The 121,456-nt window shown below is 39.2% G+C and overlaps 2 protein-coding genes across 2 annotated transcripts; one reads left to right on the top strand and one right to left on the bottom strand.

Moving 5' to 3' along the window:
• Positions 1–8,497: 8,497 nt before the first annotated feature.
• Positions 8,498–99,846, bottom strand: tmem163a (transmembrane protein 163a). Its single transcript, XM_017695011.2, has 8 exons — positions 99,542–99,846; positions 90,321–90,440; positions 34,862–34,905; positions 33,188–33,279; positions 30,291–30,387; positions 21,944–22,055; positions 18,220–18,361; positions 8,498–17,353 (listed from the first exon to the last, which is right to left on the bottom strand). The coding sequence occupies exons 1-8, from the start codon at positions 99,720–99,722 to the stop codon at positions 17,293–17,295; spliced, it is 849 nt and encodes a 282-aa protein (XP_017550500.1). The 5' UTR covers positions 99,723–99,846; the 3' UTR covers positions 8,498–17,292.
• A 4,454-nt stretch (positions 99,847–104,300) lies between these two features.
• On the top strand, positions 104,301–119,982 carry acmsd (aminocarboxymuconate semialdehyde decarboxylase). The gene is made up of 10 exons (XM_017695063.2): positions 104,301–104,452; positions 107,759–107,803; positions 112,956–113,052; positions 113,795–113,844; positions 114,109–114,345; positions 115,290–115,383; positions 118,162–118,257; positions 118,421–118,593; positions 119,091–119,189; positions 119,351–119,982. The coding sequence occupies exons 1-10, from the start codon at positions 104,396–104,398 to the stop codon at positions 119,411–119,413; spliced, it is 1,011 nt and encodes a 336-aa protein (XP_017550552.1). The 5' UTR covers positions 104,301–104,395; the 3' UTR covers positions 119,414–119,982.
• The last annotated feature ends 1,474 nt before the right edge of the window (positions 119,983–121,456 follow it).

Here is a 121,456-nt window from a genome sequence, read left to right on the forward strand (position 1 = left end):
TTATGTTATCCCAAAAAGCCACTGAAATCAAAAGTCAATACTTTAGCTTTTTATCTCCCTGCTAATGACAAGCATACAGTAACAGCAGTGGCCACGGTCAAGGTCAGGGAAGGTGAGACGAGATATCTGCAGCTGGGACTCCAGTTCACTTGATCTCATATCGAGCCATGCAGCACATCGGAATGCTGCGAACAAAGACCCACCTTTGGCCGACCTTCAGGTTTGCTTTTATGTTCTGCTAGCTCAGAAGGTAGCCATTAAGATGGAAAGTCTTGCAGGTTAAGGTTACTTTACTGGTTCCACTTACCTGAGAACAAAACAGCAATGCAGATCATCTGACCTCTTCAACCCTAGGGTAAATAGTGAGGTTCCAGATGTCTTCTGCGCACATATAGATTAAGCCACATATACGTAGATTAAAGAAGTAATTCGGCGAAAATTAATCTAATTTACACAATTTTCCACTTAACCCAAATGTAGTTGATCAGCCAAAACATGTTTGGTGTCAAAACATCGCTTCCTTAGTTTAATGCTGGAGCTATGAGGCTAATGTTGCTAAGTCCTACCAGTAAACAGTCACCCAAATGTTTTCTGTAAATATTTTGCCAAAATGTCAATCAACTCTCACAAACTACATCTAGGTCTTCAGTAAGATTGTGGAGATCTGTTGATGTGGTTAAGGACACTGTATGACTCGCTATGAACTCAAAAATTCATGGTGTAACTGAATAATAATAATAATAATAAGTCAAATTTATATGGTGCCTTTTTCAAACCTCAGGATATGTTACAACAGTAACAATATACACAATTGACAATAAACAAAACACAGACACAGTTCTCCAGCTGGCATGAGGAAAGCTCCCCAGACAATAATGTGGAGTCACGTAGCTGGCCAGGAAAGAGTCTTTAGTCATGGGGGAAGGTCAGTCATGGTGTAGCATCACATAGCCAGCTGGCCCAGGCAGCTTTGTGCTTCATAGCTGCAGTGAAGCATGGCTCAAACAGCCAGCTGACAAAGTCTTGTAGCCTGGAAAGAGTCTGTATTAGTGGGCAAAAATCCCTCTCAGCCTGGGAGGCCTTGTAGCTGCGGTGTAGCGTAGCACCAGCGGCCAGCCTGGCTAGTTTCGTAGCTGCTCCACAGAATTCTCCTCCACAGAATCCAACTCCACATCACATTGGTAAACGGAAGCTGTTATATCTATTTATGAATAACTGTTCATCTTAGTTCTCCCTCTAACAATGTAGTCATTGAATGTACTAAAGCATTTCAAAATTGTACTTGAACTTGAAGACTTCAATCACGGATTCCCAATTCTACTAACAGATTAGGTAGAAGATTCCATATAATGCATACTAATATTCAATGCTGATACTGCAATATCACAATATCAGACATTTCACCCACTTCCCAAGTCATAAATGGTGTTAGATTGCAAAAGGCTTCTATATATGCTTACTGACAAATATTCAACCCCATTCTCAATGCAACACCATTGGTTTCCATTTCAAAGAAAATGCCTATGGTTCAGTAGACCTTCTGGAATCTATACAATGTGCATGCCATTTCATGCATATAGACGCCCAGGCCAAAACAACACATGGCAGCAGTAAGTAATTTTAAGCATGTCGGGTAGGGATTTACACTCAGGCTGATGTTGTGGGGGAGGACTGGTGAAGCACCATGGATTCTGAGATTCCAACCATTCCATTTGGCTTTAGGGCTCTGTTGAAATCATAGTCTTCCCTCTGAACCCTACACTGGCTAATATAGTACTGCTGTTGGAGTCGGTCACCATGGAACCATGTCTTAGTTTAATATCATGCCACGGGCTGGTAAATGTACCTATAAACCACATTGTATGCTCTAAAATCTCATGGTTATACTGTTTCATTCAGGGATTCTGTGAAACCTACTTACTGGGTCATCCAAAGTTAGTTTGAAATGGTCATTGCCAGTGATGGAAGGTCAGAGGTTGATGTTTGCACGCGAAATAAGTAAAATGCCAATACTGTATTCCAATATTGTACATTTCACCATCTTTTCAACTCGTGAGAAGCAACCTGGAACAAGAAAGCACTAAAATGTGCAGTGACTATCTGGCTGCACCAGTACTGGGAACAATTTTAAAGGCTTTTTAGATGCAGCATTTAAGACTGGCTTTCCAGAAGCCACTGGCTCGTAGCCACTTTCCGCAGGTCCACTAGTGCTCATTCCATGGGTGGAATGAATATCAACGGTTTAATTAATATAATCAGATAAAATATTCCCCATAAAAAGTTTTTTTTTACCATAATTCTATAAGCAGATTAACTATGACATTGTTGGATCTGAAATGTTGTGATTCTTTGTTGAGCTGCTATTGAGCAACAGGGGGGCAAAAGTGGAGGGGTAAGAACCTCCTGCTGTGAAAACTAATTCACACCTCTTCATACAGAGTAAGATAACTACAGCTCCAGTAGTGGACAGTAACTAAGTAAATGTAATTCATTACCGTACTTAAGTAATTTTTTCATTAATCTGTACTTAAGTATTTCCATTACAAATCTAATATTTTGGGTGACTTTTTACTTTCACTCCACTACATTTCAAAGTCAAATATCTGACTTTTTACTCCACTACATTTTGAGAAATCTGTCGTTCCTTTTGGTTTTTGTGTGTATAAAAACGTAACATGTCAAAACAAAAGAAGTGCAAAGCAAGAACACCAATGATGGAACTAACCTAACCTGTAAATAGACCACAATATAGAAATATGACCACATATGCAGTCGTGACTGGCACATTTCTTTTTTTCTGAATTCATACAAACAATTTCATTTTATAGTAAATTAGTTTGGGTTAGTTTATGTTTATGAACAGAGACCTACAGATCAACACAGTAAAGGAAAACTTATTTGTGATCCTGAGTTTAAAGCCAGTTTTATTCAACTTGTAACTAATTTACAAAGTAATCTTAAACTGAAACTTTGCTTGTTTGTAAAAGTGATTTCAGAGCCACTCGGTTCCCCCTGATGGAAACTGTTTACCTTCAGTGTTTTGTGCTTATGATCATTTTAATAGACGTTAGCATCACTAATTAATGACATTCTATTAAAAGACTGGTTTACCAAGAGAGACGCTGGAGGATTTTCACCTAAAATGAGTTCATGAAGTGAGTCTTGTTGCAAAAATGATAACAGGACATTAGAGACATAATTAATCTTTTAGTACTTTTACTTTATACTTAAGTACATTTGAAGCCAAATACATTTGTACTTTTACTCAATTTCAGGTCTAGAGTAAGGACTTCTACTTTTACTGGAGTAATATTTTACCTCGGCTATCTCAAGTACATGATTTGTGTACTTCGTCCACCTCTGTACAGCTCTTTATATGTCCAAGAATCATGTACAGCCAAAAATAGCATTGACACACCATCAAAACACGTATTTGTTGACTTGCTTGCTCACCTCTGAGGATGAACTTCCAGTTAGTCATACAGACTTCCATTAAAACATATTCCATTAGCTTAAAACTCAGGAACTGTCCCAAAAACAGGTGGAAATGGCTATTTATGGCTAAGGGTCAATGGTTGTCAAGCTATAGCTAGTGAACTGATCTGGTGTACTACTTAGCCAATTAGTGTATGGAGCTTAAAGGAAATTTACACAGATGCCTCTTTGCCCCAAATGTAGTCCTAGCCAATGTTATGCTATGTTATATGTAAAAATGGAAGACGGAATGTAGCACAGCTGAAAAGAGTAGTAGCAGCTGTTTTTAGGTCTGTATTTTGATCCCTCTTACAGACAAATGTTAGTAATGTAAGTGTCAGAAAGACCATAAGTAAGTCTATTAGGGATCACATAACAACTTAGCACAGTTTTTTGATAGAATATTGCTTTATTGCATGTAAAGACATTAGCATAGGGGGTCGAGCAGAGTCCAGCAGAGTTTGCTGAGTACCAGGTTTATAGGTGCCTAACAGAGAAATCACCAAACTATGCTGAACTCCAGCCATCCAGGGCCTGAACTGATGACCCCTGCACTGGTCTTAAGTCAGCTTGAATATCTATTTATACTACAGCACTTTCAGGCACAAAGATGCACCAACTACATACAAGATAATCTCATACTCATTGATGTCAACACTCCTTGGAAAACGGCACTAAGCCATCACGTCATGTTCCTCTTGTGCTCAGCTCAGCTGTTCCCCCTAGCTAGCAAAACAACACTCATCAAAGCAGAGGTCAAATTCTGCTACTCTTCTCTTGCATCTACACTGTGTACTACGATGTGGTGGTCTTCTTAATGCGAGTTATTATACTACTAATGACTAATTTGTTTCTTTTTGTCCTTTTTGGACCCTTTACAGGATTATTATTCAGAGGATGGTGTTGAATTAGTTCTTACTTGGAAACTGTAAGTTATGTAGATATGATGAGGTGAGGAACTGAAGTGTGGACCCAAACATAGGCCCTTAGGGTTCCAAAGTGGCACTCCAGCCACAATGAAGAATGTAATCATTAAAACATCTGCTCTAAACATGCCAACTCACCTCTTAAAGCAGTGCTGCAGTAGCCTCCAGAGTGCTATTTTTTAAATTTAAAAAGTAGGAAAAACCTCTTCCGATGAGGTATCTTGAAGGTGGTAGGAATACAGGGAATACTACAAGGGATTTGGGGCAGATACTCGAGGGTGAGCTGTTTGTTTTTTGTCCCTATTAGCTGCCTAATACAGAATATAGCTAACATTACTATTGGGAAGCCATCATGGTTTCATTTCTACATAGGGATTCCCAATAGCTCTGTGATATTTTTGCATAATGCATGCTGGGTATTGTAGTGGCAGGGCACTGATGGACAAAAACACAAAATGGACCCAAAATGCTGAATTCTGTCAAACCGATGAGGCTGAGGTTTGCAGTGCTGCACTACAGACATATTACATATACATATCACAAATTTGACATATCATGTCCATCAGTGCTGGTTTTAACCCAGAATGGTCCTTTAAGGGTTAAAAGTAATTTGCATATGTTAAAAGGATATTAAATGCTAAATAGGAAACGTTAAATGTGTAAATTGTAAAATGCAAAAGTGCAAATTATGATTAGTGACCGTGAAGAACAGTACATATAGGGTTTTGGTGAGCACTGAGATGCTGTTGAGTATTTAAATATTGTGTCTGTTTTTAATGTTATGACAATAAGCACGAGGCATGTGGGTCACTGGAGAATCGAGGAGGTTCAGATTGAAACATTCACTCTTAGTTTGCACACCAGATGAGCCTGATTGGGATTTGACTTGGGATCTCCAGCATCTCAGAGACACTCAATCCATCAAAAAGAAGAACCGGCTGGTGTTCTGAGTCTTTTATTTTGGTAAATTCTTCTTAAATGTCAGAATTTGTCAGTCAGACTACATTACTGGTCAATTTGATTTGACCAGTGCCAAAAAACATCAGTTCAGCTAATGCTAACAAAACTAATTAAACTAACCCTATAGATAAACATGCAAATAAATAAATAAATAAATGGCAGCAAGTCAAATATTGTCAAAATATTGACTTAGTATCTTGAATTAATTACTTTATTGACTTACTATGTCAGAATACATGGCAATAGGTCAAAATAATGGCTTGCTGCATCAAAATAATAACTAACTATGTCAAAACAGTTACTTGTTATCTCATACAATTGACTTAATATCTCGCAATATGATTTATTGTGAAATAATTGCTCAGTATCTCATAGCAAATTACTATGTCAAAATTATTATTTAATATTTTTTACTAATGAGTTATTCTCGCAAAAGGTATTACTTCCTTGAAATGGTATCTCAAAATCTTGAGATATTAAGCCAATATTCTAAGAAAATAAATAATTATTTCAAGATGTTCTGTCCATTATTTCAACAAAGAAATTCATTATTCGAAGGCACCATGTCAATATGTAAAATTAATAATATATGTATTTCAACACTTAGACATACTGCTGCCAGAAAGAGTGGGAAAAAAATCATAGGTGAAAGCAGTATGGTTGTAGCGCCATCTTGTGGTGAGGACTGAAAACTACAACATGTACTGTTGCGTTAACAGAGCTCAACTCAATACTTTACTGTACTTAATGTATAATGTATGCAACTCCATATTGTGTTGATTTTCTAAGTGAAAATAAGTTATGATATCCTCTACAGAGAACACACTTCTGCACATTTAATGCATGGTTACTGTTTATTTGCTGACTTATTAGAAACACTATTAGAACATATTATTAGAACATAGAAACAATCTGTCATACCCCAATGAAAGAACGTTTGACTATAAAGTGGGGAGCTATTTGATCTTCACCCATATGGCACAACCCCGACTTTCCTGCCAGCAGAAACACAACAACTTTACACAAATGGAGAGACAAAGGTTTTACACACATCACATTCTACAGAATAAAACTTTGTAACCATTTCACATTTAAACCAGGTATACGGCATTGAGAGTAACCAGTTTCTGGAATATCATCAGCTTAGATCCATATTAAACTCAAAATTTAAAAACAAAAAACGAAATAATAGAAGTCCTAATTTCAGAATTCCTAAACATCTCCTCCTCAAAAAAAATGTATAAAATGTATAAATTCCTATCTGAGCTAGATCAAACAATTTATGTACCAAAGACAAAGTAGGAAGAAGATCTCTTGGCTACTCCCTCTACCGACCTCTGGACAAACATTCTGGAAAACACATTTAGTGACAATAAAGGCTTCATTCATATCATATCATATCATATCATTTAGCATGACTAACAATACCAACCTCCACCTCATACATTATAAGGCCATTCGCAGAGTACACTACACTGGGCAAAGGCTCTATAAAATGGGAATAACAGACTCTGAAATCTGTAGACACTGTTCACTAAACACTCCTGACAATTACATACATGCCTTGCGGTATTGCACACCAGTCAATTACTTCTGGCAACTTGCTATAAATCAACTAACTCCATTGTTAAAACAACCCATCTCCCCATCCCCATCACTCTGTCTGTCACATCATCAGTCCATCTAAATAAGGAAGAAAACAGCACTTTTGTTGGTGCTAACCATCACTAAAAAGACTATCCTGACAAACTGGGAAACAAGAAAAAAGATCACCATCAATCAATGGGAAAACCTTCTAATAGAACACATAGCAACGGAAAAAATCTCAGCATCTCTTCAAAACGGATCTCATGAATACGAAAAAACATGGTCAACACAACAACATTCTACAGCCACCTTAACACACACACACACACACACACACACACAAATAAATTGGCAGATATTAAAATAGCTAAAGCTCAATTCATTATTTGAGGGTACAAATATAATATTTATTTTATCTTTTCCCTTTTATTTCATTTTTTTTGTTTGTTTTGTTTTTTGTTTTGTTTCACATGTTCTTTGTTGTCCTCCCTCTACACGATGGCAGCATATATGAAAAGAAATTTGCTATACCAGTCATAAAGAAAAATTAGTCCTCCAAAGAGGGGGGGTGGTGGTGGGTTTAATAAAACAAACAAAAAAAAAAGCTATTTGATCTTCAGACATGTACAGTACTGTGCAAACACCAGATACCCCTCATTTATTTAATTTCCAGCCCAAAGTGCTATTAAGTACTATATATTTGTATATATAGGAGATTATAGGCAAAGGAAGGAAGGAGAAAATCAAAGGAAAATAAACAAAAAAGAGTTTTCAAAACTGGCGTTCAAAAAAGATTAAAAGCTGCGGAGAAAATGGGGCTCCTAACAACCACCTGGAAGACCTGGTAGACACCAAAACTGTCCCTCAAACATCACTTAAAGCCTTCTTTGAGAGAGAGGAGAAAATCAAGTTGCTTCAGATTTGAAAACATCCACAGGCATCTCTATCCATCCTTCCACTGTGAGACGACGACTCAGCGCTATGGGTCTGAAAGGACGTGTAGCTGTTCAAGAAGCTTTTACCGCGAAAAGGAAACAGACACAACAAACAAAGAAGGTTCTGGTGTTCTCAGAGCAATGGACTGACCCACCCCAGAGCCCAGACCTCAACATCACTAAATGTGCTTGGAATTATTTGGATGGGGACAAGCAGAAAATGATCAACCAACTTCTAAGACTGATCTTTGGAGGTGTGACTGCAGATTTCTCAGATTCCTCTCCTGAAAATCTCCCCTATACATATCCTTTAGGCCCAAAATAGTCCAGAAAATAGATCCCTTTTCTCACAAATATGTTTGAGAACAGGTAGAAGGGCTTAAAACACTACAAAATATATTAAAATGCTCCATCAGCTTTTATTCTGAAAACATTGCCGTTCTACGTCCACGAGATGGCAGCATCATCTCATCTGCCCTCAGCTTCTAACTGTCCAGGTCTTCTTTATGGCAGCTTCCACCTATGCCTTCTGTTTATATGGATAAAAACTTCAGAAAAAGACAACCAGATCATCCACAGCACACGAACAAAACTAGACGACCACACACGTAGACGTTCTTCTTCAAAAACAGCTTTTATTTGTCATGTAACATTTTGGTCAAAACGGTCCTGGGTTCTACAGAAATGTATAGTACCACTGAAACATATTTACAGTCAGGTATCCTGTTTTCAGGCTTAATTTATACAGGCTGAATCCTAAACGGCTCACTGTTAGACATATAGTCCGCTGCTTGAGTGTGCAAGCCATTATATCTAGACCTACATAACGCTAGTGTATTCGAGAAATCTTATTCCGCATGCGCATATGCACTCATGGCACTAGGCTTTTTTTATTTTTTTATTTATTTTTTTAACTAAGGCTGTATCTCAAACCAACCTTGAGCTCCCTATGTGGTAAATTACTATCTAGGGCCCATTCTGTTGTAACGGGGCCTGGAATTACTGAAGCACTGGGATGTAAACAGACCTCTGCAGCAGTAAATTAACCGTTAACACACAACTGGCTTCCTCCCTGCTAGAAAAAAAAACGGCATATGTTGTGTTCTGTAAGCTGGTCTTCTGGTTAATTCGTGCTATTAAAAAATCTGACACATAATACGACGTTTTTAAAATGGAGTTGGTTTTTTTAAATGTTTACAACACGTCTGTTTACTTCCAGTTAGCTTGTATCAACTGCTATCTTTGCTAGTTACCTCCTCACCTGTTCTCATCATTTTTTCAGTACCTTTCAGTTCATTTCAATACATATTGTTCTTTATTTTTAGTGTGTGTAGCGTGTACACCACTTTTAGCATTGTTAGCCTACTCAGTGTAGCATCAACATAAATCTGACTTACAGATTATTCATATTACAATAAAGCAAATGAGCAGTAAAGGTCCAGCAGTGTTGTTTGAAAGGTCACTGTATGCATCTAGCTATGTCTTGAGTTATGAGGGTGAGTAGCTTAAAGATTCACCAGCATATTCCCGTTAGCTACCAGTATGTGTCAACACTGACATGAGAAATTTCGGTCATTTGCTCAACTCTGCTCGGCTTTGGCTTCACATTGCTCCCATCATTTTGTGCCTGGATAGACAGGCTGTGGAGGAAGTTGGCATGCAAGCTTCTAGTTCAAGAAGCATGAGAAGTCATGTGAGAGCAGGCTGAGGTTTAGGAAAAGCCCACTCTCAAACTGTATGACTTCTCATGCTAGTAGCAGCCTTTGGAGTAAAGGCTAATGGACATTGTTGGACAATCTTTAAAATATCCACCCTCATAATTGAAGATGTAGCTAGACAGGTACAATTTCCAGCCTTTCTTAAACTTGCTAGACTTGGAAAAATCCCTAACTCTCATTTGTTGGCGACTCTTCCAAGCACTGGGTATAAAAAGAGCCATGACGAATCTGTTAGTCAGCCTCATGTTAGTGCTACACTCAGTAGACTGTCCATCCCTCTCGAATCTAAAACTGTTTTACATGCGATTTTAAAAAAGCAAACATTGAAAATAAAGAACATGTACAAGATTTAATGAAGCATAATAAAGGAAGGATTGTGAGGAGCTAACCACACATTTGAAAAGGGAGTCTATGTCATATACTAATTGTGCCTCGTCCCATCTGACCTGCTTTAAAAAAAAAGCCTGTATACTCATGAATTAGATCAATTAGGACGAATGTTCAGAACCTGTGTTTTGAGGTCTACTGTGGAGACAAATGATTTGGGATAGTAGTGCATGGCCAAATCCCCAGTTAGTTCACTACATAGCGAACAAAGTTTCAGTTTGAGAAACACACTAAGAACTTTTCTTCCCATGCAAAGCGAAGCACAAGAATGGTTTTTCACAAAGCAGGATTTCTACAGTGAGTTGGCCAAAAGTGAACGTAGTCCAATAGGAATGTTCCTGATCTCTTCTTTTATTGGATAGTCTTGACTTCTGCCTTAAAAGCCCAGTCACACTAGCTTTTTGGCAGCAAGGTGTAGAAAGCGGAAGTGGATTAATTGAAAAGAAATTCAAAGTGGTGGGCGCTTTCACATCGAGTTCAGCTTTGGTGAACCATGACACGTGAATTCACATGAACAACCAACAGCGCTATTGCTTTGGCTGCATTGACATCTGAAGGGGCAGGGCCTTGTACAGCAACACTGATCCAGAATGGAGGAAAAGCTAATATCAGCCCTTTTACATAGGGCAAGGCTTTGTACAGCAACATTGAAGATCCAGAATGGGATTAAACACTAATGTTAGCAGTGTCCAAGCAGCAACCTTTTAAAGGTTTTCTCAGTCAGCCAAGAGACTGTTTTCCCAAATCTCTGTCTCGCCTGAGAAGTGCGTCCTTTTTTATTTTTATTTTTTTAATTTTTATTTTAGGTGTGAGACAATCCTATTTTAGCTATCCTATTTTTAAAATGTGTCATATGAACACCACTTTGGATGGTATAACTCTCTAAAAATGTGTGATTTATTATTGGTGAGTTAGCCAGCATGGTGACTGCTATGTTAGCTGCTTGGCTCAGTGTTGCTGTATACACCAGTCACACAACTGCACCCAACCATGCAGTTATCTACAGTTTATCACTACAACTTATTCTGCAGCAGTATACTATCGCGAGTATATAATCAGGAATAACTGGTTTTACTGTTTATACCATAATGGTGTAATTTTTGGTGCCTAATGACCGGTCCAGCCTGTTTTAGGCCTATTTTGTGTGACTGAACTCAGAAATCCTGCTTTTGTCAGGGAGATGGCTCAACTGAGCTCTGACTATTGCTAGCTTTCTAGCTAAGGCTATGCATGACAGCATGAATACAAGCAGTGCGCAAGTTGACCATTTGAGGTCAGGTGTAGTTCAGATAGCACACAACATACAGTTATTTTCACAGTTTCTCTTTGGAGTCTGGAAAAATACAGTTTTTACAGTTACAGCAACAAGCAGTTTTCAATAAGTTAACACTTGTGTGACCATCATAAACTGTATAGCAATATGCAAGTAATCAGACACTTGTTGCAAGTACACAATACAACTAGTCCATAACTGTCACCGTAGTCCTAACATCTACTCCTCTTTTATAATAGAGCAAGATGAGTACAATATAAATAAAACAAATGCAAAAAACACTTTACATTTGTAAACCATCACAAACTTCAATCAACAATAATGAATCTTACATTGACCAACAGTGGTCAGTGCACTGACTGCATTAAACAGCGTTAAACTATGTAAACAAACATTTGATGGTCTGTCATTAAATCTGTGAAATCATCAACATATCAGACCATAATAATTGATACTGTAAGGACTCATTTTTAAAGAACAAAATAATATTGAAAAGAATGGTCAAACATGTCCACAGAGAGTTTAAGCCAACATTAAAAAAACAAATCAATAAATATAAATGAATTCAAAACGGAGCAATACATATGCATGTAGCTTAGCTACATTGTGCAGTTAGCCATCGTGAGCTGGCCTATGATTGTCTTCCAACAGTTTTGGGGATACAAATCAGTGTGCTGTAGGTGAGCTGAGATGTTGAGCTGATATCAGATCAGATATCAATTCATATCCACATCAGACAATAACACTTTAGCTTTCAGAACCAAAATCTACTGGATTATATACTAACAGGTATGAAGATGCAGCTGATAACTGTCAATACCAAACCCTTTAAATTTCACACATTATTGTCATCTATATGGAAACAAGATTATTACACTCCATATCTATATTGTACAAGGCTATATTTACCATATACACAGTTATACAGAGCTTTACATGTAACATTGACCTCACATAAAGGGGCAGTCGAGCCAGCATTACAAAAACATAGCCATTACTACATCTGTCATAAAAGTGCTCACTCGCCTCCTACAGTGGTGCGGAGTAGTCTCCAGAGTGAGATTTTCCAGTTTAATGACTGGTATAATCCCCTTCTCAGAATGTATCTACAACGTTGGAGGTACTACAAAGCCTTTGGGGTGGATACTTGAGGGCAATCTAAATAACATGACTGTATTTATTTGCCTCTACATCAGTGGCTATGCTAGCAGTCCAGATTTCGTCATCCCAAGTAGTTCTATGATGTAGTTGCGTAGTGCACGCTGGGTGAGAAAACTGATGAATGCAAATTATTATCAATTCTGGCAAACTGGTGAGGCTGAGCGATGCTGCAGTACAGAATATGACATAAACTGATTCAAATAACATTAAAGGCTAGTTTTAGGCCAGAATGCCCCTTTAGGCAGCATGTATATTTAATTTATGTACAAATGATGCAAAGGGTGGAAATGAACTTCAAAGCGAAAAGAACTTCAAAATGATGTCAGACATTTCCATTCATTGAGTTAGTAGGGTAGTAGTAAATGCAGTTTATTCAACATTTTCACAAAATCACCTCCTTCATTGTTTTTTGTTAGTGTGCTTCATTTGCTATTCATTTACAGTGAGTTCATGTGCAAGTGTGGTAAAAAGACAGTGTGCTTATCTACTATTAGGGTTTCTGTGATATGACTACACATGTGGTACTTCTACATGTAGCATTAGACATTATCTGCAGTGTCCATTTCAACACTGTTCAGAAAACCTTTAACTCTTGAAGGGAAGTCACAGATTTTTGCTAGATTTATGGACTTATAAAATCATTAAAATGTAATCAAATTCATTATGAGTGGTTGTATGTGAAATGATGCATTATAGAGAAACTTTCTGAATTCTTCACACTGGTATAGAACCCCAGTCTGCATGATGTAAAGAACAAATCTGTGACCCACTGTCCTATACCAACCACACATAATACAACACCCTTCATCTACCCCTCTGCCCTACATACATTTCAAAAACGTGTTTCGGGCCAAAGGCTTATCTCCAATTTTTATAAAACAATGTCACAGATCAGGCAATGCATTTGTAACCTTTTAGCTTTTCACCTCTTTGTGAGAGAGCTTTAGAGGCCTTAAACTTTTCAGATGTCTGGTTCCTATCACTACTACTGTGAACAGTTCTGACTCTGTAAATTTTGCAAAAAATGGAGCACTTCACATCAGACCACTCTGAATGACTTTGATTACATCTTAAGCTTAAACTACTTGAAAATCTGCTGGAATTCCACTTTCTTTACATATGAAGCGTGATGTATTTGTGCAAATTGATCAGGTGTCAATAAATTCATTTTGAGCACTTCCATATTTGAAGATATCTTGGCACACCCAACGTGATTTTTTGGGTGTAGCATTGTTTTATTCATCTTCTGCTCATTTTTTGGGAACTTCAGCAAACGTTTTGTAAACTCATTTGACCAGTCACTGTTGTTTTTGGTCTTGGTAAAGCAAAAATCAAGATGATGGATCACAACTTTTCACAAATATCAAAATGAGTAGTTTGTCCTCGGTTTTTACAGGTGCATCTCCAAAAGCAGCTCAGACTGGATTACAGATATCTGACCTATGTGCGAACATTTGAAAAAAGTAAGTAGCCCAAATGCAAAGTAACAAATTGAGGACAAATAGTGTGAAAAAAAAATCACTTTCAAATATTTTCCACTTATTGTTTTCAGTATGTATTGGACTTTAGAAGTCTAAGTTATTGCTTACAATAATAAAAGCATGTTGTCATTTTCTATTTTTTTTTTTTTGTATTTATAAATTCTGTGGAAAGTGCAGATTCTGAACTTGGAGCTCATACTACATTTGTGTTTGTGAGTAGAAGAAGAGATTTTTAATTATGATTTGAATTTGAAGAGAAGTTAATGACATGTGTAGCCTATAGTTGTAAATCAGTATAGCAATGTTATATTTTCTCAAACTTGATTGGGCCTAAACTGCAACCTGGAGGCACTCCCTTTGTCATACATTGTCTTTGTGCTTAGATAGCTGAGATCACAGGTCTGATGGACTGTATTACAGCCTTGTTAAACATCTACAACCTTTCATGAAGTGCCAGACATTCTGATGGAACATCTTATGGGTTTGTTTTTGAGGTCAACATTTCTGCATTTGTGCTTTTCAGCCATTAATCCACTATTTTCTTTCTGTCCTTCTGCAGCATTACTCATTATCCACAGTCCACCAGAATGTTTCTGATCAATACATTAGATATTTCAGTCTGGATTTCAGAGGATTTTAAGGTTAGCAACCTAGGAAATATGATATTGCTGTTCACTATGGTTTAGTGCTTTGTGCTTCACAGAAAACAGATGAAAGTGAATATAGATTCTATACAACAGGCTCCAAAATGTGCTTTAAATACAAACTAAAAACGTGAAAAAAGAATTCCTACATCCTGTCCCTCTCTGGACCCCGCCTCGCTAAATTTCAGTGCAACTCAATTATGTTAGCTGACCTTCAGTAGCTTTTGTTTGCACACAGCCTCTGGCCATTCATTTTAGCAGGGTGATTTCAAACCACAGCATTATAATACCATAAATCTTATATTACAGAGACTGATCTATTTTTAAAAAGGGCTTCAACACCAGCAAACCTTTAGGCTGGTCTAATCTGGAAAGTCAAACAAATCCTGTTGTTTTTGGATTCAGCCAAAGCAGTCCATGCCAAGCAAATCATAGATTATTCTTAACTGATCCCAACATTATAACCCATTAAGGATCAGCTTTAGAGAGATTTTTTTCTCTTGTAATGAAATAAGTAGAACTGCTAAATAACAAAATGGCATTTTAGGCAAAAGTACAACACTTGCTCTTCTTATTTGATGGAGAAAACTTCATAACTTCATAACAATTACTCCACTTATTTACCGGTTTTCTCCATATACATTTTTAAGTAAGTGCAATCCTGCTATTCTGCTTATGGGGTAGAAACTGCCCACTGGACTGAATGAGGAACAGAGGTGCTTGAGTTCAACTTAATCTCCTGGCTTAATCTCCTGACCTGCGTTTAGAGATTTAACACAAATAAAGTTCCTCTCCGGTTTACTTTAACTTCTTCTCTTTGCCATTTAAAGCCAACACTATTTCCACAACTCCTATTAAAATGACATTTTGTAATAAATGCAGGGAGTCTTGGGCTATTTTGTTCGTTTTTGAATACTTTTGATTTTGCCTTTATATACTACATTAACAAATGCTTACTATGCCACTGTTTTGTACCTTTTTTCCACTTTGGCTACTTTATCAATATTGGACCCCAAATCACATAAAACATATAAAATCTAATTTGAAAATGTCTGTAGATTCAGACATGTTTCGTTTAGATATTAAAATAAATGCAACACCATCCCCATCCCTGTTTTATACTTTTATGCATGTGTAAAAATGATTTTCATATCAAATTTATATTATTTCCATTTTTACTTGGCCTATCATCAAACAAAAACTAGCACAGCATTTCAAGCCAGCACTTTTGATTGGAATTGATGACAATGCAAGTCAATGGAACCAGACTTTTTCCAAGTCATTTTGGGCCGTTTCTTTTAGTCCATTCATCATGAAATTTCTGCACAATATAAAGAGCAACAGGCATTTTCAAATCATGACAAAAACTGACAACAGCTATATGCTGTCATGAGTTGTCATAACAGATTGTATTAAGTAATATAGCAGTTTCACATCACCTTACATTACTGGTAACGGTCATAATAGATGTTATAATTGATGTCACGACAGCTCATGTCGCATGCGAAATCTAACTAATTATACTCTAATTAACCCAAGAGGAGAAAATACAATAAGTGAATGTGTGAAGGACAGAGTCCCAGCTAGTGGGATAACTGAGCAAAAAACAAATTTTTGTGCATATGTTGACACCAACATATGACGGGAATTTTACACACTTGTATGGTGAATTGAACCGCTCCTGGACAGTGTGACCAGCACCAATGTTTCTCAGCAGAAACTTGGTTCCAAACCTATGAAGCTGTAGTGCGCGAGCATCATTTATATTATTGTTACCAGTGATTTCATGCTTGTGAAGGAAAGAAAACAATAAATCAAGGGTTCGAGCAGTAGTTGCTAACACAGATATGGTAGGAATGCTGAATGACACCATTTACATGCCTTGCAGGTATGGTGTATACAATTGGTCCCCCATCTCCACATCTTGTTCATATCTCAGCAGTTTTGGGACTCTCCTGACTACTTGCTGACTTAGGCCTCTTGTTATGAGGAATGTATTGGTCCCTTGACCAGCATTTTCGCTCTAAAAATTGACCTTGCATGAACCTGGGCAAGGGTCCATGCAGCTTCTTATGTACTTTATCGTTGGAGCCATCTAGAGCTTCGGATAACAAGGGCTGGTTTGGTAACTCTGCAAATCCTGGCTGCATGACCTGTCTGTGAATATTTGTAACAATTTTTCATTTTCTTTGGGACAGCAAGGCTTTATTAGTTGGAAAACATGGGAAGAAGGATTTTTAGGGAGGGTTGATGTGCTGAGGTGTGAGGTTAAGAACAGCAGGACACCCATATGACCTCCAACTGGAAGAACACAGTGTACCGCAGCTAAGTGAAGCTAATGAATGGATTTTAGAAAAAGCTGACTGAACATTGATGGAGAACAACCTCAAAGAATGTCAGGAATATGTCAGTATCACACCAGACAAAAAAAAGATTATAAAGAAAAAAGTTTGCCTTTGCCAAGGCCTTCATCCAGTGACCTTCTTTTGAGCTTCCATAGCTGCTTCTTCTGTTTCTGTTGAGGTGCTGCTGGCTGATAGATTGAGTTTGAAGATCAGGTGAAGTATGTGATGATAAGTCTCAGAACAGCTGGTCAGATGAAGAAGACTGCTGACACTCTTCGCTCTTGGATCTGATTGTATGCAAATGAATGTGTGTTTGTGTGTGTTGGAGGTGGAGGTGTGAGATGAGGGTGATGATCATTACAGCATGGGTACCCCCTTCTCCCACATCTTCTCAATCATGCTCACTCAAAACGCTCGTAGTTCCGGGTTTGCCTTACTCGTGGTACCATGTCAATTAACAACCTGTGGCAAAAAGTAACAATGGTATTCAGTTATGGTATTAACTTAGAGTAGTACTGTTCCTTAGTTAAAATGCAACACATCATTTTAATTTAGAAATGAACTAAAAGAAATAGTCTACAGAAAAATCTAATGTGAAAAAACAAAATGTAGTTCATCAAACGTTTGCATGTTTTCCCTCAAAGTTCAGTACATTTGACTGATCCCAGTTTTCAAGCCTGAGAGAGATCCAGAAAATAGAATGGTAGTCTGTGGTTTGCTTTAGGGGGTTCAGTCCACAGAGTATGTGAAAGTTATAGGTGCTACAAATAACGTACAAGTAATTTGATTGGCTCTTTTTTTACATCACTCTCTGTTTTAGTGTCCCATTCAATTGGCAATGCTTATTTCCATAAAAAAGGACTATCAATAGAATTGGAACTCTGAAGCAGCCACACAGTAGCCTAGGGTCACCCTGCCCAATGCCAAGTGTTGACTAGAGGGGCCAGCATTTGACTGTGGAGCAGTGGAACTGCGTTCTCTGGAGTGATGGAGCTCCATCCAGTACCTTTTGATGAGTCGGAGTGATCCAGAACTGATCATCCAACATCAGTACCTGACCCCACTAATGCTCTTGTGGCCGAATGCAATTACATTACAGCAGCAGTGGCTGTTACTGTAACAACCTGCAGCCAACTCCCTATTAATACCCTTCATTTCAGAAGAAACATTGGTTGAGTGTCTACAAACTGCTGTACATACAAAAATTGGTAAAAGGGCATTGCATAGCTAAAACCAGTAATAAGAGCCTATATATTGCAAAATAAGAGCAAAATAATCTACTGAATGTTCATAAGGCAGACATTGATACAGACATTAGATGCACTTACTTTATTCCATAAGCTAGGATGATGAGCCCAATCAGAACGCCAATGGTGCCATCTAAAAACCAGACCACAGGGTGTTGCCGAAAGACTTCTGCACTGATGAGGATGGAGAATCCCATAATCCCTCCAACCATTGAGTTGAAACCTATAGAATAAGAGCAACACTTTTGGTCATTTGTCACTGCCCGCCCTAGCTGTAAACTTGGCTCCACCTTTGCAGTAACAACTTGGCTGCTCCAACTTATTCTACCCTGAGGACTGTGACTAGACTAGCTTAGTTGCTCTTGGTTTGGAATTTGTCTTTGCACAGGTGATGTGTCATTCTTCGATTTTCTGCCTTTTGTGTTGTCTTTATTAAAAGGTAACAACCTGGATTTCTAGCAGCATTCAAAGAAGCATGTTTCCATTCATGCTTCCATTCAACAGAATGGATTAAATGAATTCCTCTAAAACATGTTCACAGTGCCAAAGCCTCATATAAATTGGCTTAATGTAAAAATGTGAATGACAGAGGAAACTGGCATGTATTTTTGTTTTCTTTTTCATAGAATATTACATTTAATTGAATTTGCAACAGCAACATCTTTGTCATTAATGTTCTTGCTGTTTTAGTACGAGGATAATGCAGTTCATGCATCAAAGGAGGTCGGAAACAGCAAGACTCTCCTAGCATGCTTTGATGCTCTTTCTGTCACTTGCTGAAGAGCCTTTTATCTATCAGCACACACAGATTTGTTATTTTGTCCTTCATGTTTGCCAAGTTTGTCAATGTCCTTGAGGAGAATGTGTAAATGCATGAGTGCAAACTTTGATCATTACCACATTAAAGATTTATGTCATCATAGTTTCAGTTAGGGCCATAAAATATATGAGGTCCATTCCTGCATGGTCTGTCAAATGTTATTAATTACATTATTTTGCATGCTTAGTCATGATTAATCACAATTTGTCATATCTGAGTGGACAAAATAACCTTCAGTGTATTTATTGTTTCAGCAATTCAATACTGAATTGAGTAAAATTATTGCCACAGAGTGAATGCGGTTTCCAATTTATCACCAACATCTAGTGAGAGCAACAGTGGCTGCATGTTCCCACCAATGACTGTATATATTATATATGCAGTCAATGATTCAACTCCTCCACACTTAGAGGTGAGAGCCTTCCTCAGCAGTAATAATGATTAATAAAAAAATACATTAGGATGTAACTGGTAGACTTTTGCCTGTCGTTTGCTTCATAGTGTTTGATTTTCATGTGTTATCCACATATCATGATACCATATATGTATGACAACATTGGCAGCTGTGAAGGGTCTGCTTCCTGGTCTGAAAAAAAAAACTAAAGGGAAACACTGAATATTATATTATATTATATTATATTATATTATATTATATTATATTATATTATATTATATTATATTATATTATATTATGACAACATATTCAGGGAATATTCCAACATAAATGTACAAAATGTACAACCCCAATTCCAATGAAGTTGGGACGTTGTGTGAAACATAAATAAAAACAAAATACGATGATTTGCAAATCCTTTTCAGCCTATATTCAATTGAATACACTACAAAGACAAGATATTTAATGTTCAAACGGATAAACTTTATTGTTTTTGCAAATATTCACTCATTTTGAATTTGATGCGTGCAATATCAAAGAGGTTGGGACAGGGGCAACAAAAGACTGGGAAAGTTGAGGAAAGCTCAAAAAACACCTGTTTGGAACGTTCCACAGGTGAGCAGGTTAATTGGAAACAGGTGAGTGTCATGACTGGCTATAAAGGGAGCATCCCTGAAAGGCTCAGTCGTATACAAGCAAGGATGGAGTGAGGTTCACCACTTTGTGAACAAATGTGTGAGCAAATAGTCCAACAGTTTAAGAACAATGTTTCTCAACGTGCAATTGCAAGGAATTTAGGGATTTCATCATCTACAGTCCATAATATCATCAAAAGATTCAGAGAATCTGGAGAAATCTCTGCAAGTAAGCGGTAAGGCAGAAAACCAACATTGAATGCCCGTAACCTTCGATCCCTCAGGCAGCGCTGCATTAAAAACCCACATCATTCTGTAACTGATATTCCCACATGGGCTCAGGAACACTTCAGAAAACCACTGTCAGTGAACACAGTTCGTCGCTCCATCTACAAGTGCAAGTTAAAACTCTGTCATGCAAAGCGAAAGCCATATATCAACAACACCCAGAAACGCCGCCGGCTTCTCTGGGCCTCAGCTCATCTGAGATGGACTGATGCAAAGTGAAAAAGTGTCCTGTGGTCTGACGAGTCCACATTTCAAATTGTTTTTGGAAATCATGGACGTCGTGTCCTCCGGGCCAAAGAGGAAAAGGACTGTCCAGATTGTTATCAGTGCAAAGTTCAAAAGCCAGCATCTCTGATGGTCTGGGGGTGTGTTAGTGCCCATGGCATGGATAACTTGCACATCTGTGAAGGTACCATTAATGCTAAAAGGTACATACAGGGTTTGGAGCAACATATGCTGCCATCCAAGCAACGTCTTTTTCAGGGATGGCCCTGCTTATGCCAAGCCACATTCTGCACGTGTTACAACAGCGTGGCTTTGTAGTAAAAGAGTGTGGGTACTAGACTGGCCTGCCTACAGTCCAGACCTGTCTCCCATTGAAAATATGTGGTGCATTATGAAGCGCCAAATACGACAACGGAGACCCCAGACTGTTGAGTAACTGAAGTTGTACATCAAGCAAGAATGGGAAAGAATTCCACCTACAAAGCTTCAATAATTAGTGTCCTCAGTTCCCAAACACTTATTGAGTGTTGTTTAAAGGAAAGGTGATGTAACACAGTGGTAAACATGCCCCTGTCCCAACTTCTTTGGAACGTGTTGCAGGCATCAAATTCAAAATGAGTGAATATTTGCAAAAAACAATCAAGTTTATCTGTGTGAACATTAAATATCGTGTATTTGTAGTGTATTCAATTGAATATAGGTTGAAAATTTGCAAATCATCGTATTCTGTTTTTATTTATGTTTTACACAACATCATTGGAATTAGTTTTTTTTATATTACTGTATTACTGCAGTTTTCCATCCTTGTTTAATGCTTTTATTTCTTGTTGTCTTATTCTTAAGTTTCTTCTCTGCAGTACAATTTGAATGAAAGGTGCTATAGAAATGGAGTTAATTCTTCTTATCGTTTATCTATAAGCATTGCATGGCCTGACATGCCCATGAAGGACTTATAGCCTATTAAGATTGCAGACTGAGATTGAAGAGTGTCTGCAGTCTTACATTCTTGAAAATTTCCTTGGCAATTATCTTATTATGAGGATGTCTCACCCTGTCTTCCATACTTTTTCGACATTTCATTGACTGTTATGATTCTATTTGGCCATTACGATTTGAGCCTTGGTTAGATGGACCTGAACCTATACAGGTTACCTGCTCATTCCCAGACCTAAATAGCTTCCACTGATCTTGAAGCTGGGACTGACTGGAGCGTTGTTCTTGGTGTGTATGGAGCTCAGGGGCTGTGATGCAGCCTGGTGTGCACTGATTATTTGAGCCAAAATGAGAGCACGAGTAGAGATGATGCATGCTGCTCATAAAACCTGGGTGCGGTACCTACTGCCGTCATTAGCTGCAGCAGTTGCTGTGTGTGTGTGTGTGTGTGTGTGTGTGTGTGTGTGTGTGTGTGTGTGTGTGTGTGTGTTGGTGTGTGTGTGTACATACCATCAGTGATTAGAGCTCTGCTCGTCAGCACTCTCCCCAGCATGAACTTAACAACAGCCAGGACGACGCACGTGATTCCGCTCACAATAGATACACTAAAGAGGAAGTCGTCCTAAAAGAAAAATGACAAAAATGAACATTGTATGTAGATGGTGACTCACTTCCATTGACTCATTTCCTAAATGCACTAAATGGATAATCTGAATTACTTTCTGTTTGCATGTTATTAGCGTCACTGCATCTTCCTTAGGCCACAGTCCATCACAGTCCTTAAAAATCCCCACGTCCAGCACCTCACACTCATTTCTGGCTTGACCCACATCCACTTCTGGTTTGTTTTTTAAGCAAAGTACTTGAATAAAGTATTGTTTAGGAATTAGTGTTGTAGTAAAGCCCTAGTTTATGATTATGTATAATTAGTGATTGCACATTACAAAGCAACACTACTGCTATTCAACTGTATATTCTTCTTCTTATTATTATCATTATTATTATATTTCTGCCCGATATTTGTCTGCTAACTTGTTTGGTCTGATTGGGAATCGTGTGCTTGTATACAGCTTTTTGATCGGATGTATGGATTCTCCCCAATTTTTCCCATTTTAATGAATCAAAAGGTTTGTGCACCAAACTTAGGTCATGTTGAGTCCATTAGTCCATTAGTAACACACTATTACCCATGCAGAATACCATAGCAACCACCTGGCAATGCTTCAGTAACCTCCTAGTATAGCATAGGATTGGCTTATCAACACTTTTGCAACCAAAATATACACCCAAGCAACCTCCTAGCAGCTGCTTAAGATGCGCAATCACTCTTGCTATTACTAAATAAATCGTTGCTGTTGGAAGAAAGCCTCGTATCTCCATTTTTGTTGTTTTTCAGTTTTTGACATAATTTGAAATTGCCCATTGCTCTTTACATTCTGTGTTAATTTCATGAAAAATGGACCAAAAGAAATGGCCCAAAATGTCTGGTTTCATTGACTTACATTAAAAGTAAAGTAGTAGATTTTTTCCCTTCTCCTGTAAAGTTACCATTTTGGAGATATTTTGGAGATGTTTTCTTCCAACAACAGAAAAATATAAAAAGTGTTTGTTTACCAGCTGATATGAGGAGCCAGGTGTGTAAGAGCAGGCAAAGCTGTAAAATCTGCTCTGCAGGAGTGCTGAGAGAGAAAGAACAGAAGGCAAGGCTCCTGCAGCCTTGCAGTCTAAAATAACTGTTTACTCACAGGATCAGGGTGTCCGGGTCACTGGAACACAATATGCCTTCAGTTTTGGTGAGTTTGCTTGTTTAGTTGTTTGTTTTTTACATTGCCTGGTACCATGTTACCTAATACAATAGCACCCTAATCTGAAGCAAGAGTAAAGCTTGATTTTTCTCCTCTCTCTCAAACATGAAAGCTGTTTAAGTGCTGTTTTCTCTGATGGGGACAGTATTTGTGGTCTACCTGGTCTTGCAGGTGGTTATCTTGTATCTAATCTCTTCAGAAACATCTCCTGATATTAAGGGTGGTCTCTTTCTTTTGCAAAATACAGTATATAATTGTAAAGTTTTAGCAATGATGACTATTACTAAGTCAGTGTAGAGACAATAGTCTTACAGACAATATAATAAAAGCCTATATAATTTATACATTTATAAATTGAAATAAATATAATATGACTTTTTCGGTTCCAGTACTGATCCCTATATTGACATCTTGAGTATCAGCCAATGCTGATCAAATATTCCTTCTATAAAAACTGCTTTAAAACAATTAGTTTTAAAGCAGCTTCCCTACTAGTGAAGTCTTAGGAATCATATAGTGTATCAGTAAAGTGTATATAATGGTAAAGACTTTTTAATAGCACAGTCTTACTAACCTTGAATAATAAAGTCTTTATAATAGCCATTTGGTACTTAATTTAATTTAATTTTTTTTTTTTAATAAAGCAAATAAACCCCTGGCAGCTTGTGTTTGCATTCACACATTTCTTTTCCATAAGTCTGTATTATGTCAAAAATCTAAAAGAGAAAATATAAAAGAATCCGAACAAAAAAGTAGCAGCTTGTTTGTCCTCCACCTTTTCAATGAACACAGTCCTTTTATCCCAGGAGAAACCTCAGTGCCTATTCAAACGCTAGCCTCTGAGGGAGGAAATGGAGCTGTTTTTTGTTCCTCTCCGGGCTTGAACGAGTGCGTCTGTCTCCCTCCTACACAACAGCTGAGAAACCAATTTCACTCCTCCTACATTTTAATCAAGGCAGACCGGCACTGGGTACTTCCCAAGCTTAGGTCTTTTCTTGCAACCTTTATGACTTGGGCTAGTGGCTGAGAAAGCTAATTTCATTAAGTTCGACACAGGCTCAGACAGCCAGGTGTGTGTCTCCACAGCCTTGTGCCTCAGCCAGCTAAACCCCCCAATCTGATGAATCATCTCGGACAGCAGACCAATAGGGACACCTCAAAGCAATGTTTTGGCCCATAATCAATTTTGCACGTTTCCCTTTACCCATAATGTTGTTGATAAGCCAGAACATGTTGTTTGAACTTTGCTTCTTCAGTTTTGTACTGGACCTATGAGGCTAATGTGGCTAACAAGTAATGGAAGCTCATATACCACCAATTAGCATCTTTAATTAGCAAAACACTTGCTTCAAATTATATCGAGTTGTTAAAGAATCTCAGATAGACTTGCTTTGTCCATTTTGATCAATATTAGTATAAAAACAACAGCAAATCTTTGAGATTCTTGACAATTCTTGTGATGATTGAGACGTGCAGATTGCTAATTAACTATGCTAATCGGTGGGGTACAAGTTTCTATTACTTGTTAGCTCCATTACATACTTTTTTGCTTAGTTTTTTTTTTCATACAGTTATGAATAAAAATGAACAAATGTATAGACAACACAGGCTTCAATAGAGCTGCTGCTATTTTTATTAATGCAATGTGCTTTTGTTTGTTATCTATTGTTGTCTTTAATCTAAAAATGCTAACATGAGCTTTAAGGGTTCGTGATGTCTTGCAGTGGACAGATGTTTTATATGGACAGAGTGATTCAATTGGCTGTAATGCTGGTTGCTCGTGAGAGAGGAGTTCAGACTAATCAAATGGAAATGGTCACGGACATTCTGCTGGACACTCAGTCAGATCGAGAGCATGGACAGAGTGTGTAAGTGTGGCTTAATGGGAGATTTCAATCTTGTCTTTAAAGCCCTGGTCAGGTTGTGAGTCACCGCATTGTTACTGCGGCAGTCTTTGAATGACAATGACTCTCGAGTTACAAGTGTGCAGAATGTGGGCATCACCTTTTAGACATCACTATAAAATGAAAAGACTGCTACTACTTCAACTGTGCTCTTCTCATCCAGCACTAGATATAAAAACACTTTACAGCCTAGATTTTCTTTTAACTCTCATATTCTATGTTTTCATGTAGATGCATAACTATATTTATACAAATACATATTGAAATTGAAATATGACTGCATGGCTATAATTTGTGCATGGTTTTTGTCACATCATATCTGAACACATGTTTATGCTGTAAGTCCTGGTGATGGGAACCCTTTTTATTTTTGCCTTCATTGTTTTTTTTTTCTTGTTGTGTTTGCAGGATGCCATCACAGCATCTCTCTATGACTTAATGCCCCACATTTTTCACAGTACTTATGTTTTTGGCCATCATGGCATGTTATTCGCTCCTCAGGCTTGCATGTTCGTGAATAGCTCAACAAGTTTGCATTAAAGTCCCTGTAGTTACTGAATAATAAGTCTTAGTATGTGATAAGCCTGGGATTTTAAGGAGTTACTACATGAATTTGAGAGGAGGACCATACCTGAAAACCCTCTTCCCTCCAATCGAATGTCTACCTTTTGCATTCTGTGACAAAGTCCCCATCACCACCCCATCTCCTCCCTGTTCCTCAGTCCTACCATAGTTCCAAGGGGGTTTCTGGCCTTCTAGCTCCAAACAGAAGTTGCCCAGAACTCCAGCCCCAGTTCTCAGAGTTCTCTCCCCTCCCTTTTCTCTCCCAAAAATTTGTTAGTGGCCAGTGCTACTATGGGCTTCCAAGACAGAGGATGAAGCACACTGCAGTAAAGCAAAGCAAACCTCTAAAAATGCTGTACCACGCTTAAGATGAGCATCTGAAAGTAGTCTATGATGCTAATACTGCCCTGATACCAGGTATCAAGTCCCTGTAGTTACTGAATAATTGGCCTTACTATAATAGGCCTGGGATTTTAAAGGGTACTTGATTTTGTAGCATGCTCTTCTGATAAATTGGTTTATGTTTCTATATCTACACATGGTATGTTTCTATAAGTACACATGGACCCACCACACTGGACATTTTATACCCCTGTCAAATAAGCCACACGCTACAGATCATACAGTCCTTTTACAGTACTATAACCTGTGTTTAGTGGCAAACTTTTATCTGGTAGGAAATCATCAGTGTCATCAAAACCTCACATTTTTTATTATTCTTTATTTCTTGAAAATTTCAGTTGCCCTTTACATTAAGTGAAGTGTTTCATGATAAATGGACCAATAGGAAAGGTGAAAATTACTTGTAATAAAAACTTGATGTTTTTTTTTTAATCTATTTATATTTTTTAATTTTTACCCCGATTTTCTCCCCAATTTAGTCGTTTCCAATTCCACCCGCTACTTTAATACTCTAGGAGGGTGAGGGCTAGCACAGGCTTCCTCCGAGACCTGTGAAATCAGCCACCGCTTCTTTTCAAACTGTCACGGGACAGCCTAACGCACCCCGAGGAAAGCACCAACTGCCAGATCTGTTACATAGGCTAACAGATGCCTGTACTGACTAGGATCGCATTGAGTGATGGGAGGCGAAGGGGGGCCATCCTACCCACCCAGAGAGAGCGAGGCCAATTGTGCTTTCTTGGACTCCCAGCTACGGATGGCTGTAGCATCATAAAGGATTGAACTCACAATCTCCTGAAGACAGGGCCAACACTTAGATGGTTGCGCCACTCGGGAGCGTATATCATATATTTAAAAACATTTTCTCCACCTGTTGTTATAAAGTTAGCATTTCAGACGTCAGAGGTTTTGGAGTTACAACACTGCAGTCCTGCACACCTACAATCTCACACAAATAAATCCCACCTAAAGAATCAGAATTCATCATCCCAGGACTGGAGATGGATTACGTGGATCCATATTGGAATAATGACTGGCTGAAAACAGCACCTGTCTCGGCTACATGGGAATCCATCACTAACTGTCATGAGAAAATGGCTGCAGATTGCAGGACCTCATTAGCATTTCATAGGCCAAGAAGATGGGAGAAAAACGTATAAGCTCCAGACGTGTTCCCGAGTCAGAGAAATGAAAATGTTGTCGTTAAATTTAGAGTAGTTCTGAATGAACAGAATGCAGGAGAAGAACATCCTGATATTGCTTTTCGTTTAAGCTGAAAGTATGCAAGGAAAACAAAAACTTAAATTAGGACAGTGGGCCCCAAACATCACTGCAGCTGCCTCTTTCTCTTTCTGCCAATTTAGTTTATTTTTCTCTCTATTTCGTTCTCTTGCACTTTCGCCTCACTGTTTTTTCTTTGTTTCTTTGTTTTTCTCCTAACTTGAACAGAGGACAAGGCTTGAATCAGAAGCCTGGAGCCGCGCTGTGGTCGCTAATTGGACGTCTTTAGGCCAGAATGGGGGAAAAAAACGAACAGCAGCTGGTCTTCAGTTGCCTAGCCACAGTGCTCCTAAGCCCGGCCTGATAAAAATGGTGTGTGGTTTAGCTGGTGGCAATTACGGGGCAGTGCAAACTAATGGTTACCAAGGGTTACCAAGGAGAGCTGTTCCTTAAAAGACAAATAATTTACCTCACTAATGTTACTTCTAGAAATGACAGTGTTTGCTTTTTCAAGGATACATTACAAGGCAGTAGCATTAAATTTTAAAAAAATTAAGTAAATTTGCCAACAACTAACACATGCATTTACATCTAACCAGAGGGCTATTATGATACGACATAATAGTGACCCGTGAACATGGCATTTAAAATGTTTTAATGTTCGCAGTTCCTTCCGCCAGATTATAGTTCCTTTACAAGCAGCTTGTTGCTACGACAGAATAACAGACTCTGCTGCACAGCCGGCAGTTTGTTCTCCAGCTCCAAATGTGTAGTATCCTAATCAGTGTCTGAACAGGTCAGACTGAGCCATAAAACTGCCACAATATCAAGTTTAGCCCAGTTTTGTTCATTTTTGCTAGATCAATATTAATGTTGTTTTGTTCCAGCCAGTGTGTAAAGCATTTTACAGCCCATTTTGTTTGGCGAATGGAATTTGGTTCATTTCTGGCTGATTCCAGGTTATTTAGGTTTTCTGTCACAGCTGCCAACTGAAAAGCTTGCTCAGTGGTAATGACAGAATTTAGTGTAGTCTCATCTTTCTGTTTGTGCGCAAAGTAAAGTTGTTTTTTTTTGCCATAATGGCTAGAACGCTTCTCAAGCAGTCAGCTTGCGTGGCTGGAACTAACTGTTGTATAATCCAGACTATACCACAATTAGTTCTGGCCTTGCAATGTGATTAGCTGAGAGGCCTTCTGTGACCATATCTCCCGACAATGCCATTCCAACCGAATCATTTAAACTGAATCAATTCTAGCTCAAACACGCACATCTCATATCTCACTTGCTCATAAGAGGCATACAAGTAACCTGTTCTTTATTCTATATGCAGTTTTACTGTGTTTACTTCTGGGTCTGAATTTAAAGCCTATTTAACAATGTTATTGAAGCAGCCTGTTAGCCTACTAGCTTCCTGCTGACCTCAGCTAGTGAGGGGAGAATATAGAGCTGTTATAGAGAATATAAAGTGTAAACAATTTTTTTTTTCGGAATACTGAGATTTTTTTTTAATCAATAAAAAGTGTCAATACAGCTAATATATGATATTTGAGACTGGAGTTTATTAAGTCATTAATGACCAGCCTGCACTTCTGTTTTCTCCAAATGGACTGAGGTTTGTCGTGCTCACAAATGATGATCTAGATATGCTGATTTCGGTTAAAAAATATATTTCTGGTAATAATTCAAATGTGAACGGGTGGCTTTTTCAGTAAACTCAAGAAGTGTTTTTAGATTGTGCACATGAGAGCACAAGAGCACGATTTGTCCCTGACTGAGTTTTTCACAACTCATTTTCTGAGTTGACTCTGACTCCTCGACTCTTTTACTCCTCGACTCCGCTTCTGCATTTTAGCCTGTATCTCCAGAGCCATTGATAAAGAAATACACAATGTTTTGAGCAGCTACAGATCACTGTGATATGATGAAAACCAGTGCTTTAAGCTGGTTTGGTATTTCTCAATGAAAATGACTACGACATTTGGCCGTGAGACACGGTGCTAGGATCGGCTACACCTGACTCTTTTTAAACATCCCGTTTAGTGGAGCTTTAAGCTACAGCTTACAGATGTGTCAGCCTACGGTTAGCCTATGTAATTGACAAAAAAGCTTAAAAGCTGTAAGCTACTGTCTTATATTGATTGTTGTTTAAACTATGCATATGAATATCAGGCTAGCCCTGGTCAGGCTGCATATCGCTACTGTGGGGACAAACCCTCGTATCTCCATTTTTGGCGTTTTTCAGTTTTTGACATAATTTGAAATATCCTGTCACCCTTTATATTGTGTTTAAATTTCATGATGATTGGAGTAAAAAAAGTGATCTAAAATGACTTGGAAGAAAGTCTCGTTCCATTGACTTACATTAAAAGTAAAGCATGTTTTTTCCTTCTCCTGTAAAGTTTTTTATTTATTTATTTATTTATTTATTTTTTTGAGATGTGAGGTTTTGATCCGATAACAGCAATATGTTGATTAACTTAGGCTAATAATAATGAAAAAATAATGGTAAATGTAAGTTTACATGATGTTACTTTTACATTATACTACATATCTGTTTTGCTAGGCTGCGTTTTCCATTCAATAATGCCTACAGCCTTGTTTATATAAAACCCAGTGCTGTGTTTGATGTTTTCATGGGCCATGTTTGAGGTTTTAGGCTTTCCAATTTACCAATGTAATATTCGGTTGATCAAGCCTCCAGGTGCACCTGAACAGCAGAATCAGGTGGTTCTGGTTTGAGCTGCAATAAAGCTCTGCAGGAGAATCAACAGGAGCTAAACTCATTAAGAGTCTGCGCATACATTTTGAAAACATTTACACAGAGATATTGACTAAATATCCAAAACCAATTTCTATAAACCTTCTACAAACCTTAATGAAAGGCCCCTAAGAATTACAAGAATTACGTTACTACACATTGTAAACCACAGCCATGCAGATATGACACTGATATTCACTCACCACTTCAGGCAGGAGCTTAGTAGCCAGGTCATGGATGGCTTTTCCCAGGATACACATGGAGGACAAAAGAAACACTACCCCCAATATCACACAGGCTCTGAGGATGAGGACAAATTGGAAGTTAATTCAAACTGTTAAAGTTATTACCTAATTCTTTACTATAATGTTAAGACTTTAAAATAACAGTAACTGTTGTAAACACACACACACACACAATATGCTCCAGTATATCAATGATTCTGGACATGTTTTGAATCAAAAGAGTACAGAAAGTGTAAAACCATAGTAAGCTTTATTAGATCATGTTACAACCCTGTTTACACAAAAGTTGGGATGCTGTGCAAAATGCAAATAAAAACAAAATGCAATGATGTGCAAATTATTTAATGTCATCATTTAAAACAGTACAAAGAAACATCAAATGTTAAACTGAGAATTTTTTTTTGGTTTTTTGAAAAATATAAGTCTATTTCGAATTTGATGGCAGCAACACATTTCAAAAAAGTTGGGACAGGGGCAACAAAGGACCGGTAAATGTAATGTGTATGGTAAAAAAAAAACACCTGTTGGAACATCTCACAACTAATTAGGTTAATTAGCAACAATAACATGATTGGACATAAAAAGAGCATCCTAGAGAGGCTGAGTCTTGGGGAGATGGGGAGGGGTTCACCATTCTGTGAAGGACTGCATGGGCAAATAGTGCAATAATTCAAGAATAATGTTTCTCAACATAAAATAGCAAAGAACTTCTGCTTTTCATCATCCAGGTACATAACAACATTAAAAGATTCTGAAAATCCAGAAAACCTCTGTAAGCAAGGAAAAAGGCAGAAAAACAATACTGGCTGGCCATCATCTTCGGGCTCTCAGGTGGCACTGGATTAAAAACAGACATGATTCTGCAGTGGAAATCACTGCATGGGCTCAAAGACTTCTGAAAACCACTGTCTGTGAAAACAGTTTGCCACTGTACCCACAAATGCAGAGAAGAAACCAAATATAAACAGGATCCAGAAATGCTGCCACCTTCTGATTCCAAACTCATTTAAGATGGACTGGGGTGAAGTGGAAATGTGTCCTGGGGTTCAACGAATAAAAAATAGCACATAGTTCAAACCCCATCATCCATGATGACTTGGTGATGATGGTGACTTGCTCATCTGTGAAGGCACCATTAATGCTGAATGATAAATACAGGTTTTGGAGCAACATATGCTGCCATCCAGATGACGTCTTCTTCTAGGAAGGCCCTACTTATTACAGCATGACAATGCCAAATCACATTCTGCACGTATTAACACACCCATTGAAAACATTTGGCGCATTATGAAATGAAAAATAGGAGACCCCAAACGGTTGAGCAGCTGAAATCCTATATCAAGCCAGATTGAGAAAACATTTCACTTTCAGAACTACAGACACTTTCAGAACTTTTTCCATGAATGTAAAAATGCTGACTTATTTTTCAAAAAACAATCAAATTTCTCGGTTTCAACATTTGATATATAGTCTTTGTACTATTTCAATTAAATATAGGGTTTAAATGATTTTCACGTATTTGCATTCTGTTTTTATTTACATTTTGGACAGCATCCCAACTGTTTTGGAAATAGGGTTGTATTTACATATGAAAATAAATGCAACCATACTGTTAATGGAGAAGAGCAGATTAAACAACAAAAAAAGCCACTTTTTGTCCTTTTAAATGGCCATTACTCTGCTGAAGCTGTCCTTTGTCATAGCTTCTTTGCTGAAATTCTTTGATTAACACCTGAACTCCTTGTGTACAGCCAATGCTCTGAAGAATAAGTGATCAAAGAAAGCACACTTGGCTGTGACAGGTAGCCCCTAAGCACCAACAGTTTACCACTTGGGAGTGAGCCCAGCATTGCTTTCTCCTTCATTACATCTCCATTAATCTCTCGCTCTGACACATCGGCAAGAGCAATGAGACCATCTCCGTCGCTTAGTGCTCTACAAGCCTCTACAGGCCAAAAGATGAATGAGGAACTCAAATGGGAGGCTTTATCAAGGCTGTGGTATTGAACAACAAAAGCAACATAACATGGATAACAAGATGGATGTGATAAGTGATGAACCTAGATAATAATGATTAGCTGGAGGTCTTTATTAAAAGGTCTCCTAACAACCACTTGTAAATCCAATAGACTAACAAACTGTCCCCATCAGATAAACAGCGCTTAAAGCTTTCATCTTTGAGAGAGGAGAAAATCAAGCTGCTTCAGATCTGAAAACATCCACAGTCCATCCTTCCACTGTGAGAAGATGACTCAGCACTATGGGTCTGAAAGGATGTGTAGCTGTTCAAGAAGCTCTTACTGAGAAAAGGAGACAGACACATCAAACAAAGAAGCTGCTGGTGCTCTCAAAACAATGGACTGACCACCCCAGAGTCCAGACCTCAACATCACTGAATGAGTTTGGAGTTACTTGGATCGTAAAGCAGAAATTGCTGAACCAACTTCTAAGACTGAACTTGAGGTGTGGCTGCAGATGCCTGTTATAAAGACAATGAGTGGACACACTAAAACTGATATCCTATTTAGTTCTTGAAGCTGCTGAAGTCAGTTTTATGTTTATTTTTATGTTGATATGTTAATATGTCAGCTTTTCTTTCCTGATGGAAAAATGGCTGAAGTTATAACATGGAGGGTGTACTTTATAAGTAATCATATTTATATTTACAATTATATATAGACTTTATTCAACAATAATGGCAGTATATGGCAGCAGAGCAATTCAAAGCTTGTTAACACTCCAGGCAGGTATGTAAGATTATGTAAGGTTTTCTAGGAAATATTACTAATCATCCTGTATATTTAGCTCTTTTTTTCCAACCCTTTTTTTGCTTTAGCTTAAAGCTTTGTACTTACATGTATTCCCTGTGGGCAGAATGCACAGCTGCTGCGTTGCTGTAGCGCCAGAGCACTATGATGGATGAGAGCACATCTAATGTAGCATCAAACTGAAAGGAAAACAGGCAGCCATTTGTAAAAGCAGTACAGTTTCCAGTCATATGTAAAGCAACATGGAGTAGTTAAAATATTCAATCCTCCCCAAAGTGTATCTGTTTATGAGGACATGATATGCAGATTAAATCTAGAATTATTTCACATTAGGGCCTTGGCACCCACACCTGCTCATCCAGCGTTTCTCCTGAAATAAAGGGTACTAAAAGGGAATTTGTCCCTCTTTGCTGCAGTAACTGCCTCTACTCTTCTGAGAAGACTTGGAACATTGCTGGGAGGATTTGATTGTATTAGTGAGGTCAGGTATTGATGTTGGATGATCAGTTCTGGGTCACTTCAACTCATCCCAAAGGTACTGGATGGGGCGCCATCACTCCAGAGAATGCGGTTTCACTGCTCCACAGCCCTGTGTTGGGGGGGTTTTATATCCCTCTAGCCAGCGCTTGACATTTAGCATGGTGACCATAGCATCTTGGTAAGTGATTAAGAGCATCCCTGCATCAGCAATGATGCACCTTAAAGTATTGAGAGTACTAAAGTACTTAGAAGGGAATATTTTTTGCAGATGTTATTGCAGCACTACACTCACATTTTAACTCTTAATATTTATATGATTCTATTTACATTGCTTAAATATGAATTACTTAGCTATTGAATGTCAGTGGATTCTCTGAATGATGAAGCCATTAAGTAGTCGAAACGTAACTGTTGTTACAAAGCTTAGCTTGCTTAATGGGTCTGGTATAACGTGACTGGGGTTCGATCCTCCGCCTGGATGAGCACAACAACACTATACTATTAACAGTTCTTGGGCAAGACTCCTAATGTTACCTTTGCCTACCTAGTAAGTAACAAGTAAAAAAGGCCAAATGTCATAAATGTAAAGATGCTGTCATATGATATACTGTTGCTGTCGCTAACAGCAGAAAAAGGAAAAAAGGTTCCTGTAACTTAATGTAATAAAGTTAATGCTGGATCATTTCTATTGGTTCAGCCATCATACATTTTTCACACAATAGCTGGGACAACTAGCATTTTCAAATTCTGTCAAAAAATGGAGATGTGTTACGTTACCATTGTGGGATATAGCAATAACATTTTTCTGAACTTAACCAGTTGCTCTTTAGTTAAATATGGGAAATAAATCGTAAGGATTATGAGCCATTAGCCCTGATTTTCTCTCCTTTTGATTTTTATAATAAGCGTCTTAAAAGGACATCGTTGATAATGTTATGTAGTACTTAATACTTACATCAAAGAGGTGAACAAGCTTGTGTTCTGATGTTAAAAAAACTTGACCCACTGTATCCATTTACCCATTTTAGACCATGTCCTTTAAAAAAAGTTTAACATCGACTGAAGTTTTATCTCATTAAACTCCTTTATTAGAACCTTCACCAGTTCTAAGAAACCTTGCCTGAGGCTGTGAAACAAATTCATTACACTTTGGCAGTAAAGAGTCCAATTTGATAGAATGATAGTGCTGTAATTCAGGGGGCTGAATCACTGCAACTTCCATCCACATTATCACTCATTATTCAGAACGGCTTAATTAACATTAATGAAGACTTTACTTACAGCAAATCCAAAGGCAGATGCGCTGTGCCTCATGAAGGATACAGCTAGGCAGGAAGGAAAAATAAAGAGACAGTTAATGGATGAAGGAATAAGCTCCTGGAAGCAATTAATGAATAAACCCATGAGTAGTGATCTTATCACATCTATTCTTGTAACCTCATGTGGAAGCCTGAGGACAATAGCGTTTGCTTTGGTTAAGAATGAGGACAATAAAGCAGCAGATATTGAGGAAAAAGTGACAAAACAGGTCTTTAATACAACTTAAAAACAAAGGTTGCTATATGGTTTCATGGAAAACATTAAAGTGTTCTAGAACCTTTGTTATGTGGAGGTTCTTTAAACCTTAACTATGAGACAACTGAATGTCTAGTAGTAAGTTAACTATAGAAAGTGGGCTTGCTATATGATCATCAATGAACTTAACTAACTAAACACTCTTTTGAGTATATTCTGATTGGCTGCCTTGTTTTAACCTCATTCAAACTTCATAGTCTAAACTGAAATGTGGAACAAACTCCTAAGTTTGAGCTGACATCCTCAAGAACAACGTAAATAGTAAACTTCATCCATTCCTGTGGATCCATTGGAAGGTTGCAATGAAATATTTACTGCCTGACAGACAGGAACAGCACAACATTTGATCACTTTCCCACATCTTGCATCCCAATAACTCTGCTACAGACTTTCTGCAGGAACAACATCCAGATCACTTCTCCATGAATGGACAAGGCTAAACTGTTGTCGGCTAAATGGGCAGTCACATACAAAGGTGTTCACGGTAGTGACATCGCAACCTAAATGCTAAATTGAAAATAGGCTGTTTTTGAAATTTAGTTTACATAGTACACCAATCTACTTTATGGAAAAAGGAAGGTTTCTATATGCGTTGTAAATGCTATGATGTTTTTGGCTGTTATCTGAGCCTCTAGCTGACATTGAATCAGATAGAAGACACTACCATTTCTGTTTCCATCTCTTGAACCTAACATACAGAAAACCCACAACTTCTCATTTTGACATGAGTCATTAGAGATGCGACTCACAGACCTGTCTAGATGTGGGAAAGCCTGTGCTTACCAGCTGTGGGTCTGCATTGAAGTGGCATTGTTTGTTTACCCTCCTGTGCCTGTGGAGAAGCTCGCTATTCTATTGATCTCAGAAATTTAAAGGCACAGCCAGACCACCACGTGTCATGGCAACATGACTAGAGTCTCAATGCAGCTTTGTCCAGGCAGCATTGTTCTCCAGTGTTTTAAGTTAAACAACAAGCCTGGCCTCAGGTTTCTCTTATATTCTACTGTGAGTCCATGGGTTGGCTTTTTCAGAGCCAAAGATTCTGTCGGACACCCTGAAGGATCAAAGGTGGGAAGAACATTGGATAACATCCATTCTCCAAGCAACATGAGGCATTTGTTCAGTAGCAAATTAATCATAATGGTAATCATTCACAGTTTTTCCCTTAAAGCAAATGTAGTCCATGAGCCAAGACAAGTTTTGTGTCTAACGTTTGCTTCTGTTGTTTTGTTCTGGAGGTAGTAATGTAAGTTATTCATTTTTCAGGAGATATTTCTGAGAACATTAAATATAAGATGAAAGTCAAAGAAAAACTAAGTGTTTCCAAAAACAGAGTTTAAAAAAATCTTAACCAGAGCTGTGGGACCACAGCGCTGGGCAGCAATGTGAGGCCCAGCGCTGACCAACACTGGCTCAGTGGTGCTCTCCAGAGCACTGGAGCGGCACTGCGGCTGTTGTGTCTCTATCAACTCACTTGGTGACCCAGGGGATTGAGCCACACTGGTATAGCCCAAAAGAAAGTCCTTGGGGGATTTTACTCCTCCTCAAGCTAAGGGTCCAGGGCAAATCGGAAGAAGTGCCAAAACTTCTCAGGAAGGAGAGTCAGTGAGGATCGAGGCTTGGTAGAAACCACATGGGGATTTCTACTTAATGCATCCTTCATTGGCCAGGTCTTCTATAGCATAAGGGTATAGGCAGGTTGCAGAGTATAGTAGCTGTATTAGGGCAATCCAGTACTCATCACTGGCAGGGGTTAGAAAACAGGCAGGCAGGTACAAACAGCAAATCCATTACAAAAAGTTCAGGAAACAAAGTAAGGGTCAAAGAACAAGAAACCACAAAGACCATGGCTCAGAACTCACACAAGGAATACAGGGACCTCACCAAGAAAAGACCAGACAAAGGGGCATATATCAGAAAGTAAACAAGTACATAACTATCTGTAGGTGTGTTTAATGAGGGAGGGGTGGATCCAAAGAGAAGAAAGCCACTCCATACTATGCAGTTCCAAACAGGGGTCTCCCATAGGGGGCAGCAAGGTGGCTGGTGGGTAGCGCTGTCGCCTCACAGCGAGGAGGGCCTGGGTGCTCTCTGTAGGGAGTTTGCATGTTCTCCCCGTGTCTGCGTGGGTTTCCTCCGGGTTCTCCGGTTTCCTCCCACAGTCCAAAGACATGCAGTCAGGTCGATTGGACATGCTAAATTGCCCCTAGGTGTGAGTGACTGTCTGTGTCTGTCTGTCTGCCCTGCGATGGACTGGCGACCTGTCCAGGGTGTATCCTGCCTTCCGCCCGATGACTGCTGGGATAGGCTCCAGCATCCCCCCGCGACCCTTACGGAGAAGCGGCTTAGAAAATGGATGGATGGATGGATGGATGGATGGATGGATGGATGGATGGATGGTCTCCCATAGGGAGGTTACATTCTGGTGCCATTTACGGTGGAACGAGAAAATTCAAACAAGTAGCTTGTGAAGAGAAGAGAAGCTGAGCCTCATAAAAAGTCAAACGTTGGGAGACATTTTACAAGAAACTATTCCACTTTTGAGGAATATCAAGCTAAAGCTTAAGGCAGAGCAAAGTAAGTTTGTATTTTTGTTCATCTTATGTTTTTAGCCTACATAGAACATTATATTATAGACATATTTACAGCCAAGATGGCAAAACATTACTTCAATAAAATGGACATAACGTTGTGGCTCCCAAGGTGGCTTGACTTTCTTGAGAGGACAAAATGGCTCTTCTTAACATTTGGGTTGCCGGTCCCTGTCCTAGGTGCTAGTCCATGTCTCTGGTCTCTGGTGTGCAAGTCCAAGTTGAGTCCTGAATCTCTGAGATGCGAGCCAAGTCTGAAGTCTCTGGGGTGTGAGTTGAATCTCGTATGTCAGTGGTGTGAGTCCAGGGTTGAGCTTGAGTCACTTTGGCGCAAGTATGAGTCGCACAAATTGTAATTTACTCCCATTATTAGCTTCAGGCACTGCACTTCACAAAAGTGACTCCAGATAACGAACCTTTCCTTATAGATAAACCTTCAGTATGAAACTCTACACGCAGTAAAGATGTTTAAAGAAAAGAGACAAACAATCTGAAATGGTGAGAGAGTCAAAAGGCAGTACCTTTTGGATCAAAAACTGGTGGGTGTAGTTACTGCAGAGCTAGTACACTTAAAGAAGTGGGTAATTTTACACCCATACATGTGACTACCTACTTTCCAGGGTTTTGGTCATTGGGAAATGAAGCGGTTGTCCATTCTGAGGCTAGCAAGTATTGTTTTCAATGAGTCAAAAGATTCATGTTAATGTCGGATTAGCTGCTAAAGCTTTTGTTGTTATTATTATTGGTTTTTAGATCCAGTAACACAGACTATCAAAAGTGTTATGCCTCATTTTCTTTTGAAATTTGAATTTTTTTTAAATTTACATTTCAATAAAGTAAGAAAACATATCTACACATCTGTGGCGAAGGGGGCGTGGCCGAGCGTCAAATGCGGGACAGAGAAGCCGGTCTAGCAGTAGCTGATGATGCTCACCTGTGCCTTGTTTCTGACAACCTATTTATAGTCATCTCTTCCTTCAGTAAGCGGAAGAATTTCAGAGAGAGAAGGAGACCCCATGAAGGCGCAAGACCAGAAGCTAGCCAAGCTGAACCGACTGAGCAGAGCGGAGTGAAGAGAAAGGCGACTGAAAAGTCTCCCGCAAGTCTGGCCTTATTTTTGGAGGCTGAAAAGCTGAATGTTATTTTTGTTTGAGAATACAAGAAAGCACTCTGCCTTCATCCCCTGCCCCCAGCGTCTTTCCTCCCCCCCACCATTCTGAACCATTACAGTGGTGCCGAAACCTGAGAGGAGGACGCTAACGCATCGAGGGAGTCTCCACAGCAGAAAAAGAGGCAATCAAGACCCTGGTCCACCTGCACTCCGGCTGGCAGGAGCTGCAGGCTGTCTTCCAGGATGCTGAAAAGCACTGGAAGCAGCTTGAGGAGCAGCAGGTGGCAACCCGTCAGATGGTCAGGAACCTGCTGGCAGAGCGGCGACTCTCGATGTGCATGGGGGCAGGAGCCCCTCTCACACCACCCCTCAAGCCTCCAGCCCCAGCTCTCCCGCTCTCCCGCCCGGCGTCGGGTCTTTCCCCGGTGGGGTGTGGTGGCTCAGACTGGGGTTCCCAGCCCGAGTTGGGTGTTTGGGGTATGTGGCATGCGCCCACCCCCTGAGCCCCAACGATGATGGCCGCAAGAGCCAGCGGAAAGGCGGGGCCCGAACACACAGTGGCAAGGAACCTTGGTGAGGATGCCAGGGAGAGAGCCGCAAGAGTGGAGGGGGCGGAGCGCAAAGTCCGAGCTCTCCAGATGGAGGCAAGTCACAGGAGTGACGGCGGGAGGCACTAGAGGAAGGAGGGAGTCCCGAGCTCCGCTGCCCAGGCTCTGCCCCCTGTTATGCAGCGAGGCCGATACGTTCGACCCAGGCGGCCGAGTTGCCAGCTGGGGGCGATAATGAGGAAGCAGAGCGGCGAGCTCTTGTTCCCTCTCGGCTCCAGTGCTCTTCTGGTGGGCAGCGTGAGCGAATTAAAAAGAGCTGAGAGGGAACAGAGCGAGAGAGGGACAAGCAGCAGCACAAGACTGAAAGAGCTGAAAAGCTCCATGAACAGACTGAAAAGGTTAGTTAGCGTAAGCCACTGAAAAGTGGCTAGCGTATCTTAGTGTTGATTGGTTTTGTTTGCTGTTGTTTATTTTGTGGGAAAATTAACACTAGAATGACTAAAGCTACGAAAATCTTTGTAAGGGAAAGCAGCCCCCATGTAGCCCACTCCCCTGCGATTAACGCCTATCATCTTGATAATGATGTGGAATCCACTGGAAGCACCAACCCCCATGCCCACAGAAAGCTCCTACAGCTCCCAAAGCACCTAACGTGACACAACTTGAAGGTGAACTTGAAGTTACAGCCCGAGTGTATATGTTACCGATCCTACAGCGCGACGGAGAATTTGTAGAATTGTGTTTCAAAAGTTATAATTCAAGGGCGCGTAGCAGCGACGGACAGAGCAGCGGCGATTTCTCTAACACTGCAAGGGAAGCTCAGCTTCCCCTGAAATGTCAAACATTAAATGGTCAAATATGTACGGCTGTGTTAACATTTCATTGACTACTAATGCGTTAGAACACGCTAATCTCGAAGACGAGCTCGTTCAGAATCAGCTACTTATCACAAAGCATCAATACATTTGCCCGTAGAAGCTGAGTGTCTATTCAATTCTGCGGGACCGCATGGAGCGTGTTTTTTCATTGCTTTGAAACTCGCCGGTCATTGGATAAATGCCACGATTTTGTCCCGCTCCCGAACGCTGAGCTTCTCTGGGGGTGAATGGAGCTGTGAGTGGGCGGGTGTGAACGCAGAGCTTCTGCAAGATGATTGGAGGATCAGTCGAAAGGCTGAATCCCATTTTGATTGACAGCTATTTTGACCTATTTACATCGAAAGACAAACGGCAGCCCATTTCTTGGGGTTTGCTTGTTGAAATTACTTGCACGTTTCCATTGGTGATTGTGTAAATAAAACACACTCATAGCATTTCCTTGTTTCAGTTTAACATCATATCAACATTTCCTCGTTGGAGTTTAATTTCATTTCGTTAGTTCGTTCAGTCAGTCGTTCACACTGCTTGTGTAGGTTCGAGTGAACTAGCCAGCTAGCAAGGTTCACACGATGGCAGACAATGCTAATATTGTCGACCTGATTTTAATTTAATTTACTGTAGAAAATCTAAGATTCTGATAATAATGATACGGAGATATTACACTAACAACAATCAGTATATTATATATGTATATATTTACAGGCATAGGGAGAGAAAGACAGATGTTACTAGTAGGCTTTCTGGATGCACCACAGAGCTGCTGCCTCAGTGCTTCTCTGTGAATTAACATAAGTTGACTTATGGTCCTGCTAATTGCTGGCGAGAAGGAGGGGTGATGTCCTGAGGATCCTGAAATCTCAGTCATGCTAGTGTTAAAGAATGTGCTGCAGTGTTGAACCCTGCCTCCAGCGTCCTCCTTGAGCCCGGGGTAGCCCAGTCCATGCTACAACATCTTACACTCAGTGTATTTCTACCTTCCTCAGTATGTAGGAAATATTTTGCCTAAATAATCATTTTTTTGTTCCAAACTATAGATAAAGGTTCATTTTGAAACCTTTTCAGTGTAGTTTTGTCCAGGTTTAGAACTGAGCAGAAGAGGCTGTTTCTAGTTTAGCTTCAAAGAGTTCCACTTTCCAGCCCAGAGGAGACCAGACTGGGGTGATCTTTGCAGGTTCGTATCAAATGAAAAAATAAAAACGCTGCAGTGCATCAGAGCAGAAACAGCTCAGTTCGGAGTTCCTAGTTGTAATTAATCACATGGAATTCTCAGTGGGGCTTTTGCAGACATCAAGCATCCATTACAGGGCAAAGCAGGCGAGACCAGCACAAGACAAGCAAGACAGAGGCAGAGAAAGAGAACGAGAGAGGGAGGTGAGATAACTGACACTTCCTTGGAATATCAGGTCTCTCATTCACAGACTGTCACCATTTCAATTTAATTCTCAAACAGTTGCTCCAGCAGTGGGCACTCTGTGCTTTCAGCCTGTGCCAGTTTGCACCTCCTTACAACCAAAATAGCATCTTCTCTTCTTCTCTTCTATTGCCTACGGCTGTTTTCTCAACTAGTTTGTTAACTAAAGTCTTCACCACAGTTTGGGGATTTGTGACATTGTATCTTTTTTTCATTTGATTCAGCTTGTGCACCAATTTGCATCAGTGTTTGCTGATTGGTCAGAATTTTGGTGGTGATACAAGCCATCTGTAACTTTGCCTCCATTAGAGCAAACATCTTTTTTAACTTTTACTAGCCTATTAAAAAATCCAGATCTACTTCTATGGAAATGAAAATAGAGTCTACTTTATAATAAAGATATGACAAAAGCAATAGAATGTTTAGCTGAAAAGATTGCCACTGAATCTGTTTCTGGTTCAAACTGTGACTCACAAGATTGAAATAATTGCTTGGAGATTTTGGCTAAGTAATAACTATTTTGAGAAAATAAGAGATTATTGTAACATCAGAAATTCTATTCAAATTAGTACCTATTTTGACTTTCATTTTGTATAGTAAGGTGACCAGGGTCCTTTCTGTGAGGAGTTTGCATGTTCTCTGCATGTCTGCGTGGGTTTCCTCTGGGTACTCCGGTCCCCCTTCACAGTCCAAAGACATGCAATCAGGCCGACTGGACATGGTAAACTGCCCCTAGGTGTGACTGTGTGTGTCTGTCTGTCTGTCTGCCCTGTGATGGACTGGCGACCTGTCCAGGGTATATCCTGCCTTCCGCCCAGTGACCACTGAGATAGGCTCCAGCACCCCCCGCGACCCAGAAGGAGAAGCAGCTTTGAGTGTGACTGTGTGTGTGTGTGTATGCTAACTAGCATGACAGCTAACCTAGCTTAAGTTTTAGTAAGTTTTAAAGAAATGTTATCTAGAACTTACTAAAACCTCAGCTAGCATTAGCTAATTAGCTAGCATATTTGCTATCCAAACTACATGCTAGCCCACTGTTTCAAGTTGTCTTGGTTCTTTCCTTTAAACATTAGTTAATGCCTGTTCTGTCCATCAGACTGAGGGATTTTGTATAATAAACCACATCGAACTGTCAAAATAAAGGTTTTATTCTTTTATCACATTAACACGAGCAGTGCATGACTTCATGAATCAGTGTTTGTGTTTTTTTTTTTCTCTGGTCTTGAGTACAAGGCGAGCGGAGAGTCAGGGCGAGACTTAAGTCTGTCAGAAGGGGGACTTGTGTCCTCATCTCTGCTATGATTCTTTGATTTAAACAATAAACAGAAAATTCCAGCTTATCATTTAAAATTTACTGAATATTACTGCATATCAATTCTTATGTCAAGTGACTCCAAAGTTGAGTGTATTTCCACATACAGTCCAATAAATGGATGGATAATCCAACATCATGAGAAAAACACGTTACAGTGCAAAATGATACTCCACCATTGTGGCTGGCCTGATGGTAGAACGCTGCTTTTACTTCAAAAATCAACTATCAACTTTGCTTAAGGCTACTTTAACCATTAGGTTACTAGGAAACTGCACCCTTAAATAAGATGGTTATTTGCATTGTGAAGTGGTTCTTCAGATTGATGGAGAATGTGTATGGTTCTATATAGAACTATATAGAAAATGGTTCTGTATAGCTCCAAAAAGGGTTCTTCTTTTGTTACAATGTCAAGTAACAATAAAAGGGCCATTTTTGGTGCTATAAAGATTCTCCATCAATCTGAAGAACCATCTAACCATACAAAGAACCGCTTCAGCATGAAATGGTGAATAGAACTCATTCTATATAGATCTTTATAGAACTCATTGTTCTAAATAGAACCATTGCCTTTACTAAAGAATCCTTGACGAACTGTTTAAGTGTGCAGGCTAATGTAGCAAATGTTTACTGAATATGCTAAAGATTCAGCCATGAGACTCAGGGATATTGAGGCGGTAGCTTGTCACAGCAAACCCAGTATTGGGCCCAATTATACTGTAGTTTCATTTAAAATATTAATTGAATATTTGTTTATTTTTCTATTTTTTTGCAGACATTCCGTGGGTATGACAAGCATATGTAAAATTAATATCAGTGTGTGAAACAAGTGTGTGGTTTCTTTGTGAACCATTTACAGTGCTAGCTCATTTGTTTATGTGGGCTGGCCGTTTAATAATGCCTAGCAGTCCCTCAAGTTTGATTTCATTCCAAAACTGCATTTACCGACTTCCTCACGTCTAATTTTGGTAGGCTAAATATCCAACTCGAAAAACATATTAATCACAAATCTGTTAGGCTTTGGCGAATGCATGGTACCATGTGTCTTGTGGAGCGTAGGTGGGATTGGACGTGGACGTGTGAAGCACTTAATTGGTCTGTGATGCGTTTTAGAGTGTGGCTAATTAGTGTTCTCTTACACAAGTACATGTAATCTTCAGTGAAGTAAAGTACGGGGTGGATGATACAGGGAAATATATTCCTCAGTAACAATAACTAATGAGAAGAAAAGGGAATCTATCAACATGGTACAAAATCACTTCATAGGTATATAGGTGGTGTGAGTTGGGTGCACAAGGTGTTACATCTATAAATGCCTTAGTAATAGGGCAGTGTGTTCTTGCTAGTGAACATGTTTGCTGGATTCTACCTGGAATTTCCTGGCCATACATTCCACATGCTCTTTAGCATGTACATGATAAAATTCACAAAGTAGTGTAGTGTTTCCTCTTGATGTCAATTGCGCTTTGTGGCAGTGTCTGCATGTTCCAGGGGCAGAGAAACACACATGCAAGGTATTTCGGCAAGGATGCTGTCAAAAACAGCCAAGTCCTAAAAAACAGTGGCACGTGAAAAGGGAAAAAAAAGACGGTTAGATTAAAAGACCAGCAACAGGCCTTAAGTAAGATGCTAACAAGAAACAGATGAAGGATGTAGGTGTAGGACATGACCTACACAGTCTCTGGAGGTCATAATGGGAATACAATAATGACCTGATTTTAATAACCAATTCAACTCGAGACTTGCTCTGACTGGCTGCTGGCAGAGAGAAAGGCGTGTTACTAATGCACAGACTTGTCGAACAAAAGTCAGCTAGCTAATTAGCTCTAAGGTTAGCTCATCCAAGGGCATGTGTGTTCCTGTTGGAAAAATTCACTCCTTGTTATTCCCTCCTTCCCTTGTCCTGTGGGTCGCCACTTAACAGCCCAATTTCTTGTTTTTACCCCTACAACTTGTTTTCGAATGTCACCTTGGCCCTTGTAATTGAGTTAAAACAGGTAGTGGTTGAAATCTTCACGTACGAAATGAGACCCTCAAATAAAAAGAACATTACTTCATTAACAGCCACCAGCGCTGCTCTGTAGGCGACCCTGCCTGTCTGCAGTGATAGCAGAGGAGGGTAAAGTTCAGCTCCTCACTGCTGGACTTTAGTTACATTTAGGGAATCATGTGCCTTCAAAGATGGGGGATATGACTATTTATTATTGCCCACCCCTAACTCTTTGGTGATATGAAGCTGAAGTCAGCTATTCACCAGCTTCTTATTCAAATTTTCCTGTCGCACCTTAAATGGAGCAGCAGTTACAATCTGACGCTTCAGGCATCAGTACTGCTGGACTATTTAAGGAGGAACAGGAAATTTTGATGGCTAGCTACTGATACATCAGCATACTGTTCGCAATTTTAATACATTGAAATGACATTGAATAAGATAATACAATGGTTATCATAATTTTAACAGAGAAAATTCTCACATTTGTGTGTTTCTTTGGTCAGTCACGCAACCATCTTGCCAATGTTTCTTTTTTTTCCTCATAACACTCCATTTGGAGTGTGTCTCTGAAAAGGTCTGGTCAGAGGACCATGTAGCCCTAACACTTCGCCCTACGCCTCTATCTCAACAAAAATCAGGACACCCTACCCCTAAGTGTGAACATGCAACGCAGAGGACTAAGGACTAAGTGGTAGGGGCAAGGGGTGAAATGGGATTGGGCCAACATCTGTGCCAAGGGTGTGACTTAAGGATTTTCCTGAATTGTTCTGGATCTTGGTTGTAGAATTCAAACATTTTAATTTTGTAACACTTATTATAAGTTTAAACATATTTTTTCTTCAATCAAACCATCTCTAGTCAAAGAATGGGTTTGACTGGGTCAGATTACCCTTCATGTAGCAACAACTGTGTAGGAATGGTGCACTGTTGGTGGCATGTTTGGGCAGTGGGCAGCACTTCAACATGACAACTGAGAAGGTTGGGTTCTGCAGCTGAACTGACATCTATCTACTTTAGACCACATTGTGAACATAAATACTCATCCACTGAATTTAGTCAAAATGTAATAAGGTGGCAACCCTAGGCACAAGCAAATAACAGCGTAAAACAAGGTTTAAATTGTACAACTGTTTCCAATAGTACATCACATGGGTGTGTTCTTGCAATGTACTTTGAGTTTAGATTTGCTGATCAACTTTATAGGTTCAGAAATTTGGTTTTGTGCCATTTTGAGAAGCAACCTGCTGCTATTGGTCAAAATAGATTTGTCTGTGTCATGTGTGTGTATATATATATATATATATATATATATATATATATATATATATATATATATATAAAAAAGATGGTTCATCATAGGTCTTTTTTTTTTCACCTGATTTTTCTCCCCAATTTAATCGTCTCTAATTCCACCCGCTAGATAGGACTCCCCCAATCACACGATGCCATCAACGCTAGAAGGCGTCCTCCAAGACCTGCGAAACCAGCCACTGCTTCTTTTCTAACTGCTGCTTGTGCAACGTCACTAAACAGCCGAATGCGCTCGGAGGAAAGCACCAACCACCAGATCTGTTACGTCAGCTAACAGACGCCTGCGCTGACTAGCATCACGTTGAGTGATGGGGGGAGAAGGGGGGCCATCCTTCCCACCCAAAGACAGCAAGGCCAATTGTGCTGTCTTGGATTCCCAGCTATGGATGGCTGTAGCCTCACCAGGGACCGAACTCGCGATTTCCTGATGATAGGAAGGGTCTTTTTTTTAAAGACAATGGTTGAAAAGTAGTGCAAACAGTATGTTCAAAAGGAGAATAACTTTCTGCTTACTTCACAGCTGTTTAAAGAACAAGAAGAAGCCTTTATTTCTTGCTCCTCATCTAAATTCTGCTAATACTCAAAGCTTATGAGACTTTTCCTTAAAGAGGATGAACCTTCTATGGTTATTTAGTAAAGAAAATGATTCAATATAGAACTCGTGGTTTTAAATATAACGGTTGCATTTACCAAAAAACACTTGAAGAACCATCTTTGTCAAGGGTGCAGAGCTCACTATTAGCACCACTAGCATACACACAGCATAAGAAAGGACACCTCTGTTTCCCATGTTTGCTAAAAAGTGAGTCATTTTGTTGGCTGTTTGACTCTGTGTGGTAATAAGGGCTAGTTGATCTGTCCAAACCTAGGCCCAATCCCATTTCACCCCTTGCCCCTAGCACTTAGCCCTTATCCCAAAATTTTGCGTGTTCATGTCTAAGGGTAGGGTGTCCTGATTTTTTGTTGAGATTATGAGATTATCTCATAAACCTCTTTGAAGGCATATGATTCCCCCTCTGCTCTCACTGCAGACTGGCAGGGTCGCCTACAGAGCACTGCTAGCAGCCTGTTAATGAAGAAATGTTCTTTTTTAATTTGAGGCTCCCATTTCGTAGGGTAGAATTCTACCACTAGCCCTTGCGACTCAGTTCCAAAGGCCAAGTTGACACTCAAAAACAAGGGGTAGGGGTACAAATAAGAAATAGAATTGGGCCTTAGCCTCTGCTGAACTAAAGCTCCACATTATCTACATAGTAACTTTAGTAAGCAGACCAAGTGAGTAAACCCACCACACGTCAGGCCAACACTAACAAAGAGCAACAGAATTTTGATCATTTCTTTCTTTCATTGTCATTCATCTGTTTGTTCGTGATTCAACTTTATTTATTCTTATAGGGCTTGATATGAATATACAGTACCGTGCAAATGTTTTAGGCATCTAAGCAAATTTTTAAACAATTTCCCTCAGCAGTGAGTTTATCACAATATACATTGGAGTAAAGCCATACTCATAATTCAAATAAACTTAAAAACAATAAAAAGTAACAGGAATTTCTTGGGTCCATATTTTTCCTTGACACCTTCACAGCCGCCAGAGACTTAATATCATCAGTTACATCATGAGCTCAATTTACTGAAGCACTGATTGGTCAAACCAGGAGCTGCTTTTTAACTACATATAATACTTGGCTTCCTCGAGGAGAGGCTTGAAAATGGGTAAACAAACAAACTAACATCCAGAAAATCACTATTTATTATTTATATATATATATATATATATATATATATATATATATATATATAAAATCATATTTAATATTCTATACATTTAGTTTATTCAAATATTAACTTTTCTTAGCAAATAAAAACACACTACACAAATAAATAGATTTTGAAAATGTGTCTTGGGTGCCGAAGACTTTTTCACAGTACTGTATATTCAGTATTAAACACTAATAACTAAAGCTATCCACAAGGGAAATGTATTAGCACTCAAGCAGACTTTTTGTGTGTGCCTCATTGAAAGAGAGGAAATAAACTGTTCAATAAAGAGAGACTTTACATTGCAGTATTTACTGAAGGACTCTTGTAAAGCTGCCATAAATGATAATAAACCATTAGCTTACTAACGTATGTCATATTGGAAATTGGAAATTAGCATTATTGTAATGATGATAGCTTAATAAAGACTATTTATGAAGTCAAGGTAACGTAATAGTAGTTTCACTGTAGTCCTGCTAATAATTTCCTTACATTTATGATTGTTTTTTTCTAACTACGAGGTCACTGTAATGGAATACAGCTACCTTTATTTTATATCTTGATAATGTAATACTGTTACATGTAATTTGCTTCTGGTTTAGAATCTAAGTATAACTTACTTTGGGTTATATCTGTTATTTTGGCAGGAAGCCACCCTGATGTTATAATTTAACTCCTTCTTTAGATCAGGGACTCTTTATTAAAGTTTAATCTGCCTCCATAGTCACAGACCTCCACTCAGCTCTGATGTTAAAATCCTCAATTTGTGCAGTATTGCTTGTGAGCACCACACAATATGCCAGATTATGTGTATGTGTGTGTTCTTGCTTCTGTGTGTGTGTATGTGTGTACTGAGAGAATTCCATCTCTGTGTTTTGGGCGAGGACTGATAATGACCACGGCTCGCGTATCTCATTACACTAAGCCCTGCTCTCTGCAGAGGCCTGAGATGAGAATAGTTGTCATGCTATTATAAGCCAATGTGTGATGTGAATTTCAATGAAAGCCTTAGGTAGCTGTGGCAGATATTGCAGGGGTCGTTTTAATCACTGCATTCTTCTAGTGTGACATCAATGAGTTTAGTGCTCTGAAATTTTGACACCTTTGACATTTTCAATCCATGCATTTCACATGACTTTACTGAGCTGCATGACAAAGAAAATATTAGTACTGCAATATTATTAGAACATGACTGCAGTGTTCCTTGCAATGTAAGACAAACCTCAATTCCAAAAAAGCTGAGGCAGTGTGTGAAATTCAATTAAAATCTCAGAAATCTGAGATCTGTACATCTGCTCTGACCTGTATTAAACAAAAATAGTACAAAGACAATATATGCAATGTTTTATCTAATAAACTTTATTACTTTTTTGTAAATACCTGTCCATTCTGAAATTGATGCCTGTAACACATTCCAAAATGTTCCAAAATTTGGGACATGGGCAGTAACAGTAATAGAAACATTGTTATAACAATGTATAAAATGAGCATCCAGGAAAGGGCAAGTCCTTTTATGAGTAAGGATGGACCGAAGCTCAACACTTCACCAAAAATGTGCCAGCAAATAAGCCAACGGTTTAAGAGCAATGCTCCTTAATGAGCAACTGTAGCTATTTTAGGTGTTTCACCCTCTACAGTGCATAATATCATCAAAAGATTCAGAGAATCTGGTGTGCATCTCTGTGCATGAAGGAAAAGTCCAAAAACCACAACTGAATGCAAGTGATGGTCCCTCATTTGGCACTGCGTTCAAAATCTGAACACTTCTGTGATGGATAGAACCGGATGGGCTATTTTGACAGACCACAAAAAGTTAAGACTATACATATTTTGGTGCAAAATATGCTGCCTTTCAGACAACGTCTTTTTCAGGGCCATCCATGTTCATTTCAACTTGACAACACCATTCTACATGTCTCATATTGAAAATGTGCGGTGCATTATGTAGGGTTCACGTTTAAGAAGGGTGAGTGGCTTGTGCACCAGTAGCCAGTTCCATAGAGAAAGCAAGACATAATGAAAGAGAAACAAAGAAAGAGCGAAAGGTCTGGAAGTCCTATTAAGAAATCACTGGAGTTTGGCTCAGTAATTGGATTTCTCAGTGCATGCAAACTCCTAATCTAATTTCTTTCAGGTTTTTTAGTCTGCACATATGTAAAAACAGACAGTGGCTCTGGAAATAGCGTTTAACACAGCTTTCTAACCAGCACAGTAATACACAAATTGAAACTAAATACATCCATGACAAAATGTCATAAGGATTCAAAAGGATTCAAATAGAACATCTAGAAGAAAAACTATATGTTCATATTTTCAAGTAAAGTAGCTCAAAGTTCTCCTTCTATGAGTTTAGTGGTCAATATTGCAGAAATACTTAGCGAACAGTCCAACAATTGTGCTGCTCTATTTTTGAAGTTAGTATAGTCTTTTCCCTTTTATTGGTATTGTCACAGGGAGCCAAATAATAATGATTTCATTTTCTCGTGCTGACAGAATGCCCAGTGCAACTAATGGTTCTTTCTGTAAAGGGCAAGAGGCTGCTATGCATTTATTGGCTGAAGAAATCCATTTAAAAATGACTCTATCGTCAGCCACCCGCTGTGCTGAGCGCTTTCCCATCCCTGTGCAATCCGTTCATGATGTCTATTAGGGATGCGCCAGTCACCAAGTCTTCAGAGGACTTAATCTACAGTACATTAGCCAAACAAAAATAGTGACAGTGTGTAATAGTCCTCAGAAGTGCTTTTTTTCTGGAAGAACTTCTAATGAGGCTAATCACTGGACTGAATCAGATGCTGAACCCAGTCTAAGACCAGCAACACACTGACCATAAGTAGGTGAATGCAAATGATAATGTAAGGCCGGCGCAATGGAAAAGGACAGTCCTGCGGTACAAACTTAACATGAATTTGTGTATTACAGAGAGCAAATCTGAGGGTCCGTAAACTTGAATATCTGATAATATTCACTAAATTCTGTAATTACAGAAAATGGCAATGGAAAAGCTGTTTGAATAACCACATTTACTACTATTACCCACTATTACCCACACACTTCTGTGGAAGAAGAACAAAGGAGAAACAAAAGCTTGTTTATCAAGGTATACACTTTGTTCTTTGTAGAGGATGTGTTAACTTTTTTACATAAATCAACAAAACATAATTTACATAATTTGACCAGCGGTGCCTTAATTTTTGCATATGACTGTAATTGTGTAACATAAATGTATAGCAAAGCAACACTATCTCTGGGGTTCTAAGGGTCAGTCTAGTTGTTGTGTGCATGAACTGTGCAGGATGTGATGGTCCTAATAACCTAGAATTAGCCATCGCTTGGTGCTTAGCAACATTAAAACCTCTGGTGTAACAGCTGTAGCGAGAGAAAACGTTCCCACTTCCCACTGCAATTACTAGCCTTGTGCACTGTCCGAATCCCTCTGCCGCATTAATGCTCCACACCAATCTCCAGCCAGGCTCCCCCCTGCCAGAGTACCCCACAAATAGCATCTGCAGGCAGGAGGAGGGGGTGTGAAAAGGCACACCACAGCCCACAGTGCTCTTCCTCTGTTCTGCTGCAATATGTTGTATTTAATAATTCAAGACCTACAGTGCTGGGCCATTCTAACCGGGTGCTCCTTTACCCTGCAGAATAAGAGATAGATCCCATCCTGCCCCAGCCCCCTGAGGGTCTCCCCAGGCCACCCTGCCATCGATTGGAGGCAAGGAAATACAGACTGTCGTCTTTAGATGAGCACTTGAAGAGCTCAGTCCAAGCCAAGACATGTTCAGTTGTCTGAAATGCATGCATAAATTACCACATGCTTGCCTCAAACTGTGTCGAGTTCTAAAGTGATCTCAAACAGACTTGCTTCTGTGGTTTTTGAGGATGTATAATGTAATGTTACCTATGAAAGTTGACAGAAAGCATGTTATATAGTTAAAAACAGAAGTTGGACATGCAGCATGTGCTACGGCTTGGACAACCTTCCAGTTGTAAATTCTCAGAACTTAATTAACTTATTAAGAATTATTTAACTCATTGCGACTGGTTAAGCAGGTCAAGAACTTCCTTTAGGAGCAGTCAGGAGATGACAGTTCCAGAACGTATTAATTCTTTGATTCTTCAAACTTTGTGCTATACTCAACAACCATGGGCTCCTCTAAGCAGCTGGCTGAGGATCTGAATATGAAGCTGGCTACAAAGCAGAGGAAAACTATAAAAATGTATCAAAGCACTTCCAGCTTGCAATTTCCACTGTTTCTTTACAAAACAGCAGGTAAGGGTAAGTGTGGCAGTCAGGGCAGATCTGGAAGACCAAGAAAGTTCTCAGACAGAGCTGCACATATATTGGGCAGAAAGGTAAAGAAAAACCCCCATATGACTGCAAAAGACTTACAGGAAGGTTTAGTCCTGGACATCAAACATGTCCTGGTACGGGGAAACTAAACCCCCACTAACTAACCCACAGCCCAAGGGATAAAACACAGTCAACACATAAACCCATCGTCAACAAACAATAACGCTGTTAGTCCATAGACAGCAGCAACAGTACCCACACCAAGAATGTGGAGATAAATTTCATCACAACACACTTCTGTAAGCATATCATGGTCATCGTCAGTATCAACTGCAGGTTTCACTACGTAATATGTCCCATTACTAATTGTGAGTGCAGCATACTATAGTAATAACTCCAGACATCTAAGTGTTAATAAGAACTACAGCTGTTTTGTTTACAGACCCACCACAGAGGCCATTCACATCTTACGGTAATGAAATTAAACCCACTTGATTCTGTTACTAATTGAAACCCAGGGGAACACATCATCTCATCAGCTTTGAACATTATCAGGATTTAGCTGTGGAGCAAGAAAGAAAGGCTTCATCTTGTTCTTTCAGCTGCGGCACATATAGAGAAGTAAGCAGAAAATGATACTCCTAGGCCTCTTGAAAGTACTGTTTGCACTACTGAGGGTATTCTTTTGTTGGCACAATCAGCACAGCCTGACTGATTTGATTCCCCAAACTCTCTAAGGAGGGCCACTGCAGGAAACCAGCGAGGAGAGAATTCACTGGAACCAGAAGGACAAACCAGAACCAAATATGTTTATCAGTGACCCACTTTCCTGAGCAATAAACATCCTAATTTTATCAATGTCCTAATTGCTCATGAGTGAAATGCATAAAATTGCTGTCAGAACATTTTCACTTTTTCCACATAATTTGATAATACTTTTTTACACTGTATCAAAATATATCACAAATAGAAATGCTCCAAAATGACTGTGGATAAAATCTTGTTACACTGAAAGAGACCAGAGTTTTTCCTTCTCCTGTTACTTTTTTTGAAGATATGAGGCTTTGCTCTGACAGCGACGATATACATAGGTATTAATGAAGGTCTGCAGTAAGTAAATAAGTAACCATTAAGTAACAATTAATCAATTATATTGAAAGTGCCATTTTAAAGAGCGCATTTTTCAAATCACAAGACTCAATTTTAAGTCATCTTAAATTTGTGGTCAAGCCTCAAGACAAAAAGGGATGTGCTGGTCACACTAAAATTGCAATTGCAAAATTTCAGGGTGTAATAATGTTTTAAAACAATTTCAGGGTATATTTATCAGTACCGCAATATATCTAACTAAACTACAGTTGGCTGATTAATCAAATTTATTTTCCTGCCACTTTCCTTTCTTTGTGCTTCACTTTCACCCCTCCTTAAAAGCCTAAATTCTTCTAATTTATTTTGGTTTAATACATTTTTTTGGTTGTTTTCTTTTATATGTGTTTAGTACTTTATAGTAGGTTGTGGAATTGCACTACAACATGGTTGATATTGTTTATTTTTATTTATTATTTTTAGATTATTAAATTAATTTCTCAGTTAAATGATGTCTAAAGTTGAAGAGAAAAAAGTTTTGTTTTTTTTTAAAGTTCGGTAAATGCACAATGTTTCCCAAGTCAATGAATAATTATCTTAAATAATTGTGACCTCAAATATTAGTATTAACCAAAATAATTGTGATAATGATTTTTGCCAAAATTGAGCAGCCCCACCTCAGACCAAGGTCGCTGACTGCATGATGGGAGGTTTTTATCACACCCCATTGTTAACTTTGCATGTTTGCTTTGTAGTTAATGTGATACAAGCCTCAGGAAAAAAATGCATCAGCTTCTAGACAAATCCAGCAAGCAAAGTGGGGTAATTCTTGGCATGATCGGATTATTGCTAAAGCATATTATACTGAATAACAGTGTGACTCTGGGGTTTGTCTGCTAATCCATTAAGAGGGTTGAAGCACTGCACCCCTCACTGCACACACACATATACAGCATCCCTTTAGCAAAATAAATCTTATTTAGTTTGTTTACGAAACCAATTTATTTACTTTTTAATCCCTTTTGAATTTTAGAACTCAACAAACAGCTCTTCACTGCTTTGGCCAAATGGTGAAGGATCACTACAAAAGACTGATAGGATTTAGCCTCTCAGAGCTCGTTACAGTGAAAAGAATGGGTCTGATTATTTTGCTGATTAAAAATAGCACTAACAGCCCTACTGAGTATAGCAGGATTAGAAAGTGAGCTGAAACGAACTGGGCTCAAAACTACCAATATCAAGACTCCACACATTTCTGGTCCTGTGGGGAGCATATGAGCTTGAAACCCTTACATCTTCAAAAGTGAATGGTTTGCCTCACATGTCTAAAATAAGCCAATAAATATCAGTGTTTATCGGCAAGATCTTTCCCAATATTGACAAATTCAAAAGACCTCAGTATCAGCTGATGTTATCAGCCCATTGAAATGTCAGACAAGCTCTAAAAGTTACCACCCTTCATTCATTTAATTTCCTGTCAAAACAGCCAGTAAGTACAGGTTATTAATTTGTCATCATCAGGAACTATTCATTTTCAGTATCTTGTGCGTCCACTCTTTGCCTTTATTACGGCATCCATTCTTCAGGAGACTGAAGATGAAAGGAGACTCAAAGATGAAAGCTTTTAATGACATTTATCTGATGGGAGCAGTTTTGGTGGTCTACCAGGGCTTTCAGGTGGTTGTTAGGAGCCCCATTTTCTCTGTAGCTTTAAACTCCAGTTTTGGGAATTCCTGTTTTTTCACTTATTTTCCTTGTACTTTCTCCTTTCTTATGCAAGTGGATTATCTTATATCTACTCTCATCAGAAATATCTCCTTAATTTTTTTCTAAAAATTAGATACTGTTTGGACTAGAAGATAAATAAATGCAGGATGGTCTCTGACATTGTGCCAAATATAATCTGTTAACACCACTGATCCTAGAATACCACCTACATCCTCATAGAATCCTCATAAAGTTCCCCGGAGGTCAGCCTTACTGTTGTCTTTAGGCACTCCAGTCCATGTGCTGGTCAAACTGGTCATTTCAGGGAGCCAGCTTCTACAGCCCCCACCAGTTTGGCATCCATAATTTGGATGGATTTATTGAGGTCAGTGCAGCAGCAAGGTTGAGCTCCCCAGGTCCCTCAGAGACCATTGACTTCCAACCAGAGTGACTCCGCTTGGCTGCTGTCCTGCATCTGCACCTGCCTCCTATTGCAGGTCTGTTTTGAGATGCAAAAATACTTTAAACAAATCAGTGAATGGACTGAACAAATGAATAGTTTGGTGAAAACTCAAATGCAACCAACCTTTCTCTTCCTCTCAAATGTAAATAATCATTCAGAACAAGTTTGTTTTTGGATGAAAGTAGTTAACAAGTGAAGAAGCTAATATTCCACCAGTTAGTATAATGTCCTACTTTAATAATAGCCAGGTTTCTATCTACACTATTAGAAATAAACGTACTATGCAGGTACATGATTCATTCATCAAGGTACAAACAATGTAAGTGCACCCTCAAAGGTACAACAGTGGTTTTAAGGTCCAGTGGTGTATCTTACATGAGTTTTTCCAGGTGAAAAGTAAATATTTGAACCTTCTCATAGCTGAATGTTTTAAAATAGAACAATAAAATAAAAAGCCTGGAGACGAGACGGGGAGTGTGGAGTCAGTACAGCTTAGAAAATATCATTTCAGTGGGTTCTGGTACAGATATGTTCCCTGATTAAAGGTACTGGGATGTACCTCTGAGGGCACCACCACAGTGACAAGAGGGGAACAGCCCCAATGCCAGTGTCATACCTTTTTTTCTGACAGTGCAGTCTTCGCAAAACATCTTATGGTTTCGTTTAATTTTGTGACATTACATTGTAAGAGTGCGGAGACAAAACGTACTGGAAAAATATGATGTCAACATCTGCAGCAGGCACGTAATATATATTACATTGATAAAATAGGAATGTTCTCATTTCTTCATTAGTCCACTGGTACCTTCTGTTTTGTAGCTGAGGCCGGACATGAAAATGAAAACACTTCATCAGTCACTTTGAAATTACTAAAGTCCATCCAACAATAAAGGCAGTACTAAGCCTCTTTTATACAGTGATAGGAAACGCAGTAGCTCACAGAAAGCTCCTATTCCACATACCGATCCATTTTGCTGACCAACATGTACATGTACACTCACCAATGAATTTGGGGGGCAGATTTTGAGGAGTAAAAGGGCACAAAGATCAGAATTACACCATTTTTCATAAAAGTAGGCAATCGTGAGCAACAAATTGCATTTTTATGGGCTACAGAAATGGCAGAGCCTTCAGACAGTCATACAATCACAACTGAACACATGACAATAAAGCCAAGTAAAGTCAAATGTGACATGTGGCAGTCATTTTCAACCATGACTAACCCATATGGACACAGGTTATAAAGGTCTGCCGGCAGGAGCAGGACAAAAGGTGCCGATTTTCAGAAGAAACAGGATGAAATCTTGCAGGAACAGCACAAAAAATGGTCCCCTGTTCACTGATCCAAAGCAAACCTGAATTACGTGTGGTACTTTGAGGTTTTCTTCATTTTGTCCTAGACAGAGCTTGAGAATTCCGAGTCAAGCTTTAATCATTCGTGTGGTTAAGGTGATACTAACAAACCTACAACTGTGACAAATATCTCTCATTTCAGTAAGAACACACGTGCTGTCTTAATCAGTCTTTTTTATGTTGACTTCAATTTTTTTAACATTTCAGAGACACATCATTGTTAAAATCTTTGCCATAAATCACCAAGATCACTGCTAAAGCTTTGATCTCCCACTGGACTGACAATGTATGGCCAACAGTAGCTGTTAAACTGACCTGCAGTTCTTCTTCTTGTCTCTTTGATTATTATCTCTCCTGCATCTGAAATGCTGCTCTCTTCTCCCTGTTCCTGCTTCCCCCTGTTCTTTCCACCCACCACGTCCCTAAAGAACAGTGAGAGCGGGTATCTAACAGCCAAGCTGACAGCTAGCAGGAGTTTGCCGGCAGGGCAGCGGCCCTGGGGGGAATGCAGCCAGCTCTGCTTTTCTTCGTATCTCCAGACAGTAATGAAGACCACTGGAGGGCCTGTGTCTTCTGACCATCAGAAAGTCTGGTTTTCAGTTCTCTGTCTTGGCTTAGCTACGTTTCTTAAACTGTGCAAACCCCAAGGACAAAAATGAAAATGCATAAAAAGAATGTGAATCTTTGCTGCCCAACAACTTGTTTCCATCAAACTGACTTGTAGCAATAAGTATGTTTTATCTAGTGATGTCGTATCACATAAGCTTTAGTTAGTATTGCTAAAAAAGTTATTTGACATGTTTTCATGTTGTCCAACTTGTATGTCGTTGACCCCCCCGACTTCCCCATAAACTACTGATAAGGAAACTTTACTTTACTTTATTATTTCATTGCCTTATTATTATTTTGTGCTTGTTGTATGAGGCATGAAGGAAATCTGTCACATGGCACTAAATGCTTGCATAAAAAATGTTTCAAACATAGATTTTTTTTTTTACATTTCAGGTATCAACAAACATTTTTTAGCTAGAATTAAAGAAAAAAGGCTTCATCAACCAACAATTTACATCTAATAGGCAAACTTTTATAGGCATTAACGTTTTCCGTTAAAAATCCTTTCAATGGAAATTTACTGATCAAACCTAGGTGTCTGGCTGTATCCTATCAGAGTGAAGTGGGTTGGGAAAGGGGGGATTTTGCTCAAATGCCTATAAGTGCCTAAAAGTCGCATATAAATTATTGTGGTTGTTATTTTGGGAGCTTATTTTGTTAAAGGGTTGATGCATCTTATTTAAACATTGTAATATACAATTAGACCAGAACTGTTTTCACACATAAACTATTAAAAACTGAATGCAGAAGGTAGATTATATGGACAGTACAGCAGTGATGTTCTGCTAGAAGAAGCAGTAAAGCATGTTCTGATGCTGCATTCCCCCATTTGGTGTGGGCCATAAAAACAGTGGTTTTGGTTTTTGGCACAGTTATTTTTATGTTTTGTTCACTACAAAATATGGGTGTAGCGTTTAAACCTGTCAAAATGGACTGAACTAACTAAAGAAACAATGCTTTTGATACAATAGGCTAGAATTTAAATCACAGCCTGTGTTATTTGAAAAGTGCACTCCTTAATTTGAGACTTTGATATAAAAACAATCCATATTTCACCCCTAGACTACACTCAGATGACCTAACACTGGGTTCTTTCTCCTAAATCTTGGGACCTAGACTGGAATCTGATACAGCTCCCTTACTATGCCTTCTCCTTAGTATGGCTGTTTGGTTTCTAAGAACAGCTTTCATGAGCACAGAATGAAAGCTGACCTAATGACCACACAGGCTCTTTGAACACCTGCCTACTCTCACCGTGTGTGCATATGTGTGTTTGTATGTGTGTGTAGTAAACATGTAGTATATGAAGGCTGAATGCCATGGTGACTGGCACATGTGCACGTAGAGAGCAGATGTCCATGTTCTGTTATATGAGCTTTAAGTTGGGCTTAGGTGAACTAGACTGGAATGTTCGGAACATGGTGTCAGGAGACAGCCTTCACTGTCCTCTCGGCACTCGTGTGTGCATATTAAGGATGTGCCTTCCAACTCATTTTGATATATTCAAATATTTGAGTTAACAAACAAAAATCTAGTTTACACAACGTTCCAATTACCTCAGATCAGCCAAGACATGGTTGGAGTCCAAAGCTTTTTCAATGTAGTGCAGGTATTACATGACTAACATCGCTAACTTGTGATGCACCAAAATGAAAATTTTTGGCCAAAACTTCAGTGATTCAAAGGCGATAATGGTGATGCTGGGAAAAAGACCTGACTGAGAATTGGAGAGAACTAATTCAATTTTAAACTGCTTGTCAAAAGATACTAAATAATATGTATATAATATGTAAAGGTAACTTTTTATTTCCACTAACTGTTAAAACAGTGGATTGTTGAGGGCATGAAGACGCTGATAGACTATGGCAAAGTGGGTTCTCTACATTCCCAGAGAGTGACAAACTATCTAAGGACAATTCTCAGGACTTTGTTAGGTGTTGTACAGACTAGCCGACTGGTCAACTTGTCGACTTTACTGTTCAGCAATGACGCTTTAAGCTTGATGTCACTAGTCACTGATTATGTGATTTTGACACTAACAACATGGATGCCCTAGAGAAGACATCAGGTGAGGAACCTGGTGATTTCATAGTCTGAAAGACTTGCAATGCTAGGGCTTGTTAAAAAGGTCATGTGACATGTGACTTGTGGTCAACAGAGGTCAATAGTTGGCTTTGTTCTAACAGTTCTCCACTGATCTACAGTGCCTCAAAGATCAGACATTGTACATAATTGTTCAGTTCATTGCCCAGTTTCCCAGAGTCTACAATACAAAGTCATGTGTCATTGGAAAGGAGGCATAAACCCATAAATCTTGGCAAGGCCATCTAGGGTGTGACTAAGATGGATACAAATTTGTGAGATTTCAGGGTCCATATCTTTGGTTCTCTGAAGGCTAGCAGTCCAGGGCTCATTTGAAAGGGTCAACTGTCTTGTGGACTTTGGCTTCATCACAGACTTTTAAAGTTGGATTTTTAAAGTCGTTTGTAGCAAGAGATCCCCTTCACCTGTGGTTTTATTCATGACGTCATAAGCGATACATCAACGCCGACTCGACTTTTGTCACATAACTGTCGACTTTTAAAAATCCAACCCCTACTTTATGTACAGTTTGAGTGTCTCAAAGGTTTTAGATTATTATTGGTTTCCCAAAGGCCCTTACAGAATTCCGGAAATGTCATTAATGCTTCATTTGATGACAGCCATAATTTATAGAATTCACATTTTGATGTCTGTAATCTGGTATTTCTATTTTTTGTGTTTTCATTGGGTTTCAAAGTTGATTTCACTGTGCATCATGTGGAAAGAAAATAAACTGTCTGGGATTCACTGCCGCACTGCTTGCAGAAGTTGTGTCAAAGCTACAGCCTGTTAACATGGGTGCCAAAATGGAAAGCAAGATGATCCACATCACTCATGCCATGCAAAGGCAGTGTATGTGTCCAGTCCCTGCTATTATAAGCAAGCCAAACAGAAACAGGCCAGTGGAGATTCAGCAGCAGGACAACAGCCATCTCCAGATGGCTTCCGGCACCACTAGCCTGACAAGTCTGAGCACACACATACACAGGAATAGCACTACTCAAAACACAGCAGCATTCACTCAACAGAATTTATGGCACCAATCTTTCGGTCCATTACACAATCAAGTAAACAACTCATCCATAAAGACTTTCTGAACACTTTTACTGTGCCACAGACTTGAATTACTGATACAGGCTACAACTGTAAAGTAAACTTGATCTTTTCTGAGAAATTACAGACTGGGAAGTTGCCTTGGGTGTACAGTTCTAGGAAAGCCTTTAATTGTTATTCAAATGTTTTAAGTGACGGTTCTTTAAGCTTTAGAAAAGTCCTTCACACTCACACATCTCACCTTTTTCCTTAGTTCTAGCCTGTATTTAACATGCTGACACCCACCCCCCCTTACCTAACACTAATGCATCTGATTCAGCTGATCCAGAAGTTAATTAGCTGGAGCAGGTGTGCTAGGTGTGGTTGGAACTAGACTCTGCAGGAAAGTAGATCTTTATGCTCTCCTGTGGCCAACTGAATGTACCAGCCACATCACTTGAGGTGGAATGGAAAATCTGAATAAGAAATCGGTGAATGCGAAGCTAACCTCAGTCTCTTCTGCTTTCCTTCAGACATGTTCAAATAGCTGGAGTGGCAGGAGATCAGCACTGAAAATGTCGGCTATTAGGAACGATTTCACAGCTACAATGAGGGACTTGATCACTTCAAGGTATCAACAACACCCAAGAACTTTTCCACTAAACGTTTGATTACACTTGAAAACATTGGCATCCCACTCAATACACCACATATACCAAAATGACAGAAACACAAAGGAAAGTCCCTGCAAGCACAACACCACCATCTGTAGACATTGTTTTGGAACCGATGAGAAAATTCACAAACAACATTGCTAAAGTCTTCTTACAAAAAAATTATAAATAACTCATTGTTTCGAATGATTTACCTGTCTCTGTTGTCAATGACTCTGGATTTCACGGCACATACTGTACCCTACATAATGTAATCATTTTGATAAGCTTACTTTAGGTGTTTTCATTTATTGTATGCTTAACACACTGAAACAGCACCATGAACATTCATAAGAAAACCTGTAAAATCTCCACTCTGGGGAACGTATTAAAAAAGCTCCTTTGAAGGAGCACTTCAAAGAAAATACTCAAATCTGTTGTCCAGGATTGTTAAACACATGTCATGCAGGAAACAGCACCTACAGATGTATGCAAAAGTTTAGGCACCCCTGGTCAAATGACAAAATGTTTTATTGATTTTCTAAGTGAGAATATGTTATATTAACCCATCTTCTACACAGAGCACACTTCAGTGCACTTTTCATGTACAATTGCTCTTTATTTATTGGATTCAAAATATGGGAGACATAAACAGAAAATCTAGCCCTGTGCAAAATATATGGCACATTTTAGTTTTTTTCCACTTGTTTTAGCAAATAAAGACATTTCACTGTAAAAAAAATGGCTCATCACTTCAACTTAAGAATTTACTTCGTGTAGTAACGGTCACGATTGGCTCCTCCCACTCCATGTGCCTTTTTGTTTTGGTTTGTTCCATGTGCTCTTGTTTGTTTTTTCTAGTCCTGCCCCCTTGTTTCGTGACTCCGCCCCTGATTGCTTTCACCTGACCCTCGTTTCCCTTTGTTACTTAAGCCCTTGTTTGCCCCTTGTGCCGGTCTTCGTTTGTGGTATCGGTCTCTGTTTATTGTATCAGTCTTTGTTTTGTGTCTTTGCCCTGTTTATAGTTTGTTTGTCATGTCTGACCCACAATCTCTCCGTGTTGGCTTTCTGAACCTGGACTGTTTTGACCACGACCCTGGATTTGCCCTTAATAAAAGTCGCTTACCTCGGCACATGCGTCCGCAACCTCGCTCCCCGTTACAGTAACAAGCAAACTGAACTAGTTTTATTCAACTCAAAAAATTACACTGTTTGAAAAAGTCATTCTTTCAACGTGTTTATTTAGGCTCAATAAAACTAGTTAGATTATTTGTTACCATATGAAGTAATATGTGGTAACAAACATGAAGTAATATCATGTATTTAGCAAGCCATTGTTTACAGAGTGTGCACTAAAATTTGCTGAAAATTTTGTCTGGGATGTCTTTTTTTTTCTCCCTTAAAAAAATCAACAAAACAGGTCATCTGACCTGGTGTGTTTTGCATATGACTGTAGTTACTTTCCCTAAATAGTTTAAAGTAAACCAACAAAAAGAGACTTGGTCTCAAATTCCACTAATCCTTTTGGCAGGCCTTGAAGGATTAGGGAGGATCAATATGGAGTTCATATCTTCACCGTTACATTTAGATGCCTATCTTCAGGATGGAATCAGTCAGCTCGGTTCTGAAATACCCTTTAAAAAGCATCAACCTGGCCACCATCATAACAGCTCACTGCCTCCGGTGTCAGGGGAGCAGATTTGTGGCGCTGGCCTTCCTGTGTGCCAACCTAATGAAGCGAAGGGGGAAAGCTCAACACAGAGACATAATGTGGTTCGACAGGTATCTAATGGTGCAGAACAGTAAACGGTACAGTTCATGTTTCGGCGAGGTGGACTTTCAACCTGGTAATTCTAAAAGTGACCCAGTGCTGACGTTTAACCCTTTAGTTCTCTAGGGCTGCTATTGTGCTTCACATCTGCTATTCTGCCATTAATTAATTAATTAATTAAGCAGTCCATTTGTTATGTTGGGTCACATTTAAACAGTAAATTACATTTACAGTTATGGCTATGTCTGCACTACTGACCTTTCTTAGTTTTTAATGTCCAAAAGTGACCAAACTAGAAACTATGAAAGATTTCTGCACAACAGCACTGCATCAAATTCAAATCATAATGAATCTCTTCTATGTTTAACCCTACACTAGGTTGTTCCCCACATTCTTCCTACTCAAGCTAGTTGAGCTCAGGTTATTATGAAATCTACCTCACATTTGGACAACGTTTCTACTCTGCAACAATCAAAATCATCCTTCATTTGTTGAATTTCCAGTAAAAATGCGCCAATTATTTTTTAGCAGATGTATCTGAGCAGAATAAATATAAGATAATCCATTTGCATAACAAGGAGTTAAAAAAATGATTAAAAGCTGCAGAGAAAATAGGACTCCTAACAACCACCTGCGACACCTGCTAGACCACCAAAACTATCCCCATCAGAAAAACAGCACTTCTTTTATCTTTGAGAGAGATGAGAAAATCAAGCTCCTGTCTTGCTTCAGATCTGAAAAAATCCACAGTCTATCCTTCCACTGTGAGAGGACAGCTCAGCACTATAGGTCTGAAAGGATGTGTAGCTGTTCAAGAAGCTCTTACTGAGAAAAGAAAACAGACACAACAAATAAAGAAGCTGCTTGTGTTCTCAGAACAATGGACTGACCACCCCAGAGTCCAGACCTTGACACTCAATGATGTTTGGGATTACTTGGATCATAGATGTATCTTTATAATGTATTTATGTATCTTTGTAATATTGTCTATAGTTCTTAATTCTTATAGTGTCCCCATTTGACATTTACTTCACTTCATTATCTGTTAGACTTTGACCATTCCACTTTCATAAAGTGTGAGGAAGGCCAGCTTCTAACCTGTCAAAACACTATGTAATAAATCTCTTCGCTGCCAAAGAGTATAAAAATACTGTTGTATCATTTGAGGAATAAATTGCTCACCCTTAGCCCTTCTTGCTCTCAGAGGCAACCAATCAAGCTTACATTCTCAAGCAATCTCTCTCCAGTGTGACCTCAGAAATTAGATCAGTCTACTACTTGGAACAGAATCCACTCTTGATTTAGTGGGAGCAGTCAAGAGAATTCAGGGCATCAATTACAATGCTAGTCTATACATTTCAAATGGAACAAATTAGCATGGATTGGGACTATTGAGCACAGCTTTACTAAGACTCAGGTTTTCATGTCTTTGCATGGATAAGCTCACGCAGCACGACCGCATTATTCTTAACAAGGTCATCTTTGCTGTCAAAATTTACCACAAACGTTTCCCAGGGAGCTACAAAAGGTGTGCAAAAACCTGAATATTGCTGTTCTCAGAAAAAAAAACCTTGTATTTCCATTTTTGTTGTTTTTCAGTTTTTGACCAAATTTGAAAATGCCTGTTGTTTTTTACATTGCATGTTAATTTCATGATTAATGGACTAAAAGAAACGGCCCAAAATGACTTGGAAAAAAAGTCTGGTTTCATTGACTTACATTAAAAGTAAAGCAGGCTTTTTCCTTTTCCTGTGAACTTGTCATTTTGGAGACTTCTTCCGACAACAGCGATATGAACCCACTCTTTAATTCCTCACCCTCAAAACTACATACCTTACAGACTGATTTCATTGTAATGACCAAAGCAAGGAATTCTGTGCAAAAATACTTCCATTTAATCTAGATGAAGTCAAGCCAAAATATGTTTAGAGTCTAAATGTTGCGTCTTTAGCTTGGAACTGGAGCAAAAAGGCCAACATTGCTAACAAACAATAGAACTCAATAGTCCACTCAATATGTCTCTCAACCCCTTCAAACCACATCCAGGTTTTCATTAAGGCACCGCATCATTTTATAGTTCACGGCTATAAAAATAGACAAAACTGGGGGAAGCCACTTTAGACAGCAGAGTGGGTATTTATTAACCTCCTCAAAAGTAGTACTGATCTAGAATCAATGTTCGAGAAGGCAATGTTCGTCTGAAATTGCCTCAAGTCTGCTCAACCTTGATGAACACCTTGAAGTGGCTTGAGAAAAGTTTTCTGGGGACTTACTGAGACTATTTGGGTGACTATTGAGTTCTAGTGTTAGCAACGATAGCCTCATCGCTCCAGTTCTAAACTGAAGAAGCAATATTTGGACAACAAACATGCCTCGGCTGAGCGACTTCATCTGGGGTAAGTGGAAAACTGGGTTAATTAGATTTTTCAACTAATAATTCCTTTAAAGCTCTGAGAACACTCGGTGGCACCAATATGCAAGTAAATACTGAAGTTTGTTACTTCCGTTTCATTTGATGGCAGTTTACTGACTCTCAAAGGTTTCACAAGTTTCAGCAAGGGGTGGGCGATATAGTAAAATGTAATATTAATTACTTAAAGACATCTGCTCAATAGAAAATATGTATCACAACATTTAGTGTTGCTGAGGTTTGTTAACAAGTTGGTACAGCCAGATTGCAAAACGCAACAAAACACACACACATCTTCTAAGCTGCTTCTCCTTCTGGGACGCTGGAGCCTATCCCAACTGTCATTGGGCGAAAGGCAGAATACACCCTGGACAGGTCTCCAGTCCATCGCAGGGCAGACAGACACATTCATACCAAGGGGCAATTTAGCACGTCCAAACAGCCTGACTGCATGTCTTTGAACTGTGGGAGGAAACCAACGCAGACACAGGGAGAACATGCAAACTCCACACAGAGAGGACCCCGATTGTTCAAACCCAGGCCCTCCTTGCTGTGAGACGACAGCACTACCCACCAAAAATGCAGCAAATCTATAAGCATAATGATTTTATTCTTACAACAGGGACAGCAGGAAAAGCCAAACTGGAAAAAATGAAATATTTATGGCATATGGCAGAAGCTCTTATCCAGTGTGACTTACTATATGATCATTTTTACACACATAGGCGAAGGAAGTGTTAAGGGTCTTGTCCACAGACTCTTATATATATATAGTGTATAGATAGACTATATAGATATAGTGTAGGGTGCCCAGGCAAGGGACTGAACCCCAGTCTACAGCATAGAATGCAGAGGCGCTATACACTACACTATACTAACCACTAACACAGGTTAACATATTGAAACAGCCCTTGGTTTCAACTGTGGCTCTTTTTTAGGCTTTCCATTTTGTAATAAAAATGTTCAAAAATCAATGCAGTTTTATTAGAGAAATAGAAGCCAAGGTTTTCGGCAGGACTGTGGGATGAACTGGCTTAAAAGAATGCACTCTCACTGTTCTACTCTATTTGGCTTTGGCAGTTAAAAAAGAATCTGAATGGAAGCAGAAAGAAAGTGAATCAAATGTTTTCAGGCACCTGCAGAGCAACTATAAAGATGACAGCTTCGTATCAGCTCATCTTCATTTGATGTAAAAGTCTGGTTTTCTAAGATGTCAATGGACGTTTTGGGTTGTGCTGTGAGATTCATGCTGATCATCTCACGAGAGAAAAAAAAACTATTTCTGGATGGCAGATTGCTTAAATTTGATATAAGATCCATACCAGCCGAGCCCTAGGCCAGACGTTTGTGGACGAATGTCTCCTTTCACTCAGTGAACTGAATAAATGGGCACAGTATGTTATTCTGACAAACTAATCATTTCTATTGTGCACCATGGAGATGGATTTTAATCAATCAAACAAAAAAAATAATAAAGATAGACTACGTTTAATGACACAAAGCTCAAACTAGGCATTAATCTGCTCTAATGAGTGACAATAATGTTGATTAGGATGTAACGTCTTGCCTTTGTTAGACTGCGCTAATGAGGTCCCTGCTGCCATTAGAACTGCTTGAATGATTTGATTCAAGTCTGTTCGCTGTAGAGGACGTGCTGACTTATTTTCACTCAACAAAACGTGTCATTTGCCCAGAGGTGTTGAAACTTTTGTATATGACTGTATTAAAGGGGAAGGATATGTAAACAAAGTCACTCAATTACATGCATTTAAATAGCATAGCAAAAAGAAAAAAGACCTCTATTATGATTCATGATGTTTCCTGAGAAATTAGGAGATCCTCTGTTACTGTCCAGATTTCAGTCAAAGCAATGACCCATAATTCTTCACTCTTTCTTCACATTAGCTCAACATTAGATCCCTGTCACAATAAAGACTCTAAGCTCCAAGGCTCTGACAAAACTGAAATAACCACTTTTCCCCTTAGCAACAGAGCCGCAAATGATGGCCTCTGATAGGCTCCCTCAATCAAAGACAAACCTTAGCCAGTTTCACAAAGGTAGCATCCATTTTGACAGCACTACCAAGTCTTCGTAAAAAAAAAACCCAAACAAACCTTCCTCCTGCTTCTCCACACTCTCCACATTTTTCTCTGATGAAAAATTCATGCCTTCTGAGTCATGCCTGGGACTATTTTTATCCAGATGTCATTTGTCAATATGACACAAGTCCCTTTACAACAGTGCAAAAGTTTCTTAGAAGCCTGTACCCATTTTGATTCATGTGTCATCAACAGTTTTGAGACAAGTATCAACATTGTTCAGATTGGGACAAGTTCCTAAAAATGGTACATGGTAATAATTAGGTGGCCCATCAGACTTGTATATGAGTGTATAAGCACTATCGAGCCAAAACATTCAGAATGCTTACAGATGAAGCAGATAATGGTGGCTGTCTTGTAACAATGGTGCATGTGAAGATCTAGGACATATTAGACAGTAAGTGAACAGTTGGTTCTCATAGTTGACAAGTTGGATGAGGGAGAGATAGGCAGGCATGAAGAACAGAGCAACTTTGACAAGGGCTAAATCATGATGTCCAGGCAACTAGGTCAGAACATCTCTGAAATGGCAAGACTTGTGGGCTTTCCTCGGTCGTCCCTACTGACAATGGTCTGAGGGACAAACCCCAAGCTGGTGACAGGGCGATGGGCACAAGAGCAATGAAGGCTATCCCATCTAGTAAGACATCTTTAATGATTTAATAATTTCTGGTCATAGCAGAAATTTGTCACAACACTGGGGCTAAGGGGCTGTGTAGCTGTAGACTGGTCAGAGTGCCTGTCCTTGTCCACCGTCAAACCCACCTACAATAGGCAAGCATCAGAACCAGACTTTGGGGCAGTGGAAAGGTCCCAGGTTTGATCAAGCAGATGGCCAAGTACATGTGTGCGCCATTTAACTGGGGAAGTGATGGCACCAGGATGCACTATGAGATAAAGACAAGCCGGTGGAGGAAGTATGATGCTCTGAGCAATTTTCCACTGGTAGCTCCCAGTATTCATCTGGACATCCATTTGAAACATGCCACCTACCTAAACTTTGCAAGCAAGCAAGCGAGCAAAATTTATTTATATAGCACTTTTTACAACAGATGTCACAAAGCAGCTTTACAGAACAATCAGTATTACAGAAAGAAAAGAAAAGAAAAGAAAAGTCGGGTCCAAGCCCCCATGAGCAAGCCAGCAGCGACGGTGGCAAGGAAAAACTCCCTAAAAGAGGAAGAAACCTTGAGAGGAACCAAGACTCAGAAGGGGAACCCATCCTCCTACGGTTGACATACGGTTGATGGATAGCAAACATTATTAGTACAAAGTATTATAGTACAAAGTGGGAAAAGGAAAAGCAGTGGTTAATTAATTGATTAATTTATGATTATGCAGTAGCAGCAGCATCTGAAGGTGAGGACTGCACAGCATTGTAAAGCAAGAAGTGGTGGTCAAGCCGGTCCAGAAGGCTGGTGAGCAGGGGTACCCGATCAAGGCAGAAGAGGCAACAGCATCAGACGCACAAGATGGGCAGCTATTTAGCTCAGCAAAGAAAGGAAAGAAAAAAACGCAGTCAGTTCTGTAAAGAGTGACTGATCACAGATTACAGTATAACAGAGCAGCAGAAACTCCAGCAGGTCTAGATCTGTCAAGGAAGACTAATCACTGAAGGCTTGACTATACAAGTAAGTTTTTAGCCTAGTCTTAAAAACTGAGGCTGTGTCTGATTCCCGAACATTAACAGGAAGATTATTCCAGAGCTGGGGGGCTTTGTATGAGAAGGCTCTCCCCCTGATGTGACTTTATTAATTCTAGGTACCAGTAGTAAGCCAGCACCTTGTGAGAATTTTATAATCAATGTGAAATTTAACTGGTAACCAGTGCAGGGTTGATAAAACTGGGTTAATATGGTCAAACTTTCTAGTTCTTGTGAGACTCTGGCTGCAGCAATCTGGACTAGCTGAAGCTTGTTAAGACTTTTGCTGGGACTTCCAGACAGCAGGGCATTGCAGTGATCCAGCCTTGAAGTAATGAATGCATGAATTAACTTTTCTGCAACCTGTAGGAATAATGCATTTCTTAATTTAGCGATATTGCGGAGATGCAGGATGGCTGTTCTAGTGATATTAGTTATATGTGCGTCGAAGGACAGATCAGCGTTTATCACGACACCAAGATTTTTAACAGATGAGCTCGATGCAACTGAGAAATTGTTAAGTGTTAAGTTAGACAGTTTGTTTCTAGCTGCTTTTGGACCAAGAAGGAGGACTTCTGTTTTATCTGTAGTAGAAGATAAGTAGCAGAAAGTTACTTGACATCCAGTCTTTTATGTCTTTTACACAGTCCTCAATCTTGCTAAGTTTAATTTTATCATCCTTGTGGAACACCATACTTTACTTTTACAAGGACAGATGATTCGCCCTTTACATTAACGAACTGATAGTGATCAGTGAGGTTTTTCTGTACTGTGATGTGGCCTAAAACCAGACTGAAATTTTTCATGTAGATGATTCCTTTACAAATAGGAGCTTAATTGTTTTGCTACTGCTTTTTCCAGGATCTTAGATATAAAGGGGAGATTCAAGATAGGTCTATAGTTTGATAGTTCACAGGGATCGAGGTTAGCTTTCTTAATCAACGGTCTAATTACTGCAAGTTTAAAAGTTTTTGGGATGTATCCAAGGCTAAGAGATGAGTTTATTATTGACAGCATAGGCTTGGTTATTTCTGGTAAGATTTCCTTGAGTAAACCTGTAGGGACTGGGTCCAAAATACAGATAGATCATTTTGCAGAAGAAACTATTTTAACTAGTTCATTTTCTTGAAGTAAGGTAAACGATTCCAGCCTATCTGCAGTGACTGTAATATTCTCAGGGTCTAGACTGGCATTATAAGCCAGCAGGTTTGTAGAGTTTAATTGTGTGTTCAGAATTTTCTGTCTAATTTTTTTTTATTTTGTCACTAAAGAAATTCATAAAATCATTGCTGCTATAGGCTGATGGCATCTGGGGTTCAGTGACTGTTTTGTTCTCTGTTATTTTAGAAATTGTTCTAGGATTGTTCTTATTGTTTTCTATGAGAGAGGAGAGATAGGCTGAGTGTGCTGCAGTAAGAGCTCTTCTATAGTCTATAAGGCTCTCCTTCCAGGTGGACTGGAACACTTCTAATTTAGTCTGACGCCATTTTGGCTCTAGTTGTCTGGCAGTCTGTTTTAAAGCTCGAGTGTGAACGTTATACCAAGGGGCGAGTTTTTTCTGCTGTACAATTTTTTTTAATGGAGCTACACTATCTAAAGTATATCAAAAAGTATCCTCTAAGAACTTGGTCATAATATCTAACTCGGTAGGATTAGATGGACAGCTGACAGAACCTGATAATTGGGGAAGGTTTCTGATAAAGCTGCCAGCTGTGGAGGAAGTTATAGTCCACTTGACATGATAACATGGTGATGAACGCACATTACCACTAAACTGAATTTCGTAAGAGATTAAGTTATGGTCTGAGACGGCTGTGCTCTGGGGGAGAATGGCTAAGTTATCTATGTCTACATCAAAGGTCAGTATTAAGTCTAGAGTGTGGCTGTGGTAGTGTGTGGGCCCTTTTATAATTTGGGTGAAACCTATGGAGTCTATGATAGGTATAAATGCCTTAGTGCGTTGTGAGGATTGTCAATGTGGATATTAAAATCTCCGACAATTATTATTTTACTTGTAAATGTTATTAAACTTGATAGAAACTCCCTGTAAAAACTGAGAATACGGACCGGGCGGCCTGCAAATAAATAAAAATAAGTTTTTATTTGTTCCTTGATCAAGTATATTAAGTAAAAGAACTTCAAAAGAAGAGAATGCATATCCTACTTTCTGGTTCACACCTAAGATTTTAGTATGAATGGTTGCTATACCTCCACCCCGGCCACAAACTAAGACTTCAGACACAGACACAGACTTCATTTAGACTAATGTATTCATCGGGTCTAATCCATGTTTCTATGAGGCAAAGAGCATCAAAATCGTGATCTGTAATAATTTCATTTACAATAATGCCTTGTAAAGATGTAAGGGATCTAATGTTAAGCAGTCCTAGTTTTAGACCAAAGGTGCGGTCATTGCAAACTGGTATAACTGGTCTGATATTAATCAGGTCACTAGAGCAAACTTTTCAAGGCTTTTTGATGCTTTGTTTTATTTGGGGAACAGACACAGTCTCAATTGTATTTATACAATAAATATTTGTAGGGGTGCTAGAAATCGACTTGTTTTTAGCAGTAACATTAGCATGATTAGCTGTAGTGTTTCTATATTTGGTGCTACTTATGTGGTCTTTGCTTTGAAGTCAGTGGGTGGCCCTCTCGATGTTCCGTGAGAGGACAACGGATCCCAGACGGCTAGGGTGAAGCCTATCCCTCCAGTAGAACGCTGGCTGCTCCCAAAAGCAGGACCAGTTGTCCACGTAGCCCAACAGGGGCACCAGACGCGGAGCAGACCAGTTACACCCCTCATGGCAGTGGTGTTCCCCAATGTCAGTGGCCTCTTTCAGCATGATAATGCCCCTGCTACACTGCACACTTTGGTCAGGAACGGGTTGAGGAACATAATAAAGAGTTCAAAGTGTTGGATGTCAGTAGGGTCGTGCCTCTGTTGTATGGGCTGGAATATGTCTAATCTGTGGCAGCTCCAAATCACAACTTACTGGGCTTAAAGGATCTGCTGGATCCGTGGTGCCAGATAACAAAGGGCCTCCTCTGACGTATTGCGGAGTCAATGCCTCAGCAGGTCAGAGTTGGTGGAAACCATATCAATCTACCAGCAGTGGCCTTTTGCTCAAAAGGACACAAAATCAAAAGTGGGACTGGGACATCTTAACTACAATGGAAGTACAGCAATAATACTTATTTCAGCAGTAATATCTAGAAAAATTTCAAATTGATGACAGCATAATTATTTATGTTCCATATCTAATTACTAAGCAAACCAAATAAACGCTGTAAATAACCAAATAAACACTGCAAGATATGCCTCATAATGATCAACACAGACGGATATACGTCCAACATGCATTCCCATTTAAAAATTAAGCATCCTCTTTCACCAATTTCGTTACCGACCTCCACTGTACAGCCAAATTGTTCTCATGGCTGGTGCTGGTTATGGTTTCTTTTTCCTTCTGATATGCTGCTAAATGAGGTCTAGGAAATACTTCAGAAAAAATGCACAGGAGAGTGTCTCAGTGATAGCCAACAGCTACACATACTAAAGAAAGCCTCTGATTTGGGCTGTACCCCAACACCAGTCACTCGACTTTGCGCTTTCAGACATTCGCTTTTATCATTTATACTTGTCAGTCAATTGAAATCAATCTTGTACTATGGTGTATGACACAGCCTGCTTACTAAGCTAATGATGTTGAATATAACTATACAATTAATTATGCAATTATATTCAAACAAATGTGTAATATGAACCAAATATGTGGCAATATTATGAAAAGCCAAGACTAAGGATTAATGAATAGGTATATGAATAAATATTGTTTAAGCACAGCACAGTTATTGCAGTATGACTAAGTCCTTCCCTTTCACTTCAGTGAGCTGCCACTGCATTGCCTTTTTCATCTTCTTCGTATAACACCCCACCATTCAACAGAGAGGCATTTTTTCCGATTTCCCAGGGGAGCTGTTTTGAAAGGTTGTTTTTTTTCCTTTGAGAAGAGAAAGATCCTGTCAGTTTATTTATTTATTTATTTGCCATCAGAAAAGGTTGTGGTCATTAGAAATCTGCAGATGGTTCATTCACAACCTCATTGTTCATCCTTTTTCAGTGCTGACCGAGAGATGAAAATGCTAGCAAATTAGGATGGGATCTCCTCTAGAGCTTTCGCCTGCCATTAGTTTTTCCTGAGCCCAGAAAGTAGAAATGCTACAAAGAATGAGTTCGACGCAATTGGCTGTTGAAGAACAAAGCATTCTTCAGAAACAGTATCAGCATGTCTAGCCTTTTAATGCCAACATTCCAAACGGCATTAAGTTCAAACGGAAAACAGTGACTCAAAAAGTGCCTTATTTTACTCTTCTCCTTGTTGTAGTTACATGGACATGTATAGAACTAGGGCTCAAACAATAATTCAACATCATTGATGATGTTGAACATAAATAATCAGCAGCAAGTTTTTTCTGCTGTCAATTTTTCGCATACAGTTTCAAAGTGACATCCAACCTAGAGTGAGGTAATAACCTGAATAGAGCTGCAGTTCACTTATATTGTCATACCTCCTTGAACAGATAGCGAAAGAAAAAGAACAATTATGGCTGAAGCATATACAAATCAACAGAAGCGCAACATTACCTTCCACCACCAGACATGAAAACATGCTGAAGCAGCAGAAAAGTCAGTAAACGATAGCTTTCCCTCCATGCTGGTGTTGCGACAAAGTAAACACCTCCGTATAGGGCTTCAATATTAATCTACATTCACTAAACATCGAAAAAGTATCCAGACAAATCCTCTAGTTAGTGAATTCAGCTACTAAATTAATGAATTCAGTTGCACCCATTAATGACACAGATGTTCAGTGGCCCTCACATAATGTGTGTATTTTTTCTAGAAAAGCATTGGCAATGGAATTGGACATTTGGTCTCCATGCCCAATACAATGCATTGAGAGGTACTGTATAAAGTTGGGCCATGGAGCAGTGGATCTGTGTTCTCTTCAGTGATGAAGTACAATCCAATATCTTTGGGATGAGCAGGAGTGTTTTTTGCAATCTAAAACTCATCACCCAACATCAATACCTGACCTCACTACATTTCTTGTGGCAGAATGCTGTCAAATCCTAACAGCAATGTTGCATCTAGTGTAAAGCCTTCCCAAAAGAGCTGTTACTGTAGCAAAGAAAGAACAAAGTGCCTTGAATATCCTTGATTTTAAAAGAAATGCTGGATGAGTGTGTGTCTAAACATTTTTGGGCATATAGTGTATTCATTTTAACACATTTTTAGGTATTGCTTTTTACTAATTGCAGCTTAGAATTATGGGCATAAACAAAGCATGAAGTTGCCAAACATTTTTTTTTCTTATTTACATACCACATTTAAGCCAATTGATCAAATCATTTGATTAATACACAGGAATAATGACAAACAAGCTGGGTAAAATAAGTGTAATGTATTCAGACGTATGTTCAGCTCATAGCATGTTTAATACATTTTTAAAACCAGTAAATATAGAATAGATTTGATTATAGAGTGAAATGTCTATGAAAAGTTTAACATCATTAAGAGTTGATAACTTGATAGTACCTGGGATGGACTGATTGCTTAAAAAATAAGATATGGTATGTGCCATGAGATGTTCAACTCAATTATTAGTCATCTCCATTCCTGAAGACAAGTAAGCCTCATTTTCACCTCATATACTGTACATTACCAGTTTGACATTCATTCCAAATTTGCTCCAAATTACCAAAAAAAGCATTGTTTTCAGGCTAAAAGCAGTGATTCACTCAACATTTATCTTCGACATGTGAAGGTTCTCTAATGAGAAAATATGTGTTTGTTTCATGGTTAATGAAATATGAATAAACAGAGAAGCACTGTGTCATTGAGGCAAAGCACCAAAAGCTATTTCGGTTCTAATAGTGCCCCCTTGCATGAATCTTCAGCCTGCTACACACGAGTAAGTGAGTAATATGCCAGCTCCATTTGCAACTTATAATGCCTACCTGAGTTTTAAAATTCCTTTGGTGGAAAGAAAAACGTCCTAATTAATTTCTATCACAGAACTGGGAGGAAGACATCAGGGTTTATAGTTTTAAGATTATTTGACATCCCTAATTAAAACATTTAACACAATCCAAAGCTGAATTTGTTAAAAGAAAGCAACTCTAATTAGAGATGAGTTCTCAAGTGTAATGAGATGCTTGTTATACATACACTTTATCCCCATTCAGGCTTAACTGCACAACATGGTGATGACATTTCACTGGAATAATAGTGATAAGATTGATGATGGAAATGGAAACTGAGCTTTAATTCTGTGCACTGATTATGGTCTGTTCGACACCATACTGTTATGGTGACAGTGACTGATGATCCAGTAGGCAGGGACTTGGGCTTTTTTTGCTGATGGGTGCATTACCAAGCCCGAATGGCCTACAAGTACACTCATAAAACCTAATTAGGTGGAACTAATGACACTTGGGATTGTGGGCAAATCTTGCTCAGATTGCAGCTGTTTCGGAAAGCACATGCTCATATTTTATACTCTAGTGTCTTCTTGGGAGTACACTTTTGCAGGTTTCTCCTGAACCCAAAGGTAATCAGGTAGCAATAATAGTGGAGCATGGGTTAAAATGTGTGCAGAACGGCATCATATCAGCCTCACATTAAATTTTCCAAAATTAGCAACATAAGCTAAAAACGTAAAAAGAACAATACAAACATTTAAATATCAAGACAGAAAAAAGGAACAGCTGCTGGAACAAAATACAAGCTGAAAAAATGGAGTTACAAGATATACCGTCTATAGAGGCCATTGAGAATATCAGCTTGGATCCGATTCGTTCATAAGCGCAAGCTGATTACAAGTTTATGCTATTCAGGATAACACACAGTGTTAATTTAGAATCCAGTTTCTGGTCCTGAATTTTGTAATAACTGGTAGTGACACTGGATGGCCAATCAGTTACATCAACTGGTTGGTTAAGTACCAACGATTACAAAATGTAGGACTAGAAACCGGACTACAGCCAAACTTCTGTAATATGTGTTGTTAAGTCATAACAACCTGATGGGTGGAACGCAGCTATATATCTGGTTCAGAGACAGGCAGTGACCACAAGGACCACAAGTGGTCACCTTAGACTGTAGAATCTCTCAGCGGCTGTCTGGAGGCTACACAATGGGATGTCCTGTGTGAACCACATGGGGAGGACATTGATACAGTAACATCATGCATTACTGACGACATCAATTTCTGTGTGGACTTTGTTATACCCTCCAGGACTGTACGATGCTTTCCAAACAATAAACCCTGGGTCACCAGTGACTTAAAGTCTCTGTTGAACCAGAAGAAAAGAGCATTCATGGCAGGAGATAGGGAGGAACTGAAGAGGATACAAAAGGAGCTTAAAACCTTAATAAAGAAGGCCAAAGAGGAGTACAAGTCCACGCTGGAAAACAAACTAGAGCTGAATAACACTCATGATGTCTGGAGAGGCCTAAAAGACATCACTGGCTTAAACCAACACTGCCCGATTCCAGCAGAGGGAAATCGTGAATGGGCAAATGAGTTGAACCAGTTCTTTGTCCGGTTTGACGACATCTCCTAGGCAGATTAATGCTCCTACACAACCACACCATGGGCCATCCTCAGCCTCACCTTCCTCCACCACGGCCATTCACACCTGTGACCATCAGCAACCACTCTCTGCAATGGACACCTCTCACCCTCTCCCCACAACTGGAATGTGCAGTGATGTTACATTCACTGCTAATCAGGTGAAGGTTGAACTGAAAAAACTCAAGCAGAGCAAAGCAGCAGGACCTGATGGCATTGAACCTGCATCCACCAGCTAATGCAGGTGGGTGAATCCATCATCTCATGGACAATGGACTATCTGACTGGACGACCTCAGTATGTGCGACTGCAGGGCTGTGTGCAGTATTATTAATATTAGCTCCATTCCTGTTTAACTTGTACACCTCTGACTTCAGGTACAACACAGTCGTGTCATCTGCAGAAATTCTCGGATGACACGGCCATTGTGGGGTGCACAAGGAATGGACAGGAGGAGGAATACAGGAAGCTGGTGAAGGACTTTGTTGACTGGTGTAAGCTGAACCAGCTGCAGCTAAACATCAGTAAGACTAAGGAGATGGTGCTGGACTTTGGGAAGTCCAAACCTGTCTTGTCAGCAGTCACTATTGATGGTGTTGATTTGAAGGTGGTTGGGACATATAAATATCTGGGTGTGCACTTGGACAACAAGCTGGAGCTGTAACACTCTCGCGGTGTACAAGAGAGGCCAAAGCCGTCTCTTCTTCCTGAGGAGGAGGCTGAGGTCTTTTGGTGTGTGCACTAAGCTCCTATGTACATTCTACCAGTCTGTTGTAGCGAGTGCTCTATTCTATGCTGTTGTGTGCTGGGGCAGCAGCATTAACAAAAGTGCTCTGAACAAAATCAACAAAATATTAGGAAGGCTGGCTCTCTTGTAGGAGTCAAGCTGGACTCTTTGGAAGCTGTGGCAGAACAGAGGACGCTCAACAAGCTGCTAGCCATCTTGGACAACACCTCACACCCTCTGCATGCTACACTGATTGAACAGAGAAGCACATTTAGTGGCTGTCTGTTACAGCTCTGCTGTGTTAAAGAGCGTTGGGGGGGCGGGGGGTTCTTACATACTGCTATAAGGCTCTACAACAGTTCTCCTTACCACACAGACGGTACTGATTTTGCTGAACCACATCTCTGTATCTCCTCTCTGATCAATACACACTGTGCAGTATTTCACAATTATTACTGTAATGACACTTTTCACTATGCACTTTACTTTACACTACAGTATTGATGCAACTCAAAGTTAGTCATGTCTTTGATACGTGCTGTTAGACTACCTCATACCACTCAGTGCCTGCTGTCTGTAAATACAGCGAATCTGTCTCATATGCCCTGTAAATATGTAAATAAATATACTTTTATACTCTATTTTATTTCTCTTGTACTTTAACTTATGTCTAGTTTTATTTCTATTTTGTATTTTTCTGCATAGTTTATGTAAGTTTATGTGTAATTACATGTCTTGCTACTGAAATACTGCACTTTCCCTCCGGGATCAATACAGATCTGTCTGTCTGTCTGTCTGTCTGTCTGTCTGTCTGTGTATCTCTCTCTCTCTCTCTCTCTCTCAACAATCAATCTCAACTGTTATGTGCATATATATGCATATAAAGATAAATAAAGATAAGTGACAGAGGGAAAAAAACAATGTGTATCCTTGATAGGAGTGGGCAATATGGCAAAAATATTGTATTGTGATATATTAGGACATTTTCACAATACATAATATGCATCACAGCATATAAAAAAATACAAAAATAATAGAAATATAAAAATAATAACAAATCTACAACTACAATGCTTTTTATTCAATGTTTCACAAACTGCACTACAATAAGTACCGTGAAAAAAGCCTAATTATGCTCACTTTGTAAGTTTATCGATACCCATGATGTGTTAAGAAAAGCGTATTGTCACATATTTTAAAGAAATATCATTATTCTGCCCTCCCCTAATTCATGGACCCCTATACTAGGAAACATACGTACATGGATGACTGGCTACCTAGTTGCTCCTTGGACAGGTGTATGTCACTTCATTGTCACCAATAAGACAGCATAACAAGACAAAAGTGAACAGAATACAAAGAAGTGTCAAAACTAGTAAAGCAGGTGAAGGGTATTGAGGATTATGTCAATCAGAGTCATAATCCAAGTATTACACATGTCAAAGTCACTGCTTTGGTATGTTAAGATGATAAGAATGCACTGCCAAGCTTAGCAATAGCAATGTGCTAGAATATAGAATGAAAATAACAAAAAAAAAATAAGAGACTATATACAAATATGTATTTATTCTATATTATGTATACTCACACTTAATTTAGTATAATAGTGAGCTCAGATACACAGATATGATCACTGTCCCTTATGGTCACTTATTGCCAACTGTCTCCATTATACAAACTCTGAGGCTGCTGAACAGGTGACAGCTCTTCTAAAGAGGATAACTAGAGAAAGTATAATGTCCTTGACAGCAACAGTGTGTCTACAGTGTTTTACAAACTCTGAGTCGGCTAACAATCAGCCTGAAATGTGAAGATAAATCACTCTGACTAACGTGACAGTGGTGATGAAAATTTTAAACTGCACTGGTCTTACTTGTCCTCTTCACTCCGCATTTCCACGAGGTTCATTTTTTAATTCGATGAAAATAATGCAAGTAAATTATTAAAAGTAATAAAACCATTCAGCTGAAGCTTATGTTGTCCACTCATACAGCTGTAACAGAAACACTTCTTTAAGGGTCAAGTTTGAGCAAATAAGACGAAGCCGATTAATCTCAAATTATTGCTTTAATCATTTGACAGTATTATATACAGTATATTTATCAGTCTTAAGGGCACAGGAACAAAAAGAGCCTGCTTAATTCAAAGGGATAAAGAGAGGAAAATGGGCAGGTCAAATGAATTAATTAAGGGAAAATAATAATAATAATATATACAACAATAGCAGGAAAATAAATTAGTACATCATCTACAGGGAACTTTCACAATTTCTATTTTTTGCTATATTTAACATGTACAAATGTAATAAATTTGACCAGGGATAACTTGCATACTGCCCACATTTGTAATTCTGTCAAAGTGGACTATAAGCTAGATAACCACATGATTTTATCACAAATTGTTATCCAAGCATTGTCATGGCATTTCTGTCTAATTAAATGCCTGTTATTTTCAAAAACAGTACAAAATAGCTGTGGAACGTTGTGCTGGTTGGGCCCACTGCTGAGGTTTGCCCCTCCCCATGAGAGCTAGAACCCTGTGTAGGCACTAGTGCAGTGAATGTGTATGCTCTGTGGCGTGTGGCATTTGTCTGGTGTGTGACGTTAGGATCACATCTCAAAATTTAGGGCAGGATGTTCTCTTTTCCCAGCCAAAGTGTTTGTTGGTTCCATGAGGAACGGCGTGGAGTGTTTGTGTTGTTTACCCGAGCTGCGCTCTTCCTCCGCATCCACCGTGTCCCAGTGGAGTGCATCAGAGCAGATGAAACAGCACAGCAGCTAGACGTGAATGGAGGAACGGTAACAGTGAGCACAGCTCATAACCTCTAACACCCACTCTCTGAGCTCTGCACATCCCATTTATGAGTCTTTCTATTCACCGGCGTACCACAAACAAATCTCATTTGACGGCTTTATCTGAGCCCTAAGCAAACTGTCAGTCTGTTGTTAGGAAATAAGCCTGCACTGTCTGGCTTCACCAATAAATTAAAGTTTCTTAGACATATCTATTATAGTACCACTCTAAAATGTGTGATCACTTGAGATATTTACACTTAGAAGACCCTTATAATTCTTAATTAACTGTACATACTTACTATTTACCATAATTAATTACATAACTATGTAATGAATTTCACTTTACATTCGATTTACATTCTGTACCAAGAGGTTTGTTTCTACTTTTTCAACAAAAAAGTAATTTTTGACAAAATCATGTCAGATAACTAGCAAATTAACTAAATAGACAATAGTATATGAAATGAACTAATTCATTATTTCATAGTCAATTCCAAAATGAGTTACAATTACATTCACTTTCCATTCTGTACATTACATTCTTTTTTATGTCAAAAAATGACAAAACATGGCAAAAATGTGTTTGTTGATAGCATACATATAGGTATGCACTAAGTAATCTACAACCCCTTTTCCAAAAATGCAGTGATGTGCAAATCATTTAAAACCTATATTTCATTGAAAATAGTACAAAGACAACATGTCAAATTTAAAACTGAGAAATTTTATCGTTTATTGATAAATATCTGCCCATTTTGAATTTGATGCCAACAATACGTTCCAAAAAAGTTGAGACGGGGACAAGAAAAGGCTGGTGAAGTTGTGTAATGCTGAAAAACACCTGGTGGTTGATTGGCAACAGGTCAATAACATGATTGGGTATAAAAAAGCATCCCAGAGAGGCTGAGTTCTCAGAAGTGAAGATGCGGAGGAGTTCACTACTATGTGAAAGACTGGGCTGGCAAATAGGGCAACAATTCAAGAATAACGTTTCTCAACATAAAATAGCAAAGAATTTGGGGAAATTCTTTCATCTATGGTCCATAATAACACAAAAAAGATTCAGAGATGTTTTTTTTTCTTCATTGTAGTTCATTGTTTGTTTTAAAATGTAAAAAAAAAAGCATTAAGAGACAAAATTGACCTGGAAGGTGGTTACAAATGAAGATTTTGGTGATTGATTGTGATTGTCTCTCAAAATAAAGAACTGAAAAAAAAAAAGATTCTGAGAATCTGGAGAAATCTCTGCATGCAAGGGACAAGGCTGAAAACCAGTATTTGTTGGTCTTCATCATGATTCTGTAGTGGAAATCACTGCATGGGCTGCCACCTTCTCTGGGCCTGAGCTCTTTAAAATGGACCGAGGAGATGTGAAGTAGTCTACTGTGGTCTGACAAAGCAACTTTTGAAATTCTTTTGAAATTCTTTTGAAGAGTCCTCCGGGCTAAAGACCACTCAGCTTGTTATCAGTGCACAGTTCAAAAGCTTGTATTCGTGATGGGGTGCATTAGTGCCCATTGCATATATTTTTCAAAAAACAATCAAATTAAAATTTTCAAGTTTCAACATTTGATATGTTGACTTTGTACTATTTTCAAACATAGTGTTCAAATGATCATTGCCTTTTGTTTTTATTTACATTTTGCACAGTGTCCCAGTATTTTTGGAAATGAGGTTGTACATGTAAATGGCTTTACATTAGTGAAATTATTGATTATAAAGCGGTAATGTATGGCTCAGTTCAATACTCTTATTGTCATATAAAGAATGCGGCACACCCACTTACTAACTGTCAGCTTGTTCAGGGGAAATGGATCTTTGTCACAGCAGCAAAGACATGCAATTTACTTGCATGGCACAGTCTTGCCTTACCACTACTAGACACATGAATTTCTATTATTTCTATTCATTACAGATTTTCAGACAGCAAAAGCAAGTAAACAAAGCTACTATCACATGGGTGAATGTAAGTTCTCAATAACTCCAAGAAATAATTGGATACTGGATCACGGTCACGTCAGTTTCACGGCAGTTCTAATAATAATAAGCATTTAAGAGTTAAATGTCATAGTCTACATTTTCTACTATTTTCAATTTTGAGACTGATATATGTAAATGAGCTCTGTTCTGATTGGCTGCCCTGTATTGTATCTCATTTAAAAAGAAATCAGGTCTCAAACACTCCTAATAACTTCAACATAAGTGAGCGGGGCTAACCTGCTGCAGCCTGAATAGGCAGATGTATAGAAATGTGTTGGTTTCGGTGACATCACAAAAATGATGAATTCAGAACCAGCTCTTATGAGTTTTTATGTTATTATTATTATTATTATTATATTTATATTAGTACTGATTTATCTAGACTTTCGCAGGGTTTACATCCTACGTCAAAGTCTTTTATTCAAAAACAGTGAAGAAATATTGGTTTTCCACCAAAGGACAAGAACAAAACACTGCTCAAGTTAAATTGTGTCCTTTTTCTAAAATTTCATTCTAATATTATCTGCATTCAAAAGGTAATCCTAATACATCTATTACCAGTTTGTCTTTCCCAGTTTTGCCTTTGTATCTTTCGGAACTAAATGCTCTCCTGCTTCTACAGAAACGCTGAGAGCCACAAGCAATTCTGAAAAAGTTTTCCTTTGCCTCGTTCCCTCTGTCATACCCACATGGCCAGCCCATAATGAATGCATTTACCCAGACCAACATCTGCATGCTATCAGCATGTCCAGCTCATCATGTGAATGGCCATATCACATGACTTCCCCCGAAGAAGCAAAAGTCTTAGGATGTCAACACAGCAGAGAGGAGAACAAAGCCTGGTGTTCATCCTCTTGAGACTGCGGTAAAGGATGAGGAGTCACAAGCCCCCTGCTGTTAGCCTCATTGAAGACATTCCTCAAATGTAGCTGATCAGCCAAGTTGTTTGGTGTACTCTATATTATTCACTTATACAGTATAAGTTTGACTTATTGCCAAGTTACTGCTTTAAGACTGATGCATGACTAAGCACTTCTTTGTAGTAGTAGCGTGACTATGGTCACAGCTGTGCCTGACTACTGTTTGACCAATACAGATTTTACACATCCTCGAATCAAGATTGTCCCAAAAATGGACAGCACATGATACTCAAATCATGGGATTTATACAATGCTCAGGTCATTCAAATGAAAGATTTGTTATGTTTGCACACATTCTGGTGCGTGACGGTGATTTCAGTCAGAGCATGGTGAGTCAACACATGTGAGGTTTTACACAAGGTGATCAGGCTTCCTGGAGATGAGTCATGGTCTTACAAACGCACCCCCTAAGCCCAATGGCCAACAGTATCTACTGCTTCCACACATGACTCATGGAAACAGTGATTGGCCAGTGGGTCTCAAATCATTTTTATTTACACTATTGGCCTGAAGGATCTTGGTCTTGGCAGATAATTCTTCAGTTTATTCTTGATGATCATCAACAGTTTGAGCATGTTCTTATCTAAACTATTGTTTAAAGCACAAACTGAAATTTTTTTGGCTCTTAGGTGGTTTAAATACTCAAAAGGTTTGAGTGCTGATGTTACAAGGGATAAAATACCTGTGTTCCAGGCTTCAGAAGAGAAGGGTGGATCCTTGGTAGGACTGTTCTACGAAGGCTTCTTGTTTGTATTTCATAATGCAAAAGATAAATCTCTGTCATAACATTATTGAAAATTCAATTAAAACAAGAAAATACTTTTATGTAAATATTTGTTTAACCCTACAATTCCAATCTTATTACATACTAAGGCCTATTATTCTGCAAATAAAGGGACCTGAATGCAAGCTATTCTTAGGTTATAGAAGTGTGTCATAAAACTTTGAGCCAAACTTTTTTTGCACATCAGGCATCGCTAAAAATGTCTGTCAGTGTTTAGAATCTTTTCAATCAGACCACTTCATTACGTAGTGGAACTGCACGTCATCCATTCAATACCAAAAGAGCGGACCACCAGCTAATTTCAATTTTATTGGACTACAGATGAAATAGAGGCAAGAAGTAAAGCAGAGAGCGGTCAGTGAAGTCTATTAAGGGTCACGTTGATTCCAAAAGGTGCTCTCAGATCAGCTCAAAGCAGCTCAGATTCTTTGTGAATACCAGTTGTCAGGCCCATCTTATGAAAGGAGGAACTGACAATTCTAAGATCAGTTTGCACACTTGCAGACCAAACATGGGCCATATAATCTCTTCATGTTGAGGTTCAGAAACACCGCTTTCGACCATTTCATCCACACTCTATCACTGATTATTGATCATTACATGGTTTAAAATAAACTCTACAAGATCTCTGAATGTGGATCGGACTTGTTTCCAGTTCATCCCAAAGTGGGCTTGAGATCTGGGGAACTTGGAGCCAAGGTAACACCTTTAAATCCTCACCATGTTCCTCAAGCGGTTCTCTGGGCAGTGTGGAAAACTGATGTCCACATGAATCCAGGGTTTCCCAGCAGAACGTTGCTTAGAGCATCACGCTTCCTCCACCAGCTTGCTATCTTCCCACAGTGCATCTTGTTTCCATCACTTCCCCAGGTAAATGGCTCACACATACCCAGTCGTTCACATAATTGAAAAGAAAACAGGATTCATCGGATCAGGCTATCTTCTACCATCCTTCCACAGGCCAGTTCTGGGTCTTGTGTGCCCACTGTAGTCCCTTTTGATGGTGGACATGGATTAGCATGGGCACTCTGATCGGTCCTTAGCTACGCAGCCCCATATGCAGCACGGTGTAATGCACGATGTGTTGCAACACATTGTAACCATCATTTAAAATTTCTGTGACTTGTGCCACAGTAGCCCTTCTGTTGGCTCTGACCAGATGTGATAGTCTTCACTGTCCTTGCATATCAATGAGCCTTAGGTGCCCAACAATCTGTCAATAGCTAATTGTTTATCACTCCTTCGATCACTGTCACCAGTGCTGACCGGAAGACCTCCCACAAGCCTTGCCGTTTCCGAGATTCTCTGACCCAGTCCTCTGATCATAATGATGTGGTCCTTGTTAAAGTCAGATCACAGGTCTCAGATCTGCCTCAGCTCAGGTCTTCAGATCTGCCCCTTTCTCCCACATCCAACACATCAACTGTGGAAACCGACTGTTCACTTACTGTCCAATATATCACAGATCTTGACACACTCTGTTTTTACAAGATAACAACGGTATTCGCTTGGTATCCAAATTTTTGAATATTAGACTTAACCCTTAGTAAAATATGTAAAATATGTATATAGCTGTTAAAACTGCAAAGGGTGGGCCGACATCATATTAAACCCTATGGATTAAGAATGGGATGTCACTCAAGTTAATATACGTGTGAAGGCAGACGAGCGAATACTTATGGCAATACTGTATATATATATATATATATATATATATATATATATATATATATATATATATATATATACAGGGTGAGTCAAAAGTCGAAGAACAGGTTTTTTTTTATTTTATTTTTTATTTTATTATTGACTTTTATATCTGGGGTTTCCAACACCTTGTTGAAAGTATGGCATGAAGAATTAAGGCAGTTCTGAAGGCAAAAGGGGGTCCAACCTTTTACTGGCATGGTACCTAATAAAGTGGCCAGTGAGTGCAATTATACACATATCCACACATCCCTTCTGTCCTAAATGTTCTTGTCTTGTTCTTTATAGCTGTTAAAACTGCAAAGGGTGGGCCGACATCATATTAAACCCTATGGATTAAGAATGGGATGTCACTCAAGTTAATATACGTGTGAAGGCAGACGAGCGAATACTTATGGCAATACTGTATATATATATATATATATATATATATATATATATATATATATATATATATATATATATACAGGGTGAGTCAAAAGTCGAAGAACAGGTTTTTTTTTATTTTATTTTTTATTTTATTATTGACTTTTATATCTGGGGTCATCTCAAACAAACTGTGTACACTGAGAAAATCCGCAACAAACACCACCTTCAGCACCGCATCATGGAGGCTTGTGACAGCATAAAAAATAAAATAACACGGTGCCCTGTGACTTTTGACTCACCCTGTATAATATGAAATTTATATAAGTATGTTTTAAGTATGTTTTATGTGTGTGTTTGGTGTGAAAGTAGAGGTGGCAATGGATAGGGCAAGATGGAGGCAGATGATCCACTGTGGCGACGAGCAGCCGAAAGAAGAAGAAGTGTGTGTGTGTGTGTGACTTTTATATAAGTATGTTACCGCTGTGCTGTTAATTTGCAATTATTTAAATGTAACTGTATAATCACACAGTTAACTAGGCCGTAAATTACATGATTAAGTATTTCTTTTAATGTTAATGCTTTAAATAGTTTTTAAAAATACATGTAAAGAACTGTTTTACTTTCTGTAGAAAGATTGTACACAACAATTAAAGGACCCATATCATGGACAACTGAATTCTCCTCACTTTTTAGAAATAATACAGTTTGATACATGCAAACACTTTTAAAGTTTCCAGTTGTACTGTTTACACTTCAGTCCATACAGTCCACATACAGAAACTACGCAGCAAAAACTGCCCATTTTGAATTTTTTCATTTTTGTGATATCACAAAAAAACACAATTTACATATACACTCACCAGCCACTTTATTAGGCACATTATTAGGTTCAGTTGCTTGTTAACACAAATAGCTAATCAGCCAATCACATGGCCACAACTCAACGCATTTAGACATGTGACCACAGAGGTGGTCAAGACAACTTGCTGAAGTGCAAATCAAGTTTCAGAATGGGGAAGAAAGGGGATTTAAGTGACTTTGAACGTGGCGTGGTTGTTGGTGCCAGACGGGCTGGTCTGAGTATTTCAGAAACTGCTGATCTACTGGGATTTTCACGCACAACCATATCTAGGGTTTACAGAGAACGGTCCAAAAAAGAGGAAATATCCAGTGAGCGGCAGTTGTGTGGATGAAAATGCCTCGTTGATGTGAGAGGTCAGAGGAGAACGGGCAGACTGGTTTGAGATGATAGAAAGGCAACAGTAACTCAAATAACCAACCAAAACCTCTGAGGAACGTTTCCAACACCTTGTTGAAAGTATGGCATGAAGAATTAAGGCAGTTCTGAAGGCAAAAGGGGGTCCAACCTTTTACTGGCATGGTACCTAATAAAGTGGCCAGTGAGTGCAATTATACACATATCCACACATCCCTTCTGTCCTAAATGTTCTTGTCTCTAAATCTAATGAGATAAAGAAGCTTGTCATTCCTACAATTTCCCATGTTTCAGTGGACAGCCTGTTTCTTCTTATAGCTATGTACGTATATAGCTCTGTCTTTCTTTCCCTTTCTTCCTCTGCACCTGTATCTCTCTTGCTCTCTCTCTCTTTCTCTCTCTCTCTCTCTGTACAGGTCCAGCACACACTGCAATGGGACACTGCATCTCATGTACATTAAATATGCAAATCAGATCTTGAGAAAAACCCACTTTTTTTCAGAACATGGCACGAATCAAGCCCTCTACACCCAGCTGGCCTAGTTATCTCTGGAACTTGGGTGAGAAAGCTTATGTTTCAGATAAAACACAAGGCATCCAAGAAATAGGGTCAGAATAGAATCACCATAACTACAGTCATATCCAAAGGTTTGGGGTCCCAGCTGTACTGTCATTAGTTTGTTGTCTGATCACAAAGATTGTTCTTTTTTTTTCTTTTGCAGCAAACAGTATAGTTCCCCATATCCCCATAACCATCAAAAAGAGCCTGCTTAGTGCACAAGCACCACAATCAATCACTAGCAGTGAGTGCTATGCCTCCATTAGAATTAGCAGCTTTTCTGACAGACCCTGCCAGTCTCTTCAAATCCATATAACGTTGCGCTTAGCACTATGGAACGTCAATCAAGACAGTCGATACAAAAGCTGTGTAATCTCTCCTCGCTCTTGTGTGGTCTGTTCAGTGTCTCAGCAGCCCCAAATGGGGTTAGGAGAGAGCGTCTCCCGTCTTACTAAAGCTTTTACTTGACAAGGCTGAACAAAGATCAGACAAAAGATCCAGGACATCTTCTAGCAGATGTTTCAAGGAACAGCTACTGCTAGGTTCGCAACAACAAAGAAAACTGATTGGTTGATTGACTGGCTCATTTATGCAGAGTCTTGCCATGAGAAGTCTTTGAGCTGATAGATAAGCTGGTAAATTGTTTAAGTACTGAATAGATTGTGGATTAAAGGAAGCAAACATTGTTCCAATAAAGATAATGTGCATTTGAGAGATTTTTATGGCAAGATTTCTGGAAAGTATCCAGTGTGTGAATACTTTTTGACATACACTCACTGGCCACTTTATTAGGTACCTGTTCAATTGCTTGTTAACACAAATAGCTAATCAGCCAATCACATTGCCGCAACTCAATGCGTTTAGGCAAGTAGAGGTGGTCAAGACAACTTGCTGAAGTACAGACCGAGCATCAGAATGGGGAAGAAAGGGGATTTAAGTGACTTTGAACGTGGCGTGGTTGTTGGTGCCAGACGGGCTGGTCTGAGTATTTCAGAAACTGCTGATCTACTGGGATTTTCACGCATAACCATCTCTAGGGTTTACAGAGAACGGTCCGAAAAAGAGGAAATATCCAGTGAGCGGTCAGTTGTGTGGATGAAAATGCCTTGTTGATGTGAGAGGTCAGAGGAGAATGGGAAGACTGGTTCCAGATGATAGAAAGGCAACAGTCACTCAAATAAACAATGGCCAGTTTGGTTTATAACACAGCATTAATTAAAAATGAAGTAAAAACATTTTTTCTCTGGCCCACAGACCTGATGAGATTATTTTAATGTGGCCCCATTACTGATTGAGTTTGACACCCATGCACTAAGTATTGAAAAGTGTATAAAAGCCCTCAGGTTCTTGTACACCAAAACAGAGCCACCTGAAGAGTAAACGGCTTAGGCATCGCGATTCAATATCTTGATCAGTGGATTTCATGCCTGAAAGGATTCCTGGGTCAAATACTTATTGACTTTTTAGTCATACAGCAGTGAGTAATTAACTTAGTGTAGGTAAGTGGGGTCAGAATGTCAGCCTGTGTCATTTTTTCAATTCCTGTCAGTTTGAGTCTACACTTATTTATATCCAATTATATCCAAATCTATCCAGGCACCTTCTAATTAGTAAATTCAGTTCATTTAAGGTGCACCTACCACTGACAAAGGTATTCAGTCACATACATACAGCTTGTATAATCTCCATAGAAAAGACTTGACCAATGGAATGGGACACTTTGGAGCAGCTGCACATGAGACTAAGGTCAATATGCGCAAGTGTGGGTTAGAGGGGTATAGAGCACCCCCGGCATGGGCCTGTGCGTTCTCTGGCGTGATGGAGCTCCATCCAGTACCTTAGGGATAAGTTGGAGTGATCCAGAACTGACATCCAACATCAGTACCTGATCTCACTAATGCTCTTGTGACTGAATGCAATCAGCAATCAGCAATGTTCCAACATCTAGTGTAAAGCCTTCCTAGGCTTTACATGAAGAGGCTATTACTGCAGCAAACAAGGACAAATGTCCAGTTATTACCCTTCATTTCAGAAGAAATGCTGGGTGAGCAGGTGTCTACAATCTTTAGACATTTAGTGTAGCTGTATTTACAAATGCTTGTGCAAATAACACAGTATTTGCCCTGTAATCGTTTACATAAATATTCATATGCTCTTACAAGCCTTGGAAGGTGCATAGTTTGTTCACTGGCGGACATCATTTTCCTTTACTTCCTATGCAACTAACTCCAGTGCAAAACAAAAGAAGCAAACTTGGGACACCAAATATGACTTTAAGGAGCAACAAAATCCATCCACTCTACCCAAAACAGAAGGCAAGCAGAGTACTGAAATGTGGACTTACTGAACGCTGCCACTGCCAGGATAAGCGTCACCACAATGGAAATCCACGACACCCACAGGGCCTTCTTCCTGTAGCTTTGAGCTTCATGGGGTTTCAGGCGCATACTGCTCTCCAACAGACCTGTCAGAAAAACAATAACAACACAGCGTTAAAGACCTTTGATATCAATCAGCCTGTCATCTTAACTGGAGCCAGACGACAAGGGCTTATTAGAAATCTGCTGGTGTATGACCGCACCAAGCCCAGTGAGTCTGGGCTATTACTAAGCGTACTGCGAGCTAAACGCCCAGAGGGAGAGAAAGTGAGATGGGTTGCCAGGAGCTAAATGGGCCTGTTAAATTAGCTGAATCGAATGGTCTCCTACAAGATTTAGGGTTCGCTAATTTGTTGTTTTGCCTGTAATAAAAGGGGAATTAGTTCTGCTTGCAAGCCAGATGCCATAAGTCACAGGAGATGCGACTTGTTAGCAGAGTTCCTGTTCTAGTGCCAGTTCAGGGGAGAGAAAGAGAGAGAAGAGAAAGAGAGAACTTAATAAAACTATATTGGTGGTCCACAGCAAGTTTAATGCTTCGTAGATGTTCACCTTGTCTTTAAATAGCTTGCAACTGAATAGCTACACTGAAATCATTTCACAGTAAAATTAAGTGATACTGTTTTGATCCCACAACCGGGGAAATTCCTCCTCCGCATTTAACCCATCCGTGAAGTGAAACACCACATACACACTAGTGAACACACACACTAGGGGGCAGTGAGCACACTTGCCCGGAGCGGTGGGCAGCCCTATCCACTGCGCCCGGGGAGCAGTTGGGGGTTAGGTGTCTTGCTCAAGGACACCTCAGTCATGGACTGTCAGCCCTGGTGATTGAACCAGCAACCTTCCGGTCATAGGGCCAGATCCCTAACCTCCAGCCCACGACTGAAAGATTACAGTGAATTACAGTGAATTACTGGCTACTACTAACTTACTGTAAATAGCACTAAAATAGCAGCTGTATACTGTGAATACTGTCACTTCAGTCACTTGCACCACAATATTACTGTGATGTAGCTGCATTCGGCTGTACACTTACAGCAATCAGCTGCAATTAAAGTACAGTAATGTCCTGTATTTTTACATAACTGTAAAAGTAATGCAATTCAGTAACTGTAAATTAACATATGAAATTATTTACTTTTCACTTTCTGACCTATATATATATATATATATATATATAAAATTATCAGTGAACATATTTATGCACCATGTCTTGCACTGTATATGCACAAAATATATCGTTGCTGTCCAAACAGAAACACCCACACACACACACACACACACACACACACACACACACATCTTCTAAGCTGCTTCTCCCTCAGGGTCGCGGGGGGTGCTAGAGCAAACCTTCAAATGTTTTCAATGTTTATGCCATTTTACCTTTACAGTTTTTCTCTGTTTACTCTCATATCCCATTATGCTGTGCAGCAACATTAACCTCAGAGTAATTTGTCATGTTACTGCAGAAAATATTAGTTGTTTTCACACTAAATTGATGACTATAGTATTTTTCTGTGAAAATCCAGTGTTAAATCTTTGCAATAACTAACAGAGTATTCTTTTCCTGACTGTAAAGCCTGACCACGTCTAACTGTCACCTTCATATCAACCCAAAACCCTGTTAACACAGTGTTAATCGAGCATCATTAGTTGATCTGACTTCTTGAGCATTTGTAAATAGACTACTGGGGACCATCAGTACAAGTGTTCCAAGAATTATCTTAGTTTAAAGGAAAGAAAAAGGACTTACAGCAGGCTTATTCAAGAACGCTCCTTGTATTAAGTATGTTCCGAGTCAGTTCAGCACATGGAGAGGCTTCCTAGATATGCAGAGGACAGGTCTAAGATTTGTCACAAGCTATGGCGTTTCACTGTCTGCCGTAACTTCGCAAATGTCAGGCAACGTGAAGCTCCTAATGATACTTTACAGAACAGCCAGCTCTGTGTTTCCCACCATGAGGACAATTTGAGGGGGGATGTGATCCAGTAAGCTGTTGAACAATGTAACCAGTACTCCATTGAGTCCATAAGACCCAGTTGACTAGCCATTGTCTGTTGTCCCTGCTGTCTACATAGCCTTGTCTTTGTTCAGGCTTTATTTTTCTCCTCCATTGGCGTACTAAAGTGACCTGCTAAGCAGACCTGCAGTAGTCACATGCTAATGTGGCATAGTAGTCTACCACTGCGTGCAAGAATTCGAGAAAGGACCCTCCATTCCCCCACCCCCCAAATCACATGATTAGAAGACACACACGTGCACATATACTCTGGCCATCAGGTATGGGTCACTCTGCCACTGTGATATGGTCTGTAATTCAAATGTAACATGTCTGTTATATTGGAGAATATCAGTAAAGCTGTAACACCACTGACAAAGTTACTAAATCAGAACTTAAATATTGATCACTGTGACTTTAAGTCACATTACATGCAGAAAAGGACAAATGTTGCACTCATTTTGCTCATTTATTTCAAAATATTTCAAAATCACTTAATGCTTTATGAGTAACACCACCGACACAGTTTGAGACTGTGGACATTTTAGAATTAGCCTTCCTTCTTTTGAGATATCCATGCAAGACGTGTATATATATATATATATAGTGGTGGACAGTAACTAAGTAAATGAATTTCATTACTGTACTTAAGTAGTTTTTTTCCTGTATCTGTACTTTACTAAAGTATTTCCATTTTGGGCAACGTTTTACTTTCACTACTTTTTCACTACTTTTCAAACTTTTTTACATTTTGAGAAATCTGTTGTTCCTTTTGGTTTCTGTGTGTATAAAAACATAATATGTAAAAACGAAAGAAGCGCAAAGCAAGAACTCCAATCAGGGCACAGCGGTCACTTTGTTTAGAGCTGGTTTTGACCTGTTGGTCATACCGACCCAGTGCAGCAGGCGGTTCAACGTCAGCGCAGCAGCGTAAAGGTTTGGGAGAGTCTGTTCAACATAAATGATGAACTAACCTAACTTTGTGTAAATAGAGCACAATGTAGAAATATGTCCACATATGCAGTCGAGACTGACATGGCTTTTTTCTGAATTTATACTATTAACTATTACTATTAATTTTATGGGAAATTTGTTTTGGCTGGTTTATGTTTATGAACAGAGGCCTACAGATCAACATAGTAAAGGAGCTCATCTGTGATCCTGAGTTTAAAGCCAGTTTTTATTCAACTTAAACTTGGAACTAAGTTGTAAATAAATCTGAAACTGAAACTTTGCTTGTGTGTAAAAGTGATTTCAGAGCCACTCGGTTCTACCGAATGGAAACCTTTTGCCTTCAGTGTTTTGTGCTTATAATCATTTTAATAGACGTCAGCGTCACTAATTAATGACGTTCTATTAAAAGACTGGTTTACCAAGAGAGACGCTGGAGGACTTTCACCTGAAAAGAGTTCATGAAGCCAGTCTTGTTACAAAAATGATAACAGGACATCAGAGCCAGAATTACTCTTTTAGTACTTTTACTTTTGATACTTAAGTACATTTGAAGGCAAATACTTTAGTACTTTTACTCAAGTGGAGGTCTAAAGGGAGGAACGTCTACTTTTACTGGAGTAATATTTTACCTTGGGCATCTCTACTTTAACTCAAGTACATGATTTGTTTACTTTGTCCACCACTGTATATAATATATGTGGTGGACTGTATATATAATTATTATTGTTTGGATCACTCTACCATTGTGTCATGAATATATTATATTCATGACACAATGGTAGAGTGATCCAAACAATCAATAACTCCATCTTGCTTTACTCAGAAACCTACTCAACATTCCAGGCTAGCAAGCTACTTCAAAGCATCCCCCACTAAAATAAAGTTTTCAGTAACACTCCTGTTTAAAATCTAAATTTACAAGCTCTCAGAGGCTTGGACTGAGTCTAAACCTGCTGGTCACTGGCCCCCTCCCCCCGGTTCTGCTTGTTCTGCACGTTAGTCCAAGCGGAAGCTGAACACATCCGCATGACTCTACCTACAATTTCCCATGCCTGATATCGTTTAGGATGGAAGAGAACAAAACAAAAACGTTCCATTCTGGGAAAAGTCAAATCGTAACACAACCTTTTAAGCAAACATTTAAGTTTTAATTCATTACAACTCCCTGTCATCTCTCCCATCCTCATACGGATATTTGCCTTAACCCACCATACCCAACTGTGGAAAATGATTATAATTCGAAATAAATGTGACCATCACAACTAATTGTGATTAGACGATTATGTAATAATTGTGACAGGTTTGATTTCCCATCTAGATTTGTATGACTCTGTTATTGCTCCGCTAACTTCTTTATCATACCTCCTTTCCTCTTCTTTCTTATACTTTCTTTGTTTTTTCTCTCTGCTTCCTTTCATTTTCATGCCTATTTCATAACATTTGGATTCTTTGACTTATTAATGAGAACTATTATATTAGGTGGAAGTAGTTATATTCTCCACTCTCCTCTTTTTCCCCTTCCTCTCTTTCTTACTTCCTTTTTCATTTTTACTTTTATTTTGTCTTTCATTCTCTTTTTCTTTCATTCGTTCATCCTGAAGATGTTTTTAAAGTCATTGCTTCCTTGCCTTGCAGGCACTCCTTCAGAAAACGAATAGTAAAATCAATTTTCCATCAGACTTCTTATTTACAATTATACCTGCTGTGACTAAAACTGTCATTTCAACCAACTAAATCTTTTTGGGGGGGAAACTCATTTCCCAAATCTTTAAGCGAGACTACTGAAAACAACAAAAGGCCTGGCGGTCTTGTCTGCAGCCCACATCCAGCCACCACGTAGTCTGGGCACCAGCAGCAAATTAAAAACCCTTATAAATTATTCATCTGCAAAAATTGATTGCATGGTGTGATTTCAGGTACTCCACAGCAGCACAGTTCTACAGTTCACATGGTGGAGCAGTGCTGAAGTGGGCTGTGAGGATGATGAGGTGTGTTGAGGTGTAGATGTGCAAAGAGGTTTCCATCCACAGAAGCATGTGCTGTCATCATTTGGTAAAGGTGAAGTTAATCTTTGAACAGTATTTATCCTAAAAGGATGCACAATATACACCAACCAGCCACTTCACTAAAAACTCCTTGTTTCTACATTCATTGTCCATTTCATCAGCTACACTTACCATGTAGGTGCACTTTGTAGTTCTACAATTACAGACTAGTCCATCTGTTTCTCTGTGTACTTTGTTAGCCCCTTTTTACCCTGTTCTTCAAAGGTCAGGACCCCCACAGGACCACCCTAGAGCACTCTTTCGATCAACTCAAATTTTAAGCCAGCCTGGTAACTAACTTTTTTAAGTTAAAGATCCAAATTGTTTCTCCAGTGTGATGTTGAAACCAGGACACAGCCAAGTCCAAACGGTGTTGGGATCACGATGACACCAAGACTGGGCTGAAGTACTACAACACTAGTAGCAGCAACATTCAAATACAGCAAGAGTGCATTTATCACCTTATTTATGTCATACATTTGCAATACAGCTCACTTGACTTGAGATGAAACCGACACAATACACTGGCCTTGCATGTTTGAACTGAACTGCCCAGTTCTTATCTTTGCAGATTCTGATCTTCAGAGATTTCAGTGTTTCAGTTATCAAGCCAGAAATTCCACATCTCTACTTAAAGATTATTCTGATTATTCCGACATCTTTATTTGGTTTCTTTGGGTCTATTTTGCCTCTACAACACCCTGCATGTACCCCTCCGCCATGACTGGGTTAAAAAAAGAATCATTTTAGGGCAAAACCAATTATTTCAAAAATTGAAAAACTTCCATGAAACAATGTCTCTGGCATCACACAATGCAATCATGAGGGAGCTTTTAGAGAGACTGAACTCTTCAGACATCTAGTTCCTATCAATATCACTGTGAATGATTCTGGCTCAATACGTTTCTCTAGAAATGGAGCATTTCACATCAAACCACTCTGAAAGACTTTGTTTACATCTTGAAGAGGCTCAGATTTCTTTACAGTGGTGGTGATAGGAACCAGGGGTCACCATGTCTACAACACAAAAATTGCCATTTTTTCACTATACAAAACCTCCAGTGAACATACACTTCTAAATTTTTATGTTTTTATATGGACTGTTGATGATGGTAAAATCTTTAAAAAAAAATCTGGGACAATGTATATGGAGAAAAATAAATGGATCTAAATACATTTTATGCCAAAACTTTACCACAAAGCTATAATCAACAGTGTGTCAGACATCAGGCAGCATATTCATGATGATTTATTTATATAAAAACTTTCAGCTTTTAGTGGTGGACATCTGGTTCCTATCACCTCCACTGTGAGCAGTTCTGACTTGGTAATTTTCTCTAGAACACAGCATTTCACACCAAACCACTCTGAATGACTTTATTTACATCGTAACTATAGAAATATATACACATACACACACACATCATCTAAACTGCTTATCCTTATGGGCTGAGGGGGTGCATGAGGCTATCCCAGGTGTCATTGGGCAGAAGGCATCTAACTATACCGAAATTTAAAAAATTGATGGTTTTCCTTTAAACATTTAATTATACAGACATTTTGAAAAGTGGGTGGAGAACCCCTTCCAGGTTTAAAGCTTACATAAGCAGTATAGTCCATTTAACTTGTTATTGTTTTTCCCCCCAGTGGTGTGGAAAGCTGAGGCTATGATGCAGAAAGGTGTCAGAATATCTCTATGATCATAAAAAATACCCTACAGTGTGTTTAGAATCACCATCTCTACTTAAAGATTATTCTGATCCTTCTGACGTCCCTTGACCCGTCAGCAAATGATGGTTTAAGAATGAATCTGATTCCCCTTCGATCCTGACACTCATATCTGCAAACTACCGACAGGAATATAAAACAGCTGCGCAGAGATTTTGTACTCTGCAGTCGTTTATGTAGATGAGCTGCTATATCGCTTACTAAACTCCAACTGCGCCGTTCTCATCTTCCTCTCAATTATGAGCCTGCCTCACACCGATCCGTGCGTTAATGAGGTGCAGGTGTCATTAAGATCAGCTATGGACAACCGACCCTGAGAGGACTCTCATTCGTACATTCATTATACAAGGTACTCAAATACATTAGCTAGAGCAGCCAATATAACTCAAAGCCAAACGAGCAGAAAGTTCACACAGCCTTGAGTTATTTTTGCTTATAACTGCATTAACATGTGGACTGGATTTTAATAAGGTCGATTTGGGGAAAATATATCACTGCGATTTTTCTAACCAATATTGCGACTGCAATTTAAATTGTGATTATTGTCTATAAATTACGGACCTCAAACTTTGGCCACAAAGACCATAATGTACATTTTATTCTGGCTGGAGGCCTAAATGCAGAATGTTGCACACCAGACTGCCAGTTAGTTTATTAGGATAACGATAAAATATTGTCATGTGTTAACTCCTCTACATAGATGTTGGGCTGCTTTTGCTTTTGCTGACTCATTTACAAGAAAATGATGTTAATAATATTAACTAAACTCAAAATTGCACTGATTTGGAAACTTTTAAATTGCAATTTCGATATTAAACCAAATAATCTTTCCGCCCTCATTTTAATTACTGTGATGAGTTACTACATACGACAGACAAACTGTGAGATAAAGCAGCTGCTTTGGTGGCAGATTGGAATGAATTCAATCTGTGTACACAACAGTCATAGCTGGGAGCTCGAACAATAATACAGGATTCCCCTCTGTTGATTTACAGGATCAGCACATCAGCAACCAATTTTAATGTTCCCATTTCTGCTCATAATAAACTTCCGAATCAGAGTGAAAAAGAACATTGAACAAGCTGAGATCCGCCATAACATGCATTGGCTAAAGTTTCACACTGATGTAAATGAGATCAGCACAATCAGATCATAGCCTTTCGAACTGATGGGCGAATTAAAATTGATATTTCATTACAGCCCTAGTTGGCGCACAGGCTTTAGGAACCATGTGTTTTAATATATTATTTTAGGGGGGTATTTACACCATTTTTTAAAAATTGGGCACGATGTACTTGCAAACCATGGTATGATATACAATATCATTCTAGAGAAAGTTACAGAGTCAGAATTGCTTACAGTGGTGGTGGTAGGAACCTCAACAGTCCTGAGCTCAAGTTTTTGCATAAAACATGCTTTTTGGATAATAATTAAAGTAGCTATATTTGTGTCGTAGACATTGTTCGAAACCATTCCAACTCTCTCTTTTAGAGGCATTAAACTCTTCAAACACCTGGTATCACCACCCCTGTGGACAATTCCGACTTAGTAAGCTTCTCTGAATGACTTTGTTTTTCATGTTAAGCATTTAAATACATACATTTTGAAAAGTCAGCGGAGTTCACCTTTGAGGTAATAGTCTATGTGACTTGCTACTGCTTTTTCCACCCAGTGGTGGTGAAAGCTATGAGGCACAAAGGTGCCAGAATATCTCTAGGATCATAAAAAATACCAAAATCTAAATTTAAACAAATTTCAGATATGTATCGCATCTTTTACGTGTAGGGAGGAACATTAATGTCCCCTAAGGGTTGAATTCCTAACCCTTGACATAACAATATCAGCGCGTGTGCCACATAGTCTACAGGTTAAAGATGAATGGGTGTGAAATGGTTCATTGTAGAGACTCAAGATTTCTTTACAGTGGTGGTGATAGGAATCAGGGGGCACCATGTCTATAACCCAAATAGCCATTTTATGTTCTACCCAAAACCACTAGTGAACGTGCATGTGTCTCCTGAGCTTTTACGTGGAATGCCGATGGTGGTAAAATAGTGGAAAATCTGAGAAAAAAGACTTTTATTTGGGGACTATTTTGCCTTACAATACTCTGCATGTATCCATCCACCATGAATGATTTATAATCATTTGATTACATGATTTAGGCCAAAACCTTATCTCAAAAATAATCATAAAGCAATGTGTCAGACATCAGGCAGCACATTCATAATACATTTAATGTAAAAACTTTTTGTGAGGGAGCTTTCAGAGGTGGATGTCTGGTTCCTATCGCGACCACTGGGAACAATTCCAACTCAGTGAGTTTACTAGAACAGAGCATTTCCCCTTTAAGACGAGCTCATACATTATAGTTAGAGTAGTTATGGCTTTACAGCGGGTTTATCAAGGTAAACCCTGATAAATGCTACATTAACACCCGACCCCTCTCGTCCTTACCCTGCCCCTCCACGCTGTCTGTGATCTTCATCTCCTGATCTTGCTCCGTAGCGCACACATCGCCGTCTCTCCTGGCCGGGCTGGGCTCCAGGGCAGCGGCGCAGCGGCCGTTCCTCACGGCCGAGGAGGGGTCCACCACAGCGGGGTCAGGGACCGGGGACGAGGCCGAGAGATCCGTCATGGTTCTCTTAAGTTTCAGTGCTTTTGAAGCTCAGAGAGCAGCTTTAGAGTCTGAGAGAAGGCGCCATGCAGCCCGAGAGATGCGCTGCCTAAAACGCGGTGTGTCCCGGCATCAGCAACGGAGCCTCCCCCTTTACCACACACACACACACACACACACACACACACACACTGGCTTGTATTCCTGTCTTTGTGGGGCATTTCGATTGCCTTATGCATTACCTTTGCCAAATGCTGATACTAAACAGCATTACTATTACCAAATGTTCACTAATGCCTAACCTTAAAGGGGAACTCCACCATTAAAAAAATTCTAATAATAACTAAATGGTTAAGATGTAAATAAAGTCATTCAGAGAACTGTTCACAGTGGTGGTGATAGGAACCAGATGTCTGAAGTTTAATACCTCTAATTAGTGATGAAATTGTTATCAATTATCTGCCCTAATGTCTAGGACATTGTTTTGTGATAGTTATAAGGTAAGCTTTTAGCTTCAAGCAGCTAATTTTTATTCACTCATGATGGGTAGATAAATTCAGGTCGTTCTGGGGCAAAATAGTCCCCCAAAATATTATTTTTAAAGTTTTATCACTTCCCTGAATGACTCTCTGTGATTGAACTTTGAAATTTTGAAAAATTGGTGGAATTCCCCTTTAAACTCAGGGCCCAAAGTATAGCCTCTGCTCTCTATGACTTTCTGAAAGCTGCACTTTGTGGCTTAAATAATTTTTGCCTATTTTCTATCACTAATGGGAACATTTGGTCCCCACAAAGAGATAAATACGCAAGCACTTACTCACACTCTCGCACCATCCCTCTCATCCCCAACACACAACAACTGTTTAGCATGATTGGACTGGATGTCCCTGATAACTGAAGTTGTCATTTCTCATTCTTAGACTGAGATGAAGTCTCAAAGTTTAAAACCCACACACACACATTTTCTAAGCCACTTCTCCAGCGGTCACTGGGCGGAAGGCAGGATACACCCTGGACAGGTCGCCAGTCCATCGCAGGGCAAGTTTAAAACCAATTTGCAGAAATAAATATTCACCTTTGGATACATTTCTATGGAAGACCATTTGCTTATGTGCTCTGTTTCTGGTGATTGAAAGTCAAAAATTTGACTTATCTTGAAATTATGAGCTACTTTATCAAAGTTTTGACTTAGTATTTCTTTAAAGTTAATACTTTGAGAAAGTAAGCAGTCATTTTTGACATCATAAGTCAAAATACTGAGAAAATCAGTCATCATTTTAAGATACTGAGTTATTATTTTCACCCATAAATCAAAATTACACCGACCTAATAAGCCAGACTCTGGGGACATATGTAAATGTTTTTAGATTGTAAGTCCAAATTTTGACATACTGGTGCTGAAAACAGGTGTACTCTCAGCCTCTACTCTTCTGTGATGGCTTGTCACTAGATGTTGGAACACTGCTGTGAGGATTTATTGTATTCAACCACAAGAGCATTAGTGAGGTCAGGTATTAATGTTGGATGATTAGTTCTGGATCCAGCTCATCCCAAAAGTACTGAATGGAGCTCCATCACTCCAGAGAATGCAGTTGCTCCACAGCCCAATGATAAGGGACTTTATACCCCCTAGCCCACATTTGGTATTGAGCATGGTGACCAGCACCTTAAAGTAGCTAGATAGAAATCACAAGTTTGGATACTTTTGGACAGATAGTTTGAGTTTACTACAAATGACTAAAAATTGTCACTGTTTGTTTTGTTCATTTATGGTGATTTAGTTCAGGATTTGATTAAAATCATTTTGAGCCATTGTAGATGGCCCACATGTTCACCTCCAGTGTCTGATTAGAGATTTAACTGAATTATGCTCACCTCTAGCTTGTGAGTGATTATTTGGGGGATCAGCCAGCTCACAAAGTTTCAAAACTCAGCATCAGTCAGTAGCCTGCACAATTCTTTCACCAGATAGAGGCCTACATCAACGTGGAATGTTCAGTTTAGTTGAATCAGTAAATGATTTTTGGTTTTGGATTTGGTGTATGACTGAGAGACTAAAAATTTTTCATTACACTCGTAAAAAAGTTGGTTCTTTTGTAAAGGCACTGGTTATATTCAGAACCATAAGCCCTATATAGAACAATTTGCATGACTAAATGGCTCTTTGCATGGTGAAATGGTTCTTCAGACTGATAGAAAATGTGTTGTATATAGTGCTACCTTTTTGAAAACGGCTCTATAGAGCACCAAAAAGGGTTTATCTATAGTTACAAGCTTGACAGTAGAACAACAGCAGAACCCTTTTTGGTGCTATATAGAACCATGTACAAAATATTCTTCATCAATCCAACAGACACACACAGAAGAACTTGCTCATCATGCAAAGAATTCTCTAAGCATGAGGTTTATATGGAACTCATGGTTCTAGAACCACTGCCTTTACTAAAGAACCCTTGAAGAACCATTTTTTTTAATGTGCACCTAAAATAACCAACTGTTGATTGCTTACTCACAGAACGCTTACTTTCAGGTTGTGGTTTGCATACTACCCATTTTTGGGTGAAATTTCTTGGCATCCATGAAGACAAAGACACATAGAAAGTTCCAATTTAAAGGCAAATGCTCTTTTATTGAAGAGCAAGTGACGACCACCACTCCCTGGTAATGAAACAGCCCAGATAGCACTCAGGTCACTTCTAACCATACAATTCTCCTTCATGGCAGAAACTTAACCCACACAAACTACCCGCAATTTGCACGTCCAAGGTAGTACAAGCCAATAGCTTGACGCTACAATATACACTATGTTGCCAAAAGTATTGGCTCGTCAGCCTTCACACGCATAAGAAATTGAGTGACATCCCATTCTTAATCCATAGGGTTTAATATGATGTCGGCCCACCCTTTGCAGCTATAACAGCTTCCACTCTTCTGGGAAGGCATTCCACAAAGGTTAGGAGTGTGTTTATGGGAATTTTTGACCGTTCTTACAGAAGCGCATTTGTGAGGTCAGACAGACAGTTGGACGGGAAGGCCTGGCTCGCAGTCTCCGCTCTAATCCATCCCAAAGGTGTTCTATCGGGTTGAGGTCAGGACTCCTGAAAAACCCAAGCCCAACTCCTGAAAAACAACCCCACACTATAATGCCCCCTCCACCAAACGTACACTTGGCAGAATGTAGTCAGACAAGTACTATTCTCCTGGCAACTGCTAAACCCAGACTCGTCCATCGGATTACCAGATGGAAAAGCGTGATTCGTCACTCAAGAGAACACGTCTCCACTGCTCTGGACTTGTTGCACAGGTGGCTTCCTATCACGGGACCACCCTGGAATTCACTGAGCTCCTGAGAGCGACCCATTCTTTCACTAAATTCTGTAGAAGCAGTCTGTATGGGCCTAGGTGCTTGGTTTTATACACCTGTGGCCATGGATGTGATTGGAACACCTGAATGTTCAATGATTTGGATGGGTGAGTAAATACTTTTGGAAATATAGTGTATTTACAGTCCTCTGAAAAAAGTCTAAAAGGCACCTAAGCCAACTGTTTAAAACCAGTTATCTTAAGTGTGCTTTTTGCTTGAAAAACCATATAACATTAGAAGAAATGCAAACAAACATAAATACAGTATTAATACAGATTTGTTCAACTCCACCATCAAGCACACCTGATTTCATTTAATGAAGTGCTGATTAGACAAAATAGGTTTTGAATGATAACAATCAGTAATGGGCTGCTATGAGGAGAGGTCTGTAAATGGTTGATTAAACACATTGATATACACACAATAACTACTTGTTGTATTAATGGTATTTGTATTTATTCTAATATTATTGTTTTTTTTAGCAGCTAAAAACTTACTGTCCAATTAAACTTCTTTTGATGTAATTTGCTCAGGTGTCTATATAGGTGTCATGTTGAACAAACACACTCATACACATCTCCTTCTGGGTCATGGGGGTGCTGGATCCTATGCCCGCTGTCATCGGGTGGAAGGCAGCATACACCCTGGATGGGTCACCAGTTCATCACGGGCCCGACAGACATACATACACATTCATTAACTCGCACACTCACACCATTCTGAACAGTACAATACATTAAACAAACACAATTTTTGACCATCTGCACAAATTACACTTTGCATGTGTTTTCGCATACAGGCACGCTGTGGGCTGCTCTTTCAGAAACGTCTTCAATGTTCTTGAAACCTACTACTTTAGGTCTGGGTAGTACACTATTATTAATAATTATGTAAAATAGGATTTGTAATTAATGTCCCTGCAGTACATAAAGTAGCCAATAGGGGGGAAACAGCAAGATTTAATCAAAATACTCATGCTTGGAAAGCTTGGAAAGCTTTTTTGATATGTAGGAATAGGAGATACAATATAGGAGATAAGGAAATACAACTGTCATAATGCAACTGCAAATCATTTGCAACTAGATGTAGATTTTTCCTTTCCTTGATTGGTCAATATTCCCAGGCCCCAGCCTAAGAAATAGGGAGGAGGTTGAATTTGGTTGGTTGATGTGATCCACCATTGGCAGATAAAGGTGTGGGGGTGTTTACTTTGAGCAATGTTGAGCTACGCTACAGGTGCTTGTGCAAAGAGGCAAAGGTTAGCAGTGAAATATTAAACAGTCTGAAGCTGCAGCATTACGTGCTCTAGAAGATTTCTGCAGTGTGCAGGATGAAGATTGATATCCATAATCATATTCTGCCCAAGGAATGGCCCAATCTGAAAGAGGTAGGCTTCAGGGAAGCTCAGGAAAGACAGTATAAAATGGCACATTGTATGGTATGTGCTCCATTTATGCACAGTGTGGGTTTAATTGCTGTATAAAATCTAATTTCATGTGTTTGCAAGCTTATGTTTTTTTAAACAAATGACATTAGATAGAAAAATCAACAGCTATTACATGTTTGCTTTCTAATAGTATGCAATCACAGGCTTTTGTTTGCATTCTCCTGCTTTTATTTCACTGAGAAATTAACTTTTAGTCAATCATCATTAAAAAATAATAGACTGATAACACCAATGACCAGTGCAGCTCAAATGAAACAGAACCTAAGATTTGCTTTTTAAACCTCGGGTCTAGTCAAATATTAATCAGGACCTTGGCCTCCTTTGCTTGACAATCTGTGTCAACAGAGTGAACTAAGTTCATTTACATCTGTTACTTTTAGCTCTTATTATTCTCTGTGCTGACCAGCTGACATAGTATTACTCACTTGTGACATCTATGAAGATCATTATACAGTAGTGTTTACTGTAGAAATCTTCATTTTATTAGCACCAAACTAAGGGTGGAATTTACTACTTAGGCCAACTCTGTTTAAACATGGACATTTGAAGCATTAAACATTTGTCACAGACATTTAATTTTTTTCATGGTGTAGTTTTAGGCCTAATTGAATGTTATTGGCATAGCCTGTTAGCCAGTTAGCTGTCTGGCAAAAGCAAAACAGTTTTTCATATACACATTTAAAATACTGAAAACTAAAAATCTTAATATCACATTGTAAACATTATAGTCTATAGCAGTTGTAATACGCTTGCAATTTATACCTATAAACATGTGTTCATTAGCGAGATCCTGCTGGTGTGGGTGTCCTCTCTTTCAATGATGCACACAAAAGCAACTTGATTGCTAATAGCATCCCCTTGTGAAGTTGTCCTAAGCAGGTAGCTAACAGGCTACTCCAATAATATTCAGAATTAGGTTTAACTAAAGGATTTACTGTAAAACAAGAAGGTAATTAATGGAATAAATAATGATTTTATGTAAAACGTTTGTGGTGAATAAGTTAAAGCACAATAGCACAGAGATATGGACTTGTTTTTTATGTTTTAAGTTTTTTATGCTGTTACAAAACTATTTTCATCCCAGAACTCAAATTTTGCACCATCTCTCACTTTAAAAGCCCACATTTCACAAATAAACACCAATATTTTAAAACACTGAAAATTAAGATAGAAACATGCTTTAGATTTTCCCGTATGTGTGCTGCTTTATGCTTTCATCCCTGGCCCCACTGTTTAATATCAGAGATACGTTTGATGTAAAATATTCATGGCAAAGTTGTGTCTTTGGCTCCAATTTATGACTTTTCACATTTAAATGTGACAGTGTGCTGAGCCTAAAATGTAGAACACTGCTTCATCAATATTCCTGATGTGTAACAGTGTAACAGTGCTGTCAGAATAATCTGTGATTGGACTTTCTTTTGTTTTGTTTTATTCAGTCATTCCAGCCATGAGTGGAGTGTTAATACACAACAGCAATTATTTATCAAATAGAATGTTGTGAATAGGATAACTGAAGGCTGTATGTTTGCACTAGAGGTGTTTCGTCCTCATACGTTGATCTGCAATGTGAAACATGCCCTGAAATCAGTGGGCGCATACCAAAAATGACATGTAAACAAGGTGAATTTATGAAGTTGGGATATATTTTAATGTATCCAATGTATTCAATATATTTCAATGTATTACATTTTTGTATACTTACAATTATTAAAGTTTTATAGGATCGAATTACATCTGGACACACATCCCCCAACTTCCAAACACTGTAATCTGAACAATACATAATACACAAATGTTCTGATTTGTCTGTCTTTACAAATAGCATTAGTCTATATTTGAATCTGAATGTAGTCTATTCATTGTTGTTAAGTCAGTAGGCCTGTTACATTTCACCATCAGTGAAAGATAAAGCAGTGGTCACCAACCCTTCCTGCAGACTAATACACCACACCTGATCCATCTAATTTGCATTATCATTATTGATTGGAGTAATTTAATTGCCTGGCAATGTCTTTGATGATCAATGAAGTACATTAGCAAATTGAAATGAATGTAATTGAATTACAATGCAACAACAAATGGGCTTAACTAAACAATAAAATATGATGCAGGGCCTTTCCAGATTCCAGATTAGATAATAATTCATTTATACATTGAACACAGTGTATTAAAATGTACCTATCAGTTTCTAACTGTAAGGATGGTATCAGAATATCAGAAAATACTTTTTAATGCCATGTTGGAAATCGGTATTGTTCCCAATAATGAACTAATCATTTTATTATTTTGTGACATCCATGAAGATCATTATACAGCAGTGTTTGCTACAGAAATCTTCACTTTATTAGCACCAAGCTAACTGTTCTGTTCACTATGTAGGTCAGCTCAGCTTAAACATAGACACGTGAAGCATTAAACAGTTGTAACTGACATTTGGTTCTTTTCATATTGCAGTTTTAGGCCTTATTGAATGTTACTGGCATAGGCAGTTAGCTGTCTGCCAAGCAAAACTGTTTATCAGATACACTACTAATATTGAAAATTTAGAAATGCCATAAACATGTGTATTTGTGAGATCCTGCTGGTGTGGGTTTCCTCTCTTTTAGTGACAGATGCAAAGGCAACTGGAGCGCTAATAGCTCCCTCTTGTGGAGAATGTGCTAAACATGGCTGTATTATGACCTTTGATACCCTGTTTAGCATTTAAATTGCAAACTAATTGCCAAGCCAATTCATTTAAATATTATAGTTATAGTAGTCAATTGAATCATTATGCTTTTACACCAAATTATGGCCCTCAGAAGTCCTTGATCACTGGTCAATAGTGTTAAATTTTCATAAAAAAAATTTCGTACTACCCAAGACCCAGAAGGATAAGCTGTGTGTGTGTGTGTGTGTGTGTGTGTGTGTGTGTGTGTGTTCCGTACTATTGAACTTTTTAAAATAAATGTATAAGTAGGTTAAAGTCAATATGACGTTTTGTGCATTGATGCAGAATCTTTCAAGATAGTATAATGATGTATTTAAGAATCAATTATTTTTCGCCAATTCCAATTTAAGATCTACTTTTCCTATTTTGTAAACACCCATCATTTACATTTAATGGTATGCTAACAGGGATGGTCCACATATATTCATCAAATGTGTGCAAGTCTGATGATTAGTATGTGTTAAACACAAATGTAACAATTTGCCTTCATGCTCTGAGTTTGCACACATTAACAATCTCTTTGCACTTTCTAGAGGTACGGATATGATGGATTCGTCCAGCTGCACCACCACTGTAAAGTGAGTCAGTATAACAACTATATTTTCATATCCTTATCCTTATTTTTTTCCTTCATTCCTGTAAACAGTAGACCTGCTGTTTCATGCACTGGAGAAGCATGGTAAATCTATGCAAAGATCAATGCTCTATGACAACAGTGATTGCTCAGCACATTCACCAAAGCAGGTTCCTCTGGAACATATTGCAATGAAATGGTCTAATGGTCAGGATGGAGAACCTATGGTCAGTATGTAGTTGGATGGAGTATGTGTTGGCTCTGGGATCTGCCTGTCTTCCTGAGAGCATACTGGCCCCTACGAAGAATGAGTGGGCAGCACAGGAAGGACAGGGTCTGAGTGAGGCCAGCTGGGCTAGCGCTCAGGATATTAGGCCAGATGATGGCAAAGATGTAATAGTTCTTACACCTGTAGGAACAGACAAATGATCTGTCTTCTATCAAACAGTTCAAGGCAGAGTTCAATGCTAACTTAGCAACAACAGCGCAAACCGAGACCAGGCATGCATGATTGCTTAAATAGTTTGTCAAAAAATTACCTCAAATGTAGCCAATCAGTTTTTCATGGTGTCCAAACGACACAGACCATGCTGGTCTAAGCTGGTTTACGCTGGTCTAGCTGGCCACCCAGCATGGTCATTGCTGCTGGCCAGCATACTAGCATCCACAACATAGCATACGCTCGTTTTGCTGGTGACCAGATATGATGCTCTATGTTAATTTTTCTGATCAGGGTTTTGTCTATGTTGCTAGATAACAGCATGGCCAGAGTGAGACATGATGCAGGCCAGCCCACCTCAAACTTTTGATTTCATCATTTTCATTACTTCATTGCTTACTCTTTTTTATTATTTATATACCTTATTGAGAGGAGTGATAAAATGAAAGCTGGCTAAAGCTTTTATCTTGTGTGTAACACTATCATTAGTCAATATTGCTACAAACTAATGCTAGGAAAGTAAGTTAATGCATTTCTTACTGCCCTCTTGTTCAGATCTGTCCTCGTTATCTTTAAGTAGCTTTATAATCTTATTTTCTTGGTGCCGCCTTATATTTTAATTTTTCGCTGCTTCTGTTTATCTGTTTATCATGATTCATATATGAAAATTGCTATTTTGGAAATGCAAAAATGAACTCAAGTTTCATAAATTCAAGTTTCCATTACCCCCTAAATAGTGCCACACTTAGACACTACCTCCCATATAGGCATCTAAATGTAACTGCTACATTATTTAAGGGTGAACGAGAAAAGAGAATAAGAAGCTGATTTCAACTTCATCTAATCGCTCTCCACTGTAGGGGGTTCAGTGACAATCAGCAAACCAGGAGCTATTCCACTTGAAGTGGTAGCTGCTGGATTTACCCCTTAATTATTACAGAAATCCACCGAGGTTTAGCATATATTGTTTGTCTATTGTGCTTATCTGCATGAGTTTATACAATAGCTCACTGTTACTGTCCCAAAACATTACCAGCCCACTGGGAATTCTCTCAACTGTCCTGATTACCCACTCCACCATTGGATAACAGTATGCCAAACCGTGTCATGTATTTGAGATTACTTCACAACTCAGCATATTTTTAGGCCAGTGTGTGACAATTTTGGCATGTTCCTAGGGCACTTTATTTCCTCATTTAAATGTCTAAGAAATCCATATTTACTATTCATGTCTGTGTATGCTGCACTCTGACTTCTCAAAAAACGGTTTGCATTACAAACTCTGTTTAGCTAGCTAATTAACCTATGTTATATTATCCTTTGTATACCCTCTGGTGACCTCAGGATCCTAACCATGACCTTAGTGGCCCTTTCATCGCTCTCCTTAAAAGGCATATCCTACATTTTTCTTGTATTAGATTTTTACATGACCATCTCACCATTTCTTTTTAAACCTTACAAATAAAAGCGGTTGTCCTGTATTCTGCCCCTTTTCCAAGCTGTTTCCGTGTTGTTTCCTGGCAGAAACACTCCTAATAGCTTCAGTGTGAGTGGGCAGGCCTAAATTGCTATGGGTCGAGTAGGTGGATATAGGTAAATGTGTCTTCATGACATCGTAAAAACAATGTATCTGTAGCTTAGTTTCCATATTTGGACTGTAGTGAAACTTTTAACAATGTCTATGTACTACTTTTATTTCAACATAACAAGTATTTTACTGAGACTTGATGTTTCATATAAAAAGCTCAGGGGATGTACAACCATGGAAACATAGATACGTTCTTGCAGTTTGCACAGTGCTAATTAAAATTTCTTGAATATATTTGCTGATAACAGTAACGCATTGAAGCAAATATGCTAATGCAATTCACCTTAAAGCAAAATAAAAGTAGCTGTCAGAAAGTAACTCTTGAAAAACTGGCACAGAAATTAAGTATTGCTGCCATTTGCAAGTGTCAGTGAGTCATCTTCAGTATGGCAAGGTGTGCCAGCAGAGCAGAGAAGAAAAGCAGGCCTAACATAGAGATTTTGAAGTCAACTAAAACTAAAAACACTTCTTGGAGGGCTTGGTTTCTCTGGGCACCAGCAGGGTGTGTGTGTGTGTGTGTGTGTGTGTGTGTGTGTGTGTGTGTGTGTGTGTGTGTGTGTGTGTGTGTGTGTGTGTGTGTGTATGAGCAGCAGGCCCTACCTGAGTCCTGCTGTGGGAACATTGGCAGAGCTAACCACAGGGTTTAAAGTTACAGAACATCAAGACACACACTGCTTTCCCTTTACTTAGGAAGTACGGGGTAAAGGCCTGTTCACACTAAGTAAGTTTTTTTTTTCAGACAGAAGAAAAACTTGTCTAAACTCTCTGAAAACGTATGAAATGTATTTCTTTTATGTGTGTCAACTAAAGTGTATATGCATTGTGTTCAAACTCCTCAAAAATTGTTTTAGCTCACCGAAGCTGAGGGAGAGTGTTTTAATTGAAAAATCCTCTTCTCCCTGTCCCATCTTTGAGTGAACACTTGTGTAACGTAAGTGTGATGCACTGTGGCGAGTCAAAGTGGGCAAGTATTGAAATTGATGTTACCAATTGATGTTTTGTATCAATCGATTGTCTTCCTCTTTTTCACATACAATTATCATTATTATGCATAACTTCCTCCCTCCCTGATGGAAATGGTCAAACCTGAACCATACGTTCAGCACTCTGACCTTTATATACAGTTAAACTTCCCCTACACATCCCTTACATACACCAACAGAAGAACAATCTCTTTAAAAAGCATTTAGATGAGCCAGATCTTTGTACTCTTCTCTGTGTATTGTCGTACCACTTGCCCATTTGGAAATCTCATATATAGCCATATATTCACATAAGTCATAGAAGGTCAGGCATATATTATAGGCATATACAAAATATATGTATATATTTACTGTGTACATATGTGTAAGTATAATGTATTGGACATACTATATGCATAATATATGGATCTTACACACACATTGCCAAAAGTATTCACTTATCTGCCTTCACACACACATGAACTTGATTGACATCCCATTCTTAAGCCATAGGGTTTAATATGATGTTGGTCAACCCTTTGCAGCTATAACAGAATCAACTCTTCTGAGAAGGCTTTCCACAAGGTTTAGGAGTGTGTTTATGGGAATTTTTGACCGTTCTTCCAGAAGCGCATTTGTGAGGTCAGACACTGATGTTGGACAAGAAGGCCTGGCTCACAGTCTCCACTCTAATTCGTCCCAAAGGTGTTCTATCAGGTTGAGGTCAGGACTCTTCCACACCAAACTCGCTCATTCATGTCTTTATAGACTTTGTTTTGTGCACTGGCGCACAGTCATGTTGGAACAGGAAGGGGCCTTTCCCAAACTGTTCCCACAAATTTGGGACCATGAAATTGTTCAAAATCTCTTGATCTGCTGAAGCATTAAGAGCTCCTTTCCCTGGGACCAAGGGGCCGAGCCCAAATCCTGAGAAACAACCCCATACCATAATGCCCCCTCCACCAAACTTGGCACAATGCATTCAGATAAGTACTGTTCTCCTGGCAACTGCCAAACCCAGACTCCAGAGAATGTCTCCACTGCTCCAGTGTCCAGTGGCGGTGCTTTACACCACTGCATTCAATGCTTTACTTTGCGCTTGGTGATGTAAGGCTTGGATGCAGCTGCTTGGCCATGGAAACCCATTCCATGAAGCTCTCTACGCTGTTCTTGAGCTAATCTGAAGGCCGCATGAGGTTTGGAGGTCTGTAGTGATTGACGCTGCAGAAAATTGGTGACCTCTGCGCACTATGCGCCTCAGCATCCGCTGACCCCGCTCTGTCATTTTACGTGGCCTACCACTTGTTGCACAGGTGGCATCCTATTATGGTACCACGCTGGAATTCACTGAGCTCCTGACAGCAACCAATTCTTTCACAAATGTTTGCAGTCTTCATGCCTAGGTGCTTGGTTTTATACACCTGTGGCCATGGAAGTGATTGGAACATTTGAATTCAATTATTTGGATGGGTGAGTGAATACTTTTGGCAATATAGTGTATATTAATATATGGCTGAAATATATAATGTGTTTAAAAAAGGCCAGTTTAAAATAATTTGCCATATATGTCATATGTATGTACAAACTGGTTATAAGGCACATCCATATATGCTAATATATGTCATATATTTGGAATCCATTTATTGCCACACATTAGATCTCTGCGTGGGGCCCCTGCACAATTCATCATTTTCTCTATTCCCAACTCACGTAATGCCACTAATTAGCTAATTAAGAAACAAAGTCACTATGTTAGAGCAGGAAAAACTCTGAAATATCCAGGGCATTGGGGACTCCAGGTGCAGAGTTGGAAATCTTATCTATACTAGCTGAGGATACATTTTCTAAGTAGACAACAAACTCTTTTCTGAGTCAGTTTGGACAAGTGTCTTTGATAAATGCCATAAATGTAAAATTATAATATTTATTCTCACAATGCCTAACTTTCTGCTTCGTTTTTCAGCAAGTATGAATGAAGGCTTTAGTCAGCTTTATGAAAAGAAATCCATGCCCAGTGTGAAGTCCAGCAGACTTTCATTTGTCCTCTGCTGCCTCCTGGTGGTTGTCATTTGGCCAACAAATTTGGCCTTAGCTATTTTTGGTCTGGTTGGAAATTGACTGTAAAAATAAAAATATAAAAAATATAATTTCAGTATTTTTACTTTAGGGAGAGGCCAAAATGATGAAGGATGGGAAAGTGTTCCGGGTGATTCAGGAAAACTGCTGGGACGCTGAGGCTCGGATACGGGACATGGATAAGCATGGTAAAGCTTTTTTTTTTTTTTAATTACAGTTTTGTTATATTTTACCTATATGTCTAAACTCCTTAAACTGCAGACTATTAAGCTTAAGACTTATTACTCAGTAATTATGAAGCTAATGTTAGGTACTGAAATGTGGGTCCACAGACAAATCGCTCTTTTACTTCTTGCTTTACAACTCTCTCTCTTAAAACCTTCATATGTGCTGCACACACTTGTGGCATTTGCATCATTATAAAATCCATCATAATTCATTTTTACATGGCCATTTTTTCCAAATCTCTTGATCCCTGCCCATTAGACTGCTATTGTTACTGTGCCTTTAAGACTGATATATGCAAATGATCTCTTTTTAGATTGGCTGCACTGAATTGCCTCATTCAAAACATTGTCCAGGCTGAAGCACTCCTTATAGCTATCACAAGAAATTGGTGGGGTTAAACTGCTCTAGGCCAAATAGGTCAATGTAAATGTACTGTTTCTTGTGACATCACAAAAACAAGTGAGGCTGTTTCGATAGCTTAGTTTCTATATATGGACTATATGGACTGGGTAGACTAAATAGTACTATTTGAAACTTTAAAAATGTTTACATATTACATCAAAAGCTTAATTTTTTTTAAGCAAGGAAGATTTGGTGATGGGGTGATGGTATGGACACTTTAATGAGCATGGTTCATAGCCCATGTAGAAGTGTTAGACAAGAACATTAATGTTTCATTAGTTTATTGTCTTTGTCTTTCAGGTGTAACAGTGCAAGCCCTTTCTACAGTACCTGTAATGTTCAGCTACTGGGTAAGAAGTACCTGAAACTCTGGCTTTGTGCTGGATGACCTTGAGCTTGTAAATGAAATACACCTTTTTTTTTTAAACTGTACTCATCACCATTCACTTTATTCGAGACTCCTACTTTCACTCACATACCACTGAGTTCCATCTACCTTATAGTTCTACTATACACAGAAATCGCAGCCATTAATGGGTCATTTGCATAGAATAAAGAGTTGGTGGAGCTCCAAGCTGAAGCTGGAGATAAGCTTACATCATCTATTCCAAAAGGCCAAACCTCAGGATACTCTGGACCTGTGTGGAATCCTGAACGATGACCTGGCAACCACTGTCCGGCGGTACCCTAAGCGTTTCATTGGCCTGGGAACGCTGCCCATGCAGACTCCTGAGCTGGCTGTGCAGGAGATGAGACGCTGCGTGAAGGAGCTGGGCTTCCCAGGAGTACAAATTGGTTCACACATCAACAACTGGGACCTCAACGCACCTGAGCTTCATCCCATCTATGCTGTGAGTCTGACCTTATATTGAAGATCATTAAAGGACACTTAGCTTTTCTAGGTGTTTTTAATAAATGAGCATGATTTCATAGTTTGTTTGCAATAACTGAACATTAAAAAATCAAACATTTGAAAAGAAGGCAAGATGTTTCTATGATAGATGACTAACATTTTGCAAGCTGGGTTTCTTCATTCTTTTTAATTGACAGTAAGCAGTTCTCACTCTTACAGGATGTTTCCACCAATTTTTCAATATTTCTGCATAATTCAGTCATTGAGATGTAGACAGAATAATTTACAGTGATTTGTAATTTACAGTAAATATATGTTTTGGACATCTGATTCTTATCACCACTACTGAGTCTGTAAATGCAGAAATTTGGAAAAATTGGTGGAATTCCCCTAATGCTTTAATACACATAAGCACTTGTAAGAACCTCATCAATTATTAGTTGTGTTAGAGCAATGAAATCAAATGCAGTGAATGAAAGTGAATAGGGTAAAATAATATCATAGCAGACAAATGTAGGCAGTATATCTAATGCCTCTCTTTAGAAGATTGTTGCAAGAACGCAAAGTTTTTTAACATTTTGCTAACTATGTTCATTTTAGTAATACAATTTCACTTGATAGGACAGCTCTATAAAGCCAAAATATATAGCATAAATATATAGAATTTTAAAAATCTAATAATATTCTAACAACAGTCTCATAAAGAGAATCATTTGTATGTTGACAACATTAAAGATGCTTTCATTATTGTTTTTTGCAGTGCGAGACCAGAAATGCCTGCATTCAGAAAAGAATATAGCATGGCTTTAGTTTATTCATATTTAGTGGCAAACTAATGGCACTGAATAACGGATACTGCAATTCTAACTCTAGTTACCATGTTTGTTGCTGGTGAGATATACACATACATTTATTTATATTGTGTTTTTGCACTGCCTGCAGGCTGCTGAGGGGCTAAACTGTGCAATATTTGTGCACCCGTGGGATATGCAGACAGATGGTAGAATGGCCAAGTACTGGCTGCCATGGCTAGTTGGTGGGTATGAGAGAAATTAAGAATTTAACTAGATGAGTATCCCTAGTCAAGTAGGTCAATTTTCCAAATTCTCCGATCAGAATGTGACCCCTTTTAAGCCAAATTAATTAAAGTTACCTATAAATAATTAAAGAGAATTCAGGATCGTTTCAAGCCTAGATTTTGCATAGTATTGTATTACTAAGACTGAAATCATCTGAACTGTTAATTGTAAAGGTCCAGTATCTTCTGAAGATCTCAGTAAAGTGATATTCATGTAGATTTGGCAAATGGGCCAATTGTTAAGGCTGTGAAGATATATATATATATATATATATATATATATATATATATATATATATCCCCTTGCGGCAGAAACTGGCTCTTGGCACGTGAAATGTAACCTCACTGGGGGGAAGGAGCCGGAGCTTGTGCGGGAGGTTGAGAGGTACCAACTAGATATAGTTGGGCTCACCTCCACCCACAGTGTCTGCTCTGGAACCAAACTCCTTGATAGGGGTTGGTCCCTCTCCTACTCAGGGGTTGCACAGGGTGAGAGGCACCGGGCGGGAGTGGGGATTCTCACAAGTCCCCGGCGGGCGGCCGTGCAGCTGAAGTTTTTCCCGGTGGACGAGAGGATTAAAATCGCAGAGAGGAAAACTCTGACTGTTGTGTGTGCTTATGCACCAAACAACAGGTCAGAGTATTCAGCCTTCTTGGAGCAAGTGGGCGGGGTTCTGGAAAGGGTCCCGCCTACTATCTCCATAGTCTTACTGGGGGACTTCAATGCTCATGTTACCAATAACTGGGAGACCTGGAGAGGTGTGATTGGGAAGAACGGCCTGCCCAATATAAACCCGAATGGTGAATTGTTATTGGACTTCTGTGCCAGGCATAGATTGTCTATAACGAACACCAAGTTCGAACACAAGGATGTTCATAAGTGTACATGATACCAGAGCTCCTTGGATCAGAGTTCAATGATCAACTTTGTTGTTTTGTCATCTGACTTGGGACCATATATTCTGGACACTTGGGTGAAGAGAGGTGCTCAGCTGTCAACTTATCACCATCTGGTGGTGAGCTGGATCAGATGGCAAGGAAAACTGATGAGGGTGTGCTGGGAATGACTGTTGGAGGCCCCTGTATGAAATGATTTTAACTCCCACCTCCGGAAGAGCTTTTCTCATGTCCCAGGGGAGGTAGGGGACATGGAGTCTGAATGGGCCCTGTTCAAAACCTCCATTGTGGAAGCTGCCAGGCATAGCTGTGGCCAAAAACGTGTGTGTGCCTGTCGGGGCGGTAACCCAAGAACCCCCTGGTGGACAGTGGTGAGGGAGGCCGTCAAGCTGAAGAAAGAGGCCTTTAGGGACTGGATGGCCCGAAGGACTCCCAACTCAGCAGATAGGTACCGACAGGCGAAAACACTGGCAGCTGCAACAGTGGCAAAAGCAAAATCCAGGGTGTGGGAGGAGTTTGGTGAAGCCATGGATAAAGACTTTCGGTCAGCTTCAAGGAAGTGCTGGACAACTGTCCAGTGACTCAGGAGTGGTCAGGGTGGCTGCGCCCAAGCTGTATTCGGCAAGGTTGGAGAAACTCTGACTTCAAGTGAGGATATTGTCGGTCGGTAGAAGGAGCGATTTGGGTGGATGAGATTCATCTGGAGATGCTTAAGGCTCTGGATATTGTGGGGCTGTCATGGCTGACGCGCCTCTGCAATATTGCATGGACCTCAGGAAAAGTACCCTTGGACTGGCAGACTGGGGTGGTGGTCCCCATTTTTACCAACTATCGGGGTATCACACTGCTCATCCTCCCTGGGAAAGTCTATGCCAAGATGCTGGAAAGGAGACTCTGACCGATAGTTGAACCTCAGATTGAGGAGGAACAATGTGGATTCCGTCCTGGCCGTGGAACAATGGACCAGCTTTTCACCCTCTCGCAGATTGTTGAGGGGGCATGGGAGTTTGCCAACCCAGTCTACATGTGTTTTGTGGATTGGAGAAGGCTTATGACAGGGTTCCCCAAGATATCTTGTGGGAGGTCCTCCGGGAGTATGGGGTACCGGGGCTACTACTCCGGGCCATTCGATCTCTGTAGAGAAGAGAGATCGTGAGATCAGCCGCAGGCTGGGACAGACGGCAGAGGTAATGCGGTCACTGTACCGGACTGTAGCGGTGAAGAGGGAGCTGAACCATAAGGCAAAGCTCTCTGTTTACCGGTCGGTCTACATCCTGACCCTTACCTATGGTCATGAGCTGTGGGTAATGACCGAAAGAATGAGATTGCAAATACAAGCGGCGGAAATGAGCTTTCTTTGCAGGGTAGCAGGCTACACACTATTTGATAGGGTGAGGAGCTCAGCCAACCGGGAGGAACTCAGAGTAGAGCCGCTACTCCTCTGCATTGAGAGGAGCCAGCTGAGGTGGTTCGGGCATCTGATTTGGATGCCCCCTGGACGCCTCCGTCCTAGGACCCGCTGGAGGGATTACATCTCCATCACATGGAGGAAGTTGCAGGGGACAGGGTCATCTGGGATTCTCTGCTCTCCCAACTGCTACCGCGACCCTATCTGGATTAAGCGGTCCACGACGATGATGATGATGATGATGTAAACAGATTACAGTATTAAGTCTTTTTAAAGAGTCCTTATTCATCTTTGTACAAAATTTGACCATTTTATTTTTAACCACTTTTTTAAAACCAGGATAAGTCAATTAGTGTTAAAAAACACTAAATAGCAAAATTTTGAAACACACTGGTAACACTTGTCACTAAAGAGTTGTTCCTTTCCTTTAGGTATGCCTTCGGAAACTACAATGGCGATCTGCTCTATGATATTTGGGGGCATTTTTGAGAGATTCCCTAAGCTAAAGGTGTGCTTTGCTCATGGAGGTAGGTTATGAAGCAGCAAAAACCTTCTCTACACTTTCTCGCTTAGTGAGACAAAACTCAAGCCTGTCCAATAGGAGAAGAACTGAGAGACCTTGGGTTGAGGTTCTTGAGCCAAAAAGTTTTATATTAATTAAGGTGACAATATCTCATGGTTTTCTTGAAGGTGGTGCTTTTCCTTACACCGTTGGACGAATTGAGCATGGCTTCAACGTGCGGCCAGACCTGTGTGCTACAGATAATAAGATCAATCCACGCAAATATTTAGGATCCTTTTACACCGATTCTCTGGTCCATGACCCCCTTGCTCTTCAGTTACTCATTGACGTCATAGGAAAGGTAGCATATGACATTTTCTATTTAACCTTAAATCGAGAGTATAGCCAAAAAAACTTTACACATAGCTCCCCCTCTACTGAAAATGTAGTTGATTATCCAACACGTATAGTGTCTGATATTTGCAGTTGAGCAAATATCTACTAAAAATGTCTACTAAACAACTTAACATGGTTTGAAGCAAGTATGTGATGATTTAGGCATGTTATTTGAACAATGCTAATGGTAGCATATGCTTCCATTTCTTGCTAGCTTTATTAGCCTTATTGCTCCAGTGCAAACCTAAAGAAGCAAACTTCAGACACCAAACATTTCTTGGTTGGTTATATTTGGTGTAAGAGGGTGTAAAATTCTGTACATTTTTGATAAACATACACATTTAAGGAAAAGCCTTCAATATCAGCCTCTCTTTTACTAGCCTAGCCATGTACCTAAAGAAACCTATGGTTTCCACAGCAGTATTTTGATTATGCCATGCACTGTGCTCTTTTTTTACACAGGATAAAGTAATGTTAGGAACAGATTACCCATTTCCGCTTGGGGAACTGGAACCAGGAACATTAATAGAATCAATGAGTGGATTTGACAGCGTGCTAAAGGTAACAAACCTGTTCACAATCAATCTTAAGTCGAAATGCTATGAGACTGTGTTACTAAATATGTTTGCTATGTGACTGTAACTGTAGTTAGGCCTGGACAAAACTATTCATTTGCGCTAGCAAGATCTTTGGAGGCTAATGTTGTATTTCTTTTTTTTCAGGATAAACTCCTGGCAGGGAATGCTCTTGAATTTTTAGGTCTACAGAGAAAACAATTTGAGTGACATCTCTCTGCTAACAAAAGCAGCATATGTTGTGTTCCGGATGCCGGTATGATCATGCAGGGTAACCAGCTAAACCAGCTTAGACCAGCATGGCCTACAAAATCTGATGGATCAGTGATGGATATAAAGATGAAGGAGTAACATTGCTGCTAATATAATTGATTTAACATGATCATTTCTATCAAGAGTTGTTTTGATTTTTGAAAAGATCTTGCCCCTCAAATATTACATTATTTTGCAAATTCAGTGTGCGATATGATTCATTCATTAATTTATTCATTTATTGTTTATATCCCATCACTAGCCTAGGGTAAGTGCCTTTTCTACCACATATCTAAGCCATAGAGAAATCCAGCTTAGCCCCAGGGCTGCTAATATGGGCAAAATCCTGACTAAAGAATGACGCATGACAGGGCGGGTATGTTGACACCAGTGGTCTTCTCTGCAAACCTAATAAAGTGCTGCAGTTGTAAATGTCATGTTTGGTGGAACTGCTCTGATGGAAATGGTGACTCAGTCGTTTCTGTGGGTTTCTTTTAATGAATAAAGAGGCTAGATCCCCACAATAACACTGAGACAAGTTTCTCCATGTTCTCGACACCAGCCTATGCCCTGAAGAACCCAAAGGGGTTCTTTAGCAAAGGCAATATATATATACATGACTGTTGTGAGAAGAAAATCTTTTATTTCCATTTTTAACATTTTTCAGATTTTGACATACAGTGCTTTGAAAATACTTGTTGCCTGTTACATTGTGTGTAATGTCACGTTAAAAGTAAAGTAGATTTTTTCCTTCTTCTTTAAAGTTACTATTTTGGAGATTCAAGGTTTTCTTTTCCAACAACAACGATATGTCAGTACACACACACACACACGTGTAATATATATATATATATATATATATATATATATATATATATATATATATATATACACAGTACTGTGCGAAAGTTTAAGCATCTAAGAAAATTTTTAAACAATTTACTTCAGCAGTGAGTTTATCACAATATATTTTAGAATAAAGCCATATTCATAATTCAAATAAACATAAAAACAATAAAAAGTAACAAGAATTTCTTGGGTCCATATTTTTCCTTGACACCTTCACAGCCACCACAGAGACTTGTTAATATCATCAATTATATCATGAGCACAATTTACTGAGCACTGATTGGTCAAACCAGGAGCTGCTTTTTAACTACATATAATACTGGGCTTCCTCGAGGAGAGGCTTGAATAATGGTTTAGCAAACACACAAACACACTAATATCCAGAAAATCACTATTTTCTCTCTCTCTCTCTCTCTCTCTCTCTCTCTCTCTCTATATATATATATATATATATATATATATATATATATATATATATATATATACACTGCTCAAAAAAATAAAGGGAACACTTAAACAACACAGTATAACTCCAAGTAAATCAAACTTCTGTGAAATCAAATAGACCACTTCTCAGTACCTTTCTGCTTTCTGGCTGATGTTTTGGTCACTTTTGAATGTTGGTGGTGCTTTCACACTCGTGGTAGCATGAGACAGACTCTACAACCCACACAAGTGGCTCAGGTAGTGCAGCTCATCCAGGATGGCACATCAATCTGCTGCCTGCAACATCCTTCAGCATGACTGGTTTGGCAGTGGGTCAGTAATGGTGTGGGGTGGCATTTCTTTGGAGGGCCGCACAGCCCTCCATGTGCTCGCCAGAGGTAGCCTGACTGCCATTACCGAGATGAGATCCTCAGACCCCTTGTGAGACCATATGCTGGTGCGGTTGGCCCTGGGTTCCTCCTAATGCAGGTCAATGCTAGACCTCATGTGGCTGGAGTGTGTCAGCAGTTCCTGCAAGATGAAGGCATTGAAGCTATGGACTGGCCCGCCCGTTTTCCAGACCTGAATCCGATTAAGCACATCTGGGACATCGTGTCTCGCTCCATCCACCAACGTCACGTTGCACCACAGACTGTCCTGGAGTTGGCGGATGCTTTAGTCCAGGTCTGGGAGGAGACCATCCGCCACCTCATCAGGAGCATGCCC

Source organism: Pygocentrus nattereri, chromosome 6 (genome assembly GCF_015220715.1).
Source record: "Pygocentrus nattereri isolate fPygNat1 chromosome 6, fPygNat1.pri, whole genome shotgun sequence".
In the NCBI taxonomy this organism is placed as follows: Eukaryota; Metazoa; Chordata; class Actinopteri; order Characiformes; family Serrasalmidae; genus Pygocentrus; species Pygocentrus nattereri.

What these genes read in the sequence shown, in the direction of transcription:
- tmem163a (XM_017695011.2), bottom strand. Translation starts at nt 99,722, where the DNA reads ATGACGGATCTCTCGGCCTCGTCCCCGGTCCCTGACCCCGCTGTGGTG. An exon ending in CATCTGCCTTTGGATTTGCT is followed by an intron (nt 33,280 to 34,861) that starts GTAAGTAAAGTC and finishes TTTTCCTTTCAG; the next exon opens with TTTGATGCTACATTAGATGT. An exon ending in TCTGCCCACAGGGAATACAT is followed by an intron (nt 30,388 to 33,187) that starts GTAAGTACAAAG and finishes CCTCATCCTCAG; the next exon opens with AGCCTGTGTGATATTGGGGG.
- acmsd (XM_017695063.2), top strand. Translation starts at nt 104,396, where the DNA reads ATGAAGATTGATATCCATAATCATATTCTGCCCAAGGAATGGCCCAAT. An exon ending in AATGGCCCAATCTGAAAGAG is followed by an intron (nt 104,453 to 107,758) that starts GTAGGCTTCAGG and finishes TGCACTTTCTAG; the next exon opens with AGGTACGGATATGATGGATT. An exon ending in AGCTGCACCACCACTGTAAA is followed by an intron (nt 107,804 to 112,955) that starts GTGAGTCAGTAT and finishes TTTTTACTTTAG; the next exon opens with GGAGAGGCCAAAATGATGAA.